Below are 144,179 nucleotides of genomic sequence, written 5' to 3' on the forward strand. Positions count from 1 at the left end.
GGTATTATTGTGTGTTATTTTGTTGGATTGATTAAATAACAATAAATAAAATACTGGAAAATAAAAGAGTCACTCAGTATTACAAAACAGCAAGTGTATGCATCCTTTTATTGTAGGCTATTTGGAGACCCTACATACAGAGTTGAATATATATAAAATCATGCATTCAGTGTAGAATGAGCCATCATTTCACCTTGTGATTTGTTTTATCGTTTAAAGACGAAGCCCCAAGAACGGCAACATTTGAAATACATTACTTCATTAATTCTGTATATTTGCACAAAGTGTCTGTATTGGATTGGTATCGCCGATACCAGCCTGAATTTTACTTGTATTAGATCGGAAAGAATATCAGTGGTATCGCACATCAATACTGATCATGATAACAAATTAAAGCCAAAATCACAAAATCAATGATATTGAAAAACAGTGTGGACATTTGCTTTGTTTGGTATCCAATCTAGGGTTGTACGGTATACCGGTATTAGTATAGTACCGCAATACTAATGAATCATATTCGGTACTATACCGCCTCTAAAAAGTACTGGTCTACCACCCCCAGTCGCCTCTGTCGTGGTCGTGTCATTGCTGGTTTACGAGCAGACGAGCATGTTCGGCAGCACACAATCACGGAGTACTTACAAGCAGACACAGTGTGTAGACAGAAAAGAGAGAACCGACGCATTTTCGCTTAAAAACTAAAGCTAAAGGTGAAGTTATAACACTGAAACGCCTTCAGGAAGAGGTGCTTTAAGACATGGCTAAAGTCCGCTGTCTGCAGTGTTTTAGCTACTCCTAAATCACAAATCCAAATGGAGTAAGTTTCTTACAAGTATCATCCCTGCAGGACAAAGAATAGCTAAACATGCTTCACTACACACCGTAGCTCACCGGCGTCAAAATGTAAACAAACGCCATTGTTAACATCCACTGTACTGATACCAAATACAGGAGCGTATCTAGTCGATACTACTATGATTACATCGATATTTTTTGGCATCACAGCATGATCTTTCTTTTTTTTTAATTTATACTATGTTTATAAACTCAGGAAATATGTCCCTGGACACATGAGGACTTTGAACATGACCAGTGTATGATCCTGTAACGACTTGGTATCGGATTGATACCCAATTTTGTGGTATCATCTAAAACTAATGTAAAGCATCCAAACAACAGAAGAATACATGATTATTACATTTTAACAGAAGTGTAGATAGAACATGTTAAAAGAGAAAGTAAGCAGATATTAACAGTAAATGAACAACTAGATTAATAATATATTTTCTACCACTTGTCCTTAATAATTTTGACAAAATAATATAATGGAAAATTACACAATATGTTACTGCATATGTCAGCAGACTAAATTATGAGCCTTTGTTTGCTTACTTACTACTAAAAGACAAGTTGTCTTGTATTGTTCACTATTTTATTTAAGGACAAACTTGCAATAATAAACATATGTTTAATGTACCCTAAGATTTTTTGTTAAAATTAAGCCAATAATGCAATTTTTTGTGGTCCGCTTTATTTAGAAAAGTATCAAAAAGTACCGAAAAGTAGGGATGTCCGATAATGGCTTTTTGCTGATATTGTCCAACTCTTAAATTACTGATACCGATATCAACCAATACTGATATCAACCGATATATGCAGTCGTGGAATTAACACATTATTATGCCTAATTTGGACAACCAGGTATGGTGAAGATAAGGTACTTTTTTTTTTAATTAATAAAAATAAGATAAATAAATTAAAAACATTTTCTTGAATAAAAAAGAAAGTAAAACAATATAAAAACAGTTACATAGAAACTAGTAATTAATGAAAATGAGTAAAATTAACTGTTAAAGGTTAGTACTATTAGTGGACCAGCAGCACGCACAATCATGTGTGCTTACGGACTGTATCCCTTGCAGATTGTATTGATATATATTGATATATAATGTAGGAACCAGAATATTAATAACAGAAAGAAACAACCCTTTTGTGTGAATGAGTGTGAATGGGGGAGGGAGGTTTTTTGGGTTGGTGCACTATTTGTAAGTGTATCTTGTGTTTTTTATGTTGATTTAATAAAAAAAAAAAAAAAAAACCATACCGACAATAAAAAAACGATACCGATAATTTCTGATATTACATTTTAAAGCATTTATCGGTTGATAATATCGGCAGGCCGATATTATCGGACATCCCTACCGAAAAGTATTGAAAAATAAATGGGTTATACTTGTATAGCGCTTTTATACCTTCAAGGTACTCAAAGCGCTTTGACACTATTTCCACATTCACCCATTCACACACACATTCACACACTGATGGCGGGAGCTGCCATGCAAGGCGCTAACCACAACCCATCAGGAGCAAGGGTGAAGTGTCTTGCTCAAGGACACACCGGACTTGACGAGGTTGGTAGAAGGTGGGGATTGAACCAGGAACCCTCAGGTTGCTGGCACTGCCACTCTCCCAACCGCACCACATCGTCCCCATTTTGGTACCGTTACCAAAATACTGGTATCGGGACAACACTAATCCATGTATCGCCCACTCTACCATGACTACTGGGGAAGTCACACTGGGATAGATGACTCACTGTAGATGATAGATGTGACAACCACTCGTTTCACTTAAAAACTTAATGAGTTCAAGACAAGTCAAGCACCACACGGTATAGAAAACAGTTGACTACTTTTAAAATGTTAGACTGACTTCCGATATGCTAGCTTCTGCCGTTCCGTGTCCCAAAACTGAGTGCTTAATTATGTTTAATCATCCTTATTTCATTAAAACGAGGTATAGCACACCAACAGAGTGAAGAAGAACATGTGTTATGTGTGTTTAAGATAAGACGGCGGCCGAGAGTCAATCCAAGCCTCGTCACCAAATTGTGGAGATAAGAGAGAGTCTCACTGGAAACGCCGACAGATAACAGAAGGAAAGCACATTAGCGGGGGAAATACAGTTTGAAACTTGCAATGCGTCTGCTTTGTCAAATTGGAGAGTGTCAAAAAACGTGCAAGTACATTATTCACTCAGAAGAGCTCCTGTGCACTCAGGTTGGTCTTCATTTGTTTTGTAGAGATCGACTAGCAGCAAACAAGAGAAACAACTGAAAAAGCAAAGGATTATTTTTGTTAACATTTTATAAACAGGCTAAAATCTTTAATATGTTGTAGATTTGATGATTCTAATGCAAGAATTATGATAACCCTCAGTAGTTTACCAGTGTTTTTTTATCATGTACTAGGAATGCGAAAACTTCATTCTCTAAAACAGGGTCCCCAACATCCAAAATCCGGCCCACAGGAAGTCCCAAGTTAAAAATACATTTTTTTATTATTATTATTTTTTTTTAATCTTGTCTTTCTAATCCATTTTCTACCGCTTGTTACTCTTGGTGTCTCCACACCGCTCAGGCAAATCATATTGTCTAAAAATGAATTTTCCCATCAATAACGTCCATCCATCCATTTTCTACCGCTTAATCCCTTCGGGGTGGCGGAGGGCGCTGGAGCCTATCTCAGCTACAATCGGGCGGAAGGCGGGGTACACCCTGGACAAGTCGCCACCTCATCACAGCCATCGATAACGTGACAATGTTAAATGTTGATGAACATCAATGTTAATTGATGTTAAATGACAAAACGGATTATAATGACAATGTATATTTGTGTATACATATATATATATATATATATATATATATATATATACAGACTGGCCCCTGGCCACATTTTTTTAACCCAATGCGGCCCCCGAGTCAAAAAGTTTGGGGACCCCTGCTCTAAAAACATACATTTTTCAAGGACTTGGTGAAATTTCCACTGTGGTGGACAACATGCAGTCAACTGATAAAATGCATTTTTAAGACCAAAATTGACTAAAGCTAGATTTTGTGAACACAATAAAATATAATTTAATGATCTTTTACAGTGTGCTCATTTGAAGATATTCCAATATTGTTAAATGGATCGCCAAAACATTGATTCTCCTGACCTGACCTTACCACAAATGGAATAAAAACTTAATCTACATTTTTGATTTAATGACAAAACTATGCTTTCCTTTTTGGGTAGCTATTCCTTTAAAAAGAAAAAAAATTTTTTATATTTGTTAACTATTACATTTATTTGCAGGTCAAATATAATATAACCAAAACACTAACACATTATCAGAGCTGTGTCAATACAGCTAGTGAGTGTGCCATACACTCACTGAGGCGTCATTTAGCCATCACTGGAGTCATTAGTGTTGGTGTAAATATTTACATAGTAAATGACTGTTTGTGTTTTTATTTAAAAAGTCTGGATGCTTGTTAGCCACTCCTTCCGTAAATTGAGTATTTTTTGAAAATGTCTCATACCCCCATCCATTTTGAAGCAAACATTTTTTTGGCACAAGTACAGACAACATTGGAAAATAAGTTTAGACACATTTTGCTTTAATAAACAGATGATGCATACATATACATACATGTTTTACCCTGTCACGTCACGTCGCTTGTCTGTCAGACAAGAACACATTAAGTTCATAACAAAAAAAATAAAAAAAAATCCTTCACAAAATGCAGCCAAAAAATATTATAGATTTTCATAAAAACGTTATGTACAGAACCCTCCTCAGTGTTCTTCCAGCATCGGAATGAGGAATTACGATGTTGCTGGTCTGTTGCGATCAGCTTTATGGCTACTCTTGAAACGGTTCACTCATCAGGAACCAACGAGCGCTTGCCAGTTCCTAGAGGTATTTTTCTCCTCTGCTGATCAAGCATTACCCTTGAATAAAATAAATAGTTTTTTTTACAATACTGTTAGAGTTTTGGAAATGTCTCGTTTCTGCACAGCACAGAATATCATAGAAGAATATAAAGCGTCAGAAGCAGGGTCATGTTCAGAAAACAGCTGGTCTGAAGCGTCCTGGCGGTGGAGGAACGATACCAGTGCACGTCCTCCGAGTCATCTGCAAATCACAGAAGTAAGGTATTCAGACTTCATATTTTAACCTTACAGTATTTAAGTTGCTGTGCTAACTGCTAAGCTACGATTGGATATACATATGTACAGTATATACCAGGGGTGTCAAACTCATTTTAGCTCAGGGGCCCCATGGAGGAAAATCTGTGCACACCCGGGCCGGACTTTTAAAATCATGGCATTAAAACTTAAAAATAAAGACAACTTCAGATTGTTTTTTTGTCTTACTTTGGCCAAAAATAGAACAAAATTAGTCTGGTGTTTATGCTTGTTACTCACCGCTGGCAGCGTGTGCACACACACAAATGCAGCCCAAGAGAAGCAACTAACAATTTGCACTCATGTTGTTGTTATAATATGTTGTTATGATAGAATATACTGTCCCCAAACTACGGGCCGCGGGCCGAATGCGGCCCGCCAGCATCCAAATTGCGGCCCGCGGAAAATCTCAAGTTTTTTTTTGTCTGACCGCTTCCATGTTAGTTACCTCTCTTTGTTTATAATGTCTGTATGTATGTATGTGTATATACACACACACACATACATACATATGTATATATATATATATATATATACCGTATGTATATGTATGTATGTATATATATATATATATACACACACACACACACACACACACACACACACACATATACATATATATATATATATATATATATATATATATATATATATATACACACACACACACACATATATATACATACATATATATATACACACACACACAGCCCGGATCCCGGCCAAAATATTTTAACCCAATGCGGCCCCCGAGTCAAAAAGTTTGGGGACCCCTGTACTGTACATTCAGTGCTAATGTGAGTGGCTCACCTTTGCTTGATCGCTATCAGTAGCTGACAACAAAGAAAGCCAATGTGTGTGTGTTACATGGGGAGAAGTTTTCGTGTTCAAAGCCTGAAAATATAATAATGCTTACAACACTTTGGAATGTTGGTGCCCTTTGGTAGCCGCATAAAGGTTACAAACTGCCCTTTTAGTTGATACATGTCAAAAACAAGCAAGGCCAGCCCATGTCAGGAGTAATCTTCATGACAATAATATTCATTTAGCCCTTTCAACAGTTCTTACTCTTGTCCAGTGTACATATACAGTACAGGCCAAAGGTTTGGACACACCTTCTCATTTCAATGAGTTTTCTTTATTTTCATGACTATTTACTTTGTAGATTGTCACTGAAGGCACCACAACTATGACACCGGTGAAGTGAAAACCATTTCAGGTGACTACATCTTGACACCTGTGAAGTGAAAACCATTTCAGGTGACTACCTCTTGAAGCACATCGAGAGAATGCCAAGAGTGTGCAAAACAGTAATCAGGCCAAAGGGTGGCTATTTTGAAGAAACTAGAATATAAAACATGTTTTCAGTTATTTCATCTTTTTTTGTTATGTACATAACTCCACGTGTTCATTCATAGTTGTGATGCCTTCAGTGACAATATATAACGTAAATATTCATGAAAAAAAAAAAAAAAACATTGAATGAGAAGGTGTGTCCAAACGTTTGGCCTGTACTGTACCTTTTCACATTTACAGTAACCATCAAAGTCCTTACTTTCAAATCAGAGGGTGTCCCAACACAACATTTTTACTTCCGATATGATACCGATATTTGAGCTTTGGGTACTGATATTGATCCGATACAATATCAGCAGGAATCATACATATTTTTAAGTATTTTGTAGAGTGGAATGTCAGAAAAGGTTTGCTCAAGTAAAATTAGTCAAACAGAGACAATGGCAGGTACGTATGAAAAACACTAACCTATTTATTGTCAACCATTTGAAATGGACTGATATCTTTAATTGACTTTAAGGGGAGTAGGAATTGTTTTTGTTGCCAACTAGTGGCCACAATAATTCAATAAGTCGTGCCACAGCAAGTTGAATGAGATGAGTTTGTCACTGGATACTATTTTAATATGCTTCTTCCATGGAAACTTTCATTTCTGAAAGTAATATGTAACTTTGATCATTTGATACTTGTGTTTTAAACTGCAATATTGTTCAATTAAGGACACTTATAGCATATGTCTAGCTTGTACATTGTTCAGTATGTACGTTGTCCTCGCCCTGAAGAAAGTAATGCATATAGCAGTACAGGTGGTACTGCACCGGTACGTGCTCCCTACTGGAATTGATACATCCCCATCATCTGCCCATGAATCCAAGGAATGCAGACATGTAATTGCACATTGAAGGAACCTTTCACGGGAGTACAATCGTTACACTAAATAACACTGTGTTTTTGTATTTTGTCATTTAATATACAATACAGGCCAAAAGTTTGGACACGCCTTATTCAATGCGTTTTCTTTATTTTCACGACTATGAAAAAAAAGATGAAATAACTAAAAACATGTTTCATATTCTAGTTTCCTCAAAAAAGCCACTCTTTGCTCTGATTACTGCTTTGCACACTCTTGGCACTCCCTTAATGAGCTTCAAGAGGTAGTCACCTGAAAGGGTTTTCACTTCACAGGTGTGCTTGAAGCTCAACGAGAGAATGCCAAGAGTGGGCAAAGCAGTAATCAGAGCAAAGGGTGGCTATTTTGAAGAAACTAGAATATAAAACATGTTTTCATTTTTTTCACCTTTTTTTGCTAAGTACATAACTCCACATGTGTTCATTCATAGTTTTGATGCCTTCAGTGACAATCTACAGGGGTCGGGAACCTTTTTGGCTGAGAGAGCCATGAAAGCCAAATATTTTAATATGTATTTCCGTAAGAGCCGTATAAAAAATGTTAACACTGAATACAACTAAATACATGCATTTTTTAATTAGACCAACATTTTTAGAGTATAATACGTTTCTTATTCTTTTTAATAAAGGTCTTATTGTGAAGCTAACCAATAATAAATAAAATACTTCTTACCATTAATGTGACTTCTGGTGCTGCATGGTTTTGCTGATGGCTTTGTAGTCTGGTTTATAAGTGGTTATTTTTAACACTGTAATTACTAGCGGAATTATTCATTACTTATCGTGTTAAGCAATGTCAGCTACGATTTATCTGAGAGCCAGATGCAGTCATCAAAAGAGCCACATATGGCTCTAGAGCCATAGGTTCCCTACCCCTGATCTACAATGTACCGTATTTTCCGCACTATAAGGCGCACCTAAAAACCACAATTTTTCTCAAAAGCTGACAGTGCGCCTAATAACCCGGTGCGCTTTATTACGATTCATTTTCATAAAGTTTCGGTCTCGCAACTTCGGTAAACAGCCGCCATCTTTTTTCCCGGTAGAACAGGAAGCGCTTCTTCTTCTACGCAAGCAACCGCCAAGGAAAGCACCCGCCCCCATAGAACAGGAAGCGCTTCACCCGCCCCCGGAAGAAGAAGAAAAAACGCGCGGATATCACCGTACGTTTCATTTCCTGTTTACATCTGTAAAGACCACAAAATGGCTCCTACTACGCGACAAGGATCCGGATCATAAAAAGACGCAATCTCTCCATCCGCACACGGATTACTACCGTATTTCACAGCAACTGATATTCCTGTGAACTGCACTGTGGAACGGGAGCACGTACGGTGAATATTCGCACCACAGGGAATGAGGAGTCATCCTTCACTGTGGTTCTAGCTTGCCATGCTAACTTCCACCCATCCAAAAGAGACCTTTCCAGCCGGCGTCATCATAAAAGCTAACTCGAAGGGATGGATGGATGAAGAAAAGATGAGCGAGTGGTTAAGGGAAGTTTACGCGAAGAGGCCGGGTGGCTTTTTTCACACAGCTCCGAAGGCGAACACACCTTCACTAAGACGGGCAGATAGCGCCGGACGACATACGCCAACATCTGCCAGTGGATCGTAAATGCCTGGGCAGATAGTTTCGGTCACAACTGTGGTCCGAGCTTTCCGGAAGGCAGGATTCACAGAACTGCTGCACAACAACAGCGACACTGACTCCCGATGACTTCTACGAGACGGAACCGGCCATTTTTGGATCCCACGCTTGCGCAACTTTTCAATTCGGACACCGAAGACGAAGAATTCGAAGGATTTACGAATGAAGAATAACTTCAGAAGGTGAGCGCTATGTTTATTTTGTGTGTTGTGACATTAACGTTCGAGCAACATTATGTTGCTATTTATTGCTCTACACCATTTTGAATTTTACTATGTTTGTGATTGCACATTTGCGTACATTTTGGGACAGAGTTGTTAGAACGCTGGTTTTCAATATATTATTAAAGTTTGACTGAACTATCTGACTGTTTTTTTGACATTCACTTTAGCGCAGCGTTTTTTTGACATTCACTTTAGCGCAGCGTAGGCGCGGCTTTTAGTCCGGGGCGGCTTATTGGTGGACAAAATTATGAAATATGTAATTCATAGAAGGTGCGGCTAATAATCCGGTGCGCCTTATAGTGCGGAAAATACGGTAAATAGTCGTGAAAATAAAGGAAACGCATTGAATGAGGAGAAGGTGTGTTCAAACTTTTGGCCTGTACTGTACATATTTCAGTCTACAAACTATTAAGACTTCAAAGATTATTAATTCGTTAAACGATCAAATGTATGATTTTATATATATATATATATATATATGCATATACATATATGTATGTATATACTGTATATATATATATATATATATATATATACATATATATACACACATATATATATATATATATACACATATATATATACACATATATATATATATATATATATATATATACACACATATATATATATATACCGGTATATACATATATACACATATATATATATACATATATATATATATACACATACATATATATATATATATATATATATATATATATATATATATATATACACACATACATACATATATATATATATATATATATATATATATATATATATATATATATATATATATATATATATATATATATAAATATGATTATATGATATGTATGATTTTTTTTAAGTTATATTTTTTGTGTTGGAAAACAAAAAGTGCCCCCAGCATGCCCTAGGCCACTTGATTTTTGACATCCATACATCCATTTCCTACCGCATGTCCCTATCGGGGTCACGGTGGGGGGCTGGAGCCTATCCCAGCTGCTAAATCATAAATGTTATTGTTTAATAAGAGGGTCCCTAGCCTTTTTCTTCTTAGATCTACAGTACTTTTACAATATGAAAAATGGCCGACAGCTATTTATTTTTGTAATGTTTATTTTCATAACTATTTCAACCCAAACAAGGGGAGTCCGCTTGTTCTGCCAGAACATTAACAAAATGTTAGTATTTAAAAATGATATGTTGTACTAAAAATGTTTGTCTGCTTTTTATATTTTAGTATGCATTTATTTCCAGTGCAGGTTTTTAATCTTTATTTGAGCTACTGGTACTTTGACAAAGGGTTTTGTGTTTTATGATAATAAAAATAATAATCACAATGTTAATACATTTAATATTAAAGCGCTTTTCTAAAAACTCAGACACATACAATATCAGTCATTAACCTTAAAACAGAAAACAAAGAAACAGAAAAAAACAGACAAAATCATTCCTGTTTAAAAATGTGGGTTTCAAAATTAATAAAGTTAGTATTGTATATAGTATTACATGACTGGCAACATTTGAATTGCGCTGTTTTTACAAAGCAGATCTTTACACAGTGTGGTTATTGCCTTTATGCTATTTAGTGGTAATTTCATGTTTGAATTGAATAGTTATACAAATACTGAGTTTAAGCAAATTTTCTTTCACACTTTGGTGAGCTTCTCAAAATCAGGTAACTCACAAACTACTGGGTGGAGACCCCGGTTTAATAGTTTGTAGTGTTAAACATCTATACTCAGTGACAAAATACAAAATATAATGTTACTTAGGGTAATCATTGTACATTCCTGGGATTAAAATTTATGTTCCGGGGTGTATACATTCCAAAAGGGAGCACGTCTTGCCAGAACACCGACCCTACCAACTTCTTAAATGTATTTTATTGATGACACCAAAGCTATTGTTAAAGTACCAGTAGAGTGGAAAACAAGTTGACTTTATATGCTTATTTGTGTTTCATTGTAATCATTAAACCAAATCCAATTGTATTTACAATTCGCAAAGTGTGTGAAAATACTGTCTACACATCACAAAATGCCACAAATTCAGTCAGCCATTTTTAATGTTCCTCTCCGAACGTCTTCAGTAATTTCCGTAGAGTGACATCACTGGAGTATCAGTTCAGTCATACTGGAAATATGCACAAATTAGACAGATAGGCGCTGTCTATCATTCACAATCCTTATGTCAGACATGAACACATATGTTTTTCTTTTTTAATGCATTCTAAGTTGTAAATAAATAAATACATTATTATTCCGCCCACAAAACCCTCTAAATAACGATCCAAAACATGCCATCAATACTCTCCATACATATCATGACCTGACTATTAACCAAATATTACCGATGTTATTATAAGCGCTAACGCAGACAAACTATTTTTAGCAGCACTTTACTGTGAGTGGGCAGCAATGTCCTGCCGCCCCCGCATCACCACGTCTCGGCTCGTCAAAGCTATTCTAGAATATAAATAATGCCATTCATCTAAATATTAGGAGGTTTTAGCCTTGAATCTAGAGGTTGTTCATCTGTGACATTCAATTCATACTCGGAGATGGAGACAAACATACAGTGATTGCAGGGAGACTTTCCCTTGTTAAACCTTTATGGGCATCATGATTAATTCTTCATATAAACGGGAAGATATGGACATCCAAACAGTCATCATCGATGTGAGAGCATTTTTATCACGTTTGTAGTTTGTATTTCTTGTTTAGCACTCAGCAATACTGTGACATGATGTTTAGTGTTTCACTAAAGCTGGATCTGTGTAGCAGTGCTTCTAAAACTTGTAGCTCATCACTTTGTATTTAGGATCAAAAATATACGTTTCTGGATCATAATTGTTCCTAAAGTAATCGCTATTGGCTCTCAAAGTCTGCATGATTTGCATTGTTGATGGTAGGGAAGGGATCTGTGGTTCCTACCTCTACGTCATGCAACCAAGAGACTGGCTAGCTCATTATCTCTCAAAATGGCTCGGGAATGTTCGTGAGATTGATACTATTTTGATCATATCTATTTACTCGCTAACTTTGTAAGTCTTTCAGTGTTATACATCAGATAAATGTGATAATAGCTTCAATATAGAGGCAACTTGCTTTTTCATTCTCCTGGTACTTTAAACTACCGTAACTCTTCAACAATAACGCCAACCATTTGTGAAAAAAGAGTATTTGCCGCTTGCAGGGATATACATTTCTTTATGGTAATCCAACTGTGTCAAGAAGACAAGACTTTGATGCAAAGCAGAGTAAGGGTTTGTTTACCAAGGAGTGTCAGCCTGTCAGACGGAGAAGGAGATTGGGCGTTTCCTGTTTTTTGTGTTTCGCTGCCCATCATGGTATAGAATGACATGGTGTAGTTATGTAAATTTACCTGTACTGCGGGAGTTTCCGAGAATGATACGAGTCTTCTTTTTCTGCCGTAGTGGAATATTTTAGGGCAGGATCTTTGAGTCTTGAAATGCAAATGAGCGAGCCTTTCATACGGCCTTTATGCTCAACGAGGCTTAACTGAGAACACTTTGATGGGCCTCTTTGCACATGCACCGCTCTCCCCTCAGCCACACCGAAACGCGTTTCAATAAACATGAAAAACACTTGAGTGTGGAGATACCCTCACAAGATGCTGGTACGACGACAATGTGTAACTATGCGGACTTTCAGACATACATACCGCAGTCGTTATGAAAGACGTGGGGGAAGCAGTGCAAGAAACCATAACCACAGCGGCAGTAGGAACAGCCCTTACGGACCCATTCACCATGCGGAATCAAACCACAGCGCCTACACAGACAGAGAAAGGACAATGTATGTGTTGTGGCACATAAAATCAGGCAGTCGTGTTCCTGTAATATATGCAACAAATATAACATGTATTTTGTTTCAAATTGGCATGACACATAATAATAAGTACATTTGATAGGTAAGAGGTGTCGTGTTGTCACTATTGCATGACGACGAATGATGCATATGTTGTTATTCTGCACCGACATGTATCTACAGTGGTAACTCAGGTTTCGTTAGTAATCTGTTGAATAACACGAAACCGCACAAAAACCGAAGCAAATTTTTTTCCTTACGGAAAATACAATACACATTTTTAGAAAGAATTGTTATAGTTTTACATGCAGAAAACAATGTGAAATTCAAAAAAGTATAAATTTACCTTAAACACAACTATTATCTTTATTGACGACTAGAGATGTCCGATAATATCGGCCTGCCGACATTATCGGCCGATAAATGCGTTAAAATGTAATATCGGAAATTATTGGTATCGTTTTTTTATTGTCGGTATCGTTTTTAGTTTTTTTTGTTTTTTATTAAATCAACATAAAAAAACACAAGATACACTTACAATTAATGCACCAACCCAAAAAACCTTCCTCCCTCATTTACACTCATTCACACAAAAGGGTTGTTTCTTTCTGTTATTAATATTCTGGTTCCTACATTATATATCAATATATATCAATACAGTCTGCAAGGGATACAGTCCGTAAGCACACATTATTGTGCGTGCTGCTGGTCCACTAATATTACTAACCTTTAACAGTTAATTTTACTCATTTTCATTAATTACTAGTTTCAATGTAACTGTTTTTATATTGTTTTACTTTCTTTTTTATTCAAGAAAATGTTTTTAATTTATTTATCTTATTTTTTTTTTTTTATGTACCTTATCTTCACCATACCTGGTTGTCCAAATTAGGCATAATAATGTGTTAATTCCACGACTGTATATATCGGTTGATATCGGTAGATTTCGGTATCGGTAATTAAAGAGTTGGACAATATCGGAATATCGGATATCGGCAAAAAGCCATTATCGGACATCCCTATTGACGACTTATTGACAAAGAGGGCAATCCTTGTTTTTTTGCGATTCTGAACCAATATAAAATTTTCAAGAATGTATTTTTAAAAATGTTTTTTAAGCAATATCTGTGCTTACCTAAGAGGAGCTTTTGTAATCTATTGTGAAAAATGTTTAATTGTCATTTACATACCAAAATAATATATTGTGAGAATTGGTCAAAAATCATCACCCCAAGAATCGGAATCGATGAATTGTGAGTTGCTGTAAGATTCACATCATTACCTTTAACTTTTCTCAACTGATTCAAAATCCTTCCAACCAAAACTCATTCAAAACATTCAGGCAATGTTTTTCCACTTTTAAATGACTACATTTCAAACATTCACACACAATCTTTACAATTGCCTCGTCCAGTTAAGAAGAAAAATCACATGTCTTATCTGCAAACACGCGTTTCGGCTACAAGATCATTGAAGGCTGTCAGGCGTCTCCAAATGTGAAGGTAAACGCGGTGTAATGGGGCGCTGTGTTGTTTTTGTGTTACCTGATGCGCTGGTTGTACTCACAGCTCCTGCCGGTAAAGAAGGGAGGACAAGCACAGAAGCTGCCCAGAATACAAGTCCCTCCATTCTTACAACAGCTTCGGCTCTGCTCAGCACCTAGGAGGTGAAGGAAAAGAACATAAATATTTAATAAACAGTTTTTCCACTGAGGGGCATATACATTTTATAGATAAAACAGTCAACGCAGGCTTTCGAAGGTTTTTGGGGATTGGCCAAAAATGTCTGAATTTGTGGCAGCTTTTTCAGAAAGTAGCGACAAAAGTTGCAATGTTTTGGGGCTTTTTTTTTCAACAACATTGAATCCATTTGTGAATTTGTTGTCGATGTTTTCAGCTTTTCTTGTAACCTTAACCTAAAAAAAGCATATGATTTCAACAAGAATTGGAAAACAGTTACTGTATTGATGTTTTACTAATTTTATACCAGACAGACTTAAAAGTAGACATTAGATGGCATATATTTAGTGTAAAATTACTGTACTTTTTTAATTAAATATCACTAATAATAGTAATAATTTGAGAAGTCCGATAATATCGGCCGATAAATGCGTTAAAATGTAATATCGGAAATGATCGGTATCGGGGTTTTTTATCGGCATCGTTTTTTTTTTTGAATTTTTTTAATTAAATCAACATAAAAAACACAAGATACACTTACAATTAGTGCACCAACCCAAAACACCTCCCTCCCCCATTCACACTCATTCACACAAAAGGGTTGTTTCTTTCTGTTATTAATATTCTGGTTCCTACATTATATATCAATATATATCAATACAGTCTGCAAGGGATACAGTCCGTAAGCACACATGATTGTGCGTGCTGCTGGTCCACTAATAGTACTAACCTTTAACAGTTAATTTTACTCATTTTCATTAATTACTTGTTTCAATGTAATTGTTTTTATATTGTTTTACTTTCTTTTTTACTCAAGAAAATGTTTTTAATCTATTTATCTTATTTTATTTTATTAATTTTTTTTAAAAGTACCTTATCTTCACCATACCTGGTTGTCCAAATTAGGCATAATAATGTGTTAATTCCCCGACTGTATATATCGGTTGATATCGGTATCGGTAATTAAAGAGTTGGACAATATCGGAATATCGGATATTGGCAAAAAGCCATTATAGGACATCCCTAATTATAATTACAGAAAGAAACACCATCAAATCCTTCCCTATTGTCTACTTGAAAACGTTTTGTCCATATTAAACATTCATTTATATTCCAACACATTTATTCCTGCACATTAAGAACATTTGTAAACTGTTAAACACAATACATAGTGGTATTTGTTTGCTGGTAAAAAAGAGACAATGAGAAATAATAATCACACTTTAAAATGTTGGTCATGTTAACGCTGCATCTTTGTTAGGTCAACATGGCAAATGAAAATATGTTCTTAACTGTCTTACTCTAGACACATAAATGTTGAACACACTAACTCTATGAATAAATTCTCAGGGCATTCAGTCGATCGAAACTGGACTGTTTGGTTGGTCTTAGAAGACGTTTCTCCTCAGTTCATGCTCATAGACTTAGATAGGTCAGATCTAGTCTACAAGCTGGTGCCAAAACCCAAATACTTATAGACCAAAACCAGGAGAGTGTGCCTGGGCAAGGATGGTTCAACTTCTAAGACAAACCAAACAGTCCAGTTGCCACCGATTGAATGCCCTTAGAACACAATGACCAGGATGAATGAGAACATCCATGGACATGTATGAATACATACAAACTGGGCAGTGAAGACTTAGGTATGTCGCTTAATGTTTATATATTAAATTACCCAGAAGGTTAGGCGCCATAGACAGGAACTGGAAGTAGGTCTAAAGCTACGCGGGAGAACAATTGTGCCATTCGAGCAATAAAGTTGCCGTTACTGCTTTGTCTACCCAAGAAACAAACATAACTTTTGATTAGACAGGTAATGTTTGTGTTTGAGTGCTGCTCAGAGACAAATTATTTTGGCAAAATTGACACTGATTGGTCAAAATGTGCAAGGAAGTTGTCGGAATTGGACAAAGTTGCGAGGCCACGCATTATTTTGCGGGGATTGGTTGAATTGGCGCAATTGCAAAACCATGAACTCCTAGAGGGACTGATAAAAGATGTTTAAAGCAATCCAATATCGGTCAATATAAGCTAAACTATCAGAACAAAATATATTCACTTTGGTATTGCTGACGAGGCAAATTATCTAAATAATGCTGAGTTAATTAGATATTTACAATAAAAAAAACAGGCTGAGGGTCAAAAATGGCCTCCATGCTGCATTTTGAACACCCTGCTCTATCTGCTTTCTGTTACAGCTCCTAAATGCATGTAGATTTACACTAAAGATCACAACAGGATCAAGACACTGTTAAAAGTTTAGATTTATTTAGGGTCCCAGTCTGTGTGGTGGCAGCACATCTGTAATCTGTGACGAAAAGCATTCAACCATTCGACGGCACATTCCTGCTGCGCCTCTGCTTTGCATCAGCAGACAAACGCAAATGGTCTGAACAAACGTCTGAAAGTAACAGAAATGCACTAAAACTAACACAGAACCGCACTTAAACCTTTTTTTTTTCTACCCTGAGTTTTTGTGCCAAAAACTTACAGGATTTCCATACAATGAAATACTTACAAGGTCTGTTTAACTTCATTTACCCTTTCTTAGAACTTTTAACAAACATGAAGAAAAGAAGCATACTATTACTTACTGTTGGTGAGGCCGACGAAGGGCATGACGGCACTGGCATCACGGTGTTTACGGTCTGCGTTATTTGGCGAGTTCACCTGGGTAAACTGATCTAACAAGTCCTGAGAGGGCTGCTGTGAGTTTCCCTCGGAGGAGGACAACAAAGGGAATGCAGGAGTCTGGCCTTTGCTGCACCCGTCTGCCTCGCACCCTGAAAAGAAAATCACATTCAGATTTCATCCATCCATCCATTTTCTACTGTTTGTCCCTTTCAGGGTAGCGGGGAATGCTGGCATGTTAAGCAAAATTGTATGAAACCATGACGTTTTGAATGGGAAATGTACTGCAGGGGTGCAAAAAAGTTGGAAAAATGTTGAGTCTAATAAAGCAAAACTGACATGATGCATTTGGTCAGTGATAAGCCTTTTTTCAAATGCAAAACACTTCACAGAAATAACAATTGCTCTGCTGCTTAGAGGACATTGTGGGCTTTCCAGAAAGGCTGCCATACTGACGAGCAGGTTTTTATATTTACCGATACAGTTACTGTGTTTTCAAAAAGGAAGAAAATGAATGTGTAACCAATAGTGGGTTTTGGTAGTCACTTTGAAGATACAGTAACCAACACATTTATACAATGTCCTCTACAGTGGATTTGAGGATGTACAACTACTTTTTCATTAAAATGCAACAAAATGCAAAAATACTGTATATTGATGTGTACTCAAGAAGAAAAACCGCTTCTTGTGGTATATATTCACAACATGACTGACACACCCAACTTAATATAGTATATCTAATTAAAGTATTTAAAGAGTATACCATTGTCCACTGCAGAGGACATTGCATAGAAAACAAAATACATGTTTCCTGAAAGTTTATTTTTCCTGGTCTGAGGAGGTTAAATGTAAATGTGCATCTCAATTATTAGAATATTGTAAACAGTTTATTTTTAGGAGTTCAATTCACATTAAGAAATGCACAAACCATTTTTTTAAATACTTAAAAAAATATAATATTCTGTTTTATTTTTGTATTATTTTTAAGCCGTAATCATCAACATTATTAAGAAATTACCGAAATACATGCAATAGTTCACTATGTGTGTGTAGTCAATCTGCAATGTAGTAGTTTTACTTCTTGAATCTGACTGCTGGAGTAAATTCATTGTTCACAGATATTTTTTATTTTTGAAATGCACCTTTTTTTGCTGAAAAATATCAACTGGAAGATAAATGATATTAATGATTAGTTCTACTATCGTGCATTTGCAATAGTTTTAAAACGGTGTTATTTAACTAAAACAGGCACAATGCATGCAGAAAATGTAAATGGTCCTGACCTGAAGTGGGGATGGCATCAGATTCATGCAGACACATCAAAGCCAGAAACACGATCTTTAAAACCCTACAAACGGGCAAAAAGGTAATTAAAAAAGTAACTATTTTGTTACAATCATTTAAGTCTCTACTCACCTGTGCATGAGCATCGTTGTAGTTTAAAAAAAAAAAAAAGAAAAAAAAAAAAAAGAAGGAAAATCCACTAAACGGCGGTTGCAACTCCAAAAAAATGGAAACGGCAAAGCGAAAAAAGTTCCATGTAAAAGAGAGGAATAATTTATCTTATGTTGTCCTGAAAAGTGTTTTCTGTTCCGTGGTCTTGTCTGTTGTGTTGTTAGATCATCCAGGTGCCTCTCCTGCAGGTGGGCTGGCCCCGGAAGTCCCGCCCACTGAGTCTCCCGCTGTCTGTCATGGCGCAATCAACAAATAACGCCAGTAATTCATGTATATAGTGCTAATAATGAAACAATATAAAACGGGTTGAAATGTATCCTATGTGTAGTCGACCATGTTTTTTAAGTGTTTCTTTTTTAAATAGATTGTCATAGAGATATGTAGGTTACTATATGACATCCGTTTTGGAATACTATAGAATGAGGGCGTTGTCAGACACTGCCATCTACTGGCGTGTTTTTGTCAGTGTAAATTGACTTTGTGGAGACGGTATATTGAAAAACATGTATTAAACTATTTAATTCACACATTAGTAGTGCTTTGCTTGCAGTATAAGGAGCGATTTAATTTATAATGGTGGAATTTGACCAGGTTAACCCATAAGAAGGCTTCATGTGTGTTAAAGTGTGTCCTCCATAGCTAAATCCTAGAGTGCCTCAGGCTACTGTGCTGTAAACTAGCTCATTTTCAAAAGTGTGTTTTTGTCATTAATCTCATAATAACTGCAATTATAAGATAGGGTGTCAAGTATTACAATTCATCCATCCATCCATCCATTTTCTACCGCTTATTCCCTTTGGGGTCGCGGGGGGCGCGGGAGCCTATCTCAGCTACAATCGGGCAGAAGGCAGGGTAATACAATTCAATTCTTCTTAATGTATTTATTTGAAGGCCTACTGAAACCCACTACTACCGACCACGCAGTCTGATAGTTTATATATCAATGATGAAATCTTAACATTGCAACACATGCCAATACGGCCGGGTTAGCTTACTAAAGTGCAATTTTAAATTTTGCGCGAAATATCCTGCTGAAAACGTCTCGGTATGATGACGTCTGCGCGTGACGTCACAAATTGTAGGGGACATTTTGGGACAGCATGGTGGCCAGCTATTGAGTCGTCTGTTTTCATCGCAAAATTCCACAGTATTCTGGACATCTGTGTTGGTGAATCTTTTGCAATTTGTTCAATGAACAATGGAGACAGCAAAGAAGGTGGGAAGCGGTGTATTGCGGGCGGCTGCAGCAACACAAACACAGCCGGTGTTTCATTGTTTACATTCCCGAAAGATGACAGTCAAGCTTTACCATTGCCCTGTGGAGAACTGGGACAACAGAGACTCTTACCAGGAGGACTTTGAGTTGGATACGCAGACACGGTACCGTGAGTACGCATGCAGCTGCGGCTTCCAAACATTTGATCGCTTGCCCGTACGTGCGTGCCGCTATGTGCATGTCATGTACATAACTTTGGGGACTTTGGGGAAATATATGGGCTGTATGAACTTTGGGGAGGTGAACGGTACTTTGGGCTGTGGGATTGAGTGTGTTGTGCAGGTGTTTGAGTTGTATTGGCGGGTTATATGGATGGGAGGGGGGAGGTGTTTGTTATGCGGGATTAATTTGTGGCATATTAAATATAAGCCTGGTTGTGTTGTGGCTAATAGAGTATATATATGTCTTGTGTTTATTTACTGTTTTAGTCATTCCCAGCTGAATATCAGGTCCCACCCGCCTCTCACAGCATCTTCCCTATCTGAATCGCTCCCACTGCCCTCTAGTCCTTCACTCTCACTTTCCTCATCCACAAATCTTTCATCCTCCCTCAAATTAATGGGGAAATCGTCGCTTTCTCGGTCCGAATCGCTCTTGCTGCTGGTGGCCATGATTGTAAACAATGTGCGGATGTGAGGAGCTCCACAACCTGTGACGTCAGGCACATATCGTCTGCTACTTCCGGTACAGGCAAGGCTTTTTTATCAGCGACCAAAAGTTGCGAACGTTATCGTCAATGTTCTCTACTAAATCCTTTCAGCAAAAATATGGCAAAATCGCGAAATTATCAAGTATGACACATAGAATGGACCTGCTATCCCCGTTTAAATAAGAAAATCGCATTTCAGTAGGCCTTTAATGAATTCACAGAAAACAAGCTAGGAAAATATCCCTACCAGGCGTTTAGCATACTGAATTTGTCTTAAAATGGCAAAAATGCTAATAAGACACTCAATAAATGTCACTGTTTCAATCATTTTACATGAATATATTTAATTTGCTTTATTTATTAAGTAAGTGTGTCAAGTTGAATTAATTTTAGATCAGGAATACATTCAGCATGAACAATGTATTTCACCTCAATTAAAAATAAAAACATCAAATACGTTCTATGAAAGGTCGCCTCTGGCTAAATCGGGTCCCCTGGTTTTTCTACTATTTGGCACAAGCTTGAATTTAATTGATGCATGTTTTGGACTACGACAATTTTATGGGAAAGAAAGAGTTTTGTGTTTAAAATAATAACATTTAACAAAACTAAAATGCATTTGTACCACAGGATTCAAACCCAGTACATCATAGAAGACAGGTGAATGTACACGATACCCCATGGGGGATGGTGACACTTGAAAGAGAAATTTACTTGTCTATTTGTATCAGTGAAGGAGCAGAAAGGGGCTAGCAATACGATTTCATTATGTTATTCATTAATGAACATTTTACATGCAAAATGGGGCCCCACACAGATCGCGGGACCCTACGCATAGTGCGTGATTTGCGTAAGGAGTGGCGGCCTCGCTTCCCCGTGTTATTTGCTAGTTAGCTTTACTTTAAATTACCCCGGAGACTATTTCTACTGCAATGTTTAACTTTTGTGATGAACACGTGAATAGTTTTATTCACACAAGCAGCTTACCCCGTCTCAACCCCCGACCCACCATTTCCCCCTGAGCAGAGGGCCACAGTTAGGGGGAAATGGGTATTTCACAATCTGTGCAGCATCACAATGCAGTCTGATCTCATGCTAATACACAGCGGGAGCGCCAACAGCAGGAAGGTGAAAAGCCAACAACTGCACATCTGCATGTGAAAGCCCTCAGCCATGGGAGGACAGCAAAGAAAGAAATTGAAATGCATGATGAGCTGCAACTGAAAGTGAAAGTCAGTGTGAGTAGTGTGTGTACACACATTTCAAACTTGTACACTATTCTACAATGGCACATAACAAGTTAAATGATGGTGGCTATACCTCCACAGACCAAGTGGAACACACCAATGAAATACCACTAATTCATGTCAAACATGTGTGAACTATTCATTATGTGAAAATACCTCATTTTGACACTTTTAGTGTAACACAAATGCACTTTGAATTGAACAAAAAACATTTATTTAATTCCATTGAAAAAGTGCCATTTAAGTGTTTGTCTTGCTAGCAGTTTTACTACGATTTTCTGTTGATTTCCCTTTTCCAGTTCCCTCCTATTCCTTGTACTCCTCTCCCCGTTTTACAATTGACCATTTTCAAAGCTTTTGCATATGTAATTTTCTGCTGTACTCTATCTAAACCAGTGATTTTCAACCTTTTTTGAGCCATGGCACATTTTTTGTGTTGACAAAATCCAGAGGCATACCACCAGCAGAAATCATTAAACCACGAAACTCAGTTGACAGAAAAAAGTCGTTGTCGCAATTGTTGGATATGAATTTAAAGTATAACCAAGCATGCATCAATATAGCTCTTGTCTCAAAGTAAGTGTACGGTCACCACCTGTCACATCACGCCGTGACTTATTTGGATTTTTTTTGCTGTTTTCCTGTGTGTAGTGTTTTACTTCTTGTCTTGCTCTCCAATTTCGGTGGCTTTTTCTCTTTTTTTGGTATTTTCCTGTAGCAGTTTCATGTCTTCCTTTGAGCGATATTTCCCGCATCTACTTTGTTTTTATCCTTCTTCGTGGGGACATTGTCGATTGTCATGTCATGTTCGGATGTACATTGTGGACGCCATCTTGGCTCCACAGTAAGTCTTTGCTGTCGTCCAGCATTCTGTTTTTGTTTACTTTGTAGCCAGTTCAGTTTTAGTTTCGTTCTGCATAGCCTTCCCTAAGCTTCAATGCCTTTTCTTAGGGGCACTCACCTTTTGTTTATTTTTGGTTTAAGCATTGGACACCCTTTTACCTGCACACTGCCTCCCGCTGTTTCCGACATCTACAAAGCAATTAACTACCTGCTGCCACCTACTGATATGGAAGAGTATTACTAAGAGTATTATTAAACTGCTGTCCTTCATTTTGCTTTTTCATCACCTCACACCCACTGTAAGCCACACCAATATCCTCACCATGATTGCAGCATCTGAGTTGTACCACAGTACACTTTGTGTATTCATGATCCTCACCACTTGAGCTTTTCTTTGCATATTTGGCCAAACCTCTGACAGTTGTATAGCATCTCATGGGCCTCGGGAAATATTCTCAAACATTGTAGCTCATGGGTGTCAAACGTACGGCCCGCAAACAGGCTTTATCCGGCCCGCAGGATGAGTCTACTAAGCATAAAAATGAGCAGAAATGTTTTAATGAAAGAAACTGCTGTTCTAAATGTGTTCACTAGATCAGTGGTTCTCAACCTTTTTTCAGTGACTTAGACTTAGACTTAGACAAACTTTAATGATCCACAAGGGAAATTGTTCAACACAGTAGCTCAGTTACAATGATGGAAAGTGTAAGGATGGAAAGGACAATGCAGGTATAAATAGACTAATATAGCGATAAAAAAATCTAACATATATACGAATATATACATAATATGTGTACAGAATAATATATATACAGATATATTATATTATGTCTATAACATATATACAATATACAATATATACAACACATGTACAATATTACAGTATATACAGTATATGTGACAGCAGCAGCATAAAATAGAGACAGTGATGTACCCCCTGTGAATTTTTTTTTAATTCAAGTACCCCCTAATCACAGCAAAGCATTTTTGGTTGAAAAAAAGAGATAAATAAGTAAAATACAGCACTATGTCATCAGTTTCTGATTTATTAAATTGTATAACAGTGCAAAATATTGCTCATTTGAAGTGGTCTTTCTTGAACTATTTGGAAAAAAAGATAGGTTTTTATTTATTTATTTATTTTATTTACTTATAAAGGGTTTTTGAATTGTTGCTATTTTTAGAATATTTTAAAAAAATCTCACGTACCCCTTGGCATACCTTCAAGTACCCCCAGGGGTACGCATACCCCCATTTGAGAACCACTGCACTAGATGTTGCAATAGCAATTCTTTGTATCGTTGTAGATGATGCTACATATGTAAAAAAAACAACAACAAAAAAACACATGATGTTAGTGCACCAGTCAAGGAAAATGAGCAAACTACATAAATAACATCCTGTAATTTGAGTTTTTGATCTTGATAGATTGAAAATAATCACCAATGAGTTGACTGATAAATATTATCACATAATTTATTCAGAAAGTATAAATAAGGACAAATAAAGATACAATACTATTAACCACAACATGTACAGGACTGTCTCAGAAAATTAGAATATTGTGATAAAGTCCTTTATTTTCTGTAATGCAACTAAAAACATGGAAATGTCATACATTCTGGATTCATTACACATCAACTGAAATATTGCAAGCCTTTTATTATTTTAATATTGCTGATTATGGCATACAGCTTAATAAAACTCAAAAATCCCATCTCAAAAAATTAAAATATTTCCTCAGACCAAGTAAAAAATAAAGATTTATAACAACAAAACAAAATCAAACATTTGAAAATGTCAATTAATGCACTCAGTACTTGGTTGGGAATCCTTTTGCACGAATTACTGCACCAATGTGGCGTGGCATGGAGGCAATCAGCCTGTGGCATTGCTGAGGTGTTATGGATGCCCAGGATGCTTCAATAGCGGCCTTTAGCTCATTTGCATTATTGGGTCTGGTGTCTTTCAGCTTCTTCTTCACAATACCCCACAAATTCTCTATGGGGTTCAGGTCAGGGGAGTTGGCAGGCCAATCGAGGACAGTAATGCCATGGTCAGTACACCAGTTACTGGTGGTTTTGGCACTGCTGGATCATGCTGGAAAATGAAATCATCATCTCCATAGATCTTTTCAACAGATGGAAGCATGTAGTCCTGTAAGTGTGGAAAAAAAAAACAACAACATTATGATTTGTACATTTTCAGAATGTGCTTGTTCTATTTTTAAACAAAGAAAACCATCTGAAGTTGTCTTTATGTTATTTTATTTTTTACTTTGGAATAGATTTTTCTCCATGTGGCCCCCGATTTAAAATGAGTTTGACACCCCTGTTGTAGCTCAAGAAATCAACAGAAACCTTTTTTGACACCATTTCCCCCTCGATCTCCAACAGTACACTAACTATCTTTTGTGATTTATCACCTTGCTCCTTTCAGTTGACATCCTTTTAGATATGCCTCAAGCTCCATCATTGTCCCATTCATGGGTACACTACAAATAACTCCTTTGATCTACTTGTTACTCTGCCCTACATAACTAGCGCTCACTATCTTGCACTACTCTATTGCTTTAAGTCTCACTCCCACTGCTCGTTGCTTTTGTAAACTACGAACAAGTTTCCATCTCTCAACACTTTTGCCATTAAAATATCTCATAACATGATTTTTAGCCCCTTTAATAGCCTAACTGTATTTAGCGATGAGACACCTCGCTGATCTTTGAATCTTAATACGACTTTAAGGCCCCTTCTACACTAAGCAGGCTGAGGTTATCCAGGGTAAATCCCACCTAACCTTAACCTTGTCCACACACACACAGTGGTCGTTTAAGACCCCCGATCCCTCTATCCGCCGGCACAATGCAACCTAGTACGCATGCGCGAAAAATGCGCTCGTCATAGTCACCTCCAGTGTTGCTTTGTGTGCAAGTTCTTAAATTTAACTTATCTGAACAATATCCAGTGTTGTGGTATTTCAATTAACTGGAATCCAGTGTGCTGTGGGGCCCTATTGTAGTGAATCAATGGACACATGAAAGTAAACAATGTGACAAAGAACATTTACATCAATCAATCTAGGGATCTAGATATCTGGTCAAGACACTCCTCACTCTTTTGTCTTCACCTTCATTGTTCTTTTGTTTTTGGTGACTCTATATACTCTGGCCCTAGACGATGAGTCCGCGACATACATGGCGGACAATAACTGATACAGTCTGATTTGCCAGTCCAAAAGCATTCGCCGTTTTACGTAGTCTTCCCTCGACGGCCAGGGAATACAAAGCACACGCTACCTTTTTTTTAATCACATCCACGGGAGCCCGCATTCTCATTGTCTCTCCTTCGACAAATGGACAAAGTTTTTCACTAAGTAGAACCACAGCTGACCTGGACATTCGCAAGTTCTCTTGCCGTCTGAGAAGTGTTGTATCCGAAAAAGCTGCAATCGTTTTCTCTTAAGGTATTCATGTGTGATTTCCACAAGCGTCTGTAGAGACGGAAGGAGAAACCCCGGCATATCTGGATGACTCCTCTCCATGTTTCCAGAGGTTAGCTCCGAGTTACGAAACCGCTTTATTATGAAGCTGGCTGTGGCGCGTTCTTTCCGACATCACTTCCTGTGTGGGGCTCTCTTTCTGGCGTCACTTCCGGTACAAACTCAGTTTGTAAACGATCAATGAGTCCATACAAAGCTATGAGCCGGAGATTCAAGAAATAGACGTCCCACTTACCCGTGTAAAAAATTATCCAAGGAGGTGAACCTTAAACGATGATTTAGTGTGGCCGAAACGGGTCTTAGACTAAGTAATTATTTGTTTAATGAGTTATCCGGCTTAATGTAGACAGGCCCTAAACTCTAATAACTAATTTTAGTTATTAGAGAGTTCCGGTCGAACGGTTTTTCACGGGACACATTTCTGGCGTTGTTGCACGAGTGAGCCACTGGTGAGGAGATGCTGCTCCGTTATTGATTTAAGTAAAGTCTGAATGACATTAAAACAGTTAGCTCCATCTTTTGACACTTCTTCAACTCCCGTCCTTGCTTACTACACCAAAGATGACGGGGAGAAGATGCTGTCGAAGGTGAGCCACGTAAATAAGACCACCCACAAAACGGCGCATCCTGAAGCGACTGTCAGAAAGCGACTTGAAGATGATTTGTAAAACATAATCTATGCAACATTTTGACCAAGGAACCACCAGAGGTATCGGTCTGTGACGCATTAGCTACTGGGCCGCAGAGAAACATTAAATAATCTATGAACGACTGCATTTTCTCCGACTTAACTTTCGTCTGTCCCACTAAACACAGCAATAAGCTTGTTTATAGATGTACAATAAAACTCCTCATAAGAAGTTGCTATTTGTTATATTTGTTATAACTTTTGTGACATGATACATTGCACAATAATGAACATAAATAAAATATAAATGTGACAGATTGTAGCCAAAGGCTGATTTTCACCTGCAGTGCCCAGCAGGTTGATGATAACCTGCAGGGGATCTCATTGCAAAGAAACAGACCCAGAGCTCCCACTAATTCAGCGTTATCATGAGTTGTATTTTTCATGCACTTATTTTTGCTGTATTTAGCTGGCACAAGTGGAAAGCCGGTCCCTGGAAATAATGCCTACATTAAACCAGTCTGTGGTGCAAAAAAGGTTGGGGATCACTGATCTAGACCACAAGGAAACATTTTCAATTTAAAACAAAATCATAATATGACCCCTTTAAAGGCCTACTGAAACCCACTACTACCGACCACTTAGTCTGATAGTTTATACATCAATGATGAAATCTTAACATTGCAACACATGCCAATACGGCCGGGTTAGTTTACTAAAGTGCAATTTTAAATTTCGAGCAACATATCCTGCTGAAAACGTCTCGGTATGATGACGTCACTCGTGACGTCGCGGATTGTAGAGGACATTTTGGGACAGCATGGTGGCCAGCTATTAAGTTGTCTGTTTTAATCGCAAAATTCCACAGTATTCTGGACATCTGTGTTGGTGAATGTTTTGCAATTTGTTCAATGAACAATGGAGACAGCAAAGAAGAAAGCTGTAGGAGGGAATCTGTGTATTGCGGCCGACTTCAGCAACACAAACACGGCCGGTGTTTCATTGTTTACATTCCCAAAAGATGACAGTCAATCTTTACCATTGGCCTGTGGAGAACTGGGACAACAGAGACTCTTACCAGGAGGACTTTGAGTCGGATACGCAGACACGGTACCGTGAGTACGCTTCCAAACATTTGATTGCTTGCCCGTACGTGCGTGCCGCTCTGTGCGTGTCACGTATGTAAATTTGGGGACATTGGGGAAATATATGTGCTGTATGAACTTTGGGAAGGTGAACGGTACTTTGGGCTGTGGGATTGAGTGTGTTGTGCAGGTGTTTGAGTTGTATTGGCGGGTTATATGGACGGGAGGTGGGAGGTGTTTGTTATGCGGTATTATTTTGTGGCATATTAAATATAAGCCTGGTTGTGTTGTGGCTAGTAGAGTATGTATATGTCTTGTGTTTATTTACTGTTTTAGTCATTCCCAGCTGAATATCAGGTCCCACCCGCCTCTCACAGCATCTTCCCTATCTGAATCGCTCCCACTGCCCTCTAGTCCTTCACTCTCACTTTCCTCATCCACAAATCTTTCATCCTCGCTCAAATTAATAGGGAAATCGTCGCTTTCTCGGTCCGAATCGCTCTCGCTGCTGGTGGCCATGATTGTAAACAATGTGCAGATGTGAGGAGCTCCACAACCTGTGACGTCACGCTACTCGTCTGCTACTTCCGGTACAGGCAAGGCTTTTTTATCAGCGACCAAAAGTTGCGAACTTTATCGTCGATGTTCTCTACTAAATCCTTTCAGCAAAAATATGGCAATATCGCAAAATGATGTATGACACATAGAATGGACCTCCTATCACCGTTTACATAAGAAAATTGCATTTCAGTAGGCCTTTAAGGCGCCTTATAATTCTGGTGCGCCTTTTGTATTAAAAAAGACCTAAATAAACCCGCTCATCGGCAGTGCGCATTTTAATCCGGTGCGCCCTACGGTCCAGAAAATACGGTAACTAATTTGTCAAAGAGGGAAACAAATGCAAAGAATCTCCGTTTATGGGTCAAGGCAGATTCAATGATTAAGCAGGAAAACGCCCTCATTGGTGAGAGTTTTATTTAGTTTTGCCCATCTCCAATTATACGGCCAAGTTTCGGTTCTTGCCTTGTACCAGCAGCCTTTTCTTGCTTAGCTGTTAATTTTTGTTCCTCGTTTAGCAGTTGACCTTTTGATGACCCCCACACCAGGTTTCTCACAAAACAAAAATCTAGATGTTTTCACTACATTAAAGATCTCCATAGATATTCTATTTTTTTTTTCATTGTGTCAGGCCATCTTCATATCACCTCCCTCCAGTAGGTGGCACAGTCGAGCAAGGCTGAGCTTGGTTCAGCCAGGTAATTTTCACTAAACTGTGGGGCCTGGCAGCAACTCATGAGGTGCTTCATTGTTTGGAGCTCTCTGCACATGAGTCTGATGTTGTCAGCTTCCACCGCTTAATGGACACCTTGCACCTCCCCTCTCCGACTCAAAGGCTGTGCAGGGTTCTCCAGACGGCCCAAATTTGATCATGGCTGGTAGCGAGGCATTCATCAGGGGTGATGCCTCTCTCCCTCCTTTGAGTCAACCGGCTGCTAAGGCTGCTTCATCGCTTCTGACATTCTTAAATTCTGGCAGCAGTTGGGGTGGTTCCCAGGGCCTTGGTGTTGTCAAGGAAGCTCGTCCTGGAAAAGAAGCGTTTTTGGGTGACAGAGTGCTCATAAAGTAGGTAGCGGTTGTCTTCAGCCTGCTTTTTTTGTGCCCGGCTTGTGTAGTGACTGCTCTGTAGACGTCAGAGGTGGCGATGCCGAGAGGGCTTGGACACACTAACAGTGGTTGTCTTGATGCACCCGGTCACTATCCTGTGTGGCATGACCTGTTCCAGGGTATGTGTATTCTGCAGCAGAAAAGCACAAAACCAATGCAGATGTGTCCTGCTTCAAGCTCCTCAATCGTGAAAGCCTTGGTTAGGATGGACATGTTCTGTTGATTGCCCGGGATGGTTGTGGCATGATGTTCTCCTTTGGCTCCTGCGCCTCTCTACTTGTCTTCCACTGGTTACCAGCATGCTCCCAAACAGTTTCTGTGTTATGTCAGATGAATTAGGTGGGGTGTTCTTGTCACCACTTAGCTTACGGATGGTAGATCAAGCTTTCTTGCTGGTCTCGGACATGTTGATGCTTTCTATCAGATCTTGCCAGGCTTTCTGTCTCTCGCTCCCCAGGCATTCCATGAGGGTTCTCCATGGCTGGCGGTGTCCAAAAATGGGTCGAATCTGAATTCCGCTTTGTTGCACTCCAGAAGCTGTCATTTTTCCTCTGTGAGGCCAGCGATGTACTCCTTCCGACATCCACGAATGATGCAGGCGCGAGCGGCCTTCTTAACTGCCTGTATGAACACGGTGTAGTTATCAGAAGTGGGTTCTATGTCCAGGAGTGCTCTGTTGTGCTCAGGTGGTCAACTTGGGCTGGTTTTAGTTTGAAGAGGCGTGGAAAATCAACTTCCGACTTGGTTATGGCAGGCTTGATTGTGACAGAGATTGGCCAGTGTTGTGATCTAGGAAGTGGGTTCAGCACCAGCTTTCTCACTTAGTTGTGCCAGTCTTTGGCTGACGAAGCCTTGTAACCTTTTCTCCAGTGGCCGCAGTTAAAGGAGTTGGTGGGGTTAAGCGTTGTTGATCAACTCCAGCTTCAACCAAGTGTTTTCCGTCCAGCTTTTGATTAGTTCTCTGTTACTGTTGGTTATTTTGTAGTCCCACATTGTGTGAAGGGAGTTTAAGTCACCAATCACAACAGCATTCAGACAATGTCACTTCTGCTGCAGTTGCTTGTTAGCCCATCGACTTTGGTTTCAGTGTAACCGTTCACTTTGATTAATGTTACCACCATCGACATTGAAGCTCGCTTGCGTGCAGAATTGGCTACTTCAGTCAGTCACTGTGGTACAGTTTCTGTCATCAGCATGTGGAGGCTTCTGCTTGTGTTCGTAATGTACTGATGAATGTGACATTGTACGTACAGTATGTTTGTTGATACTAACAGGCCCGGCCCTAACCAATCTGGCGCCCTAGGCAAGATTTTAGGTGGCGCCCCCCCACATTGGCAGTGAAGTGTATATACTCACAAGAAACCGAATAGCTTTGTCTTTGACCTTTTTTTTTTTACTTACAACTATACCTAATATATAAAGGGGTGGAAAAGTGACTATTACCTGCAGGGCAAACATAGCTAACCAGAAGGCAATAATAATGTAAACAAAAAACAGCTGCTTAAAAGATCTAATACAAATGTCCCTGAAAAATGTAAGGTGGGAGTACTGTAATTACCTAACGTTACATTATTATTTTCCATAACAATTTAGCCCCCTCCACAATATTAACCCGACGTTAAAACAGAACTAGCTATTTATTGATTAGCAATTGCCGAATCATGTGACATTAGCTTAATGCTAAAAAGCCGGGTACTATCACATTCTGTAACAGACAAATAATTTCATGTTCGGCTCACCTACCTGCTACCTTTGTCTTTTCTCGTTTCTCCTCCTCTTCTTTTCTCTTTTTTCTTCCCTGGGCACCTGACAGTTTTGGCCGTTTTGACATCTTGTGTTGATTTTTTGATGTGGTGACGTCCAAAAAGAGTCATGATACGGGAAGGGAGGGGGCGCACCGTGCGGGGGGAGAGGGGGGGGGAGGGGGCGTAATGTTGTAACAAATAATATTTCTATTAAATAGGCTTTACTTTGCATTTTAATTAGCGTGGGATTATTTTTTGTATTTAGAAATAATAGTACCAACTTTTTCTTTTTTCTTTTTTTTTCTCCAACATTTGTGGCACTGGCGTGGCGCCCCCTGATGGACGGCGCCCTTAGCATTTGCCTACACGGCCTATGCCACGGGCCGGCCCTGGATACTAATAATTGGATTTCATTTTTGCCTAATAAAAGATATGTGAATCTAGACTTTAAATCCCCTTTACAAACATGCTGTGGAGGACAAAAAGTGTGTTTGTCGGACGTGCTCGAAACACCTCCCTAGGGAGGCGCTCGGATGGCATCCTGACCAGATGCCCGAACCACCTCATCTGGCTCCTCTCAATGTGGAGGAGCAGCGGCTTTACTTTGAGCTCCCCCCGGATGACAGAGATTCTCACCCTATCTCTAAGGGAGAGCCCCGACACCCGGCGGAGGAAACTCATTTAATTTCGGCCGCTTGTACCCATGATTTTGTCCTTTCGGTCATGACCCAAAGCTCATGACCATAGGTGAGGATGGGAACGCAGATCGACCGGGAAATCGAGAGCTTTGCCTTCCGGCTCAGCTCCTTCTTCACCACAACGGATCGATACAGCGTCCGAATTACTGAAGACGCCGCACCGATCCGCCTGTCGATCTCATGATCCACTCTTCCCTCACTCGTGAACAAGACTCCGAGGTACTTGAACTCCTCCACTTGGGGTAAGATCTCCTCCCCAACCCGGAGATGGCACTCCACCCTTTTCCGGGAGAGAACCATGGACTCGGACTTGGAGGTGCTGATTCCCATCCCAGTCGCTTCACACTCGGCTGCGAACCGATCTAGTGAGAGCTGAAGATCTTGGCCAGATGAAGCCATCAGGACCGCATCATCTGCAATTAGCAGAGACCTAATCCTGCAGCCACCAAACCAGATACCCTCAACGCCCTGACTGTGCCCAGAAATTCTGTCCATAAAGGTTATGAACAGAATCGGTGACAAAGGGCAGCCTTGGCGGAGTCCAATCCTCACTGGAAACGGGTCCGACTTACTGCCGGCAATGCGGACCAAGCTCTGACACTGATTATACAGGGAGCGAACCGCCACAATAAGACAGTCCGTTACCCCATACTCTCTGAGCACTCCCCACAGGACATCCCGGGGTACACGGTCGAATGCCTTCTCCAAGTCCACAAAGCACATGTAGACTGGTTGGGCAAACTCTCATGCACCCTCAAGGACCCCGCCGAGAGTATAGAGCTGGTCCACAGTTCCACGACCAGGACAAAAACCACACTGTTCCTCCTGAATCCGATGTTCGACTATCCGGCGTAACCTCCTCTCCAGTACACCTGAATAGACCTTACCGGGAAGGCTGAGGAGTGTGATCCCACGATAGTTGGAACACACCCTCCGGTTCCCCTTCTTAAAGAGAGGAACCACCACCCCGGTCTGCCAATCCAGAGGTACCGCCCCCGATGTCCACGCAATGTTGCAGAGTCTTGTCAACCAAGACAGCCCCACAACATCCAGAGCCTTAAGGAACTCCGGGCGGGTCTCATCCACCCCCGGGGCCTTGGCACCAAGGAGCTTTTTAACTACCTCGGCAACCTCAGCCCCAGAAATAGGAGAGCCCACCACAGATTCCCCAGGCCCTGCTTCCTCATATGGAGACGTGCTGGTAGGATTGAGGAGGTCTTCGAAGTATTCCCTCCATCGATCCACAAGATCCGCAGTCGAGGTCAGCAGAACACCATCCCCACCATACACGGTGTTGACATTGCACTGCTTCCCCTTCCTGAGGCGGCTGATGGTGGTCCAGAATCGCTTCAAAGCCGTCTGGAAGTCGTTTTCCATGGCTTCCCCGAACTCCTCCCATGTCCAAGTTTTTGCCTCCGCGACCGCTGAAGCCGCACACCGCTTGGCCTGTCTGTACCTGTCTGCTGCCTCCGGAGTCCTATGAGCCAAAAGAGCCCGATAGGACTCTTTCTTCAGCTTGACGGCATCCCTCACCGCTGGTGTCCACCAGCGGGTTCTAGGATTACCGCCACGACAGGCACCAACCACCTTGCGGCCACAGCTCCAATCAGCCGCCTCGACAATAGAGGTACGGAACATCGTCCACTCGGACTCAATGTCCAGCGCCTCCCTCGTGACATGTTCAAAGTACTTCCGGAGGTGGGAATTGAAGGCATTCGACCGTGTCCCTCGGGAAGTCCTGTGGGGAGTGCTTGGAGAGTATGGGGTAACGGACTGTCACTGTGTGATTGTGGCGATCCGCTCCCTGTACGATCAGTGTCAGAGCTTAGTCCGCATTGCCGGCAGTAAGTCGGATACGTTTCCTGTGAGGGTTGGACTCTGCCAGGGCTGCCCTGTGTCACCGATTCTGTTCAAAACTTTTATGGACAGAATTTCTAGGCGAGGTCAGGGCGTTGAGGGGATCCGGTTTGGTGGCTGCAGGATTAGGTCTCTGCTTTTTGCAGATGATGTGGTCCTGATGGCTTCATCTGGCCAGGATCTTCAGCTCTCACTGGATTGGTTTGCAGCCGAGTGTGAAGCGACTGGGATGAGAATCAGCACCTCCAAGTCCGAGTCCATGGTTCTCGCACGGAAAAGGGTGGAGTGCCATCTCCGGGTTGGGGAGGAGACCCTGCCCTAAGTGGAGGAGTTCAAGTACTTCGGAGTCTTGTTCACGAGTGAGGGAAGAGTGGATCGTGAGATCGACAGGCGGATCGGTGCGGCGTCTTCAATAATGTGGACGCTGCATCGATCCGTTGTGGTGAAGAAGGAGCTGAGCCGGAAGGCAAAGCTCTCGATTTACCGGTCGATCTGCGTTCCCATCCTCACCTATGGTCATGAGCTTTGGGTCATGATCGAAAGGACAAAATCATGGGTACAAGCGGCCGAAATAAAATGAGTTTTCTCCGCCGGGTGGCGGGGCTCTCCCTTAGAGATAGGGTGAGAAGCTCTGTCCTCTGGAGGGAGCTCAAAGTAAAGCCGCTGCTCCTCCACATTGAGAGGAGCCAGATGAGGTGGTTCGGGCATCTGGTCAGGATGCCACCCGAGCGCCACCCTAAGGAGGTGTTTCGGGCACGTCCGACCGGTAGGAGGCCACGGGGAAGACCCAGGACACGTTGGGAAGACTATCTCTCCTGGGTGGCCTGGGAGCGCCTCGGGATCCCTCGGGAATAGCTGGACGAAGTGGCTGGGGAGAGTGAAGTCTGGGCTTCCCTGCTTAGGCTGCTGCCCCGGCGACCTGACCTCGGATAAGCGGAAGAAGATGGATGGATGGATGGATTTGCATTTAAGAATTGGAAATAGAACGAACGGAAGGTACACAGATGGACTTGCATGTTATATTTTGTGAAGGTCTACATTGGGTTCGACACAAAACACGCAACATACTAGGGGTGCTCTAAAAAAGTAAATTCACATCGAAATTGTGATTCTTATTAATTCAAAATCAATTTGTAATTTTTTTCTTTAAAAATACATTTTAAAAAATACTTCATCTCCATGCTTACGCTGAGTGAATCATGAGGTCCCTAAATAGTCCGACCTTTATAAATATGGTTGATTTAAAAGTAACAATTTAATGTACATGTCACAGTCTGGTGTTTGTCAGGAGCCCAGAATGCAGAGAGTAAGTATGAGACTGTTTTATTAGGGACAAAGCAGGAAGAACAAAACTAAAGATGTGTAGCATGGATGTGCATCAAGGAAAAATGGAAAAGGAAAGCCGAGCAAATCAAAACTAATGATCCAAGAAGCATCCGAATTGGCAAACAGGCACAGGTGAGGCAGCCTGCATTTAGACCAGAGGAGTGGTGGTAAATAGAGACAAACAGGGAGTGCAACAAAAAAAAGATCATCAGACAGTACAAAATACAGTAACAACTGTCATGTACGATCATGACAGGCAAGGACCAAAGTAATGGCCACCAGTCCAGGATCCTCATTTACAAACCCTGTTTCCATATGAGTTGGGAAATTGTGCTAGATGTAAATATAAACGGAATACAATGATTTGCAAGTCATTTTCAACCCATATTCAGTTGAATATGCTACAAAGACAACATATTTGGTGTTCAAACTGATAAACTTTTTTTTTTGTTGCAAATAATCATTAACTTTAGAATTTGATACCAGCAACACGTGACAAAGAAGTTGGGAAAGGTGGCAATAAATACTGATAAAGTTGAGGAATGCTCATCAAACACTTATTTGGAACATCCCACAGGTGAACAAGCAAATTGGGAACAGGTGGGTGCCATGATTGGGTATAAAAATAGATTCCATGAAATGCTCAGTCATTCACAAACAAGGATGGGGCGAGGGTCACCACTTTGTCAACAAATGCATGAGCAAATTGTTGAACAGTTTAAGAAAAACCTTTCTCAACCAGCTATTGCAAGGAATTTAGGGATGTCACCATCTACGGTCCGTAATATCATCAAAGGGTTCAGAGTATCTGGAGAAATCACTGCACGTAAGCAGCTAAGCCTGTGACCTTCGATCCCTCAGGCTGTACTGCATCAACAAGCTACATCAGTGTGTAAAGGATATCACCACATGGGCTCAGGAACACTTCAGAAACCCACTGTCAGTAACTAAAGTTGGTCGCTACATCTGCAAGTGCAAGTTAAAACTCTCTTATGCAAGGCGAAAAGCGTTTGTCAACAACACCCAGAAACGCCGTCGTTTTCGCTGGGCCTGAGCTCATCTAAGATGGACTGATACAAAGAGGAAAAGTGTTCTGTGGTCTGACGAGTCCACATTTCAAATTATTTTTGGAAACTGTGGACGTCGTGTCCTCCGGACCAAAGAGGAAAGAACCATCCGGATTGTTATAGGCGCAAAGTTGAAAAGCCAGCATCTGTGATGGTATGGGGGTGTGGAAGTAGTGTCAAAGCGCTTTGAGTACCTTGAAGGTAGAAAAGCGCTATACAAATACAAATACAACCCATATTAGTGCCCAAGACATGGGTAACTTACACATCTGTGAAGGCGCCATTAATGCTGAAAGGTACATACAGGTTTTGGAGCAACATATGTTGCCATCCAAGCAATGTTACCATGGACGCCCCTGCTTATTTCAGCAAGACAATGCCAAGCCACGTGTTATATCAACGTGGCTTCTTGGTAAAAGAGTGCGGGTACTAGACTGGCCTGCCTGTAGTCCAGACCTGTCTCCCATTGAAAATGTGTGGCGCATTATGAAGCCTAAAATACCACAACAGAGACCCCCGGACTGTTGAACAACTTAAGCTGTACATCAAGCAATAATGGGAAATAATTCCACCTGAGAAGCTTAAAAAATGTGTCTCCTCAGTTCCCAAACGTTTACTGAGTGTTGTTAAAAGGAAAGGCCATGTAACACAGTGGTGAACATGCCCTTTCCCAACTACTTTGGCACGTGTTGCAGCCATGAAATTCTAAGTTAATTATTATTTGCAAAAAAATAAATAAAGTTTATGAGTTTGAACATCAAATATCTTGTCTTTGTAGTGCATTAAATTGACTATGGGTTGAAAATGATTTGCAAATCATTGTATTTATATTTTATATTTACATCTAACACAATTTCCCAACTCATAAGGTAACAGGGTTTGTATAAATGTCACTGGACTCAAAAAAAAAAGGTGTCAACAAGGGTTAAATGTAGGTACTTAACTTTCAAACCTTTACGACAGGTGTTGTGAGAGTAGCGTGTGTGTGTGTGTGTGTGCTCCTTTAAGAATGGCAGTATGTGAGGTGAGTGGTGAGTGAGTAAGTGGGCGAGTGAGGTGAGGGAGCGGTAGCAGTTAGTGTGCAGGAGCGCTAGTAGCTTGGTGGATAGCTTTGTGGAAAACCATAAAGTGACAGAGTTGCAACGAATCAACGTCCTTGTCATTCCGACCCAAGAGCGGAACTGTAGGGACCCACTGCCAGGTAAAGTGGAGGGTAGGTCGGGAAGTCATGATTTCAAACCCTGGCCGAGTCATACCAAAGACTATAAAAATGGGATCCATTACCTCCCAGCTTGGCACTCAGCATCAAAGGTTGGAATTGGGGGTTAAATCACCAAAATGATTCCCGAGCGCAGCCACCACTGCTGCTCACTGCTCCCCTCACCTCCCAGACGGTGAACATGGGGATGGGTCAAATGCAGAGGGAAATTTCACCACACCTAGTGTGTGTGTGACTATCAGTGGTACTTGAACTTTTAACTTTAACATCCGCCCTGGAGGGAACGTATCCCCTGCGCTCCTCGACCACGGTCTGGGAGCAGACAACCAGGAAAGGTGTACCACCAGGGAGGAACTCTTCTGCACACAATTCACTGCAGGTGTGATTTATAATAAAGGGCATGTACAAGTGTGCCCAGCATTTATGAATGTGAATTTTTTGTGCCTACATACATTCTGAGGTTTGTGCTTGCATAATGTTGTATGCTGAAATCCATGGACAGTTAAATGATGCCCCAAGTCAGGTGCCAGCTACAACTGGCAAGGGGGATGCGGACGAGTGACAAGTTGTGGTAAATGGAGGCGAACAGAAAGTGGAATGAAATAAAAAAAAGCGCGCCAGACAGGAAATAATACAAAATACAGATAGTAATAACAACTGTCATGTGAGATCATGGCAGTAACATTTTAAGGAACATTTTCCCCATGGAATAGAGTTTGAAAGTGCTGTGAGTTGTCTGTAAACTGGAAACGTGCTATTCAGTGTATTAACTATTCGCTAAATGAACATGCAGCAACTATTCGGTTGAAGCAGACCTTGGTAACAAAATATAGGTAAAGACACAAGGCAAAAGACTCTCCGAAGCATCTTCTGGATGTACAGTATTTCGCTGAGGGTGGTACCCATTGGACCTCGTCACTAAAGAGTGTGTCTCCTGAGAGCCAGGTCCAAAGATGGGCTGCTGGACCCCATTGTTCAGCATCAGGTTGTATGAAGAGTTGAGATATGTCGTTCTCGCAAGAGATGATGATGCTGATGGTGGTGTCTCACAGGTCATGGCTGTGCTGGGGATGCTAAGTGCTTCTACTCTATTTGTAGTTCCAACATGTCCTTGGTCCACACAATCAGTCTCTGCAGACACCTCAGATTTGCAGTGTAACTTTGGAATCGTCATCAGTTCGATCTCGTGGTGACTCATCTCCATAAAAACAGGATGACAACTTTTCTGGAAAACAGAGCAAAATTTGAATTCATGTGTGGACAAAAATGTTTTTAAATACAACTTTTGTATGAAAATACTGGGAGACGCTCCTGTCCTCTTGAAATACTTCCTACACAGGAAAAATATTTGTGAGATCACTGAGGTTAGATGAAAAGGTATGGCTCATCATCTCAAAGTTCAGTAGTTGGGTTTTTCCAAGGGTGGGCAATTTTTTTGGCATAGGGGCTGCACATGGGTCCTAAAGTTTTGCCCGGGATCCCTAGCCAGAAGCTGAAAAATTTAGTGTTTTTATGAAGTAAAATCTTAATTATTTACTGGGATTCAAAGGATTTCTTTTTTGCTTGTAGTTAGCTGTGTATCAACATTCTGACGTGTTCACAACCAAGCAAATACATGCTGCAAAAAATCAAGATGAATGTCCAGTAAAACAACTTTATCACATAAAGCTTGCTTCCTCGTCTCTCTTCGTCACAAAGGTTCCCACTTCTTTGTCCACAAGCCCCCCCCCCGTTTTATATGAAAGCCTCGTCTTCTTAGAGCCTCCTATTTTGATTGTACGAATGGTTCTTTTTATGCAGTCTAAGTCTTTAAAAAACACTAGCAAGAGGTGACTAACAATGGGGGTTGGATTTATTCCGCATAAAAAGCCCTCGAAAAACATCCTAAAATCTCCAACAACACTGCCTGAACTTTTGGGCGCCGCATTGACTTCACAGAGTGCATTGCAACGTTCGCTATTTCCTGTGACGACTGTGTATACTGGAACCCAAGATGCAAGGCGGGAAGCAGGTGGAACAAAAATGCCCTTTAATCAAAACAGGTCCTAAGCCAGGGCTTGTAATAATAACATAAAGCAATGGGACACAGAAAAGTGTCCCATGGAAAATAAAGAAACAAAGAAACAAACAGGCGGCCAGGCTAGGAGGCAGGGCTCTGGTCTGACGCTGAGAGATGCCAGGCTGAGACGATTTAGCAAAAGGATGATGGTAAGAGGACAGCACAAAAAGGTCTTGCTAGCAAGTTTAGCAGAGCAGTCCAAGATAGTCTCGTGCGGGAACAGCCTTTAGGAAAGAACTGCCATCTCAGCAATACACCTGCAGCTTATAAAGGGTGACAAGCAGTCAGCCTCAGGTGCGTCCATTAGCTCCGCCTCCAGTCCAAGCAATGACTACCGAGGAGAGAAAAAAGACAAATGATAACACAGTGAGAGCATAAAGCAGTGAGGCAAGAACAAAGATTGTAACAGTACCCCTCCCTCTAACGGACGCCACCCGGTGGCTAACTCGGCTTTTCAGGAAAGCGATAGTAAAAATCAGACAAGAAGGTGGGGTCAAAGATTAGGGAACGGAAACCCAAGAGCGATCCTCTGGAGCATATCCCTCCCAGTCTACCAGATACTGTAGACCGCTACCCCTCCTTCTCACGTCTAAAATGGCCTTGACTGTGAATGTGGGATGGACGTCGACTAGCCTGGGAGGAGGAGGAGCGCTGGAGGCCACAGGCTTGAGATGAGAAACTTGAAAAACAGGGTGTATCTTAAGCGACTCAGGCAGCTGAAGCAGAACAGCACTGGAGTTGAGGATTTGTTTCACAGTGTAAGGATCAATAAATCTGGGTTGCAGTTTTTTGGAGGCTGTGTGCAGAGGTAAGTCGCGTGATGACAGCCAAACCTTCTGTCCTGGCTTGTAGTCCGGGGCTGCTGTGCGATGACGATTAGCCAGGCGCTGGTTGCGTTTAGAAGTATGTGACAGTGCAGCTCACGTGTTGGGCCAGGCGAGACGGGCAAGGCATAGGTGAGCAGTCACTGAGGGCACAGCAGATTCTGACTTTAACAAAGGAAAAGCTGAGGGTTGATATCCGAAAGCAGCCTGGAATGGTGACCCCTGTGGCAGAGCAGACAAGGGAGTTATTTGTATACTCAATCCAAGAGAGGTTAAAATACCAGGAAGCAGGTTGCTGATGGCAAACAGAGCGGATCGTGGCCTCCAAATCCTGGTTTGTCCGCTCCGCCTAGACGTTTGACTGTGGGTGTTACTTCTGCCTTGGCTCTTGGTGAGGGGGGCTGCATTTTTTTCTCCTCCCGTTTTCTCCCTGCTTGCTCTCTTTGTCTTGTCTTGTCTACACTTTTTTGAAGCCTCTTTCTCTGCGATGTCCTCCAAATCTAAACATCAGACATGGAATTGATTAGCTGGACTCTCGACTCAATTGACAAAATCTTTTCAACGAGGAAATGAGTTTCTGGGGAGCCTGGCTGCCCTGACGGAACCATTGGAGAGTCATGTGCCTCTCAGTCCTTCCGTCGAGGAAGTGCAAGACATCTACCTATTTGGAACAGTGATCGCGGGGCATGTGCTGATTGGGCTGGGCATTGCTCTGGTGTATAGTCAAATTCGGAAGATGATGGCAGCCACTCAAGGAGCCCAAAGGCTGTTCGTTGCAATGGAAGGCTTGGGTCGAGCTGTGGGATCACAGACTGTGGCGATTTCTGAACTGAATCGCAAGATGGATTACATCTAATTAAAATGCGAAAATTGGATATGAGAGCCAGCATGGACAAATAGAACAGACAAGCCATTGTAATGTCTGCTCGCTTGGAAAAACAACAATCCTAATCTACGGTTTGACTCCCTCAAATGGCCTTGACGCTGCTCAAAACAGAAGAAGGCTGTTCTGAAAACATCCCCCGAGGACACCTCAATGATGGACGCTTTGACCTCCCTCCCTCCTGGGAGTTGAACTTTGCTCGCACTGCATGCAGATCGGCTCCAGGCCTATAGACACAACATCACTACACCCTGGACACTGGCATATGCACACAACCCCCCATCCCCACCCCACGCCTTAACCACAGCTTGATTTCCCTTCGGAGTGATGGACGGCTGAGTAGCGCTTTTTAGCTGCAGCCGGCCTCCGTGGCTCCAACTCCCTCCCCTCTGTTGCAAGTTTTGTGATTATATGTAACATGTTTATGTGTGCTATGGCTACAAGTTTTTTTCCTCGGCCTCATTCTAGGCTCCCTTGCGGGAGTCCAGCCTTTGACTGAATATTTCTTTACTCTTCCCCCCTTCCCCAATATCACCTGTTTCCCACATTTTTTAAGGAGTGCCGTAAGTGGTGGTCGAGGAAATAGTCCCCACAAACACAGTACGTGTTTTTCCAAATCAGAAGCCCTGGGTTGATAGATCGGTCCGAGAGGCTTTGAAAGCGCGCACCCCAGCCTACAGCAGAGGGCGCGCGAACGGCGACATGCACGCGTACAAGGCAGCGTGCTATGACGTCAGGCGTGTAGTGAAGCAGGCAAAGGGAAGATACAGGGACAAAATGAAGTTTCAATTTCAGCAGGCTGACTCCAAAGCTGTATGGCAAGGACTCAGAACCATGACAGACTACAAAGGCAGCCCCCCCATGGTGAATGCTGATGTCTCCCTGGCAAATGAGCTAAATACCTTTTATGCACGGTTTGAGGCTGTCATGTCTGTGTAGTCATGTTTTGTTTTGTTTAGTTATTGGACTCTTTAGTTTCTGGCTTTTCACTCCCTTGTCTCGTTTCCATGGTTACCCATTAGTTTCACCTGTTCCACGTTTGGACTCATTGTGCACTCTTGTTTGTCACCATAGCAACCCATTAGTTTTCACCTGCCTTCACGACTCATGCACCTGTCTTTAATCATGTCACTATGATTTAAGCTTCCAGTTGCCAGGCTGTCTGTCTGGCGACTTCATACCCCTGTCACACTCTGTTTACCTCTGCGCACTTCATGCCATGTCCAAGTAAGTTTTTTCTATTCATGCCACAGTTAGCGACTTTTGTTCATGTCCTTAGTTTTTTGCCCACGTGCAAGTATTTGTTTCATTAGTCAAGTTTGTACTTCCGCCTTGTGCGCGCCTTTAGTTTGTTCTTTTTTGATAATATTTAATAAATCATGTACTTACATTCCCGTCTCGCCCGAGCCAACTTTCCGTTGCCTTCCGGAAAAACAAAACCCAAGGACCAAGTCATGACAGAGGCTGCAAATTCAAACAGCAGCCTTCATGGCGCCGCAAAAGAGGGTATGGCCACTGGCAATGGAGACACAGCATTCAGAATAACAGAACATGACGTGAGGAGAACCTTTAAGAGGGTGAATACCAGGAAAGCCACAGGGCCAGACGGCATCCCCGGTTGCGTCCTAAAAGTCTGTGCTGACCAACTGGCACCGGTATTCACAGACATATTCAATATGTCCCTTGAACAGTCCGTCATCCCCACCTGTCTGAAAAAATCCACCATCGTCCCTGTTCCAAAGAAATTTGCCCCTGCCTGCCTCAACGACTACCGCCTCGTAGCCTTCACCCCCATAGCCATAAAGTGCTTTGAGAAGCTAATGAAAGACCACATATGCTCCACACCTGAACAAAAGGCAGGGGAACCATGTGAGAATGCTGTTCATAGACTACAGTTCAGCATTCAACACCATAGTCCCATCCAAACTCGTCATCAAGCTCAAGGACCTGGGCTTGAACGCAACCCTCTGTCAGTGGGTCCTGGATTTCCTGACAGGCAGACCACAAGTGGTGAGAGCAGGGAACTGCACCTCATCACCCATCATTCTCAACACCAGTGCCCCCCAGGGCTGTGTTCTGAGCTCCCTCCTCTATTCACTCTACACACATGACTGTGTGGCTAAAAACACCACCAACTCCATTGTGAAATTTGCTGACGACACAGCTGTGGTGGGCCTGATCTCCGGAAACGATGAGACGGCCTACCTGAGTGAAGTGAAGAACCTGGCACTGTGGTTTCAAGAGAACCACCTCGCCCTGAATGTCAGCAAGACCAAGGAGATCATAGTGGATTTTAAGAGACGGGGGGAAAGGAACTACAGTCCACTCAGCATAGACGGGACGCCGGTCGAGAGAGTGACCAACTTCAGATACCTCGGAGTGACAATATCAGAAGACCTGTCCTGGACCACACACATAGACAACGTGGTGAAAAAGGCACGACAGCGTCTCTACTTCTTCAGGAGACTCAGGAAGTTCAAGCTAAACCACAAGAGCCTCAGAAACTTCTACTCATGCACAACAGAGAGTGTCATGGCTGGAAACATCACCTCTTGGTTGGGAATAGCACGGCACACGACCGCAACAGACTGCAGAGAGTGGCCAGATCAGCCGAGCGCACCATCGGAGGTGTGCTCCCAACCATCTGTAACATCTACACCAGGCGGTGTAGATCCAAGGCCAAGAGGATAGTGAGGGACTCTAGCCACCCAAGCAACTGCCTCTTCTCACTGCTGCAGTCAGGAAAGCACTACCAGAGTCTCATGGCCAACACGGAGAGACTCAGGAGGAGCTTCTATTCCCAAGCCATCACACTGCTCAACTGCACCGCTGATTAACACTTATCACAATTGCACAAAACCGCACGCACAAGAATCACTTTACTTACCACTGTAATTACCGGACTACAATACTCTTCATTCAATGACTGTAAATAATGTAAAAACAAGAGTATAAAGAAGTCATACTGTTCCATTACCTTTGTTCATACTACTGTCACTACTCAACTGCCAAAGAACTGTAGACACCTTAATATGTATTACTTCCTATACTGTATATACTGTGTATACTGCATATACTGTTATACTATTTGACATTGCAAACTGTATGTGACTACTGTAGTTTACTTGTACTGATACGTATACTATAACTACTGGGACTTATTGTGCAACTTATTGTCTTGTAATTCATGTAAATCAGAGCTATTCAAATGTTTGTATTTTTTGTATTTAGTGTATTAGATTCAGCAACTAGTGTTTGGATCCCACTGTACGCAATATCTGAAGAGCATGGAAAAAAGCATTTCACTGTGGTGTACTCTGCATGTGACGAATAAAACCTTGAACCTTGAAGTGGCTGACTCGTTGACGGTCCTGTTCTTGTCTCCCTGTAATGTATGTCTGCTCTTAGTGGGACTGTGCCGAAAACGTAATTTCAGTTCTTATATGTCTTGAACATGTTAAAGAATGGACAATAATAAAAAGCACCTTGAACCTTGAAGACAGGATGGGCGACACCCCCAGGGACTTGCAGAAAGCCTTCCAAACTGCCGACGTAAATTATGGTCTTCTATCTGAGACCACATCCATGTGAATGCCATGCAGTCGAAATACATGAAGTACCAGAAGATCAGCAGTCACTAAGGCAGAAGGTAATTTAGGCAGTGCAACAAAATAAACTATCTTTGAGAATCTGTCTACCAGAGTGAGTATGACTGTGTTGCCATTAGAGGGCAGCTGTCCCGTAACAAAGTCCAAAGCCACATGTGACCAGGGGCGGGTGGGAATGGGCAGTGGCCACAGGAGTCCTGCCGATACCTGGTGGGAGGACTTGTTTTGTGCACAGACTGAGCAAGCGGACACAAACCCCCTCATATCCGGTCTGAATGAAGGCCACCAGAATTGTTGTGAAAGAAGGAAGATGGTGTGGCTGACTTCGGGGTGGCAGGCAATCTTTGAACTGTGCGCCCAGCGCAGGACGTCAGGACGGAGCTTAGGGACCAGAAACAAGGGATCCTTTAAACAGCCTACTCAGCCTTGAGAGAGAATCCGGCTTGCTGTTCAAGGAGCCCGGGCAGAAAGTAAGGATGAAATTAAATCGGGTGAGAATCACAGCCCATCGTGTCTGTTGAGGACTGAGTCTTTTGGCAGCGCGCATGTATGATCGATTCTTGTGATTTGTGGGCACGACTGCCATCAATTCCCTTTTGCCAATGTTATAATTGCGCTCTGCCAGGGTCAGGCGACATGAATGAATTGATTAACGTGGACCCCAACTTAAACAAGTTGAAAAACTTATTCGGGTGTTACCATTTAGTGGTCAATTGTACGGAATATGTACTGTACTGTGCAATCTACTGATAAAAGTTTCAATCAATCAATCAGAGAAAAAGGCACAGGCGTGCAACCTCTGGTGGGACAAGGAGCGCTGAGAGAGGACAGCCCCAACTCCCGTATCAGATGCATCAACCTCGACAACAAATTGAGAAGAGTAAATGAGAACAGCAGCATGTGTAAACAAAGACTTCAGTTTTTCAAAGGCAGCGTTAGCATCAGGGTACCACATAAATGTAACCTTACAGGAATTGAGCCTTGTTAAGGGTTCGGCCACCCAACTAAAGTTTCGAATAAAGCGAAGAAAAATTTACAAAGCCTAAAAACCTTTGAAGCTGCCTCCTGGTGGTAGGAGCGGGCCACTTGACCACAGCCTGAATCTTGGTTGGATCCGCTCTCAGTTGTCCATTCTCCACAATGAACCCCAAAAAAGCCACCGATGCCGTGTGAAAATAACACTTCTTGGCCTTAACAAAAAGCCTTATCTCTAGGAGCCTCTGAAGAACGAACCGGACCTGCTGTATATGGTCTTCCAGTGTGAAAGAAAAAATCAATATGTCGTCTAAATAGACAAACACAAATTGTTCAAGCATGTCATGGAGCACGTCATTTATAAGTCCTTGAAAAACTGTAGGAGCATTTATGAGACCAAAAGGCATAACAAAGTACTCAAAGTGTTTTAGAGGGGTGTTGAATGCTGTTTACCACTCATCTCCCTTTCTAATCCGAATAAGGTGCTAAGCACTGCGCAGGTCCAGTTTAGTAAATAATTTAGCTGAATAGAGCAAATTAAATGTAAAATCTAATAAAGGTAGAGGATATTTATTCTTGATGGTGATGTTGTTAAGCGCACGATAATCGATACATGGGCGGAGGGATTTGTCGCTCTTTTCAACAAAAAAAATTCTGCATCAACCGGCGAGGGGGAGGGACGAATTATGCCTGATGCAAGCGAAGACGAAATATACTCCTCCAGAGACTCAATCTCGAGTTTGGACAACTTTTGGAGCTCTATTCTTGCTAAAAACCTCTCGGAGGTCATGATACAAGGGAGGAACTAGCAACATATCAATCTCTTCCGGTGTGTCTGTGTGAGAAGAAATGGGTGGACATGCCGATTTAGGACAGTGTGAGTGGCAAAACACACTCCAATTTATGATTGAGGCTCTTGACCAATTGACAAGGGGATTATGTTTCCGCAGCCAGGTGAGCCCAAGCACTACGGGTGCAGAGCGAGATGGAATTACAAAAAAACGTATCATCTCATGATGATTTCCTGACAAGCGGAAGAAAACATTCTTAGTTTGTAATTCAAAGCTAGCCAAATGATGGCCGTCAAGTGAGCAAACAACTTTAGGAGATGGTAACTTAGCAACAGGAATGGCAAGACGTTTAGCATAAGCAGGATCAATAAAACAGTCGTCAGATCAAAAGTCTATTAAAGCAGTGATATCGGTATCTCTAGACAGCATACCTGGCACCTGTAAACGGCTCGTCTGTCCGTATGGCACTGTGGCTGGGTTGAAGCATCCATCGGCGAACTCGGACGAGAGGGTGAAACGGCCTCTCGGCTTAAGTGAGTCGATTACTACCCAGCTGCATGGGTTCATCCACCCCTTGTGTCGACAGATACTCCAAGGGTCGAGGCCTGGACTGAAGAGGCTGGTTCACCGGAAAGCTCCGGTTGCTTGACATAGTGCCCCCAGGCTGCTGTATACTGTCGTCTTGGTTTTTGAGAAGCTTGTCGATAAGTACCACTATGGCAATCAGGTCGTCGAGGTTGTCAGGAACGGCCACAGAAATCGTCTTGTCCTTGATAGGGTTGGCGAGACCCGCAAAGAAAGCGTCCAGCAGTGCTGAGTTGTTCCAGTCGCTATCGGCCACAAGAGTGCAGAACTCAATAGCGTAATCAGACACGCTGCGCCGCCCCATGTCTTAGCTTGAGCAGGGTATAAGATGCTTCACGTCCAGGAGAATTGCGCTGAAACACTTGCTCCATGGATCTTAAAAACGCCTTCTAGGAAGAGCAGATGGCCGACCGTGGATTCCACTTGGCCGTGGCCCATGCTGCGGCTCTGCCAGACAGGTAAGAGATGAAGAAGGCAACGCGGGAGCACTCCGTGCAAAAAGCAGCTGCTTGTAGCTTAAAATGCAGCTAGCACTGAGTCAAGAAGGGGCGCACATCCCCGGAGTCTGCAGAGAATCTTTCTGGTCTGGAGATGAGAGGATTGGGGTTCAAGGAGACGTCCTCCGGCAATGCCTGGCTGGCTGGATCCACAAGTGGAGTAGCGCTGGAGACAGCAGAGACAGTGGGGGAGGAGCCGCTATGCCAGGCTGACAGGAGATTATTAAATTGGGTCTCAAGTCCCCCCATGTGGGCATCTTGACGATCTGCCATGTCTTTTACATTCTCTCCAAGTACGGCAAACTGGTCCTCTTGTCGACCCAGGTGCTAGGCCTGAGCACAGAGGCCCTTTTTAAAGGAATCTACCTCTGCGAGGTCCATTCTTTGAGGCCAGTTCTTTCTGTGACGGCTTTGTATTCTGGACCCCAAGATGCTTCAAAGGTGGGAAGCAGGTGTAACAAAAATGTCCTTTAATCAAAACAGGTATTAAGCCAGGGCTTGTAAGAATAACAAAAAATGATGGGACACGGAAAAGTGCCCCCTGGAAAAATAAAGAACCAAGGCATGTGGCCAAGCTAGGAGGCAGGGCTAAACTAACGCTGAGAGACGCCAGGCTGTGACAATTTACCAAAAGGATGATGGTAAGAGGATGGCACAAAAAGGTTTTGCTAGCAGGTTTAGCAGAGCAGTTCAAGATAGTCTCGTGCGGGAACAGTCTGGAGGAAAGAACTGGCGTCTCTCAGCAGTACACCTGCAGCTGATAAAGGGTGGCAAGCATTCAGCCTCAGGTGAGTCCATTAACTCTGCCTCCAGTCTAAGCGATGGCTACCGAGGAGAGAAAAAAGACAAATGAGAACACAGGCGCAGGAAGACAAAAAAGCAGTGAGGCAAGAACAAAGAATGTAACATTTCCTTCGACAACAACAACAACAACTACTAATCGTGGCAGATTTCATGAGAGCCAACGTCGACTACTTTGGGACAAATTATAATCCAGAACCTTATCTTTTTGGGCGTGGATACACGGAAGATGAGCTGCAAGTTTTAAAAGCTGTGTGCTAAACAGATCTAGCTACAGTCGTGGTCAAAAGATTACATACACATGTAAAGAACATAATGTCATGGCTGTCTTGAGTTGCCAATCATTTCTACAACTCTTATTTTTTTGTGATAGAGTGATTGGAGCACATACTTGTTGGTCACAAAAAACATTCATGAAGTTTGGTTCTTTTATGAATTTATTATGGGTCTACAGAAAATGTGACCAAATCTGCTGGGTCAAAAGTATACATACAGCAATGTTAATATTTGGTTACATGTCCCTTGGCAAGTTTCACTGCAATAAGGCTCTTTTGGTAGCCACCCACAAGCTTCTGGTTGAATTTTTGACCACTGCTCTTGACAAAATTGGTGCAGTTCAGCTAAATTTGTTACTTTTCTGACATGGACTTGTTTCTTCAGCATTATCTACACGTTTAAGTCAGGACTTTGGGAAGGCCATCCTAAGACCTTAATTCTAGCCTGATTTAGCCATTCCTTTACCACTTTTGACGTGTGTTTGGAGTCCTGTTAGAACACCCAACTGCGCCCAAGACCCAATCTCCGGCTGATGATTTTAGGTTGTCCTGAAGAATTTGGAGGTAATTCTCCTTTTTCATTGTCCCATTTACTCTCTGTAAAGCACCAGTTCTATTGGCAGCAAAACAGACCCAGAGCATATTACTACCACCATCCTGGGATTAACGGCCTCACCTTTTCTCCTCCAAACATATTGCTGGGTATTGTGGCCAAACAGCTCAATTTTTGTTTCATCTGACCACATAACGTATCTTATCTTATCTTTGTCCATGTGATTTCAGATGAAACAAAAATTGAGCTGTTTGGCCAAAATACCCAGCAATATGTTTGGAGGAGAAAAGGTGAGGCCTAAGGAGAGTAAATGGGACAATGAAGAAGGAGGATTACCTCCAAATTCTTCAGGACAACCTAAAATCACCAGCCCGGCTACATATTGTGTAGTGTTAATTTAAATGTTTTATGTGTTTCCTTTTCATTCACTGTATTTGTAGGTTGCAGAAGGAGTACATATTATTCCATGAGTTGTTTTTATTCAGATAAGTCAGGCGCAAGAATAGCTTTCGTAGATGTTATTAGAGGCGGTGCAGCAGCAGTTGCTCAATATCTGCAGTGCCTAGTCCGTGATCAAGAAGCCTTGTTGCTATAAATAGTTCCTCTACGTTAGCTCCTATAATAACAACGTCGCTAATACTTGGCAATATTAAAGTTAAAGTTAAAGTACCAATGATAGTCACACACACACAAGGTGTGGCGAAATTATTCTCTGCATTTGACCCATCACCCTTGATCACCCCCTGGGAGGTGAGGGGAGCAGCGAGCAGCAGCAGTGGCCGCGCCCGGGAATCATTTTTGGTGATATGCAGATATGCAGTGTTGGTGTTAGGAATTTTCAAAATGGGGCCCCAGGAACCCCATCAAGTCATAAAAATGGGGATGTGTAGTTCAACCAAAAAATTGTTAAATGTCTATAATTATTACTGTTACTCATTTATGTTGGATACATTTTGCTTGTCGGTCAGAGGAATTTGTGTAGCTTTATCTCTTGTCCACGCCTACACAAAGGGAGCGCGTGCACATACACAAAAGCAGCAATAATAGCCAATGTTAGCTCGCCAAATAGCTATCATTAGCAAACAACACAAAGCTCATGCGCAAGTGCATGTTACGCCCGGGTGTAATTACATTATTAAGTGATGAAAGCCGTAAGAGGGGGGATATAATGCCTAAAACACATTGTAAAGTTAGCGCCCCCTAGGCATCCGCATAAAGGTTGCAAACAGCCCCTTTTAGTTAACCATAACATCGTGATTACCACACTTTGATACATTTACGACAAGGTGATACTGCTCATTTACTGCAGCTAGCGCGCAGCTACTGCAGCTGATCACTAGCTAGCAGCTAGCGCCGCTAATTGATAGCTGCCAAGGAAAGTTTATTTTGTTTCGGTTGTTTATGTATTCTTAAAATAAAGCTTGGTTAAAAGATTTACCGTATTTTTCGGAGTATAAGTCCCTCCTGAGTATAAGTCCGGCCAAACTATGAAAAAAACTGCGACTTATAGTCCGAAAAATACGTTAAGTATTATTTATGTTTACACTCTGGTATTCATCTTAGAACAATACACAAGCCTGCAGCTAGTGGGCAGCAGCAGTGCAATACCAGGGGGCCACGTGTGACCCCAGGGAACATGCTTTATCAGTATCATGTGTGCACTGCAAAACATACTCAAGTGTAGCCATTAATCTTGACTCCCACATTTTGATTTCTATTACAGAAAAAGCAGCATGAATTGTTCTACTTATTTTTGTTTTGTAGGGGTTTTATATATTGTGCTCCTGAGGTAATGTTGCTGATCAATTTGACTTCAATATTATTTATTAGGTTTATTTATTTATTTATTTTCAATATTAAGTGGCTTAAGTCGGTCAAAAATCGTTTATAGTTTAAATGAGGATTTTTTGGGGGGTTTTTCAGGCAAACTGATACACTTGAAATTAGGGATGTCCGATAATGGCTTTTTGACGATATCCGATATTCCGATATTGTCCAACTCTTTAATTACCGATACCTATATCAACCGTTACCGATATCAACCGATATATACAGTTGTGGAATTAACACATTATGCCTAATTTGGACAACCAGGTATGGTGAAGATAAGGTACTTTTTTAAAATAATAATAAAATAAAATAAGATAAATAAATTAAAAACATTTTCTTGAATAAAAAAGAAAGTAAAACAATATAAAAACAGTTACATAGAAACTAGTAATTAATGAAAATTAGTCAAATTAACTGTTAAAGGGTTAGTACTATTAGTGGACCAGCAGCACGCACAATCATGTGTGCTTACGGACTGTATCCCTTGCAGACTGTATTGTTATATATTGATATATAATGTAGGAACCAGAATATTAATATAACAGAATGAAACAACCCTTTTGTGTGAATGAGTTTAAATGGGGGAGGGAGGTTTTTTGGGTTGGTGCACTAATTGTAAGTGTATCTTGTGTTTTTTATGTTGATTTAATAAAAAAAAACAATAAATAAAAAAAAAAAAAAAAAAACGATACCGATAATAAAAAAAAAACGATACCGATAATTTCCAATATTACATTTTAACGTATTTATCGGACGATAATATCGGTCAGACATCTCTACTTGAAATCTTTTTTGTTACAGACTAAAAAAACAATTGCAATAAAGGGGGGGCATAACAGGAAATAATTAGGAAGCAATGAATTAATTCAGCTGGACAAAACACAAGCCTTCGAAGGACATGCAAAGGTACACAGAGAGTGCGATCTGAGATTGAAACCCACAACCTTCTGGCTGTGAAGCTGACATGCACATTTGTTCCATACATCTTTTGTTGTAGAAATTATTCATGAAATTCTGGACTGTTTACAGTATTTCAACATTTGTCTATTTCATTGCTTGATGAGCTTTTAGCTGACGTCCTTCCTGTTGCACGGTTTAGTATACGTTTACCGATACACACTTTGTGTAGCAGTTACCATAGTGTGATGAGACACAAGTAGGTGATTTTATTTTTTTGTTTCATTGCCATGCATGTCTTATAGTGTTTTATTGCAGTGGATTTTAATTGCATGTTTTTACATTTTAGAATTTGATTGTATTTTTAATTGCATGTTTTTACATTTTAGAATTTGATTGTATTTTTAATTGCATGTTTTTACATTTTAGAATTTGATTGTATTTTTAATTGCATGCTTTTACATTTTAGAATTTGATTGTTTTTTTAATTGCAGTTTTTACTCCTTGTGGACTTTGCTGGTATTTTAAGACGTTGCCCCTTTTTAGCTTGTTGCCCCTAACAACCGAAGTGCCCAATCAAACGACACCTGAAGTTAGACGCACCTGTGGAGCATTAGGACTGCACCCATTTAAAAGAGAACAGGCAGGATCGACGAGGAGGGAAGCGACAGCAGAGCGATTGGGGAAGAATCGACAGGCTTTGCCAAGAGCGACCGGGGGGACGCACGCACGCAGGCTGGTAAGGAACCCCCGGACTACACAGCAGACCCCGCAGGCTACCGGAGCGAACCCTAAGAAGCCCACAACATGCAGGGGCAGAGGAAACTCTGCCTCCGAAGTAAGTGACGTGTGTTGTGGATCTGTGGGGGCAACCAACTGCCTTGGGCTGTTGGCTTGCGGGCTCGTGCATTGTACGCTGGTTGTGTGGTTCTGTGGACAGGGGGCGATTGGGACCAAGAGACCTGCGGCGACCCCCGGGAGCGACCAAGAGGCGGAGCGAGACGGGACGTGTACGGCCACGTAGGTCCCCGCGAGTGACCGGCGACTGGCAAGGAGAGTGGGCGTACCCAATACTTTGACGCGGAACTACAGCAGGGGCAGGGGAAACCCTGCCTTGCGTGTAAGTGTGGCGTCAGCCCGGAGAGCGTCTCCGTAGTTTTAGAAGATTTTATCCCCGTGGCCTGCCTCCGTTTTAATTCTGTGTGCAGGAGGACGCCGTGGAAGTGGGTGGAGCCAGGACGCTGACCCACTACGCCTGTCGCGGCTGTACCCTCACCATAATATTGGTTACCAATTGGTATTTTTAGTATTGACAACTGGACGGTTTAATGTGTATTGTAATAAAGTGTGAACAAGCATAATCATCTTCCCTTATTATGAACAGCTGCTCTCACTACATTGGGTTCTTAATATTTATATTTGTTTTAAGCAACATTTTTATTAGATTTTAATATTCCACCACTCGGGTCCATTACAATAGCAACACATATGCAACCTCACTGCCCCCAGTACACGGGTGTGGAGGGTTTATTTTGACCTAATGTCTCTCTTTTCTAATTGCTCTTTCAAGTTATACTGCTATTCATGAGTGTAATGGAGTAATGAAAACAATGCTTACCAGTGATGCTATCCACTTTTCCTTAAACACTGGCTTCGGGATTGGCGGGTAGAGCTCCAGTTTGATACTACAAAGTGTGACATTGCACAGAACAGTTAGAAGGGGCACATCAAAATGTGAACGATGCATGTGTTGTGTTGCTCACCATTCCCAGTGTCTGCAGCAAAAGACCACAAAGAGAAGTAAGAAAACCAAAAGAGTAACAAGGGTGATACAGATTGCGCTGATCAGGTTATCAGCTGGTGGAAGACAAAGAGTGTGTGATTTGCTTTTAGATCAAGTTACATTCAATGAAATTACATGAAGCTACATTTCTACCCCAAGCAACTTACTCGGTGAATTCAAGATGGCGGTGACATGTGTCGCCCCGCATTCTCCCACAGCTGTTCTTGCCTTCAGCGTGAATGAGTACGAACTTATTTGAAGGTTTCTTGCCGTCAGGCTGGTGGCCTGAGGATTGTCTGAAACAAAGAGACAGTTTGATGTGAAAAAACAGTGCTTCTTAAACTTGTTTTCACCAAGTACCACCAAAATTACCAACATTAAAAAGCAGTAGCAAAGTAGGCCTAAGTGTTCATTAAAAACAAGGCATAGGTTTTATTGAACAAGTATATTTATGGCCGCTGTAACATATGCACTCAGTTTGAACAGTAACACTGTGTTTGAATATACAAAAGTAAAACACTGTTCTTTCATCAAGTGATTATTTAGCGTACCACGAGATGGAGCCCTACGACCACAGTTGCGAAAAAACATACTGTACACTACACATTATTATTAAAAAATAGTAAGTATATGTGCCAATTGCATCCTTAGGAAATAAAATCCATCCATCTATTTTCTAACGCTTGTCCCTTTCGGGGTCGCGGGGGTTGCTGGAGCCTATCTCAGCTGCATTCGGACAGAAGGCGGGGTACACCCTGGACAAATCGCCACCTCATCACAGGGCCAACACAGATAGACAGACAACATTCACACTCACATTCACACACTAGGGCCAATTTAGTGTTGCCAATCAACCTATCCCCAGGTGCATGTTTTTTTTGGTGGTGGGAGGAAGCCGGAGTACCCGGAGGGAACCCACGCAGTCACAGGGAGAACATGTAAACTCCACACAGAAAGATCCCGAGCCCGGGATTGAACTCAGGACTACTCAGGACCTTCGTATTGTGAGGCACATGCACTAACCCCTGTGCCACCGTGGAAATAAAATGCATACAGTAAATACAGGATACAAAAGAACTGTAGATTTTTTTATAACGAGAAATTGTACTGCACATTGATCTGATTGTAGGAATACACGATAATTATCAGCCCGATAAAAGGAATTATGACGTCACGCAGATAAATCTGATAACATGAAAATTGTTCTGATAACCCATATTAAAAAAACGCTCCACTAAAAGTTGCGGCAAAAGAGATATATATATATATATATATATATATATATATATATATATATATATATATATATATATATATAAACTGTGAGTTTAGGAATTTCTGATCAACGTTTTAAGTTTTCCCTGTCTTAAAGAAAAGCAGAGGATTTAAATTCGACAACAAAAACTGTGTTTATGTTTTACTCATTTTATACTGCACAGTTATTGTACTGTTTTAATTCCTTATAACCAATAATAATAATAGTTCACTATAATTACAGAATCATTATTTTTTTTAATTACAAATTACAAAAAAAATATATTATATAAAAAATATATTATATATATACCGGTAATATATCAGTATATATATTACATACTGTATATATAATATTGAAATATTACATATGTTATATTTTATATTGATACTATGGTACATTTATAGTCTACTTTATACCTTTTGTTTTGGCCCCCTTTTTGTGCCCTTGTGTGCATTATCCTTTCCAACCTTATCCTTTCCATCCTTTGTAACTGAGCTACTGTGTGGAACAATTTCCCTTGTGTAAATTAAAGTAAAGTAAAGTTTGTCTAAGATAGAAATAACATCAAAGTCTTCTTTATTTGCTCTGTCGTCTACAAGTTGCTGACATTCTCTCAGTATGTTTTACACTTGAAAAGTGTTTGTCTGTCCTAAACATTATTTTATGTCCCTAAACATTTAACCCCAAGTTAAGAGCATTTGTGAACTGTTGAGCGCGAGCCATAGCGGTGATTTTTGCCAGTAAATGATAGACGATGAGAGATTATCATCACACTTTAACATCTCGGTTATGTAAATGCTGCATCTTTACTGGCTCAATATTGATAATGAGAAGATGATCTTCATTGCCCTACCCTTTTTATATAAAGTTAAAATAGACACATGTAAACTAGTAAGTGAGGATACGTGTGTGTTGCTAATTGTTTTTATCCTGCTGGCGTCCACATATGTGGACATCACATTTTTGGTTGTGTTGACCACAATACAACATTTTTTTCAACAAGACCCTCATTTCCACTTACGAAAACATTACACTGCCAAGAGAGGCAGAAGAAGAATAAAGTTAATAAGTTAGATTTTAAGATGGCTAAAAACACATCCAACAGTTCAGATAGCAAGTTTAAACTTTTTTTGTTTTTTATACTCATTGGATTCCAAAGAGCCCAAATAGCCAAGATAAATTAAAAAAATGCATGTTCATACAAGAGTTTGGGTCTTTGAAAGCTACACTACATTACCCAAAATACTTTAGACAGGAATGGAAAGTAAATGACAATTGCAATAAAGAATTGTTGTATTAGTGTTGTCCCAATACCAATATTTTGGTACCGGTACCTGTACCAAAATGTATTTTGATACTTTTCGGTACTTTTCGATACTTTTTTAAATAAAGAAACCACAAAAAATAGCAATCTTGGCTTTATTTTAACAAAAAATCTTACGGTACATTAAACATATGATTCTTATTGCAAGTTTGTCCTTAAATAAAATAGTGAACATAAAAGACAATTTGTCTTTTAGTAGTAAGTAAGCAAATACATTTTCCTAATTTAGCTGCTGACATTTGCAGTAACATATTGTGTCATTTTCCATTCTATTATTTTGTCAAAATTATTAAGGCCAAGTGGTAGAAAATGAATGATTCATCTACTTGTTCATTTACTGTTAATATCTGCTTACTTTCTCTTTTAACATGTTCTATCTACACTTCTGTTAAAATGTTATAATCACTTATTCTTCTGTTGTTTGGATGCTTTACATTAGTTTTGGATGACACCACAAATTTGGGTATCAATCTGATACCAAGTCATTACAGAATCATACATCGGCCATATACAAAGTCCTCATGTGTCAAGGGACGTATTTCCTGAGTTTATAAACATAATACATAACTTGCTATTATTACAGTGGATGTTAGGTGTAGATCCACCAATGGCGTTTGCTTACATTGTGACTCCGGTGAGCTACGGTGAGTTGTGAAGCATGAATAGCTATTCCTCGTCCTGCAGGGATGATACTTGTAAGAAACTTACTTTATTTGTCGTCATGGAGGCGAAGATTACTGATTTAGAAGTAGCTACAACACTGCAGACTGCGGATGGACTTAGCTAGCTATGTCTTAAAGCACCTCTTCATGAGGGCGTTGCAGTGTTATAGCTTCACCTTTATCGCTAGTTTTTAAGCCAAAATGCGTCCGTTCACCCAGGGCCGGGGGGTGGGGGACCAGCATTTTTTAGAGGCGGTATCGTACCGAATATGATCCATTAGTATTATACTATATACTATAAATATACTATATATACTATATGTCACGTGGGGGTCGCATATTTATGCGGGATCGTTCTTCCGATGCAACACGGACACTCCGGACGGAAGCGTGCAGGTAGGATTTGGTTTATTTAACTTAAATAGTAAATGGATACAAACAGACAAAAACAAAACAAAAGGAAAGCGTGCCGTTCGCACGAGAAGCTAAAACAAAAACTTACTTAGCACCGGAATCAGGAATCAAGACCAGGAATAAACAAACGTGACTGTTGCATACAGCAAACATGGAAGCCAGGACGAGTGAACAGAAAAGCAGGCTTAAATAGTGTCTCTTGATTAGGCACAGGTGTGCTTCCCGAATAACAGAGGCAGGTGAAAATAATACGTAACCATGGTAACAAACTCAAACAAGGAAGTGCACAACCAGGAACTGAGGGAGTCCAAAACTAACAACATAACTAAACTAAACATGATCCGGACCACGGATCATGACACTATATACTATACTAATACCGATATACCGTACAACCCTATGTTATATATTGTTATACATTGCTGTTCATGCTTCGTCTACACGTAATATAAATATAGGTTTTCATTGGACAGTTTAGTTGTGTTTACGTGCTGCTCAGAGACAAATTTGATTGGCCAAAATGAAGCTGATTGACACTAGTGTGCGGAGAAGTAGTGGGCATTGAACAAAGTTGTGACGCTACACCTTTGGCCCCCTAGCTTTTGTGGCTCTTTGTCTTGGCTTGGTGCATGTTGCATCAGCTCTGTGAGCAACCAAAACTCTATATGACTTGTTGGTGCCCTGTTGCGGGCGAGCGATGGCGATTGAGGGGAGGGTGAGAGTGTCGTGCGCCTGGAGCTGGTTGATCCGTTAAAACAGTCAGCCTGACCAATCCACATTTCCATAGCACAAAACTTAGTTGCTAGGCGCTTGTCAAACGGGAATTAAATAAATGGTAAATGCGTTATAATTGTATAGCGCTCATCTACCTTCAAGGTACTCAAAGCACTTTGACACTATTTCCACATTCACCCATTCACACACACATTCACACACTGATGGCGTGAGCTGCCATGCAAGGCCCTAACTACGACCCATCAGGAGAAAGGGTGAAGTGTCTTGCTCAAGGACACAACGGACGTGACTAGGTTGGTAGAAGCTGGGGATCGAAGCAGGAATGGCCACTCTCCCAACTGCGCCGCACTGTCCGAATTAAAAATAAATACAATATCAACACCGAGGATCGGTGTTTGTGATCGACAGTAAAAGGAATTAATCGGCATTGGCGATCAAAAACTTTTTCACAAAAATACTGATGTCACGGCCCGGGCACATGCCAATGCGCATTCCTCAATGAGCGCAGCAGAGCGCACTTCGGGACACGCTCACGGCCGCTCAACTCCTGCACGCGTCACTCCACCGGCTGCAATCAATCTGAAATCAGCGCACCTGTCGGTGATGATCTTCCTGGTCTTCTTAAGCCTGCACAACCTGCAATCCCGGGCGGGAATATAGTCTTCTTTACCGTAAGCCGATACCCAGCTTAATGCTCTATCTCTCTCTACGTTTCCCCCTCCGTGTTTCATTGTTCTTCCTTGTCGTCCTCAGCAATCTGCCTTCGTCCCCGCGTGATCCTCCGTCGCCTTGAAAGTGAGCTGTGCGTCTCACTTTTCCCTGGATCTCCCTCTGGACTGACTGCCTCCCTCGATCCTTGACTTACCCCGCTTTGGACTTGGACCTGTAGACTTCTCTCTCCCCTGGACTTCCTCGTCTCTCGTTCAACATTTACGGTAACACTCAACAGCTAATCTACACACATAGTCTTACACTATACACACTCAATGGATTTTGTCACACTCCATTTCCTTAGTTAGTATATTTAGTATTGTTTGATTATTATATATATATATATATATATATATATATATATATATATATACATATATATATATATATATATATATATATATATATATATATATATATATGATCTATATATATAATAAATGTTAGAGCTACATCGCCCCCTGGTGTCTGTGTTGTCATCTCCCTTAGTCAACCACAACAACTGAACAGCAGATCCCTAGTAATATCATTAAAATGCGTCCATCACAAAAAACAAATGAGTTTCACGTTACCTGTACTGATATTCATGACAATGTTGTTGTTGTCCACCCAATATAGAACATAGCCTTGTATGAAAGCAGGCTGCTCTTGTAGAGATACACGGTTCCAGGTTACCTCCACATCCATATTCCTTTGTGTCCATGTAAACGGCTTGAAAAGACCATCTGGTATGACTTGAAAACATAACGCAGGGAAGCGTCAATCAGTATTTTACCACACATGCACCGACAACAAATGTACCGGTAGCCTACTTTTCTCTTTGATGTATCCTTCTCTTCTCTCCAGAAGCACTGGAGCTCCTTGTGTGCAGGCATGTACTGACAGCAAGTATCTCACGCCTTCGCCCAAGCTTTCTGGAGAAGACGAGGCAAAGACAAGGGGTGTCATCAATGTCGTGTTGAATTCACGCTCCAGGTTTAAAATGGCGTAGCATAAAGTCACATCACGTAGACAACCTTTCAACTCTCATTCAAAGTGCAGACCTCCACTGCATAGAGCAGTGTTTTTCTACCACTGTGCCGCGAGATACAGTCTGGTGTGCTGTGGGAGATTATGTAGTTTCACCTATTTGGGTTAAAAATATTTTTTGCAAACCAGTAATTATAATCCGTAAATAATGTGCCGTTGTTGAGTGTCTGTGCTGTCTAGAAATTGGCAGAGTAACAATGTAATACTCTTCTATATCAGCTAATTGCTTTGTGGATATCGGGAACATGGTTTGTTGTGATCACAATATGCAGACGACAGCGGGAAGCAGTGTGCAGGTAAAAAGGTATCGAATGCTTAAACCAAAAATAAACAAAAGGCAAGTGCTGCTAAGAAAAGGCATTGAAGCTTAGGGATGGCTACGCAAAACGAAGCTAAAACTGAACTGTCGGCAAAGTAAACAAAAACAGATTGCTGGACGACAGCAAAGACTTGCAGCGTGTGGAGCAGCAGATGGCATCCACTAAATACATCCGTACATGACATGACAATCAACAACAAAATGGGAGCGCAAGGCAAGAACTAAAACACTACACACAAGGAAACACTAAAAAACTTCAAATAAGTCACGGCGTGATGTGACAGGTTGTGACAGTACACCTACTTTGAGACAAGAGCTATAGTGATGCATGGTTGGTTATGGTTTGAATTCATATCCAACAATTGCGTAAACAACTTTTTACTGTCAATATCGGCTGCTAAGTTTAATTTTTTAATGTTTTCTGCTGGTGATGTGCCTCGAGATTTTTTCAATGAAAAAATTGTGCCTTTGCTCAGAAAAGGTTGAAAAACAGTGGCATAAAGGTCTTTAAACAAAGGTGTGCCGTCAGGGCCAGCAAGACATAACATACTCAGACATTATGATCATAATTAAAGATAAAATACATTTTTTATGTGCTTTCCCTAAATATCTAAAAGTATTCAAATTCTCTTCATGTCATATTATGCTCCTTCCAGTGCTGTTGTTTTTAGGTTAGAGTTTGTATCCACACAGAATTCAGCTAGCTTGTGTTGCTGTGCTGTACGAAATCTCCCAGGGGCCTTCAGAATCAACAATGCAGGTGTCCGTCCACTGTAAGTGAACGGGTACATACAGTTGATAGATAATTGCGATAGCCAAACAGATCATGAATTGTTGTCAGTAAGGCCTTCTAGCTGGCCTCACGTTGAACGTGACATTTACCGTACACATCCTGTGATTGGATACTCACCGGGAGCAGTTAGCGGCTGAATGTGAGAACACATACAGTTGATAGACAGTTGCGATAGCCAATCAGATCACAAGTTGTTGACAGTAAGCTATCTAGGTAGTCTGATGTTAACGAGGCTGTGATTGGATACTCACTTGGGAGTCCCAAGTATCCAATCACAAGTTGGGAAAACAGGATGTGGCACCGGAGCCATACGAGCCATAGAAAGCCACAGAAAACTCACAGGTACAATAACCACAAAGATAAAGTGTTTGTCTTACACGTAATAATCTGCTGTGGACTGACGAAGCCAAGCAATGCAGGTTTAGCGAGCGGTGCGTGCTCCCGCGAAGGAAATCAATTTTTGGCCGGCAATCACATTTTGGCACAACGTCGGCGGTGAAATGGTTTGCCCGCCACTTTCACATGAATCAAACGACTACGAGGGGTACCACTGGCTTATACGGCGTCAGATGGGTGCTACAAATTGTGAGTGGAAGTGAAGTGAAGTGAATTATATTTATATAGCGCTTTTCTGTAGTGACTCAAAGCGCTTTACATAGTGAAACCCAATATCTAAGTTACATTTAAACCAGTGTGGGTGGCACTGGGAGAAGGTGGGTAAACGTCTTGCCCAAGGACACAACGGCAGTGACTAGGATGGCGGAAGCGGGGATCAAACCTGGAACCCTCAAGTTGCTGGCACGGCCGCTCTACCAACCGAGCTATACCGTCCTAAATATTTTATTTCTTAATTTTTTCATGTTTAATTTGTTTTATACAATTATTTTAATTTTGACAGTACCACGTAAGATATGTTTTAATTGCTGAAGCGGGTTTATTGAATGCTAAGTGCGCCGAAAAATAGACAGTTGTCGACACTGTTGAGGGGATTCAATGCGCAGTAGTGTGCAAGTGGGTTTCTGTATAGTATCTCCAGCCATGTCCATGTGGTGACATAAATCACGGTATTTTGAGAGGTGAAGTCGGACTAAGTAGGACATAGGTGAGAAACGCCACAGCCCGCCACTGTCTTTAAATGATGTGACAGCCCTATAGACTGCAAGTTAAAAGTCTGCGGTCAACTCTATTTCCAGCGCAAACTCTTAAAGTGCCCATCTAATGCTGACATCATTGGCACTTTTTCATAGTTCTGGACCTAAAAAAGATGGGCGGGCCTGCATCAACCTACTGACATCAATTACAGAAGACTGGAGGCAATTTCATATTGCGTAATATCTGTTTTGGTAGCATCTTCATCCCGAATCACAATATGTTCACACAGCATTTAAAGAAATGATCAAATATGTCTGCCAGATGCATTGTTACGGGTGGTAGGAATACAACTAAAGAAGGTGTCAGCCTGCATAAATTTCCAATTGATCAGAATATAAGGAAAGTATGGACCTTTCCAGTAAAATTGACTCACACAAAATACAGACCAAGCAAGAGTGTAACTTGCAGCGATCATTTTAATCTGTCTGACTTCAAAGACGAAGGATTTTGTTCGGATTTTGGATGGAAACAATTTTAAAGACTCCAGCCAAATGTGATCCCGAAAATCAGGACCACTTTTGAGGAAATAAAGACCTGCAAAACCTGCAGGAAAATCGGAGAGAGAGGTGCAGACCCAGCGCTCAAAAATGAGAGAAAAATAAAGTATTGCATCCTTTTCTACTGATGTTTTCCTCAAGATTCTGAAAGAGCTTGAGCAAACACAGGTAATGGTGTCTAAGGAAGTGGAGAAGGAAGATTAGGAAAGTCTGAAAATGGCGATCTTTTTACGTTTGTATATTTATTTTTTGCTTATAATGTTAACCATATCAGTTATTAAGTAGTCATGAAAGAAGAGGACAAAAACATAGAATTAAGCAATCAAAATAGTAATTTTACATGCCTTTTTCCACACTGTTCATAAAGGGGTTGGGGGCATATAGAGTCTGGCGATGGAAAGCGGACAATCCAAGTATGGTTAGTTACGATTTTTCAAAAACTAATTGATATTATGGGAATTTATTGCCACATTCATTTTCAGGACCAACAAATACAACAGGAGAACTTGTTAGTAAAATGTATTACATCTGGACAAAAAGGGTAATTTGAGGCATTAGGGAGTGAGGTTTATAAACAAGATGACCTCTGTTACACTGGCATACGGACTAGTTTGTTACGCGCAATGTTTGGCCATACGAGAAGTTAAATGAAAACCAGGGCAATATTTAGGCGCATTTTTTGTCAAAACACGAACCATACATAAACAAGGTAACACTGCATATGTTTAACATTGTTTTTGTAAGTTGAAAGAAGAGTTCAATACATGCTGTAGATTATACAGTCAAAGATAACACAGTTTTTAGTTTTAGGCCCAATGTGCAAATTCACTATGTCAAAATTAAAAGATAACTCTTCAGTCACATATGTCAAGTTGTATTGAATAAAAAAGAAACGTAAGATGAACAGTTTTAAGGTAAATTATGAATATAAACTCACTTGAATGTATATTGACATTAGTTTCAGTGGGAGGGACTCTGAGCCAGTCCACCCCAGATGTCCCTACAAACGGACGCCAGTCAACGATAAAACCGCAGCTGGCTGAGGGACTGGGAGACCAGGATAGGTTGAACCCGCCATTACTGCCGAGTATCCTGGAAGATTTAATTACACCGCCGCCTGGAAGGGAAGATTTAACGTTACAAGGTGACAGCAACATTATGGCCACTTTCCCAACCTAACTACTTGCAGTACAAGAGTATCGACAATTGATAACCATAGCGTTATAAATAAAGACACCTGCAGAAGGTCAGTTGTGAGGAAAATGTGTGTGAATGCTGAAGAGTTGAAAATGAACTGAAATGTTGAACATCACTGATGTGTTCATGTTAAATAAACAAGATAATAACAATGTTTACTTTAGATTGATACTTTCGAATAGGTTTAAATTCAGTTAAATGTGAATAAATATTCTTTCTTGACATCTTGAAGCAAGTATTTACTCTTGATAGATAGCTTATTGGTTTGATTGATTGATTGATTGATTTATGTTGTGTCTACGGGGGCGTGGTTGGGGGCGTGGTTAAGAGGGGAGGAGTATATTTACAGCTAGAATTCACCAAGTCAAGTATTTCATATATATTTATATATATATATATATGTCTTAATAAGGTTATCCAAAAAATAGTGCTCGATACCGTAGTAGAGCGCAATATATGTATGTGTGGGAAAAAAAATCACAAGACTATTTCATCTCTACAGGCCTGTTTCATGAGGGGGGGTACCCTCAATCATCAGGAGATTTTAATGGGAGCATTCACATACCATGGTTTATATAGGGCACAGAGTGGGTGGGTACAGGCTGGCCTAGGGGCGTGGTGATTGGCTCATGTGTTACCTAGGAGGTGTTTCCGTCTATGGCGGCATGCTGTGACAATTTCGCTGCGCTTGTTGAGGGATGACAGGTCTGGACGGTAAATAATAAACAGTTTCTCTTTCAAGCATAGGTTGCATTTTTTATTACCACTATTGTAAGGTGTGCTGGATGCAAGAATTTGCCATGTTATTGAATATTCAACATTATTGTCTTTGAGGTCCCAAATGTGTTTGCTGAGTTCTGTGGTATTTCGCAAGTTTTTGTTCCTGAAAGAAGCCTTGTGATTGTTCCATCTGGTTTTGAATTCTCCCTCGGTTAATCCTACATATGTGTCGGATGTGTTAATGTCCTTGCGTATTACCTTAGATTGGTAGACAACTGATGTTTGTAAGCACCCCCCGTTGAGGGGGCAATCAGGTTTCTTTCGACAGTTACAGTCTTTGTTGGTTTTGGAGTCGCTCTGTCTGGGGGCCGACGGCTCATTTGCAATTGTTTTGTTGTGGTTTGAGATGATTTGTCGTATATTGTTCATGCAGCTGTAGCTCAATTTAATGTTGTTCTTGTTGAATACTTTTCTTAGGGTGTTGTCTTTGGGAAAGTGTTTGTCAATCAGATTGAGGAATTTGTGTCCAATGTTAGTTGAGACGTTTTTGCTGTATGGGGGGTTGTACCAGATGATGACGTTTCGTTTTCTGTTCTTTTTTGGCTGGTTTTCTGGCGTGGGTTCATAGGTGAGGGTGAAATTGTATCCGCTTTCATCAAGGGCTTTTTGGTACGGGGGGGTTGCTTGGTCAAATTCAGCTTTGCTAGATGACAGCATCGATAGCCTTTTATTGATTCCGGTAGGTATTCTTTTCGTGGTGGTGGGTGGGTGGTTGCTGTCATGGTGCACGTATTGGAGTGTTGTGTTGGGTTTCGTGAATGGTTGGTAGCTGTTATTTCTCAGGTTGAAAGTGACATCAAGGAAGTTGACGGTTTGCTTGTTGGCTTCAATCGTGATCCGTAGGCCGTTCTCTTTGAAAATTTGGCATATGCGCTTCTTGGTATTCTCGCTGCTCCTTGGCGAGGCGCGACACACTGCCAGTCCGTCATCACGGTAAATATCGAGGTTCAGATTGAGGCTAGCGAGCTGGGAGAGGAGGAAACTCCCAACGAGTTCACACTTTTCTGCTCCGTCAAAACTTCCCATAGTGACGTCAAATGTTGCATTGTTCTTTTTTTGCCATGGTGTACTGTTGTGGATGAGAATGGAGTTTTTTGCGTGGATGATGATGTTTCTTTCGTTGCCTGTGATTGAGTCGTAGTCTGAGGCGAAGTCTAGTGCTTGAGTCAGTAGGTCTTGCGTGATGGAAGGGTAAAATTCCTCGATATCAAAGGAGATAAAGTTGTGCTGTTGTTTGTCTTGGATGTTGTTGAACCATTTGATTACTGCTGCTGTATTTCTCCATTGGTTGAGTGGTGTTTTGTCCTTGATTTTTGTGTTGACTCTGTCCAGGATTATTTTGCTGATTTTTCCTATTTCAGATTTAGTTGGGTTTATTAGTTGGCATGTTGGGTTATTTGCGAAGTTGGGTTTGTGGTCCTTCAATGTGATGAAGGCTTCCTTGTTGGCTGTGGCGTCCACCCTGTCCTCAATGTCCAGTTCAGCCGCGATCCTTTTATTTTCCAGGTGGATGTTCTGTAAGGTGTTGGGTTGCGCTTTTTTGTATGATTTGGTGATGCTTCTGTCCAGTAAGGTGTGGTGTTCTGGTATGTCCATTCTGTAGAAGTTTGTGGTTTTATCGGCAGCTATGATGAGGTTGTTTACTTTCTTGATGCGCTCCTTGTCATTTTTCAGCTTGGTGAGGAGTGGGTTGCGGATTGGCTTGAATTTGACTGATTGTATCATTTTGAGCATGTCGTTCTCAAAATCCTTTAGTTCCTCAACTGTGGGTGGGTTCTTGGTAGATTTGAATCCGTAAGTTTTCTTTTGCGTTCCTTTTGTTTCAGGGTGGAGGAAAAAATGTGCTTTCCACCGCATCCTTCTTAGGAAGTGTTCCGTCTTTTCTATGAGCCTTAGCTTGTAGTCATTCTGCACGGGTATGGGAATGTTCTTCGTGGAGTTGTCGATGTTGAATTTTTCCATTTCTGATCGTCGTACAGTGCTCAACAAATGTCAATTTGGAGCGGAGTATATGTCTTAATAAGGTTATCCAAAAAATAGTGCTCGATACTGGAGTAGAGCGCAATATATGTATGTGTGGGAAAAAAAATCACAAGACTATTTCATCTCTACAGGCCTGTTTCATGAGGGGGGGTACCCTCAATCATCAGGAGATTTTAATGGGAGCATTCACATACCATGGTTTATATAGGGCACAGAGTGGGTGGGTACAGGCTGGCCTAGGGGCGTGGTGATTGGCTCATGTGTTACCTAGGAGGTGTTTCCGTCTATGGCGGCATGCTGCGACAATAAGCCAACAAGCAAACCGTCAACTTCCTTGATGTCACTTTCAACCTGAGAAATAACAGCTACCAACCATTCACGAAACCCAACACAACACTCCAATACGTGCACCATGACAGCAACCACCCACCCACCACCACGAAAAGAATACCTATCGGAATCAATAAAAGGCTATCGATGCTGTCATCTAGCAAAGCTGAATTTGACCAAGCAACCCCCCCATACCAAAAAGCCCTTGATGAAAGCGGATACAATTTCACCCTCACCTATGAACCCACGCCAGAAAACCAGCCAAAAAAGAACAGAAAACGAAACGACATCATCTGGTACAACCCCCCATACAGCAAAAACGTCTCAACTAACATTGGACACAAATTCCTCAATCTGATTGACAAACACTTTCCCAAAGACAACACCCTAAGAAAAGTATTCAACAAGAACAACATTAAATTGAGCTACAGCTGCATGAACAATATACGACAAATCATCTCAAACCACAACAAAACAATTGCAAATGAGCCGTCGGCCCCCAGACAGAGCGACTCCAAAACCAACAAAGACTGTAACTGTCGAAAGAAACCTGATTGCCCCCTCAACGGGGGGTGCTTACAAACATCAGTTGTCTACCAATCTAAGGTAATACGCAAGGACATTAACACATCCGACACATATGTAGGATTAACCGAGGGAGAATTCAAAACCAGATGGAACAATCACAAGGCTTCTTTCAGGAACAAAAACTTGCGAAATACCACAGAACTCAGCAAACACATTTGGGACCTCAAAGACAATAATGTTGAATATTCAATAACATGGCAAATTCTTGCATCCAGCACACCTTACAATAGTGGTAATAAAAGATGCAACCTATGCTTGAAAGAGAAACTGTTTATTATTTACCGTCCAGACCTGTCATCCCTCAACAAGCGCAGCGAAATTGTCACAGCATGCTGCCATAGATGGAAACACCTCCTAGGTAACATATGAGCCAATCACCACGCCCCTAGGCCAGCCTGTACCCACCCACTCTGTGCCCTATATAAACCATGGTATGTGAATGCTCCCATTAAAATCTCCTGATGATTGAGGGTACCCCCCCTCATGAAACAGGCCTGTAGAGATGAAATAGTCTTGTGATTTTTTTCCCCACACATACATATATATATATATATATATATATATATATATATATATATATATATATATATATATACTCAAGTATTTCATATATATATATATATATATATATATATATATATATATATATATATATATATATATAAAATACTTGACTTTCAGTGAATTCTAGCTATATATATATATATATTTATTTTATTTTATATATATATATATATATATATATATATATATATATATATATATATATTTAGTATAGCAGTTGTGCACTGCACTCTCTAAAAGCCCTAGATGTTATTGTCACATATGCATGTACAGTAGATGGCAGTATTGTCCTGTTTAAGAGTGTCACAACATTGCTGTTTACGGCAGACGAACTGCTTTACTGTAGACAAAAACGTGACTGCTGTTGTTGTGTGTTGTTACCGCGCTGGGAGGACGTTAATGAAACTGCCTAACAATAAACCCACATAAGAAACCAAGAACTCGCCCTCGATCATTCTACAGTTATAACGTGATTGGGCAGGCACGCTGTTTATATTGTGGGAAAGCGGACGTGAGAACAGGCTGGCCGCTGTCGACACGTCACTCAGGTCCGCATGGAGCTGGAGGAGGCGTGGCCTCCAGCTCCGCCTGAATTTCGGGAGATTTTCGGGAGAAAATTTGTCTGGGGAGGTTTTCGGGAGAGGCGCTGAATTTCGGGAGTCTCCCAGAAAATCCGGGAGGGTTGGCAAGTATGAGGGAAATTAGGAAACAGCAGACCACTCGATGATGTAAACATAGGGATAAACGGAAGTGATTAAGTCACTGCTATAAATACTTTGTATGTGTTAGCACTTAAAATAACAACATCACTAATATTTGGTTAATAGTCACGAAATGTAAAGTGAGTATTTTTGGCGCTTTTTGAATGGTTATCGATTGGATTTTGTGGGCGGAATAGTGGGGCTCCCATTAGCTCTGCTGTAAGTGGAATTTTATTTACGTTTATTTTAAATAGTCAATATTTGTGACTGACCAGATAATATATTTGACTTTCCAGCTGCTCATCATACCTGGATTGAGGATGGGGATTGTTACGGATGAAGGAGAAGAGCTTCCATTGGAATTCCTGGCTGTGACACTGACTGCATACTCGTCTGTGGAGTTCAGACGGAGAGCAAAACTGTTCTTCGGGTGCGTCACACTGGATTTCTCTCGTCTGTCAGGGGTCTTGGTGGGCGCCCATGTTATTGCATAATCTATTATGTCTCCGTGGCTTTGGTGCGCCAGTGGTACCTGCAAAGAGTAAATATTGGTATATGCTGCAAAATTATAGAACATTAGTAACATGTCATTCCAAATTGGTTGTAAAGGAAAACTGTATTTTCTTGTAATGATAATAATAAGAAAGACAGTGAATAAAGGATTACGTACATTTGTGCATGTCAATGCTGAAGAGCTGAAGTTGAACTTAAATGCTATATGGAAAATGTGGAATTAATGCCTTTTAATGCCAATCACAAACGTCGATTCCCACTGGCTGACACTGTATTTATTTTTAGTCCCTTGTTGACAAGCGACTAGCAGTGTCTTCATACATAGTATTGAGCCCCTCCCGTAAGTGAATCATATTCACCAAATGACAAATACACTGCATTTAATAGTATCTTAAATAACATCACCACTGGAGGATGAGGCTAAACATTACACACACAGAGAGCTGAGAGCTAAACTAACCGCTAAGATATCTTAAAACACCAGGGAATAAGTGCTTAATAAAGTTTAGGAAGTGTAAATGTAACCACGTTACAGTTGAAGGTAAGCCGTTATTAACAGGAAATTAACAAGTGCATTAATATGTTATGAGAGAGGATAATACAACTGTTGGTGTGTCAACATTGTCACAGTCTGTACGTAACACATATGAGGGCAGATTGACGCATAAATTGGTGGTGTTAATACAAAAGGTAATATGTCGATTTTTTTTTTTTTTTTACGATTTCTTTTGTTGTTTTTGTTAATGTTTTCAAACTGGAAATAATTTCCTGGACACATGATCACATGGAAGGAAACAATCTAAAGATTAAAATGAGTAGTTATTAGGGATGTCCGATAATGGCTTTTTGCCGATATCCGATATTCCGATATTGTCCAACTCTTTAATTACCGATACCGATATCAACCGATATATGCAGTCGGGGAATTAACACATTATTATACCTAATTTGGACAACCAGGTATGGTGAAGATAAGGTACTTTTAAAAACAATTAATAAAATAAAATACGATAAATAAATTAAAAACATTTTCTTGAATAAAAAAGAAATTAAAACAATATAAAAACAGTTACATTGAAACTAGTAATTAATGAAAATGAGTCAAATTAACTGTTAAAGGTTAGTACTATTAGTGGACCAGCAGCACGCACAATCTAGCGTGCTTACGGACTGTATCCCTTGCAGACTGTATTGATATATATTGATATATAATGTAGGAACCAGAATATTAATAACAGAAAGAAACAACCCTTTTGTGTGAATGAGTGTAATTCACCATTAATTAGTTGCTTATTAACATGCAAATTAGTAACATATTGGCGCTTAACTAGTCAATATTAAGTACTTATTAATGCCTTATTCGGCATGGCCTTATTATAACCCGAACCCTCTAACCCTGGCCCTAACCCTCAAACCCTAACCCTAACCCTCACCAAATAACTCTAAATTAAGTATTTGTTACTTAGAATATGTTCCCCATACTAAAGTGTTATCAAAAACATATAACTTTGTCATGAATTTGAAAAAAAAAAAAACATTTTGTTTTTCACTAAAGAAGGGTTCGGTGAATGGGCATAGGAAATTGGTGTGGTTCGGTACCTTCAACAAGGTTAAGAACCACTGTACTAGGGCCAATTTAGTGTTGCCAATCAACCTATCCCAAAGGTGCATGTTTTTGGAGGTGGGAGGAAGCCGGAGTACCCGGAGGGAACCCACGCAGTCACGGGGAGAACATGCAAACTCCACACAGAAAGATCCCAATCCTGGGATTGAACTCAGGACTACTCAGGACCTTCGTATTGTGAGGCACATGCACTAACCCTTGTTCCACCGTGCTGCCCTCAATCAATCAATCAAATGTTATTTATATAGCCCTAAATCACGAGTGTCTCAAAGGGCTGCACAAGCCACAACGACTTCCTCGGCTCAGATCCCACATCAGGGCAAGAAAAAACTCAAAGTCAATGGGATACAATGAGAAACCTTGGAGGGGACCGCAGATGTGGGGACCCCCAGCCCCTGGGCGACCGGTGCAATGGACGTCGAGTGGATCTAGTATGATTTCAACTTCATTAATTTCGTAATTGTTTTAGTCCAGCGGTGTCAAACTCATTTTAGCTCAGGGGTAACATAGAGGAAAATCTACTCCCAAGTGGGCCGGACTGGTGAAATCATGTCATGACAACTTAAAAATAAAGGCAACTTCAGATTGTTTTCTTTGTTTAAAAATAGAACAAGCACAATCTGAAAACAAACATAATGTTGTTGTTTTTTTACACTTACATGTTGCTGTTCAAAGTAGTCTATCGTCATTTGTCGTGATTTATAATTTCTGAATAAATGATGTGATAATGTTCATCAGTCAAATAGGTGTGAGTCTGGCAGAGTTTTAAAATGCTCTCTCTCATTGGTGTAAAATGTTATTCTATCAGAAGATGTAATAAATAGTAATATCAAAATCAAATTACAGCATTTTATTATTGTAATTTACTATTTTTTTCCTCAACTAATGTACTAACATCATGTGGTTTATTCTGTACATATGTAGCATAATCTACAACAAAACCTGTGAATTTGGACTCATTTCATAAATCACACATGAAGTTAGAAGGGGATACATGTTATTTCAGCATATGTATGTGCGCCCAGATAATGTGTCCCCAGTCCTCTATCTTAACAGGGCAACATAGCTCCGCCCCCTCTGAAGTCATGTGGCAGGGGATACAAAGAATTGCTATTGTGACATCCAGTGGACACATTTAGAAGAGCAATTTCTTTCATTCAAAAATGTCAGCTAATTTTTATACTTACGTACGTTTGACACCCCTGTTTTAGTCAATGTGCATTTGTTTTGATTAGGTATCATCCTAATTTAGTATGGGGAAAAATAGGTTATTGCTGAGACACAACTTTTTAGTCAACAAAATGGACACTGGTTTGTGTGGATCTCCCTTCCTCCCTTTCAACTCATCGCTGTCTTTGCCAACAAGTCGTTAATAAAGATGAACGTTATGTTAAATGCAGGGATGTCCAATAATGGCTTTTTGCCAATATCCGATATTCCGATATTGTCCAACTCTTTAATTACCGATACCGATATATACAGTTGGGGAATTAACACATTATTATGCCTAATTTGGACAACCAGGTATGGTGAAGATAAGGTACTTTAAAAAAAAATTAATAAAATAAAATAAGATAAATAAATTAAAAACATTTTCTTGAATAAAAAAGAAAGTAAAACAATATAAAACAGTTACATTGAAACTAGTAATTAATGAAAATTATTAAAATTAACTGTTAAAGGTTAGTAGTATTAGTGGACCAGCAGCACGCACAATCATGTGTGCTTACGGACTGTATCCCTTGCAGACTGTATTGTTATATATTGATATACAATGTAGGAACCAGAATATTAATAACAGAAAGAAACAACCCTTTTGGGTGAATGAGTGTGAATGAGTGTAAATGGGGGAGGAAGGTTTTTTGGGTTGGTGCACTAATTGTAAGTGTATCTTGTGTTTTTTATGTTGATTTAATTAAAAAAAAAATAATAATTAAAAAAAAAAAACGATACCGATAATAAAAAAAACGATACCGATTATTTCCGGTATTACATTTTAATGCGGCCCTGCGATGAGGTGGCGACTTGTCCAGGGCGTACCCCACCTTCCGCCCGATTGTAGCTGAGATAGGTTCCAGCGCCCCCCACGACCCCAAAGGGAATAAGCGGTAGAAAATGGATGGATGGATGGACATTTTAACGCATTTATCGGCCGATAATATCGGCCGATAATATCGGCCTGCCGATATTATCGGACGATATTATCGGCCGATAAATAAATCTCTAGTTAAATCTTTATTGACACATTTCATTCGTCTTTTACATGTATTTCATTTCGTTTTTATTTATGTAAAACTAATTATTCTCTATAAAATGTGTTTTATGCTCAAATTTTTGGGTGTCTCGCACAGTTTAATCAGTTTCGAAATATTTATTCTGGCAAAAATTGCTTCAGCTTTTGTACTTTTGTACCATTCCAAAAGGTTCAGACCTTTTGGAATGGATTGCTGACAAAAACAGAGGTACTACTGTAGTAGACAATGACTCTTACTTTCCAAGTAATTACAGACTTGTCCTTTACTTGCGTCCACACATCAAGAGCATCTGGAACTGGGGGATGATGTATGAGGACATGACATTTTAGAAGTGTACAGTTATGATTCTTCAATCGACGACTAATTTACAATACCGACCATCGCCCAGCGTTTGAAACGTGAGTTCGAGGCTCCACTTGCTCCACTTCCAGAAATGTTGAGTAGTACTGCATCGTATCATCAATGTGTATGTCCAATTGGGAATCAAGTCCTTCAAGATTGCAGAAGTAAGGCCGACCCCAACGCTTTCACTCTGGAAAAACATGACGTATGACTTTGATACACATCTTAAATGCTGGCTTTGCTAGAAAAAGACATGCAAAATAAAAATTAGAGATGCGTTAAAATGTAATATCGGAAATTATCGGTATCGTTTTTTTTTTTATTATCGGTATCGTTTTTTTGTTTTTTTTTGTTTATTTTTTATTTTTTATTAAATCAACATAAAAAACACAAGATACACTTACAATTAGTGCACCAACCCAAAAAAACTCCCTCCCCCATTCACACTCATTCACACTCATTCACACAAAATGGTTGTTTCTTTCTGTTATTAATATTCTGGTTCCTACATTATATATCAATATATATCAATACAGTCTGCAAGGGATACAGTCCGTAAGCACACATGATTGTGCGTGCTGCTGGTCCACTAATAGTACTAACCTTTAACAGTTAATTTGACTAATTTTCATTAATTACTAGTTTCTATGTAACTGTTTTTATATTGTTTTACTTTCTTTTTTATTCAAGAAAATGTTTTTAATTTATTTTTCTTATTTTAGTATTTTAAAAAAAAGTATCTTATCTTCACCATACCTGGTTGTCCAAATTAGGCATAATAATGTGTTAATTCCACGACTGTATATATCGGTTTATATCGGTATCGGTTTATATCGGTACCGGTAATTAAAGAGTTGGACAATATCGGAATATTGGATATCGGCAAAAAGCCATTATCGGACATCCCTAATAAAAATAATTTGAGTGTGCATGGATAATGTTTGTACGAATGCAAAGACTTTGATAGGTTTGTGTAGATGTTTTGTAGATATTTGCTCAGTAAGTCTAAGGGGTAGAGGAATGATGGAAGGGCTAAGTGCTAGCTTCTGAACACTTTGTTACATTCTATCAGCAAAGCATTAAAAAAACCATTCTTGCATGAATTTTTGCTGACGAGCTGACACATTACTGCAAGTCCTGTGTATTGCAATAAAGTAAAAAGAAACTGTTTCGGGGTTTTTTTTCGGAATAGAGACGGTAGCAACAAGCACCGGCTACGTAGCTCACAAACGCTCCCCTACTCATGGTGACTCAGAGTACTACGACATAGTCCGATTTGCAAGAATAATGATGTCACACTTACATAAAATACACAAAACACAGTCATTATTGCAGGTGGGTTTCTAAAGAGTAGAGGCATGCGTTTAAAGCAGGGGTGTCAAACGTGCGGGCCGGTTCAGGCCCGCTAACAGGTTTTTTCCGGCCCGCGGGATGAGTTTGCTAAGTATAAATATGAGCAGAAAATTTTTGTATGAAACTGCTGTTCTAAATGTGTCCAGTAGATGTCGCAATAGCAATTATTTGTATCTTTGTAAATTATGCCTTATATTAGGGGTGTGGGAAAAAATCGATTCAAATTCAAATCGCCATTCTCACGTTGTACGATTCAGTATCGATTGTCTTTTTTTTTTTTTTAGTAATCAATCCAACAAAACAATACACAGCAATACCATAACAATGCAATCCAATTCCAAAACCAAACCCGACCCAGCAACACTCAGAACTGCAATAAACAGAGCAATTGAGAGGAGACACAAACACGACACAAAACAATCCAAAAGTAGTGAAACAAAACTTAATATTATCAACAACAATTTCAACATAGCAGTGATTAAAAATCCCTCATTGACATTATCATTAGACATTTATAAAAAAATAAAAATAAAATAAAAGAATAGCTCATAAGCTTGACAACACACTGTGTCCAATATTTTCACAACGATAAAATAAGTCATATTTTTGGTTCATTTAATAGTTAAAACAAATGTACATTATTGAAATCAGTTGATAAAACATTGCAGTTTACAATTATAAAAGCTTTTTATAAAAATCTACTTCTCTGCTTGCATGTCAGCAGACTGGGGTAGATCCTGCTGAAATCCTATGTATTGAATGAATAGAGAATTGTTTTGAACCGGAAAAAATATTGTTTTTGAATCGAGAATTGCGTTGAATCGAAAAAATCGATTTATAATCGAATCGTGACCCCAAGAATCGATATTCAATCGAATCGTGGGACACCCAAAGATTCGCAGCCCTACCACGTATGTAAAAAAATATATATAAACCACATGATGTTAGTGCACCAGTCGAGGCAAATGAGCAAACTACTTAAATAACATCCTGTAGTTTGATTTTGATATTTTTTTTAATCTTGATAGATTGAAAATGAACACCAATGAGTTGACTGATGAACATCATCATATAATGTATTCAGAAAGTATAAATAACGACAAATACAGGTAGAATACAATTAGCTGGACGGGCAGGTGATGATTAGAATCAGTAACTGAGGTTTTTGAAAATGTTCTTTCATAGAGTTGCTGTTGCCTAAGTCTGCACATGTAGCCTATACTCTATGCCATGGGTGTCAAACTCTGGCCCGCGGGCCAAATTTGGCCCGCCGTGTAATTTAATTTGGCCCTTGAGGCAATATCAAATTAACATTAGAGCTGGCCCGCCAGTATTATACAGCGGCGGTGCCGCTGTAACACCGCATTCACCGCTAATACTCATACTTGCCAACCCTCCCGAGAGACTCTCGAATTTCAGTGCCCCTTCCGAAAAATCTCCCGGGGCAACCATTCTCCCAAATTGATCCCGATTTCCATCCGGACAACATGATGGGGGCGTGCCTTAAAGGCACTGCCTTCAACGTCCTCTACAACCTCTATAAACAGCGTGCCGGCCCAGTCACATAATATATGCGGCTTTTACACAAACATAAGTGAATGCAAGTCATACAACAGCCATTCAGGTCACACTGAGGGTGGCTGTATAAACAAGTTTAACACTGTTACAAATATGCGCCACACTGTGAACCCACACCAAACAAGAATGACAAACACATTTCGGGAGAACATCCGCACCATAACACAACATAAACACAACAGAACAAATACCCAGAACCCCTTGCAGCACTAACTCTTCCGGGACGATACAATATACCCCCCGCGCTACCACCAAACCCCACCCCCCCAACCCCGCCCCCACCCACCAAGTTAATTTTTTGATATTTACCTCAGAAGGCTGCAAACAGAAAAGAGGAATTACATTTTTTATTTACATTTTATTGAATATACCATTGATGTTTTTTCGTTTGTTTTTTGAAAGTTGATTTGCATTATTAAGTTATATAAGCGTTGCTTGTTCCATATTCAGTGTTAAAGCAAATCAGGGTAGCAAACTGAGCAATAACTAACATTTTATTCATGCACTTTCTCTTGCTACATCAAGACTTTAATGTTTGATTCATTCATTATTGTTATTTTATTTACAAATTTATTATTAGCCTGTGGAAAAAGTTTATTTTGATATTTACCTCAAAAGGCTGCCAATAGAAAAGAGGCATTCAATTTTTATTTAAATTTTATTTGATATGCCATTGATATTTTTTAATTATTATTATTATTATTATTATTTGAAACTCGATTTTGCATGTCACTATAAAGTTATATAAGCCTTGCTTGTTCAAAATTCAATGCAAAACTTGTTTGGGTCTATTTATTTTTACAAATGTGTTTTGTATTTATCACTGTTCTGGGTAACTCACTCCAATGGTGTCTTATCATTTGAAGTCTGTGTGAGTGAGATGACAATAACACTGCATTTTTACAAATGTTTGCTTTATTTTGATGAATGGGCATATGTTTTGACCGAAGTGTGTCATTTTGCAAATAATCTAGGAATTAAGAACATTGACTGTTGTGTTTGGGAAAAGAGTGTAAATCCTTTTGAAAAAAGACACAGTTAGTAAAATAGTGTGTAAGCAAATGGAAAAAACTGTAAAGAAAAAACAAACTGAAGTTGTTTTTATTTTTAAGTTATCTAGCCATGATTTTACCAGCCTGGCCGACTTGGGAGTAGATTTTTCTCCATGTGGCCCCCGATCTAAAATGAGTTTGACACCCCTGGTTTAAAGTCTTTATAAGCCTTCCACACAGCTTTCACGCACACTTATGAAAATGAAAAATGCTCCTTAAACATTGAATACACTCTAAAACTAATGTACTCTAACATGACATTTAAATAAGTACTTAAGTCTAATGTACTCAATGGTGCTTTAAAATCCGCAATGCACTGAGACCGTACTAAGTGAACCGAGAAGTGGCGAGGGACAGCTGTGCTCATACTTAATTTTCATAGTTTAGTGAACTTACCGTGCTATTTTGTGCGTATCCATGGCTGATGTGTAGTTGGCACGTTAGATTGAGATGGTTGTATGTTTGTACTGACCACTCCCACTTTAGACTGACATTTCTGGCACCAACCTCTGAGACTTTGACTCCTTCTGGGGCAAACATGTGGACTGGAATAAAACAAAAACAATATTTTTTGCAGTTCAAAACATTCTTAACTACTCAGGGTGTAACAATATGCCATGACCAGAGTTAGGTACGAATTTCGGTTTTAAGGTCAAGTTTGGATTTATTTATTGTACAGTAATATGGAGGCTCAAATGGGACACCATTTAATAATTAAATATTTAAGTAATTACTTAAATGTGTCATTAATTGCTTTTAATCTATTTTATACCTGCATTGTCCTTTACATATTTTGTAACTGAGCTACTGTGTGGAACAATTTTCCTTGTGGATCATTAAAGTTTGTCTAAGTCTAAGTCTATTAATTAATCATAATTTAAATTAAGTAAATACATGTATTATCAGTGTCTTTAATGTGTTTAATGTAAATGTTATCATTTAATAATTTAATAATTTATTTCTATATTCAATGAATTATTTAATAATGTAATTGATGATTTCATATTTTTTTTATGTTTGACATCATTATTTAAAAATGTAATTATTTCACAATTTAATTTATTATTTCATGATTTAATGATTTATTAAATTATTTGACGTGTGGCAGCACTTCATGAATGTATTTTATCCGCCAAACTCATCCACCAAAGTCAGTGGGCATGCCCTAGCACTTGATAGGTTACCCTGCACTGCCACTTGTCTATGGAATTTCGCCCGAAGAGGAATACCTTGGTCTGAAAGTGCAAAAATAACTCATACAACTCAAACACATTTATTTAATTTGCATTGTATCAGTCTTTCTCTACTTTAACTGCTAGGATATACTTTTTTATTTATCTCTTTTTACATTGTTGCAGTGCAGGTTTTTACATACAGGAGCAGAAGTAAAATGTAAGGAAAAACAAACAAATAGTTCTAAGTACTACATATTGCCCACTGATATGTATGAATTAAAATATCAAATAAAACAAAAAACACTAACATCTGTATTGCACACCAAGAAAAAAAGATCACAGTAATCACATAAGTGCATTGTAAAAATCTATGTGGCTGTGGGTTGAAAGGACCTACGGTAGCTCTCCTTCTTGCACTGTGGATGTAACAGTCTAATCCTGAAGGAGCTACTCGGGGCCTCCACAGTGCCGTGCATGGGGTGAAAGGGATTGGACACTATGGATTACTGTCAGCTACCTACTCAATGCTGTCTAGTGGGCAGCCTAGTACTGAGTCAGCTGTCTTAATCAGTTTATTGAGTATGTTCCTGTCTCTAAAAGTGTTGCCCCCACCTTAGCAAACGACAGTATAGAACACCACAGAAGTGCGGCAACAGTGACCCGCACACCCAGAAGGATCCTTCTTGTACACAGCATTTAAATTGTGAGTTCAATCTAGTTTATTGTTGAGGTGAACACACAGGTATTTAAACAGGTCCACTATATCTATGTCTGATCCCTGGATCTCAACCGGTGTCAGTGGTGGAGTAGACTGCCGGAAGTCACTGCTTTGCTGGTGTTCTACAAAGCCTGAGATGACTTCACGGTATTCCTGCACTCTCCCCTCAGACACACATTCCATCACCATGGATTTGTCCGAGAACTTCTGCAAATGGCAGCGGCTAGATCGTGCCTGAAGTCTTAGGTATAGAGCGTGAACATGTAAGGTGAGAGCACCATCCTTTGGGGAGCCCCTGTGCTGCAAACTACCACATCGGAAGAACAGTCAAGCCCCAAAAAGTACGAGTATACCCTCCTTAGCCGCCATGTTTTGAAAGACTTAAAGTTCAAGGCTTCAGATCAAAGCAATCATTGGACTAGATTTGTATTAGCTCCATCCCCTGACTTTGATGGGGGAGTTTGACGGATGAAATACATTCATGAAGTGCTGACACACAGGTTCATGAAATACTGAAATAAACCATGAAATAATTTGAGTTGAGTAGAGAGTTATATTTTAACGTCTCATTAAGGAGCTCAGAAGCTTTTAGTATAACAGAAACACACCATGAGATCTAATTATGTACATTCCAGTTATTATTATTTACACAGCAAATAACAGATTATTAAAATAATTAAATAGACATGGATGATGACAGTAACACTTGAGTATATTACCCACATGAGTAAAAGTTACTGTATTTCCCGGGCTATAAGTCGCACCTACCAAATCTGAGAAGAAAAAATATATTTTCATACATTAGCCGCACCGCACCATATACCGTTACGTTGTGAAATTAGATATTTACACAGATAGATTTTGTAGATGTTTATTTACGTACCTTAATTGTTTCCAAACGATGTCAGTAACATGGCAGTAAAACAGCTGATCAAACAAAACAGAAAAGTAATTGATTCTTCTTTCATACAATCATCTTCCTTGTACTTTGTAAACATTTTTAGTTTGAACAGTTTCTTAAAGTTGATAATTTTAGTACATTGTTTGATTTCTTTGCCTAATCAATTCCATAATTTAGCGGGGGGGAAAATGTACATATTAGCTACAATTTAGTGTAAACCGCAGGGTTCAAAGCTTGGGAAAAAAGTAGACTCATAGTCCGGAGAATACAGTAATCTTGTATTAAAAATACATTTAATTATTCATAAATAATTCAATTAAAACATTATTTTCTACTGTTATTATAATCTTATTATTTAACTACTGGTATATCCATAATATTAACATCAAAATCTCAAAGGGAATGTTTTTCTTTATAAAGTTGTTTGTTGTGAAATGAATCTATGCATAATAATCATGATATTGTTACTCAGACCATAATCGTGCACTCAAAATCTACGAGTATAATCTCTGCATCCCTAATCAAACCGGTGTTGAGGATGATGGTGAAGGAGGTGCGTTCAGGCTGGGAGACAACACCTCCTCCACTATCATCCTCAACACCGGTGTACCACAGGGCTGCGTTCTCAGCCCAGCCCTCTACTCCCTGTATATCCATGACTGCACACCCACCCACAGCTCCAACCCCTTCCTCAAATTTGGAGACGACACCACCATTGTAGGACTGATCTCCGACAACAATGAGGCGGCTTACAGAGAAGAAGTCCAAACATTCTCTGAATGGTGTAACAACAACCTGCATCTGAACACTAAGAAAACCAAGAAAATATAATAGACTAGACAGTCATAGGCGCCGATCTACATTTCTGCCAGTGGGTGCTTGGACGGGCGGTAAATCTGACACTACTTTTCTGAGGCTATGTCTACACTAACTCCTTAAACGAATACTTATTTAGCCTAAGCCCCGTTTCAGCAACACTAAACTATCGTTTAAGGTCCCCCTCGTCGGACAATTTCTTACACGGGTAAGTGGGCCGTCTATTTCTTGAAACTCCGGCTCTTAGCTTTGTATGGACTCATTGATCGTTTACAAACTGAGTTCAGAGAGGAAGTGATCCAGAAAGACTGCGCCCCACACAGGAAGTGACGTCAGAAAGAATGCGCTACAGCCAGCTTCATAATAAAACGGTTTCGTGACTCGGAGGTAACCACTGGAAATATGAAGGCGAGTCATCGAGACATGCCCGTGTTTTTCCTTCCGTCTGTACAGACGCTTGTGGAAATCACACATGAATACCTTAAGAGAAAGCGATTGCAGCTATTTCGGATACAACAGTTCTCAGACGGCAAGAGAACTTTCGAATGTCGAGGTCCGCTGTGATTCTACTTACCAAAAAACTTTCTCCATTTGTCGAAGGAGAGTCAACGAGAATGCAGGCTCCCCTGGATGTGATAAAAAAGGTAGCGTGTGCTTTGTATTACCTGGCCGTCGAGGGAAGACTATGGAAAATGGCGAATAGTTTTGGACTGGCAAAGCAGACTGTATCAGTTATTGTCCGCCATGTATGTCGCAGACGCAACGTCTAGGTCCAGAGTATATAAAGTCACCAAAAACAAATGGACAATGAAGGTGAAGGCAAAATAGTGAGGAGTGTCCTGACGAGATATCTAGATCCCGAGATTGATTGATGTAAAATGTTCTTTGTCACATTGTGTACTTTCACGTGTCCAATAAAGATTTGATTAATTTATGATGGCTCAGGTGTGATTCACTACAATAGGGCCCCACAGCACACTGGATTACAGTTAATAGAAATTCCAGGACACTGGATATTGTTCAGATAAGTTACATTTAAGAACTTGCACACAAAGCAACACTGGAGGTGACTATGACGTGCACATTTCCCCGCATGCATATTATGTCACGTTGCACCGGCTGACGGAGAGGGGGGGGAGGGGGTCTTAAACAACCATTGTGTGTGGACAAGGATAAGGCTAGGTGGGATTTGTCCTGGATAACCTTAGTGTAGAAGGGGCCTGAGCATGCGCGGTTTTTGCTCGGTGGTGAGAAAGAATTTGTCATCAATCCCACTTAGGTGCTCGGCATTGTCCGTGGGTGCTCGGGCCCCGAAGCACCCACGGGATCGGTGCCTAAGACTACAGTAAAAAACTAAAATCACCCCAAGACAGTCTGCACATAAAGAAAGAGGTGCAGCGCGTCTCCAGATTTAAGTTCCTGGGAATGCACATTTCAGAGGACCTGAGTTGGATTCTGAACACCTCACACATAATCAGGAAAGCACAGCAACACATCTTTTTCCTGAGGACCTTGAGATGCAACAAACTTCCTCAAACTTTCACTGCTGCACAATTGAGAACATCCTGACGTACAACTGTACGGTCTGGTACGCCAACTGCACCACAGCAGAAAAGAAGGACCTTCAGCGGATCATGATAACGGCTCAGTAGGGATGATGTTCGTTAATTATCGAGTTCGAGCCCAGTATCGAATCCTCTTATCGAACCGATTCCTTATCGAATCTCTTATCGAATCCAGATAGGTTGTTTTGTGTGCACTGAGTTCCAAAAGCCATAGATGTTATATGACTGGGCCAGTACGCTGTTTATATGGAGGAAAAGAGGATGTGACTGAGGACAGCATGCGGCCATTATAGGGTGAAGGTTTCAGGTGAGAGAGGACGCTAAAGGCACGCCCCCAGTGAGCATATAGTGCTTTTTTTCACCATGCTTTCTGTAACCAACCAAACTCACACGCATTACAAACATAGCAGCTAAAATCATCGGCCGACCCACACCCAACATTTCAGTCTTAAACCACAGGTCCATCACTCGACTGGCAAAAACAATAGTCCAGGATATCACTCACCCACTACACCAATACATCAACCCACTACCATCAGGGCGCAGGTACAGAACCATCAAATTTCAGGGGGCCCGCCTCAGGAAAAGCCTTATCCCTGCAGCTATAGCTGCCCTTAACAGCAGGCCCGGCCAACCTCTCTGACAAGCCTGTAAATGTGTGTTGGTCATGTAGGATGTCTTTTTGTTATTTTTATTTTTTGTTTTTGTGATGTGTAATGTCTATTGTTCAAATATACGGCAGTGAAAATGAATTTCCCCAAGGGGACCAATAAATCTAAATCTAAATCTAAAAAAAAAAAATCTATGTGCGTTTTAAATAAAAAAATTGCCGACAAACACGTCACCAACATGGACGAGGTGCCGCTCACTTTCGACATCCCGGTGAAGCACACTGGAGAAGAGGGAACCAGCACGGTAGCTTTCTATGCTAATGGGCAACGAGACTGACTTTGAAAATGAGGAGAGGGAATCTGGTGTGTTTGATGGAGAACTTGCCCAGCTGTTCATTTCGAACAAAGAAGATGAGGACTTTGATGGATTTGTGGATGAGGATTGATAAAAAATAATGTGAGTACATTGATAAATACTTCAATAAAGTACAACCGAACTCAGCTTTGCTCCTGCTGCCTTTTTAAAAGAGCGTCCATGCATGCTGGCGTATGTTTTAAGCTAGCGTATGTTTTAAGCTGGCGTATGTTTTAAACTAGCGTATGTTTAACCATGCCTTTGCCCAAAAATACGCTGCGCCTTATTTATGCGTTAAATACAGAAATAGCACCCGTAACTGACACGGCGCCTTTTAATACGGTGCCCCCTATGGTCGCAAAAATACGGTATAGTGGCTTCGATAACGGGAACCGGTTCTCAAAAAGGGATTTGAATCCATGGAATCGGTTCTTTTCTTATCGAACAATCGGGAGAACCGGTTTCGAACATCATCCCTAAGGCTCAGTAGATCGTTGGCTCCCCCCTACCATCCCTCAGAGACACACACTCGCCTTAAACAGTAAAAGGGACACCTCTCACCCAGGACACTCCATCTTCACCACCCTCCCCTCAGCCCATACTTGCCAACCCTCCCGGATTTTCCGGGAGATTCCCGAAATTCAGCGCCTCTCCCGAAAACCTCCCGGGACAAATTTTCTCCCGAGACAAATTTTCTCCCGAAAATCTCCCGAAATTCAGGCGGACCTGAGTGACATGTCAACAGCCTGTTTTCACGTCCGCTTTCCCACAATATAAACAGCGTGCCTGCCCAATCACGTTATAACTGTAGAATGATCGAGGGCGAGTTCTTGGTTTCTTATGTGGGTTTATCGTTAGGCAGTTTCATTAACGTCCTCCCAGCGCGGCAACAACACACAACAACAGCAGTCACGTTTTCGTCTACCGTAAAGCAGTTCGTCTGCTGTAAACAGCAATGTTGTGACACTCTTAAACAGGACAATACTGCCATCTACTGTACATGCATATGTGACAATAACATCTACAGCTTTTAGAGAGTGCAGTGCACAACTGCGCACACAACAAGGAGACGAAGCAGAATGCATCATCAGAGAGGGTGTTCAGCATGGTTAGAAAAATAGTGACAGAGAATAGAACAAAGATGGACAATTCAACCCTTAACTCAACAATAAGTAGATGAGTGTTATGTGTGTGTATATGTGTAAACAAATGAACACTGAAATTCAAGTATTTCTCTTATTTAAATATATATATATATATATATATATATATATACATATATATATATATATATATAGCTAGAATTCACTGAAAGTCAAGTATTTCTTATATATATATATATATACACATATATATATATCTACACACATATATATATATATATATATATATATATATATACATATATACACATATATATATACATATATACATATATATATATACATACATATATACATATATATATACATATATATATATATATATATACATATATACATATATATATATATATATATATATATATACATATATATATATATATATATATATATATATATATATATATATATAAAATACTTGACTTGGTGAATTCTAGCTGTAAATATACATCTCCCCTTAACCACGCCCCCAACCACGCCCCCACCCCCCACACCTCCCGAAATTGGAGGTCTCAAGGTTGGCAAGTATGCCTCAGGCAGACTCAGAACCATCTGCACACAGACAAATGGACTTGTGAAAAAAGCACATGTGCAATAATGACCCACTGCTGTCCGGTACTATGTGCAAAAACAAATTAATTCACCGCTCTGTTAACTTACTCAATCCACCTTTATTTATCAACTGCCTTTTACCTGTTAACTTATTCAGTCTTAACTCATTCACTGCAATTTAACTATCTACATGTCTACTGCAATTCAATTGCTTATTTATCCACTGTTATTTAACTGTTTATTCATTCACTGCAACCTAACTGTTTATGTATTCCCTGCCACTTAAAGGGGAACTGCACTTTTTTTAGCACTTTGCCTATCGTTCACAATCATTAAGACAGACATGACAACAGATGGATTTTTTTTTAAAGCATTCTAAATATTACATTTGATCAAAAGTCTGCTTACAATGGAGCCTATGGGAGCCGTTCAATTCTGCCTATAGAGCCCCTAAAAAACATCTAAACACCTCCATTAGGGTTTTATATACCGTATTTTCCGCACTATAAGGCGCACCTAAAAACCACAATTTTTCTCAAAAGATGACAGTGCGCCTTATAACCCGGTGCGCTTTATTACGATTAATTTTCATAAAGTTTCGATCTCGCAACTTCGGTAAACAGCCGCCATCTTTTTTCCCGGTAGAACAGGAAGTGCTTCTTCTTCTACGCAAGCAACCGCCAAGGTAAGCACCCGCCCCCATAGAACAGGAAGCGCTACCTACCGCCCGCCCCCGGAAGAAAAAGAAGCGCGCGGATATTTCGTTTCATTTCCTTTGTTTGTCTACATCTGTAAAGACCAGACTACAAAATGGCTCCTACTAAACGACACGCTTATAACGCAGAATTTAAACTTAAGGCAATAAGTCATGCCGAAGAACACGGAAATAGAGCAGCAGCAAGAGAATATAACATAAATGAATCAATGGTGCGTAGGTGGAGGAAGCAAGAAGATGACCTGCGCCAGGTAAAGAAGACAAAACAGAGCTTCCGAGGGAACAAAGCACGATGGCAACAGTTGGAGGACGAACTCGAACAGTGGGTTGTTGAGCAGAGAGCAGCAAGCAGAAGTGTCAGCACCATCACTATTCGAATGAAGGCAACAACGCTAGCAAGCGAACTTCACCTGGATGATTTTAAAGGTGGTGCTTCTTGGTGTTTTCGGTTTATGAAAAGACGCAATCTCTCCATCCGCACACGGACCACTGTTTCACAGCAACTGCCTAACGACTTTAAAGAAAAGCTGGCTACTTTCCGTGCATATTGTAAAAAGAAGATAGCGGAAAAAAAGATCCGGCCAGAGAACATTATCAACATGGACGAGGTTCCACTGACTTTTGATATTCCTGTGAACCGCACTGTTGATACAACGGGAGCACGTACGGTGAATATTCGCACCACTGGGAATGAAAAGTCGTCCTTCACTGTGGTTCTAGCTTGCCATGCTAATGGCCAGAAACTTCCTCCCATGGTCATATTCAAAAGGAAGACCTTGCCAAAAGAGACCTTTCCAGCCGGCGTCATCATAAAAGCTAACTCGAAGGGATGGATGGATGAAGAAAAGATGAGCGAGTGGTTAAGGGAAGTTTACGCGAAGCGGCCGGGTGGCTTTTTTCACGCTGCTCCGTCCATGTTGATATATGACTCTATGCGCGCCCACATCACAGATGGTGTCAAAAAACAAGTGAAGCACACAAATACAACACTCGCCGTCATTCCGGGTGGATTAACCAAAGAACTCCAACCGCTGGATATTGGTGTCAACAGGGCATTCAAATCACGACTGCGAACTGCGTGGGAAAAATGGATGACCGAAGGCGAACACACCTTCACTAAGACGGGCAGACAACGCCGGACAACATACGCCAACATCTGCCAGTGGATTGTAAATGCCTGGGCAGATATTTCTGTCACAACTGTGGTCCGAGCTTTCCGGAAGGCAGGATTCACAGAACTGCTGCACAACAACAGCGACACTGAATCCGATGATTTCGAAGAGACGGAGCCCGCCATTTTGGAAGCCACGCTAGCGCAACTTTTCAATTCGGACACCGAAGACGAAGAATTCGAAGGATTTACCGGTACGAATGAAGAATAACTTCAGAAAGTGAGCGCTATGTTTATTTTGTGTGTTGTGTGTTGTGACATTAACGTTCGAGCAACATTACCGGTATGTTGCTATTGCTCTACACCATTTTGAATTTTACTATGTTTGTGATTGCACATTTGTACATTTTGGGACAGAGTTGTTAGAACGCTGGTTTTCAATATATTATTAAAGTTTGACTGAACTATCTGACTGTTTTTTTGACATTCACTTTAGCGCAGCGTTTTTTTGACATTCACTTTAGCGCAGCGTAGGCGCGGCTTATAGTCCGGGGCGGCTTATTGGTGGACAAAATTATGAAATATGTAATTCATAGAAGGTGCGGCTAATAATCCGGTGCGCCTTATAGTGCGGAAAATACGGTACATGATGTAAGTATACAGTATATATAATGTAGTAACGGGCACATTTATAATAACATTTAATATTTACATATTTTGATAATTTGAAGCATACGTGGCACATTAATTAAAAAAACGCATCACAATGTTTGCTTCACTGATTTCTGCTCACTGCAGACTTTATGAGAGCCAACAAACATAATAAACATCACTTACTGTGCAAGATCTGCTGTCATTAGGATGCCAACTGCTAAGATGTTTATGTATTCCCATTTATATTAAAAAATTACTCAGTTTGTCTAAGTCTAAGTCTAAGTCTAATAATCCTCGTGAAGAAACGGGGTGGGGGGTGGGCGGAACACACGTTTTCTCGCCAGTTGCAGGTCCAAAACGGCTGTCAAAGTGTCCCTACTTGTCGGATTATATTCTCAGCAAACTATTTTTCAGGTAAGTGGCATGATTTCAATAAATTACAGGGAGCAGGGTATTGAGGGAGCAGCAGACCACTCCATGATGTAAACATTGGCAGACCCAGTGATCTAAATAGTTTGTCTGTGTTAGCGTTTATAAAAATAATATAACTAATACTTGGTTAATATTCAAGTCACGAAATGTAAATGGATTATTGTTGGTGCTTTTTGAATGGTTATCTATCACATTTAATGGGCGGAAAAGTGGTGCTTCCATTGCAAGCAGACTTTTATTTACGTTTATTTAAGAGTTAGGATGCATTAAAAAAAAATCAGTCCGTCGTCATGTCTTTCATAATGATTGTGAACGATAGGCAAAATTCCAAAAAAAGTGCGGTTCCCCCTTAACCGTTTATTTATGCATAGTTATTTAACTGTAAATTAATCCTTTAGTGCCATATTACTGTCATCTATTCATTGTCATGTAACTATTATAATTGCTAACTTGCCTAAACCAAGATGCTGCTGTGTAGGAGGATTGCTCAGCAAAGTTGTGTTGTGTTACAAGTACAAACCCCGTTTTCATATGAGTTGGAAAGTGTAAAAGCCAGCATCTGTGGTGGTATGGGGGTGTATTAGTGCCCAAGACATAGGTAACTTACACATCTGTGAAGGTGCCATTAATGCTGAAAGGTACATACAGGTTTTGGAGCAACATATGTTGCCATCCAAGCAACGTTACCATGGACGCCCCTGCTTATTTCAGCAAGACAATGCCAAGCCACGTGTTACATCAACGTGGCTTCAGAGTAAAAAAGTGCGGGTACTAGACTGGTCTGCCTGTAGTCCAGACCTGTCTTCCATTGAAAATGTGTGGTGCATTATGAAGCCTAAAATACCACAACGGAGACCCCTGGACTGTTGAACAACTTAAGCTGTACATCAAGCAAGAATGGGAAATAATTCCACCTGAGAAGCTTAAAAAATGTGTCTCCTCAGTTCCCAAACGTTTACTGAGCGTTGTTAAAAGGAAAGGCCATGTAACACAGTGGTGAACATGCCCTTTCCCAACTACTTTGGCACGTGTTGCAGCCATGAAATTCTAAGTTAATTATTATTTGCAAAAAAACTTAAGTTTATGAGTTTGAACATCAAATATATTGTCTTTGTAGTGCATTCAATTGAGTATGGGTTGAAAAGGATTTGCAAATCATTGTATTCCGTTTATATTTACATCTAACACAATTCCCCAACTCATATGGAAATGGGGTTTGTACAATGACAATAAATCACCTATTCTATCCTATACTATCCTAATCACATGCCAGGAATTACTGGTACAGTGCACTATTAAAAAAAAACAGGCTTTTAAGGATCCAAATAAATAAACAAATAATTAATTCAATATTGAAATAATCAAATGATTAAATCATTTAAAAAATGTTCTTTTATTAAACAAACTAAATATTCAGATATTTTTACAGCATGTCATTCTTGTAACTACACGCTCATGAGCTAATGCAACAACATTTCGTTCTGATCTGTACTGTAAAGTTCAAATTTGAATGACATTAAAAAGGAAGTCTAAGTCATGTTTACAATTCGTCATCTGTTATCTGTATTACGAAAGTTTGTGAAATGCAACTGTGGCGAAGCAATCGCAATATAGTTATGAGTGTGAGTGTGTGTGCGTCGCCGTACAATTCTGATTTATTTTTTTACTCAGAATCCTTGTTACCACAGTTATTTAAAGTAAATATATTATTTTCACATGATAATTTTTAAATGAATGAATACCTCTTTTCGTCAGGTCAGCTTCGTGTGTGAGTGTGATTGTGCCAAGCTGATTTTGTGCTGTCACAGTCCAAAGACGCTCTCCAGCCTCCACTTGCATTTTGTGAGAGCATCTCCCCTTGAAGCCCTCTGCACACACACTGGAAGACAAGCAGCAGGACAATCCACCTTTTAGTCTGACATATGCACTATTCACAAAAAACATCACGAGTCGTTTGGAATTTGCCTAATTTGTGAAAATTTTCCCTGTAGTGACATCAGCGGATATCTCTATATATGGTAAATTTACCCAAAGAGCTTTGCGCTAGTCCACCACTGTGGCTATAGTCACTAAGCTCCTTGTTTTTCTCTATCTTCTTGTTGTGCTTTGTGATTCACTGGAGCTGGATCTGCTTACCACCCAGCTTCTAAAATGTGTACCCTGTTGTTCATCCTCCATATATTTGGGCTCAAAAAGATAAGGTTCTGGATCATTAATTGTGCCAAAGTAGTCACCATTGTCTCTCACGAAGTCTTCCATGAATAGTGATGGTCTTTTTTCTTAAAGGAAGTAGCCAATGTCGTGATGCGCTGTGTGAAATCAATGCATCCTTGTCTCACATAAAGTCTGTGAATGATACACAAAAATTCCCCAAAAAAGTGCAGTTCCCCATTAAGTTAACGTACCGCTGTACATAAAATACAGCCACGGAGCATTTATGCTAATAGCATGTTGACACTAAGCACATTACAGTGATTCAACGACAAATACCGTATTTTCCGGACTACAAGGTGCACTTAAAATCCTTTTTTCCCCCCTCAAAACTCAACAGTGCGCCTTATAACCCTAATGTACGGAATAATTCTGCTTTTGCTTACCCACCTCGAAGCAATTTTATTTGGTACATGGTGTAATGATAAGTTTGACCAGTACATGGCAGTCAAACATAAGAGATACGTGTAGACCGCAGTATGATGGCAAAATGACTCAAGTAAAAAAACACCAACATTTTATATGTTCCATTGAAAATATAGAACATTAAACACCGGGCTCAAAAATATATCAAAATGTGTTAGTACGACTTTGGTAAGCTATGAAGCCGCATCAATTGATGGATTGTCGGCGCATTAAACATACAAGTATTATTATGGTGTATGTATAAGGTAAGACATATTATCTGGTGTTTTGTTTCGCAAAATTGTGCAAAAGCTACTTTTCTTACCATCTGGTACCTGCTGATCTGTATTTGGGATCTGCATAAATCCTGAAATATTGCGCGCCTCCACCTTTGTAATCCGTGACGACACCGTTGTCGATAAGCTTCTTCTTTTTCTCTATCTTCTTGTTATGGGACATTCATCCCCCGCTGTTGCCATTTCTAATATAAAGTAGTGTAAAGTTCTAACTTATATCTGTCAGTAAACTTGCCATGAAAGCGCTAAAACATACCGGTGTAGTGAGTTTACATAATTCACCCAAGGAACTTTAGTTATTAGAGAGTTCCGGTCGGACGTTTTTTCACGGGACACATTTCCGGCAATGTTGTTGTTTCCGGATGAGGAGATGCTGCTCAGTTATTGATTTAAGTAAAGTCTGAATGTCATTAGTTAGTTCCATCTTTTGACACTTCTTCCACTCCCGTCCTTGCACGCTACCCTGGTAGACGCTGCCGAAGGTGAGCCACGTAAATAAGACCGCTCACAAAACGGCGCATTCGGAAGCGACTGTCAGAAAGCGGCTTGAAGATGATCTGTAAAACATAATCTATGCAACATTTTGACCAAAGAATCACAAAAATCCAAGATGGCGGCGCGCACAGACGCAGCGGCTTACGGCTCTCCATTTCAGTGCTCTTTCTTCCTTCTTTTCTTCATGTTTTTTTTCCTTTTGTGCACCACCTGTACTGCAAACACCCGGTACACCCGCCAGTCACTCTTGGATATCGGTAACTCGCACCAGATATCTGTTTCGAGCGACTTTCACCACGAGCACAACATCCCAGATGACATAGCGAGAGCACAGGGCTCTCCGTGGTTTGTTGTCGGGTCTGGGAGACGGCGCAGACGGAGGAGGGAGAGGAAGCAGAAGCGTGGCCGCAGGTCCAGCGTCTTGCTCAGGCTTAGGAAACAACCCCACAAGCCACCTCTACAGAGCCTGTTCCTCTCTAATGCCAGATCCCTTGTACAGAAGATGGACGACCTAGAGTTACAACTTGCTGGAAACCGCTATGTTCGGGACTGTTGTGCTATGATTATCACCGAAACCTGGCTTCACCCGGAAATACCCGATGCTAGCATGCAGCTAGCCGGACGCACTCTGCTCCGCCGAGACAGAACTAAGGACTCCGGTAAGAGCAGAGGAGGGGGGCTCTGTATCTACGTGCATGAGAACTGGTGCAACAACGGGACAATCACTAAACAGCACTGTTGCCCGGACGTGGAGTACATGTCTGTTAGATGTCGGCCTTTTTTTCTCCCGAGAGAGCTGTCTGTTGTTATCATCACGGCTGTGTATATTCCACAGGACGCCAAAGTAAACACAGCGCTCTCTCTTCTGCTGAACACCGTCAACGAACAGCAGCGGGCCCACCCCGACGGTGTTCATATCATAGCAGGGGATTTTAATAAGGCCAATCTGAAGACTGTACTCCCTAAGTTCTACCAGCACGTGAAGTGTTCTACAAGGGGCAAGAACACCCTGGACCACGTGTATACCAACATAAAGCACGCGTACAGAGCTACACCCCTCCCCCAGCTTGGACAGTCAGACCATCTTTCCCTCCTGCTCTCTCCTACCTACACCCCCATCAGACGCCAGGCCAGGCCTATCACAAAGACTGTTATGACCTGGCCTGACGATGCACTCCCCAAACTTCAGGACTGCTTCCAACACACAGACTGGGACCTCTTCCAACAACAGGAGCTGGAGACAGCCACAGGAACGGTGCTGGACTACATAAAGTTCTGCATCGGGAATGTGACTGTGGAAAAAACCATCCGGGTTTACCCCAACAAGAAACCCTGGATGACCAGCCAGGTCCGCACACTCCTCAGGGCCCGCGACGCAGCCTTCAGGTCAGGGGACAGGGCACTGTACAGTGTTGCTAGAGCCGACCTGAAGAGAGGGATTAAAAAAGCAAAGGCGGACCACAGGAGGTGCATAGAGTCCCATCTGTCCAGCAAAAACTCACGGGAGGTGTGGCGGGGCATTCATGACATCACGAACTTCAGAGGCTGCAATATGACAACTGCGGATCAGAGTGCGACACTGGCAGAGGAGCTTAACTGTTTCTTTGCCCGTTTCGAAACCCCCCAGCGACACTCATCTGCTCCAGCCCTGCCCCCGCCCCCACCGGGCTCCGGCGCCACTCCACTCACTGTACAGGAGCACAGTGTCAGACGAGTGCTCCTGGCTGTGAACCCCAGGAAGGCTACCGGACCAGACGGAGTACCTGGAAAGGTGCTCAGGACGTGCGCCCACCAGCTCGCTCCCCTACTCACCAGGATCTTCAACCTCTCCCTGGCTCAGGCAGTCATCCCATCCTGCCTGAAGTCATCTACAATAATCCCGGTGCCGAAGAAGTCTCCCATCACCAGCCTGAATGATTACCGACCAGTGGCCCTCACTCCGGTAATCATGAAGTGCTTCGAGCGACTTGTTCTCCAGCACATCAAGGACCATATCCCTCCAGACTTCGACCCCCACCAGTTCGCATACCGGGCGAACAGGTCCACAGAGGACGCCATCGCTGTTGCTCTCCACTCTGCTCTGAACCACCTGGAGCAGCAGCAGAGCTACGTCCGGATGCTCTCTGTGGACTATAGCTCTGCCTTCAATACAATAATCCCGGACAGACTCTGCAATAAACTGGACACTCTTGGCCTCCCCCCTCTCACAAACGCCTGGATAAGGGACTTCCTAACGGACCGACCCCAGAATGTGAGACTTGGCCCGCACCTCTCATCCTCCCGCACGCTGAGCATCGGCTCCCCACAGGGCTGTGTGCTGAGCCCCCTCCTCTACTGCCTTTACACCCATGACTGCAGTCCGGCCCACAGTGACAACCTTACCGTCAAGTTCGCCGACGATACCACAGTGGTCGGGCTCATCTCCAGGGGTGACGAGGCTGCCTACAGAGAGGAGGTCCTGAAGCTGACGGCCTGGTCTTCGGAGAACAACCTCGCTCTCAACACCAGCAAGACCAGAGAGATCATCGTCGACTTCAGGAGGAGCAGCACCGACCCTGCCCCCCTCTACATCAACGGCGAGCGTGTAGAGAGGGTCCACACCTTCAGGTACCTTGGAGTCCACATCTCTAATGACTTCTCCTGGACAGTCAACACCACATCAATCATCAAGAAGGCTCAGCAGCGGCTACACTTCCTTAGAGTCCTCGGGAAGTACAACCTGAAGCCTGACCTGCTGCTGACCTTCTACCGCTCGTCCATCGAGAGCCTGCTGACCTACTGTATTACGGTATGGTACGGCAGCTGCACTGCAGCAGACAGGGAGAGGCTGCAAAGAGTGGTCAAGACGGCTCAGAAGATCATCGGCCGCCCTCTCCCCTCTCTGACGGACATCTACACCTCCCGCTGCCTCAACAGAGCCAGTGCCATCATCAAGGACAGCACCCACCCTGGCTCTGACCTGTTCCACCTGCTGCCCTCTGGGAAGCGCTACAGGTGCATTAAAACCAAAACAAACAGGCTAAAGAACAGCTTCTTCCCCAGGGCCATAACCATCCTGAACGGACTGCCCCATTGTCCCTCATAACTGCCTTCTCTTCGGTGCAATAACCCATTCCACCAACCACCCTGTTTTTGTTTTTGTTTTTTTCATGTATATATTCATTTCACACCATATTCATTGCACTTCTACATTTTTTATATTTTTATATATTTGCACATTGTTTTTCTAGCATGCACACATCGCACTGTATGGAATGGCCTCAATCTCGTTACCTTGCGTAATGACAATAAAGCTGATTCTGATTCTCTGATTCATTACATGTTATGTAGACCACAAGTGCTTTCAATTTAGAAAAAAATAATAATAATATGACTCCTTTAATGCGCCCTATAATCCGGTGCGCCTTATATATGAAAAAGATCAAAAATAGGCCATTTATCGGCAGTGCGCCTTATAATTCGGTGTGCCCTATGGTCCGGAAAATACGGTACATTAAAAAAAAAAAAAAAACTACCAAGTACAGTAAAGGGAGTAAGGGAGAGTGGCCGTGTCAGCAACCTGAGGGTTACTGGTTCGATCCCCAGCTTCTACCAACCAAGTCACATCCGTTGTGTCCTTGAGCAAGACACTTCACCCTTACAGTGTGTGAATGTGTGTGCAAATAGTGGTGAAATAGTGTCAAAGTTACCAAATAATATAGGTAACATGACTATGGTGAGATTTTAACATTCGAGATACGATTTTTAAATTGTATTTCCTCAAGAGGATGCATTGGAATGGCCCATAAAAAATATAAAGTCCTTCAGCAGCTCCAGCTTAAAAGTGAATGATGCAAAAAAAAAAAAAAAAAAAAAAAAATGTTTGTTCTATTACTGTAAATTGTATATGTTGAAAAAAGTCAATAAACAATGTTATAAAAACTAACTAATGACACCTTGAGTTTCACGATACCTTCCAAGCAGTTGATAGGTCGTCGGACTTGCAATAGCCAGGTGTGTATTCCGTCCTACCGTCCACTGACATTCAACCGTTTGGAAGTCCTGAGTTTCGCAGGAAAGATCCCGGTCAGCAGGAGGGTCTGGTCACACATTGAAAGATTAGAAAAAAAAACAACAGTATTTTGTTATAGAACAGCACACAACAATCGCCATCTTGACAAATAAGACAAATAAGTTGTACTCACATCCAATGTAAGCACACGCTCCATTATCAGACGTCTTTGTTTCACATTTTACATCGGTGCAACTGGTCGATGATGCTCTGTTCAGGTCGACGGTCAGGGCGTATGCGTGGCTGCCGATCTGGCTAATATTCTGATTAGCGCTGCTGTTTCCACTTAGATAAAGTTTCTCCAGAGATTCACCCGTTGGAAGAACACAACAAAAAGTAGCTCGACTGCCAAGTTGAAACACTTTGTCTCGTGGAAACACCTCTGGCCAATCCAAGGCCTTATGTCCTGCAGGAGTGTAAAAGACAGATAGCATACACTGTACACATGACGACAGACACATTTATCTAAATGTGAATAATCTATTTACCTGTACATTCACTCATGATTTCCCAGAGCCTCAACATCAAAAGTGAAGGACAGGAAATGTGCCTCACGACATGAGTCTACTACAAATACAGTGAAGCTTTTGGCTAGCACGGGGGTCGGCAACGCGCTTTCGAGCCACATGTGGCTCTTTAGCGCCGCCCTAGTGGCTCCCTGGAGCATTTTCAAAAATGTATGAAAATGGAAAAAGATGAGGAAAAATATATATGTTTTGTTTTAACTAGGGATGTCCGATAATATTGGCCTGCCGATATTATCGGCCGCTAAATGCATTAAAATGTAATATCGGAAATGATCGGTATCGTTTTTTTTATCATCGGTATCGTTTTTTTTTAAATGTATTTATTTATTTTAATTTAATTTTTTATTAAATCAACATAAAAACACAATATAAACTTACAATTAGTGCACCAACCCAAACCCTTGGACAATATCGGAATATCGGATATCGGCAAAAAGCCATTATCGGACATCCCTAGTTTTAACCCTTGTGTGGTGTTCAGGTCTGTGGGACCCGTTTTCATTTTTTATTAAAAGAAAAATGATACAATTAATTAATTTTCAAACTGAGACTCCTGACTTTGGCTCATTTTCTGTGAAGAACATATATCAGAATACATATTTAATGACCACACACCATACACCCCCCTACACATTTCTATTACATATAAGATGTCTGGGTCCAGTGGACCTGGGGCTAATAGAAGTGTGGAAATTGATGTTCTGTGTACCACACACACACACACACACACACACACACGTACACATACACATACACATACACATACACATACACATACACATACACATACACCTACACCTACACACACACACACACACACACACACACACACACACACACACACACACACACACACACACACACACACACATACACACACACACACAGCAGGCCTAGACAGGAGGAGGACAGAGTGTATGTACACAGAACATCAGAGGGTCAAATGTGCGAGAAAATGAGAGCAGACAGTGTTGACAAACAATATTGCAACCTTGTGTGGGAACCGCAGGTGCAGAAACACAAAAGAAGAATCCCTGTGTGATGCAGAAACTAGCAGAGAAATTTTCCATGCAACGTTCATATTGTTGTTACTCAGCCAGCGCTTGTGGGTCTGACGGACCCGTTGCATTTTGTGGCTTTTAATGCCTCACAATCAAATACTTTTATGTTAAAATACTGAACAGATGTTTATTGGGATAAGGTTAACATCGTTTCAGTATTTTAACAAAGAAGTGTTTGATTATGAGGCATTAAAAGCCACAAAATGCAACGGGTCCATCAGACCCACAACGCTGGCTGAGTAACAACAATATGAACATTACACAAGGGTTAATATGGTTTTCTGTAGGAGGACGAACATGACACAAACCTTCCTAATTATTAGAAATCCCACTGTTTACATTAAACATGCTTCACTGATGAGAGTATTTGGCGCGCGCCATTTTGTCCTAATTTCGGAAGTCCTTTAAACGCACCGTAGTTTGTTTGCATGTAAAACTTTCCTTGACGCTGCCACAGAAAGATGTGCTCTATGCCACTCCTTCTTTGTCACTATTTGTCCATCCAACGTCTTATGCTGCGTGGGAATCCACAAAGGTAAGCTTTGTTGATGTTATTGACTTGTGTGGAGTGCTAATTAGACATATGTGGTCACTGCATGACTGCAAGCTAATCGATGCTAACATGCTATTTATGCTAGCTACATGTACGTTTGTACATAATGCATCATTATGCCTCGTCTTTTAGGTATATTTGAGGTCATTTTATTTGTAGTTTCCGTTTCCTTTAACTTGGACACACACATCTATACATTTGGCCATTCTAGTCATTTCCAGGAGTTATCACACCCTCTGAAAAGCCTCAGTTTTAGTAATGGTTTCCAATGTTGTAAAAATGTGTAGTATAAATACTACATTTCAACAATTCTGTCAACGAAGATTTGCGTCAGCCTGCAACACATAGTCATTCTGATAGTAGGCTATTATAGCTAATAGAGACACTTACATCATGTGTTGCCTTCATTTTACACTTACAGTATATAAAGCTCTACATTTTTTGCGTCTCCAGACAGACTTTTAAAAAAAATATTTTTGGTCCAATATGGCTCTTTCAACATTTTGGGTTGCCGACCACTGGGCTAGCAGGAGTCATGTCTAGCAATAGTGTCAAGGAAAAGTAAACAGACAAAGACAAGTTGATAAGATAAAAGCATTGTGGTGCCATTGTTGAGTTAGGTGTGTCCAGATACAACTTTTTTACATCCTTTACAGGGAACTCCCTTTTTGGAATTTTGCCTATAATTCCCAATGCCTCTGAGAGAAAAGAACACATTTTTTTTGTTTTATAAGTCAATCTTATAATGGATTTAATGGAAGCTATGGCGTCAGTGTGTCTATTGAGTCTATTCCGCCCTTATAAACCACTAAAAACATATACAAATGGCCAACAATACACGATTCACATTTTGTGACCTGAATACAAACCAAGTATTGGCAATATTGTTATTATAGGCGCTAACATTAAGGACCAAGATTTAGCTAACATTGTGTGCTTATTGGAGGACATTTAGATGTTAATAGGCTTTCGTTTCAGGACTGCTTGTATCGGAGATTTTAGCTGCACACCATTGTCATTTAATACTTTTTTTTGGCTGAAATCCAATATCAGCATCGGATCGAGACACTCCTAGCTGGAACTATTAATACTGCATAAAATACAGTGGTACCTTGGGATACGAGTGCCCCAGCTTATAAGGTTTTTTTGGAATATGAACGGTCTCTCGGCTAATTGTTATGCTTTAAGTTGCAAGCAAAAAATTTGGTTACGAGCCTCCCCACTGCTAAACAGTAAACCTAGTAGGATCCAACCAAAACAACCGGTCTGTCACGGCGCGATCTCGAACCCGCAATTCTCCCACAGCAAGTTCCTCCAGCACTCAGGCTGGCAGTATGCCAGGACACGCCCCTGCACGCGTGGGGCGCTTCACACCCACGCAGCAACAAAGCTGCAGACTATCAGCAATCTGCGCACCTGGAAGTAATCAAGACTGCAGCATAAAGACCAGTGGACCCTTGGAGCCTACGCCGGAACGTCGTTAACTCCTTGCAGTAAGCATTACGTCTCTGGCTTCCCTCCTGTGTACTCGCTCTCTTCTCGTCCTCCTTGTTCCCTCGTCTCATGTCCCTTGTTCTTCCCGCAGTATCAACCCTGTTCGCCCCCTCTTTGCCTCGCCTTTCTGGACTACTGAAAGATTCATCCAACACACACTTACAACATCTCTTGGTAATATTCACATGGTTAATCTTACACATAGTCCTGAACCAAACACTTAGTGTAGCATACACCTCCCACACATTCACCAAAGGTTACAATAAAACTGGTAACCTGATCTTCCTCCTGGTGTCGTCTCCTTCCACCCGTCCTACGTAACAGGGTCTTACTCGCTAGCAACATCTAATAGCTCACATTAGCTTATAGCCAGCAATAGCTTATAACTAGCATTAGCTTATAGCTAAAGATGGCCATAACTAGGTATTTTCCAAGCATGGTGAGGAAAAAAGTGAGTGTGAAGCACAGTGCTGAGAAGAAGTGAATGATATTCATTGAATTTAAGAACGAAATCATTAAAAACATAACCTAGTATGTAGCCAACTTGGCGAATCAGTTCGAGCGTAGCACTGCTAGTCTGTACCATACTGAAGCAGGATGAATCGATAACGCCAGCCAAGAATGTTAAAAGAATATTTAAACGGCAGACATTTATCCATGAAAATATGGAGAAGCTGCTGATGGTATGTTTGATGGAGAAACAGCTGGGAAAAGCTACTGTAGAAGTCCACTCTCTAAGGTAAATTCTGTAAATTAATACATTATTTTTTTTTTTTTAAACTACTGTAGTTGTTTGTACTACAATGTATTGTGTTTTTTCATCCAATGTTTTTATCTAAAAAAATGTTTTGTTTTTTTAATTGTGCTGTTTTGGACCAAGCATGGATTTAACTGATTTCAGTTGATTTCAATGAGCGATGCTGTTTCGCAATACAAGTAATTCCAACTACGAGCTGCATCACAGAACCAACGAAACTCACATCTCGAGATACCACTCTACTCTGCTAGCAGTTTTCAGTTTCTTTAATTCTAAATTTGATCAAAGCTAAAACCAAGCAGTTTTTTGTTTTACATTTTTTTAGTGCGAAAACCAATGTGCTTACTTTGCAGTTAAGTAAACGCAGTCTCAGGATCATTGGCACACTCAGACTCCTCTACCACGATAAGGTGGCAGTTCAGGAGAGGAGTAACAAGGTGGAACGAACCATTTTGCATTTTTGATATGGGATGTAGGTAGTCTTAAACATTCTTAAATTGATACAACCAACTTTATTATTGAACTTCCACGGCTATATCAATTTTATATACATTTTTTATTACCTTTTTTTGATTGTTTTATTTATTTTTATTTAAATGGAAGAAAAAAATCTACAAACATTACAAAAGCCCCCTTCATACCATTACACCGCTCATGAAGATAATACAGTGAATGTGTTTATCGAAGTAATACCAACCAGGAATAGTGCGCTCCTGTTTCCATTGGCTGCTCTGGTTTTTATATCGAGAACTGAGCCGTAGTGTGTGTGTGGCACATTCCAATGCAAAATGGGATGTCCAGTTCCAGTAATGAGTAGATCCAATCTGATCTGGTGAAACGGCCACCTTTTCCTAAACAATTAAGACAAAGAATTTAGTCAACAAATAAATTGCAGGGTGTTTAACAATGTCAACATTTCAAACTTACACGATGTATCTGCTTGTCTGCAATGAACACCTCCAGATCATACGTCAGCTCATCATTTAGTGGCTTGCAAGATGGTTTGTCTTCCCATGTTAGCAGGATGTTCTGGTTTAAAGTTCTAACTGTCATGCTGTCAGGTCCACAGGGAAAAGCACCTGAGGAAAAATGACCAGATGGTATGGAAAGAAAACATCACTCAAAGGGGCTTTTTTGGCGCTGACTTTCCAATGTATTTTAAGCGTTATATCCCGCCCTCTTAAGGCTTCTAGAACGTAAGGACGTAAGTAGGTACGTACGTAACACGTGCACGCGCATTAACATTGGGTGTTATTAGCTAATGATAGCGATTTGGATAGCTAGTCTTAGCTATCATTGAATATATAATCTATCATAACAACAACATAACTGCAAATTGGTAGTTGCTTAGCTTGGACTGTTTTTGTATGTGTGCATGCGGCCCCTGCGCATACGTGTGGACGAGACAGGGTAAGTCAGGGGTCCCCAAACAGTTTGACTCGGTGGCCTCATTGGGTTAAAACAATTTGGCCGGGGTCGAGCTGTATATATTTATATATATATATACATATATATATATATATATACATATATATATACATATATATATATATATACATATATATATATATATATATATACATATATACATATATATATATATATATATATATATATACATACATATATATATATATACATATATATATATATATATACATATATACATATATATATACACATATATATATATATATATATATATATATATATATATATATATATATATATATTAGAGATGCGCGGTTTGCGGGCACAACCGCGGAGTCCGCGGATTATCCGCGAATCGGGCGGATGAAATTTTAAAAAATTAGATTTTATCAGCGGGTCGGGTCGGGTCGGGTCGGGCGATTGAAATTTAAAAAAATTAGATTTTAAATAGATTCAGGCGGGTGGCAGTTAAACCAATTCGGAAATATATATACATAGTTAAATGTTGTTACCCACATACGAAAAACGAGCAGGCACCTGCTGCATATGCCACAACAGAAGAAAAAAAAAAAGAGATGGACACTTTTACGGAGCGGAGAAGGCCCCCGACGGGCCCTTCCCCCGAGAGGGCCCCACCGGGAGCCGTAGCTGAGGCGATCCGCGAGAAGGGCCCGACGCACGTCCAGGGTCACCACCGCACCGACACCCCGCCTCGTCCGCCTTCGCTGCGGCCGGCGTCACGCGCAGCAGGTAAGCAGCTTACCTGCCCGCCACCCCCGTGGCCGGGGGCTCGTAACAGGGGTCACTTCGCGCGCTCCGCCCGCGCAGCTTACCTGCCCGCCACCCCTGTTGCCGGGGGCGCGTAACAGGGGTCACTCCGCGCGCAGTGCGCTCACGAAAGGGGTGGGGCTCACCCTGGTTGATATAGACAGCAGCTAGGACGGTGGCCATGGAAGTTGGAACCCGCTAAGGAGTGTGTAACAACCCACCTGCCGAATCAACTAGCCCTGAAAATGGATGGCGCTGGAGCGTCGGGCCCATATACCCGGCCGTCGCCGGCAGCGAGACGCGCTTGGAGGTGCGCTCAGCGCGGCTCCCATATGATTGCGCACTGGTGTGCGTCTGGGTCGTGACAGCGTGGCACGCGAATGCTGCATTGGATCAGTCTCTTTTCTTTAACAGGCAAAAGCTTTATAACCTCACTAATGCCTTGCATCGTCTATATTAGATATATAACAACGGGCGGGTGCGGGCGGATGCGGTTCTGATCAAATGTTAGATCGGATGGATTGCGGATGGTTGACGACTTTCTGATGCGGTTGCGGATGAAATAATTGCCTATCCGCGCATCTCTAATATATATATATATATATATATATATATATATATATATATATATATATATATATATATATTAGGGCTGCAAATCTTTGGGTGTCCCACGATTCGATTCAATATCGATTCTTGGGGTCACGGTTCGATTATAAATCGATTTTTCGATTCAAGGCGATTCTCGATTCAAAAACGATATTTTTCCGATTCAAAACAATTCTCTATTCATTCAATACATAGGATTCCAGCAGGATCCACCCCAGTCTGCTGACATACAAGAAGAGTAGTAGATTTTTGTAAAACGCTTTTATAATTGCAAAGGACAATGTTTTATCAACTGATTGCAATAATGTAAATTTTTTTTAACTATTAAATGAACCAAAAATATGACTTATTTTATCATTGTGAAAATATTGGACACAGTGTGTTGTCAAGCTTATGAGATGTGATGCAAGTGTAAGCCACTGTGACACTATTGTTCTTTTTTTTTCTCTCTTTTTTTTTTTATAAATGTCTAATGATAATGTCAATGAGGGATTTTTAATCACTGCTATGTTGAAATTGTTACTAATATTGATACTGTTGTTGATAATATTAATTCTTGTTTCACTACTTTTGGATTGTTCTGTGTCGTGTTTGTGTCTCCTCTCAATTGCTCTGTTTATTGCAGTTCTGAGTGTTGCTGGGTCGGGTTTGGTTTTGGAATTGGATTGCATTGTTATGGTATTGCTGTGTATTATTTCTCTCCCACGGCGTGGCGCAGTGGGAGAGTGGCCGTGCGCAACCCAAGGGTCCCTGGTTCAATCCCCACCTAGTACCAACCTCGTCATGTCCGTTGTGTCCTGAGCAAGACACTTCACCCTTGCTCCTGATGGGTGCTGGTTAGCGCCTTGCATGGCAGCTCCCTCCATCAGTGTGTGAATGTGTGTGTGAATGGGTAAATGTGGAAGTAGTGTCAAAGCGCTTTGAGTACCTTGAAGGTAGAAAAGCGCTATACAAGTACAACCCATTTATTTATTTATTATTTTGTTGGATTGATTAATAAAAATAAAATAAAATAATTAAAAAAATATTGATTTTTGAAAAATGAGAATTGATACTGAATCGTACAACGTGAGAATCGCGATTTGAATTATAATAAATTTTTTCCCACACCCCTATTATATATATTCCTTGCGCACTAATTGACTGAAAGAGCACGCACTTTTCCGATGATGTCACGTTATCGATGGGAAAATGCATTTTTAGACGATATGATTTGCCTGAGCGGCTCGGAGACACCGAGAGTAACAAGCAGTAAAAAAATGGATTAGAAAGTTGTTGTTTTTTTAAACTTGGGACTTCCCGCGGGACGGATTTTAGACGCTGGCGGGCCATGATGTGCCACATGCTATGTCTCTAAATCTATTGCCAAACATAGCTCCAACACTAAGGGGCGATTTTTATTAATTGCAGCTTGTTTATTAGCAATATGAGGAAGAGAATGGAACATGTTAATAGCTAGTGTTGTCCCGATACCAATATTTTGGTACTGAACTCTTTGATGATATTACGGACCGTAGATGGTGAAATCCCTAAATTCCTTGCAATAGCTGGTTGAGAAAGGTTTTTCTTAAACTGTTCAACAATTTGCTCACGCATTTGTTGACAAAGTGGTGACCCTCGCCCCATCTTTGTTTGTGAATGACTGAGCATTTCATGGAATCTACTTTTATACCCAATCATGGCACCCACCTGTTCCCAATTTGCCTGTTCACCTGTGGGATGTTCCAAATAAGTGTTTGATGAGCATTCCTCAACTTTATCAGTATTCATTGCCACCTTTCCCAACTTCTTTGTCACGTGTTGCTGGCATCAAATTCTAAAGTTAATGATTGCTTTCCAAAAAAAATGTTTATCAGTTTGAACATCAAATATGTTGTCTTTGTAGCATATTCAACTTAATATGGGTTGAAAATTATTTGTAAATCATTGTATTCCATTTATATTTACATCTAACACAATTTCCTAACTCATATGGAAACGGGGTTTGTAATTTAGTCTGCTGACAAATATGCAGTAACATATTGTGTCATTTTTCCATTCTATTATTTTGTCAAAATTATTAAGGGTAGAAAATGTGGTAGAAAATGTATTATTAATCTACTTGTTCATTTACTGTTAATATCTGCTTACATGTTCTATCTACACTTCTGTTCAAATGTAATAATCATTTATTCTTCTGTTGTTTGGATGCTTTACATTAGTTTTAGATGATACCACACATTTGGGTATCGATCCGATACCAAGTCGGACGGGTAAGTTTCAGAGGCGGTATAGTACCAAATATGATTCATTAGTATCGCGGTAGTATACTAATACCGGTATACCATGTATTTACACTTCGGGATAATCGAAAAGTAATGTAACCAAATATGTTGTGTTTCTCTAATTTTGAGTTTGAGGAGCTCAAAGTAAAGCCTTTGCTCCTCCACATCGAGAGGAGCCAGATGAGGTGGTTCGGGCATCTGGTCAGGATGCCACCCGAATGCCTCCCTAGGGAGGTGTTTCGGGCATGTCCGACGGGTAGGAGGCCACAGGGAAGACCCAGGACAAGTTGGGAAGACTTTGTCTCCCGGCTGGCATGGGAACGCCTCGGGATCCCCCGGGAGGAGCTGGACGAAGTGGCTGTGGTGAGGGAAGTTTGGGCTTCACTGCTTAGGCTGCTGCCCCCGCGACCCGACCTCGGATAAGCGGAAGAAGATGGATGGATGGATGTATAGAAGATGATAATTACACGGGAGCTGTATAGTTAATTTGTGAAAAAGGGTTAGTTGTAAATAAGAGTCACTTTTCCCCACTCCTTTTTGGATATGAAAACCTATAATCTGACTGTATATAGTTATCATTCTTTAGGTGTTTTCATTATGAAGTATTTGTTTCCTTTTTCTTTACATTAATTTACATGTCCAAAAGTTAAAGTTAAAGTTTAAGTACCAATGATTGTCACACATACACTAGGTGTGGTGAAATTTGTCCTCTGCATTTGACCCATCCCCTTGTTCAGCCCTTGGGAGGTGAGGGGAGCAGTCTGGGAATCATTTTTGGTGATTTAACCCCCAATTCCAACCCTTGATGCTGAGTGCCAAGCAGGGAGGTAATGGGTCCCATTTTTTTATAGACTTTGGTATGACTCGGCCGGGGTTTGAACTCACAACCTACCGATCTCAGGGCGGACACTAACCACAAGGCCACTGAGTAGGTTAATAAACTACTACTACTACTACTACTACTATCGATGTAATTTATTCATTTTAGTGTATGATTTTATTTTTATTTTTTCCAATTTAAGCAATTTACTATATTTTTTCTTTTGTTTTATTAATTATTTACTCAATTTAAATGTGTATATTATGCAGGGACCACCATGTTGAAGCAAAGTGAATCACAAACTAGCAAAGTGTGAATACAATGTCGTCTTTACACACAATTGTGAGTCGAAAGGTCGTACTACAGACATTGAGGAGTTCTGCGAGGGAAAACCTCAGTGGGAAAAACACTTCCTCCATGATGAAGGGTATTTCCGAGAAGGAGCATTTGCAACCACAGCTGTATACCACTTTTAATTTACAGAGTGGGATTGCAAAGTGTTAATGCTTTCATTTTCTTTGGCTGAAGATTTCTGGCTCCTTAACTAATGCGTTGTAAAGAAGAAGGGAAGCGTAATGACTAATGTCAGGAAATGGTCAAAAAGCCACAGTGGAGTGCTATGAAGATGTGAACGAGGGTGTGGATGCTTGAATCATGTTCTCTGTCCAAGTTTGTCTACTTTCATGTTATAATGCCTGAATTAGCAGGTGGTACAAAAGTGCTGTGGCGTGGATGACTGTGAGATTCAGAGATTCAAATTGCAACATAGGTCAGCCATTGTGTCTGTGCTAGTGTATACTATTCTGTTCGCGAATCTGCTGGGTATATCAATTATTAATTATCAATTAACCTACTCAGTGGCCTAGTGGTTAGAGTGTTCGCCCTGAGATCGGTAGGTTGTGAGTTCAAATCCCGGCCGAGTCATACCAAAGACTATAAAAATGGGACCCGTTAGCTCCCTGCTTGACACTCAGCATCAAGGGTCGGAATTGGGGGTTAAATCACCAAAAATGATTCCCGGGCGCGGCACCACTGCAGCCCACTGCTCCCCTCACCTCCCAGGGGGTGAACAAGGGGATGGGTTAAATGCAGAGGACACATTTCACCACACCTAGTGTGTGTGTGACAATCATTGGTACTTTAACTAACTTATGACAAAATGCAACTGGTAAATGTTGGAGTTTGCTGCAGCGTATTGGCTAACCCTTCTGACGGTATATTGATCCTCCTTTAATTATTTGACGAGGGCTGAGCGACTTGCAATTCCCTGCCAAAAAGCTTGGGGCCAGAGTTTGACTGTGGTTGACGAGCTTCTTAGCTTTGGCTATTTAACTTCTTAACAGTCATTCTTTTCTTCTTAGCTTTTGTTATTTAGCATCTTATCTTTGACTATTTAGCTTCTAAGCGTATGCTCTTTAGTTTCTTAGCTTTCGCTATTCAAGATGCGTTCATTTAACTGGAAAGTTGGATGTCGGAACTGGGAATGACGTCACATCCGAGCTATGAGCGTTCCAGTTACAAAGTCAAAAATCAAGATGGCCCCATCAACGAAAGCTATTCTTGGTCCAAAAATACATCCTATACGGCTGAAAGTTCGACAAAATCTAGTCAGAAATGCTAACAATGGCTATTACAGGAGACTTCACTTTTGTTTATACTGTAATATTGTACATGTTAATTGGGATTTGTTATATATTGTATATATTATATAAAAATATAATACAATATTATATAATAATATATCAATATATATTATATACTGTATATATATGTAAATATTACCGGTACATATATGTTATATTTTATATTGCTACTATGGTACATTTTTAGTCTATATCTGCATTATCCTTTCTATCCTTACCCTTTGCATTCTTTGAAACTGAGCTACTGTGTGGAACAATTTCCCTTGTGGATCAATAAAGATTGTCTAAGTTGGGGGTCAGCAACCCACGACTCTTGAGCCGCATGCGGCTCTTTAGTGCCGCTCTAGTGGCTCCCTGAAGCATTTTTAAAAAGTGATTGGAAATGGAAAAAGATGCGGGGAAATTAATTGTTTTGTTTTAGTATGTTTTTTGTTTGAGGACAAACATGACACCAACCTTCCCAATTGTTAGAAAGCCCACTGTTTAATATGTTTGTGTGTATGCTTCACTGATGAGAGTATTTGGTGAAAATCGCTTTGTCCTATTAATTTCGGCGGTTCTTGGACAACATAGTGTGGACTGTGACGCAACAGTTTGTTTACATGTAAAATCTTCCACTCCTTCTTTGTCTCATTTTGTCCACCAATCTTTTTATGCTCTGTGCTTTGTTAATGTTATTGACTTGTTGGAGTGCTAATCAGGCATATTTGGTCAGTGCATGACTGCAAGCTAATCAATGCTAACATGCTATTTAGGCTGGCTGTTTGTACATATTGCATCATTATGCCTCACTTGTAGGTAGATTTGAGCTCATTTAATATCCTTTACTTTTATGCTCTTTGTATTTGGTTTAGTTTTGCATGTCTCATGACACATTATCTGTATGTAATATTGGCTGCATTTCAGATTGTTTGTGTTCCATGTTGTTCCAGACCACAGCAAATATTACCTAGCTTGCCAAAGATTGTAATACATCTATTAAAAGAAGACAGCCTGCCGTTTCCTTCAACTTGGACACAAACATCTATACCTTTGGCCATTAAAAGCCAATCATTTCCAGGAATTGTCTCACCTTCTGAGTAGCCTCTGATTTACTAATGGTTTCTAATGTTGTAAAAATGTGTAGAATAAATATTACATTTCAAAATTTCTGTCAACGAAGATTTGCTTCAGCCTGCGACACCTAGTCATTTTGATAGTAGGCTATTATAGATAATATAGACACTTACGTCATGTGTTGCCTACATTGTAAGACTTATATACGGATTTAAATTCTTTTGCGGCTCCAGACAGATTTGTTTTTGGTCTAATATGGCTCTTTCAACGTTTTGGGTTGCCGATTCCAGGTCTAAGTCTAAATTTACACTCAGAGTAGTCATCTTTGAAAGCCAACTTGGGGATGATGAGGACTCTCAGCTATTTTTAAAACACGAGTACAGTTTCCAACAACAGATACAATATAAAACGATGCTAGATTTTACAAAGAAAATGTCACTTAAAAGATTGTACAATTCTCCATATCAACTCGGAACAACAGAATAAACTTAAACAAAAAATACTGGCAGTGGTTTCAATTTCCAGATTGCTGATTTGCTCATTTTGCTGTCAATCAAAAGGGGATTCAGCCAGGCCAGCTGAGGCCAAGCCCACTTTCCGTATACTTCCAGAGACGCTCAGCATCCGATGAGCACCAAGCATTTATCCAAGGACTGTCTAGTTTGGCTGTAGTGGAACAACCCACTCTATGCTCCCCAACAGACGTTGATGGATGCTCTGTTACGATTGCGTGGCATTGTGATGCCGGAGGTCGTCTTTTCAAGATGCAGAGGGATGTCAGGAAGCGGCTTGCAGGTGAGAATAAATGATTTATTCTGATTGCAGAACAAAATGCTGCGCGGTGCACCACGGCACGGAAAACAAGAGGGTAGCAAAGATGCTAATATCAAAAAATTTAAACTATGAGAGAAACCAAGAGCGTAACTTGTTGCGTAGGAGCAAACAAGACCAACAGACCGAGTGAGGCCAGCGCGTAAACTAAATAGCCCTCTGATTAGTGCCCGGGCAACAGGTGCGCGTCCGGAACACTAACCAGAGGCAGGTGACTATAATCTGCCGTCATGGCAACAGAAACAAACTCAAGAGGTGCTGAAAACACAAGTGACTTGAAAACAAAAACAAAAATATGATCCGGGCAGCGGATCATAACAGTACCCCCCCCTTAAGGGACAGATTCCAGATGTCCCCTGGCAAAACTAAATCCCCCCCCGACTATAACAAAGTTCAAGAGTCAAGGGAGGGTGGAGGGAGGATTTGGCGGAGGGTCGCCAGGCCACGTGTCCCCGAATCCACCGGGGACGAGTCAGGTGGCGGCGGCGAATGGAACGCCGCTGCCGGAGGCGAGGCGGGCGACCACGGAAAGGCCACATTCGTGGCTGCTGAGAAGGTGGGCGTGAGTGGCGCCAGAAGTTCAGCAGCCGGAGAGTTCTGCGACTACGTCTCGGGTGTCGCTGCTGTTTGCGCCACTGGCGTCCATACACAAACCTCCGAGAGCGCTGCTTGCGCAGCCAGACCACTCGAGGTCGCTGAGACGACGATGAGGGCGAGAGAGCAGACGTCGCCGAGGAAGCAGGAGGAATCGTCGTCGCCGTGGAAGCAGGAGGAGTCGTCGTCGTCGCCGTGGAAGCAGGAGGAGTAGTCGTCGCCGTGGAAACAGGAAGCGTCGTCGCCGTGGAAACAGGAAGCGTCGTCGCCGTGGAAACAGGAAGCGTCGTCGCCGTGGAAACAGGAAGCGACGTCGCCGTGGAAACAGGAAGCGACGTCGCCGTGAAAACAGGAAGCGACGTCGCCGTGAAAACAGGAAGCGATGTCTCTGTCGGCGTGGGCGGAGCCAGAGGCGGAGCAGGCGGCTCGTCAGTCGGCGTGGGCGGAGCCAGAGGCGGAGCAGGCGGCTCGTCTGCCGGCGTGGGCGGAGCCAGAGGCGGAGCAGGCGGCTCGTCTGCCGGCGTGGGCGGAGCCAGAGGCGGAGCAGGCGGCTCGTCTGCCGGCGTGGGCGGAGCAGGCGGAGCAGGCGGCTCGTCTGCCGGCGTGGGCGGAGCAGGCGGCTCGTCTGCCGGCGTGGGCGGAGCAGGCGGCTTGTCTGCCGGCGTGGGCGGAGCAGGCGTCCGGGCTGTCGTTGCCGTGGGAGCAGGTGCTGGTGTGGGAACCAGACTTGGAGCAGGTGCTGGTGTGGGAACCAGATTTGGAGCAGGTGCTGGTGTGGGAACCAGACTTGGAGCAGGTGCTGGTGTGGGAACAAGACTTGGAGCAGGTGCTGGTGTGGGAACCAGACTTGGAGCAGGTGCTGGGCGTGACTTTGGCGGAGGTGGCCTGGCCGGGGGTTGCGGCTTAGCACGCCGAAGGACTGGTGGTGGCAGCCGGGCAGGAGGTTGCGGCTTAGCATGCCGAAAAACCGGTGGTGGCGGCCGGGCAGGGGGTTGCGGCTTAGCATGCCGGAGGACTGGTGGCGGAGGCCGGCATGGAGGTTTGGGCTTGGCTGGGCGCAGCTGTGCCCGCCCACTAGCAAAGCACCCAGTACTAGCCCCCCCCTCAAGAAGTGGATCCCAGACGCGTCTTGTGCAGTCTGGAACAGTCTTTAGGGGTGGGAGGGAGGAGGTGAGGAGGGGGGTAGGCTCCTCCCCTTTTGATTGTCCAAATTCTCTATTCTGCTCTTCAATAGCATGCGGAGTGTCCTTTGCCGCTTGGGATTGTTCCTCAAGTCTTAGTTCGATCAGTACCTTCCGGTACCACTCATCCACCCAAGCAGGACTGTACTTCTCGTGGGGTGTCTCGGAAGATGACTGGGCTGGAACAGGAAGTGGAGAAGGCAGAGCAGCACGTGGCACAGCAGACAGAGGAGTGGGTGGAGCTTGAGCCTTAGGGGGTGGGGCCAAAGTAATTGGGGGCTGAGCTTGAAAGTCAGAAGGTGAGTGGGACTGACTAGACCTAGAATTAAAAAAAATGTCCTGATAATGCTTAATTTTAGAATTAAAGTCATTTGTAAATGGCTGACAGAAAGAATTAACAGAATGCAAAAAAATGTCTTTTTCTATGACGTCATCAAAAGTGGACGGGGGCATGTCCTCAGGGGGCGACAACGGAATGACGTCATAGCTGCAACCCCAGTGATTGACAGGCCAGTCGGAGGAATCTTTGAAAATATGGTCATTATAATTACCAACTATTTGAGGAGAATTCTGGGCTGCTTGTAGTTGGCTGTGCTCCGGAGGGAAAAGTTGTGGGATAGGTGCGTCTTTGCCGCGAGCCGAAGTCTTCTTGGCTGACTCCCGCTTTCGCTGACGCGTTCGGGCTGGCTGTGAGCGGACATCCCCGGGCCAGATGGAGTCGATTTGGGCCAACGAACCGTCAGGCCCCCACAAAAGGTCTTCGCGCTCCAAAGGGGAATACTGGAGAGTCTCTTTCTCCATCGCCTTTAAGACCAGCCACGTCCCGTAGCCGGAATCCTCCACGCCCTCTTCGAAAAGACTGTTTGCTGTTGGTCTTCTGTTACGATTGCGTGGCATTGTGATGCCGGAGGTCGTCTTTTCAAGATGCAGAGGGATGTCAGGAAGCGGCTTGCAGGTGAGAATAAATGATTTATTCTGATTGCAGAACAAAATGCTGCGCGGTGCACCATGGCACGGAAAACAAGAGGGTAGCAAAGATGCTAATATCAAAAAATTTAAACTATGAGAGAAACCAAGAGCGTAACTTGTTGCGTAGGAGCAAACAAAACCAACAGACCGAGTGAGGCCAGCGCGTAAACTAAATAGCCCTCTGATTAGTGCCCGGGCAACAGGTGCGCGTCCGGAACACTAACCAGAGGCAGGTGACTATAATCTGCCGTCATGGCAACAGAAACAAACTCAAGAGGTGCTGAAAACACAAGTGACTTGAAAACAAAAACAAAAATATGATCCGGGCAGCGGATCATAACATGCTCAACTTTAACACTGTTTAATGCACTGTGACGCTACCACAATGAATGAGAAGAAATTTCGTCAGCTGTCGCGAAACAAAAGTTCAACGTATTCGAGCAGATACACTATATATTTTTGGTATTTGGCCACCCATCCAAATGATCAGAATCAGGTGTCCTAATCACTTGGCCCGGCCACAGGTGTCTACAAACATTTGTGAAAGAATGGGCCGCTCTCAGGAGCTCAGTGATTTCCAGCGTGGAACTGTCATGGGATGCCACCTGTGCAAAAAAAAACAGTCGTGAAATTTCCTCGCTCCTAAATATTCCAAAGTCAACTGTCGACTTTATTATAAGAAAATGGAAGAGTTTGGGAACAACAGCAAATCAGCCACGAAGTGTTAGGTCACGTAAACTGACAGACAGGGGTCAGCGGACGCTGAAGTGCATAGTGCCAAGAGGTCGCAGACTTTCTGCACAGTCAGTTGCTACAGAGCTCCAAACTTCATGTGACCTTCCAATTAGCCCATGTACAGTACGCAGAGAGCTTAATGGAATGGGTTTTCATGGCCGACAGCTGCATCTAAGCCATACATCACCAAGTCCAATGCGAAGCGTCGGGCGCAGTGGTGTAAAGCACGTCGCCACAGGACTCTAGAGCAGTGGAGATGCATTGTCTGGAGTGATGAATCAGGCTTTTCCATCTGGCAATCTGATGGACAAGTCTGGGTTTGGAGGTTGCCAGGAGAACGGTACATTTCTGACTGTATTGTGCCGAGTGTGAAATTTGGTGGAGGAGGAATTATGGTGTGGGGCTGTTTTTTAGGAGTTGGGCTTCGCCCCTCAGTTCCAGTAAAAGGAACTTTGAATGCTCCAGGATACCAAAACATTTTGGACAATTCCATGCTCCCAACCTTGTGGGAAGAGTTTGGAGCGGGCCCCTTCCGCTTCCAACATGACTGCACCAGTGCACAAAGCAAGGACCATAAAGACATGGATGACAGAGTCCGGTGTGGATGAACTTTACTGGCCTACACAGAGCCCTGACCTGAACCCGATAGAACACCTTTGGGATGAATTAGAACGGAGACTGAGAGCTAGGCCTTCTCGACCAACATCAGTGTGTGGCCTCACCAATGTGCTTTTGGAAGAATGGTCGAACATTCCTATAAAAAAAACTCCGCAACCTTGTGGACAGCCTTCTCTGAAGAGTTGAAGCTGTAATAGGTGCAAAAGGTGGACCGACATCCTATTGAACCCAACGGGTTAGGAATGGGATGGCACTTCAAGTTCATATGTGAGTCAAGGCAGGTGGCCAAATACTTTTGGCTATATAGTGTATTTAGTCAATGAAATGTAAACACACAAGTACACATTTGACAATATTTTTTGACATTTAGGTGGGATCTGAGCTTTCCTTGCAGTCTTAGAGCAATAACCACTGATATAAACAAATGTAATTACGTATGTCTAATCTGTGCCTGCACTGACTACGACAGTGTTTTTCAACCTTTTTTGAGACAAGGTACATTTTTTGCGTTGAAAAAATCCGGAGGCACACCACCAGCAGAAATTATTAAAAAACTAAACTCAATTCACAGTAAAAAGTCGCTGTCGCAATTGTTGGATATGACTTTAAACCATAACCAACCTCGCATCACTATAGGTCTTGTCTCAAAGTAGGTGTACTGTCACCACCTGTCACATCACGACGTGACTTATTTTGAGTTTTTTGCTATTTTCCTGTGTATAGTGCTTTAGTTCTTGTCTTGCGCTCCTATTTTGGTGTCTTTTTCTCTTTTTTTTGGTATTTTCCTGTAGCAGTTTCATGTCTTCCTTTGAGCGATATTTCCCACATCTACTTTGTTAGGGCTTCACGGTGGCAGAGGGGTTAGTGCATCTGCCTCACAATACGAAGGTCCTGAGTAGTCTTGGGTTCAATCCCGGGCTCGGGATCTTTCTGTGTGGAGTTTGCATGTTCTCCCCGTGACTGCGTGGGTTCCCTCCGGGTACTCCGGCTTCCTCCCACTTCCAAAGACATGCACCTGGGGATAAGTTGATTGGCAACACTAAAATTGGCCCTAGTGTGTGAATGTGAGTGTGAATGTTGTCTGTATATCTGTGTTGGCCCTGCGATGAGGTGGCGACTTGTCCAGGGTGTACCCCGCCTTCCGCCCGATTGTAGCTGAGATAGGCTCCAGCACCCCCCGCGACCCCAAAGGGAATAAGCGGTAGAAAATGGATGGATGGATGGATACTTTGTTTTAGCAATCAAGAATATTTCCGTTGTTTTTATCCTTCTTTGCGGAGACATTGTTGATTGTCATGTAATGTGCGGGTGTACATTGTGGACGCCGTCTTTGCTCCACAGTAAGTCTTTGCTGTCGTCCAGCATTCTGTTTATGTTTATTTTGTAGCCAGTTCAGTTTTAGTTTCGTTCTGCATAGCCTTCCTTAAGCTTTGATGCTTTTTTTTAGGAGCACTCACCTTTTGTTTATTTGTGGTTTAAGCATTAGATACCTTTTTACCTGCACACTGCCTTCCGCTGTTTCCGACATCTACAAAGCAATTAGCTACCTGCTGCCACCTACTGATATGGAAGAGTATTACACGGTTACACTGCCGAGCTCTAGACAGCACCGACACTCAACAACAACACATAATTTGCAGACTAAAATTACTGGTTTGCAAAAAACATTTTTAATCCAAATAGGGGATATTTGCTCATCTCCTACGGCACACCAGACTGTATCTCACAGTACACTAGTGTGCCGCGGCACAGTGGTTGAAAAAAACTGGACTACTGTATCATTTATAATGCACTTGGATACATTCCCACTGTGCAGTTATTCACTAGGACATGATAAAGAATATAGTCATCTCTAAACTCTTTGTTATATTATGTTGACTTCTTAATTTAACAAAAAGTCTTTTATAATTATTTGGTGAGCATTGAGCTCGTTTTACTCACCGTCTTCTTTTGAATTTCCATCTTGTGCGCTGTTGCAGAAGAGTGAGGCAAGTATCATCCATGCGATCATCATAATCCTCCACAAACCAAGAGTGCCTGACCAAAATTTTGGGAGAACAACGTCTAGTCACGTGTTCAGTGTGTTGATCAGTCCATGTCTTAAGCACCTGCCTTTAAAAATAAGTTTGGACATCATTTACAAGACAACATTGTTCAGAAGACACTAGAAGTCAATACAAAAGTGAATATTAAGGACAGGAAAGAAAAGCCCTGTAAGGTAGAATGTCCACTTGGTCAAGCAGAGAATCATGCACACAAGTTTGCTCGCTGACTGACCTCCTAATGATTGTGAAATCCTCAGAGACTGGAATGCAGGAAATGTGGAAAGTACTTTCTGGTAAGTGTGTGAGTCATTCTGACTGAATACCATCTACTTTAATGCTTGGAAATGATTCTCTGTCAACTGGACAACATGCTGCTAAGAAACATATACCAAAAAATTGTTTTTTTACTTCTAGACTTCAATTGCAAGTGTTTTAGAAGTGTTAAATGTGACTTTTCAGATTGAAAAAATGCAATAAAAATAAAAAGGACATGTAAAAAACTAACTTTAAATAAAGTTTATACATGAATTTGCATTGAATTAAGGAAAATAGTATTTGATGACAACAACACACGTGATTTAGTACTTGGTGTACTGTGGAAAATAATCTTGGCAAACACAGACATCACATCTTGGTGATGTACTTGTAGTTGTAATAGTGTATCTGTAGTTGTAATACTTACTATAGTGTACTTGTAGTACTCATAATATTGTACTTGTAGTTTCTTGCAGTGGTACTTAAGAGTTTTGATACTTGTAATAGGTATATTTGTAGTTTCCTGTAAATGTAATACTTATAGTGTACTTGAAGTTTTTTGTAGTAGTGTATTTGTAGTTTCTTGCAGTTATAGTTAGGGATGTCCGATAATGGCTTTTTGCCGATATCCGATATTCCGATATTGTCCAACTCTTTAATTACCGATACCGATATCAACCGATACCGATATCAACAGATATATGCAGTCGTGGAATTAACACATTATTATGCCTAATTTGGACAACCAGGTATGGTGAAGATAAGGTACTTTTTAAAAAAATTAATAAAATAAGAAATAAATTAAAAACATTTTCTTGAATAAAAAAGAAAGTAAAACAATATAAAAACAGTTACATAGAAACTAGTAATTAATGAAAATTAGTAAAATTAACTGTTAAAGGTTAGTACTATTAGTGGACTAGCAGCACGCACAATCATGTGTGCTTACGGACTGTATCCCTTGCAGACTGTATTGATATATATTGATATATAATGTAGGAACCAATAACAGAAAGAAACAACCCTTTTGTGTGAATGAGTGTGAATGAGTGTAAATGGGGGAGGGAGGTTTTTTGGGTTGGTGCACTAATTGTGAGTGTATCTTGTGTTTTTTATGTTGATTTAATAAAAAAAAATAAAAAAACGATATCGATAATAAAAAAAACGATACCGATAATTTCCGATATTACATTTTAACACATTTATCGACATCTCTATCTTACATTCTTTTTTTATTCCTAAATTGTACAAATTGACACATGATGTGAACCTAGCAACATCACTGCAAATGAGTCATCTCCGGCTTAGGAACCTTGGAAAAAAAAATGAAAGGTTCTCGATAAAATATGGATGGATATTTACCTTCCACTATGTGATAGTTAAAGCTTGAATTGAATTGCATCATCATTTGAAGTTACTAATGATAATTATCAACATACTAACTACTTGATTTCACATGCGAGCGATAGGAAACAATGACCCAATAGTGGGATCTACCAAGAGTCTTTTGCAAGCGTCACAGTTTGGCTCTTGGAGTTTGTTCCAGAAGTGTCCTGATGTCCAGAAGTTTTTATGTTGATTTAATTAAAAAAAACAAAAAACAAAAAAACCCGATACCGGTAATTAAAAAAAACGATACCGATAATTTCCGATATTACATTTTAACACATTTATCGGACATCCCTAGTTATAGTACTTGTAGTAGTGTTCTTGTAGTTTCTTGTAGTAGAATAACTCCTAGTTGTAGAACTAATAGTCATTTACTTGAAATACTTGTAGTATACAGTGTTTCCCACACATTCATTTATTTGTGGCGGCCCGCCACGAAAGAATTATGTCCGCCACAAATGGATTTTTCGGCTTTTGACTCGCTCGACCGCTCATAAAAGCAATGGGACTGTCTGTGAATGTTGCTTGTAGTTACACCTCCGGTGCAGTAGGTGGCGGTAGCCTACTATGCATTGTAACTCCGCCAATAGCACTTAATTCACCTGGTGGGCCAGAAGAAGAAGAAGAAGAAGAAGAAGAAGAAGAAAAAGAAGAAGAGGGACGGACGGACGGGATCAAAATACTCGCCGGCTACTTTTCATAATGATGGCGCTTCCTACGTTTCTACCTCAAACATCCAAAAGCTGCTGAAAGCCTTGATCCAGGATGCCATGGGGAAAAAAACTTAAATGGTGCCTTTTGGCGATAGTTAGCAGCTTGGTGGCTCATAGCCGGCTAGCTAACGCTTGCTAGCGTGGTAGCATTGCTTCATTTTTACAGGTGTTATAGGTAGATAGGTTATAGCTGCATCGCTCGCGGCTCGTCATATATTTAACGTTAATCCGCGATTTCACCGAGCGTTTCACTGACGGTGCTTCATTAACACCGCTGCTGTTTGACTCGGTCACCTGTTTTCATACCGACGAGCTAACATGTCCAGGTTATAACCCTGTTGTCAATAAACACACGTGGACTGAAGCTAAATTGTCCACTGTCCACTGCAGCATGTGAATGCAATGAAAATAATAAAATCTGAGCCAACCAGCTGTTAAAATGTTGTCCAGGTTAATGTTTTGGCCATTTAAGGCCGTTCATTTCAAGATTTCAACTGTGATCGGGCTTTAAACAGGTGGCTGACCTGTTCAGATGAGTGTAACTGCTACTGGTCAAATAATGTGAAATAGCATTTAATTTTACATGTATGCAATGCCATTTAAATGTAATTATAGATAATAATAATAATAATAATAATAAATACTGTGTAGTGTTGTAAATAGTCAACGGGAAGGATTCCAGTAAGATATATGCCATGAGCACTACACAGCCAGAAAAAAACCTAGGCAGGACAAGTAAAAATATTGGGGCAAGTAGATTTGAGAAGTCAGGCAAGTAGAAAAAAAACGTAACGTTGAACCCTGCATGTGCTGAGCTGCTGCCGCTTAAGGTTAGACGGCACTGTACATAGAGCGGTTCTGCTCGTTAGTAATCAATTCTAATGTTGGATGTTCACTCCTTCACACAGATGAGTATAGAAAAATATTTTCAACGGCCGAAAAGGGCTCGACTTGGAGAGGAGGTAGGCCTACAGTTCGGACCACAGGTGCGACCTGTTCAGCAGCAGGAGGAGGAGGAGGAGGTTGACTGACTGTGGCAGGACACCTCTGCCTCTGTTTCACTTCATGTTGCTGGTAAATAATATGGTTGTAGTAGTAGGCTAAAGTTAAATTATTTAGTATTCACTAATTAAAGGGGCAGAGCTTTAAGAGACATTTTAGCTTTTATATTTTATAAGATATATTTTTTGTAAGAACCACAATTAATAAATATATTTCAGTGAATCACTAATTGTTCAAATCTGTATATAAATATGTACATAAAATGTTGTAATTATATTCCAACTCCGCGTTCTTCTTGGTCATCGCCGCTACCCCCCCCCCCCGGAACGTAGTTCACTCTTCGTAGTAAGCATCCCATCTCGAGCTTCCCTCTGCGTACTTGCTCTCTCTGTGCCTTCCCTGTGCTCGTGTCTTATGTCATCTGCGTTCCCCGCAGTGTTCCCTCTGTTTCCTGTGATCGAGTTGTGTGCCCCGACTTCCCACTGGACTCTGGACTGCCTCCCTCAATCCTCGACCCCTGCTTGGACACAGACCTCATTGCCTCTCTCCAGCCCCTGACCTCTTGCTTGCTCACGGACTGCCTTCTCGCTTTGCCCCTTTGGTCTGACGAATGATTCATCCAACACGCACCTACAACAAACTCTGGTAATTCTACACGTCGTCTTGCACCATTCACGTTTAGTAGCATTACACCCCAACACATCATCAGCATCAAATTCAATAAACCTATTGAACTGATCTCTGCCATTGTGTCATCTTCTTCCCCGGTCGTACGTAACAGTACGTTCCGGCCAAATATGTCGGAACCAGGCGACACCGGCAGACCCCAGTCTGCACCCCTGTCCCGATCCCCCAGGACACCTGATCTCGCGGCCATGCAAGCGGTCCTGCACGAACACCAGGCTCGTTTTTCTCACCGAGAGAACAGGCTGGAGGGCGCCTTCGTCAACTTAATTGCAAGGCTTGACAACCTTAGCCCGAGTCAGGCTTCATAACCCGTGGCTAGCCCTAGTGCCACACCAGCGACTAAACCTGGGAACACCACTCAGGTCCGCGAACCCAAGATTGCTAGCCCAAGGCCCTTCGAGGGTAACTTTGAACTGTGTAGAGGGTTTTTGGTCCAGTGCGACCTAATATTCAAGCATCAACCCTCACGCTATTCTTCCGATGGGGCGAAAAATTTGCCTTAATTTTTTCGCTACTGACGGGGCAGGCACTCAAGTGGGCCACAGCGGCCCCACGGCCCCACGGCCCCACGGTCTTGTCCACACAAGACCGTGGGCCTGGGCACCGACTATGCTGCCTTTCGGGTCGAGTTCCGGGCGGTGTTCGACCACCACATGGATGGGGGGACTCGGCAGGTCGTTTGCAGGGCTCCCGTTCAGTTGCAGCCTACACTCTCGAGTTCCGCAGCCTTGCAGCAGACAGTGGATGGGACGACAGAGCTCTCTAGAGCACGTTCCTACGAGGACTAACGGAGCAGATAAAGGATGGCCTGCTGAGGGACAGACCCACCTCCTGCAGAGTCCTCATCGATCTCGCGCTCCTGTATAATCATAGACTTGCGGAACGAGCAGCTGAGGGAGCGCATGGGGCAGCTAGGTTCACCCCCGAGATCCAGCTCCGACCTGCCTACCAGACCTCAGTCGTCCAACCTATTCCTCCACCTGCACCTATGACGACCCCTGAGCCCATGCAGCTGGGAAGAACGCGCTTGGCGACCGAGAAAAGAGAGAGGAGGTATAGGCAGCGTCTCTGCCTCTACTGTGGCCTGGCAGGGCACATCATCCGCAACTGACCGTCGAGGCCAAAAGACCAGGCTCACCAGCTAAGGGGATCCTGGTGAGCCACATGTCTTTTTCCCCAGGAGAGGAGGAATCCAGGTATCCTGTTTCCTGCTACTCTGGCATGGAACACCAGAACTGTGCGAGTGGGTGCCCATTTGGACTCCAGAGCAGACGAGAGTCTCCTCGACTACGAGTTCGCCCAGCAAGCTGGAATTCCTCTGGTTCCCTTGGACACTGTCATTTCTGCTCAAGCCCTGGATAGTCGCCCTTTGGGGCCCATAAAACACCGCACGGAGCCCCTATCCCCTCTCAGGGAACCATGTTGAAACCATCAGTTTCTGGGTGCTGGAAGCTCCCGTCGCACCTCTAGTCCTCGGGAGATCATGTCTGTGGCAGCACGACCCACACATCTCCTGGACCACTGGCAAGATCATGGCCTGGAGCACCCCTTGCCACGCGAACTGTCTCAGATCTGCTTCTCCTCCGATCACCAAGCCCAGACCCAGTATTCAGCACGTTGATCTAGGCCAGATACCTGCCATCTACCACGATCTTGCCGCTGTTTTCAGCATGGAACGTGCACTATCCCTTCCCCCTCACAGGCCCTATGACTGTGCCATCGAACTGCTCCCCAACGCTACCCTGCCGACCAGCCGCTTGTACAACCTGTCACTCCCTGAAAAAGAAGCCATTAAAGACTACATTACAGTTTCCCTAACTTCGGGGATAATCACACCTACCAAGTCTCCGTTGGCGGCTGGATTCAATTTCGTGAGCAAGAAGGACGGATCAGTAAGACCGTGTATTGACTACCGGCATTTGAATAATATAACTGTAAAAACAAGTACCCTCTACCCCTGCTAAATTCGTCCTTCGAGCCTCTTGCACCCACCACTATTTTCACCAAACTGGACTTGCGAAACGTCATTCACCTGGTGTGGATCAAGGAGAGCGATGAGTGGAAGACGGTTTTCAGAACCCACCTTGGGCATTTTGAATACAAGGTAATGCCCTTCGGACTCACCAACGCCACAGCGGTCTTCCAGACTCTTGTAAATGACATTCTCCGGGACATGCTTGATCAGTTTGTTGTTGTATATCTGGATGATATTTTGATCTCCTCACCTAACCTGCAGGAGCACCAACAGCACATATGTCTCGTCCTGCAGTGCCTGCTGGAGAATCGGTTATTCGTCAAGGTTGAAAAGTATGAATTCCACGCACCTTCGGTAGGATATTTGGGATTTGTGGTCGAGGGAGGCCATATCAGGGCTGACCCCAAGAAGATCGAGTCAGTATTGGCTTGGCCACAGCCCTCCACCAGGACGGAACTAAGGAGGTTCTTAGGATTCGCTGGCTTCTACTGCCGTTTTATCCGTGACTTCAGCAAGGTAGCCGCAGCATTAAATTCCCTCACATCTACCAATACTCCCTTTCTGGACTCAAGAGATCAGTAAAGCCTTCGAGGGACTTAAGGAGAGCTTCATCTCCGCTCCTGCCTCATCCACCTGGACTTGGACTGTGCCTTTTTGGTGGAGGTGGATGCGTCAGACTCGGTGATCAGGGCGGTGCTCTCTCAATGCTCCAGGGTTGACAATTTGGTTCACCCATGTGCCTTCTTTTCTAGGCAACTCTCCCCGGCTGAGCGGAACTACGATGCTGGAAATAAGGAGCTACTGGCAGTCCACGTTTAGTAACATACACACCCCAACACATCATCAGCATCAAGTTCAATAAACCTATTGAACTGATCTCTGCCGTTGTGTCGTCTCCTTCCCCCGCCGTACGTAACACATAATATTGTACTTGCAGTTTCTTGCAGTGGAAGTACTTAGAGTTTGATACTTACTTGATAATAGTTCAGGTCTACTTGTAGTTTCCTGTAGATGTAATACCGGTACTTATCGTGTACTTTAAGTTTTTCGTAGTGGCGAATTTGTAGTTTCTTGTAGTTATAGTACTTGTAGTATTGTTCTTCTAGTTTCTTGTAGTAGAATAACTCCTAGTTGTAGAACTTAGTCCTTTACTTGTAGTTGAAATAATTGTAGTATATGTCGTTGTAGTATTTGTGATAGTGTATTTGCAGTTTCTTGTAGTTGTAATACTTTTAGAAGTATTGCTTGTAGCTTACTTTAGTTGTATTAATTGTAGTACTTGTAGTAAATGTAGAAGTGTACAAGTAATTTATTGTAGTTGTAGTACTTGTAGTGTACTTGTAGTTGTGTGAATGCTCCAAAGCATATTATTATTCTTCGGCAGATTTTGGCGCGCTCTACCTTCCACATTTTTCATCCGATTCAAACCGTTCCAACTTCAAACTGTTCAGCTTACTCGGGAATCACGGGCTTTCTCTTGACAAATTCCAAAAATTCCCAGATTTCCCAGAATTCCATTTTTCCCATTCAAAATTTACTGGCTCTTTTTCAAACTTCCACCATTTCAACATTTTTTAACCGATTCAAACCATTCCACCTTCAACATATTCCACACATCCTGGACATTCAAACTATCATTTGCAACTTAAAGTAAAAAGTTTTTCCAGGAACTCCCGGAATTCCCGTTTTTTTAAACCCAATTTCCACCTTTTTTGCTGTTGACTACTCCTCCCACATTTTTCAACCCACTTCAACCATTCCACCATCAAAACATTCCTCTTAATCAGGAAAAAAAACTAAGTTGTTTTTTGAATTGGAAAAATTTCTCGGTTTTCCCGAAATTCCAGGAATTCCGTAATACCATTCCTCAATTAAAAATGTTACTAATTCAACATTTCTCCACCGATTTGAAAAATCCCAACACCGACCATTCAGAACATTCAAATGTTTGAGCATTTTCAAAAAATTCCTGCTTTTCCCAAAATTCCCAAATTTCCATGAAATTCCCATTGAAATGAATGGGATATTTTTCAAAGTTCCACAACCCTCAAATGTTTTATCCGATTCAAACCATTCCATCTTCAAAATATTCCGCCTGTTCCAGAATTGTGTGCTCTTTTTCAACAATTATATAAAAAAAATAGTCCCAGATTTCCCAGAATTCAGTTTTTTGGGACATTTTTCCCATTCAAAATGATAATCTTACTCTTGATTTTAATGGTATTCAATATTTATACCTAACCTGCTTAAAGAAGAACTGCACTTTTTTTTAAATGTAGGCTATCGCTCACAATTATTATGAAAGACATGACGGATGGATTTTTTTTAATGCATTTTTTTAGGGAGTTAACAGTCAATATATATATATATTTTTTTTTTTCTTATAAAATAAGTGAGCTTTTATTAAACCAAATATTGTGGTTTTTTTCCATATATAACAACCAATCTGGAATCGATAAGGAATCGGTTCGATAAGAGGATTGATAATGGGCTCAAACTCGATAATTTCTTATCAAACATCATCCCTAGTTGCTATGACTTATCTACCAAATCAAGGGTGTCAATAACTTATTTCAAGTATTTCACTCTGCAACAATTTCTGGGAAAATACTGCATATTTAGTTTTTCCCATAGTAAACATTGTTTTTTTTGTTTGGATTTTACAAAAGAGTATGAATCATTATAATTACAAAATAATAAAACATGTGGAAAAGTGTATAACAACAGAGTACCCCTGCAGCCCATACGAACCACAGCTAAAAAAAATTTCAGCCTTCCAGGGGGCGCTCGCAGACTAATGATGCCCTACGATTAAGAAACACTGCAGTGCAATAGTTGCAAATGACACACACTTGTTTAAGAAAACAATGTAACAAATAAACAGCACTGCTCAGTTTTAAGTAAAAAAATAAATCAGATTTTTTTTTTTTAAATAACATTTATTAACACATTTGAACACACACACAAGTACCCAAATATACGAGTATCGATTCCCAGGTACAGGAAATTGGTATCAATTTGTATTACTCTCGAGCCAAGTTTAATAGAAAGATGGGGTACTTATGCTTAGTGTTCATTATAAAAACCTAAGAAAATATATCTTAATTAAAAAGGACTTTTTTGATCAAATAAAGGCAATCATAACTGTAGATTACAATTTTTTTGTTTTTTTTAAGCTATTTAATTTGCTTTTAAAAAAAATATTCCTGAATATTTGTATGAAGACCTTTGTTTAAAAAATGTTCGGGCTGTCAAAGTTAACGCATGCGATTAATCACAAAAAATAATCACTTTATCATGTACAAACACAGATTAATCACACTATTTATTTTGAGCGCACATGCTCCTTAACCATGGATGATTACCCGAAAGGCGGAGCCAGTTGTTATGCGGTCAGTGCAAAAAATGAGTGAGGAGACTCCGATTGGTGTGCTTGCGGGCAAATTTCACTTCATCGGTGCTTCAGATAAAACTGTTGGCAAGTTTTGAACAAATAAATGTTGTGCATTCAAGGTAAATAAAATAAAAATAATAATAATTTCACGTTCTGACAATAATATTGCATTTGTGTCATGTTTTTTTTTTATTTAAAGATCATTTAAATTATGCAAGCAAATTTACTGTGATAAACTCGATCAATGATTAATCTGGAAAAAAAAAGTTGTTGTACAAACTGTTTTCAATGTGGCTCTAAATGAAATGTGATTTTTAGGAAGTACAATATGGGGCAATAAAAAAATGTCCGCGAAAGGGCGGACTTCAGGCATGCTTGCTTTAAGGCACATTTGCTTTGTTAGGGGTTTTGGTAGCGTTGAATCAGTGGTCAAACGTAAATGAAGAACGTCTTCATTCTCTGATATCAAACAAGGAAATGAGAGTCCAACATGGAGGTAGACTTGAGCCCACTGCAAATATCTAGATATAATTTTAATGACACAATTTGATTAAAACCACTTTCGATCTCCAGGCCTGCTCACAAAATGGGAAGTGACTATTAACGATAAAAATCCATGCTCCATGGGCCCAAGTGATGCACGAGAAGGCACAGTCTTAATCAGTCTTTTTATGCTGTGACAAAGAACGGAATAATACGTGACATTCCAAAGTTTATTCTACACAATGACACAGCAAATGTTGCATTTTCAGGCATTTCAAATGTGACACTACATTAGTTATATACTGTGTTACTGGCGAGTTTCACAAAACATAATCTTACTCACACACACTAATATAGGAATACAAATATCATTGGGAGTAACGGTACATAGACTCCTGATTGGATTTTTACATATGTAACATTCGGTTTGGTACAGAGACAACACCATTTTTTCAAACGGTACACGTTAAAAGGGGTCAGTCATAATATGATTTTTTTTTTACATTTACAAATACTTCCTTGTGGTCTACATAACATGTAATGGTAATTCTTTGGTCCAAATTTTGCATAGATCAGGGGTGCACACAAACCAACTTTTCTTACCTATTGGTACCTGTTTGTTTGTGTATTTGGGATCTGCATAAGTCTTGAAAATTTGAAATCAAACCATCAAGGCATGGCAAAGATATTTATAAAACAATCTTGCCTTCTTCCAATCGAGCCATTTAGAATTGGAAACGATTGTGATGTATTTTGTTTGCCTTAGTTATGTCAGCAGATATTGCCATACATGGCAGAGAATAACTCCAAGTTCAAATTTATAAATAAAGTTGATTTGATTGATTTGAAGAGCGTTGCGCGAATTCATCATTTTTATCCAGTTGCAGTCCCGCGTTGTAGTCAGTAAGTTTCTTCTTTTTCTCCATTCTCCTATCGTGGGGCAGAGTGGTTCCGACATGCACATTCCATGCTAAAATCCTCCGCTGCAGCGTATAGTTCTAACTCACAGTGTATCTGTCAGTAGATTGGATATGACAGCGGTACAAACTACAACATGGTTGACGGGGAGGATGTGCGGTCAAAGAGCTTGGCGTGGAGGAGGGCTTCGGCACGTATTTTAAGACAGCCCACAAAACAGCGCATTCCGAGGAGACAGTCAAATAGCGTCTTCAAGATGGTCTGTAAAACTAAATCTATGCCAATTTCTGACCAAAGCACTACAAAAAAATATTACTATAACCCCTGTAAAAGTTCCAGCACTTCATGTGTAATTGTATTAGTTAGACTCATTAAACAATGAATCAAAGCAACTGAAAATAAATCAAAGCTTTTTCCTAATTGATTTAATCCATTGAATTTACTTGATTAATCTCTGCAGCCCAACCGAGGTACATAGCAAAACACAATGAGACTAAATTGTTACACCACTACTGGCCGGGGAACTAAACCCGCATCATCTGCATGAAAGACAGAAGCGTGAACTGCTACACCACGAAGACTTTCTGCTTAGCATATACTCTATACAGGTAAAAAACAAACATGCAAGGCACAAGGGAAAACAGTGACTCAAAAGCTAAAGCTAGAACACTAAACCATAAAAAAGTTATATTACATTATTATTAGAACGGGAATAATGTGCTTTTATAACTATAGCAGCCAAGCATGGTTCATTTTTGAAAATGAAATAATAAGTCAGTGCGAGCCGTGTAGGCCAGTGTTTTTCAACCACTGTGCCGCGGCACACTAGTGTGCCGTGACATATTGTCTGGTGTGCCGTGGGAAATTATGAAACTTCACCTAATTGGTCCAAAAAATATTTTTTGCAAATCAATAATTATAATAATGTGCTGTGTGTCTAGTGCAGTGTTTTTCAACCTTTTTTGGTATTTAAAGGTATGTAACGCTTAAACAAAAAATTAACAAAAGGCAAGTCCCGCTAGGAAAAGGCACTGAAGCATAGGGATGGCTAGGCAAAACAAAAGTAAAACTGAACTGGCTACAAAGTAAACAAAAACAGAATGCTGGACGACAGCAAAAACGTACAGCGTGTGGAGCGGAGACGGCGTCCACAAAGTACATCCGTACATGAAATGACAATCAGTGTCCCCACAAAGAAGGATAGCGTACGCACAACTTAAATAGTCTTGATTGCGAAAACAAAGCAGGTGCGGGCAATAGAACTCAAAGGAAGGCGTGACGCTGCTACAGGAGAACACCAACAAAACAGGAAGGGTCACCAAATTAACAGCGCAAGACAGAAACTAAAGCACTACACACAGGAAACAACAACAAACTCAAAATAAGGCACGACAACCTGGTGGAGTTTCATTTTTTAACCTTTTCTGCTGGTGGTGTGCCTCCGTATTTTTTTTTTATGAAACAAATGTGCCGCGGCTCAAAAAAGGTTGAAAAACACTGGTGTAGGCATTCTTTCATTTTGGTTGAGGACATTGCTTTTCTTTTAAAGGGGAACTGAATCTTTTTTAATTTAAACTATCATTCACAAACCCTATGTGAGAGAATACCATACGTCTTTGCATTCTAAATCGTAAAACTACTAGTACGAGGTGGCTAACAATGCAGGTAATGGGGATACGATCTATTGGGCCTATGAAGCCCTCTAAAAAAATCTTCAAAAACGTTTTATATACATGCTGTTGAAGTATACAGCATATGCAATATAGTAACAGGCACATTCATAATAACGTGATATTTACCGCATTTTAGTCCCGGAGCTTTTGTGTTGGGCGTATTGCAACTACCACTAATAATGGCAGACTTTCTAAGAGCCAATGACTAATACTTTGGAACAATTAATGATCCAGAATAGAGATGTCCGATAATGGCTTTTTTGCCGATATCCGATATTCCGATATTGTCCAACTCTTAATTACCGATTCCAATATCAACTGATACCGATATATACAGTCGTGGAATTAACACATTATTATGCCTAATTTTGTTGTGATGCCCCGCTGGATGCATTAAACAATGTAACAAGGTTTTCCAAAATAAATCAACTCAAGTTATGGAAAAAAATGCCAACATGGCACTGCTATATTTATTATTGAAGTCACAAAGTGCATTATTTTTCTTAACATGCCTCAAAACAGCAGCTTGGAATTTGGGACATGCTCTCCCTGAGAGAGCATGAGGAGGTTGAGGTGGATGGGGTTGGGGGGGGGGTTGAGGTGTGGGTAGGGGGTTGCTGGGGGTGTATATTGTAGCATCCCGGAAGAGTTAGTGCTGCAAGGGGTTCTGGGTATTTGTTCTGTTGTGTTAATGTTGTGTTACGGTGCGGATGTTCTCCCGAAATGTGTTTGTCATTCTTGTTTGGTGTGGGTTCACAGTGTGGCGCATATTTGTAACACTGTTAAAGTTGTTTATACAGCCACCCTCAGTGTGCCCTTATGGCTGTTGACCAAGTATGCTTTGCATTCCCTTGTGAGTGTGAAAAGCCTTAGATATTATGTGATTGGGCCGGCACGCAAAGGCAGTGCCTTTAAGGTTTACTGGCGCTCTGTACTTCTCCCTACGTCCGTGTACCACTCCGTACAGCGGCGTTTTAAAAAGTCATAAATTTTACTTTTTGAAACCGATACCGATAATTTTTTGATATTACATTTTAAAGCATTTATCGGCCGATAATATCGGCAGCCCAATATTATCGGACATCTCTAATCCAAACCTTAATTTTTTGAGCCTGAATATACGGAGGATGTCTACAAGTTTGAAAAGCTGGGTGCCCAGCAGATGCATCTATAGTAAAACACTAACATCATGAAGCTCTCGTGCTAAGTGCTGAACAAGAAATACAAAACACGAACATAATAAAACAGTCGCTTGTAATGTCTGCTTTTACTGGGATGCTGACTAATGGGGTGGCTGTACCTTTGAGCACAAGGCTAGTGCTCCGGGTTCAGATGATTAATTCAGTATAATCTTCACTCTTTAGGTAAAACAACACTGGGAGGAAACAAGCATCTCATCGCGTCTCCGTAACGGTGACTACGTCTCTTGACGTTTAATTTTAAAGTAAACCAACTTCTCGGCTAATGACCACAACTCTCTATCGTACAAGTACGAAGCATGATTAATCAAGCATCAACGTTTCCATACTGAGAGGAGATTAGCCGCAACAGCAACTCAGTAGCTAGTTTAGTGAGCAAGGCACTGCGTTACAAAAAATAGTTCTGTGGCGTTAGCTCTTGCAGAAACAATGTTGTTATAGCTTGTCTAATATACAGGTCATCACATGTAAATGGGGGAATATTGGTGGTTTTTGGATGTTTTTTTCAATGGCTTTATAGGCAGAATAGATTAATCCCATTATATGCATTGTTAGCCGCCTCTTACTAGCAATTTTTATGTACAATTTATACTGCATAAAAAAAGGGAAAGATATGCATGTTCTTGCATAAAATGGATTGTTAATGATAGGCAAAATTCCCCCCAAAATTGCAGTTCCCTTTTAAGGATTTGGGGATGTTGAAACTTAATGAAAAGGCACTCGGCCGTTTGTCGATGTGTTGTTGTTCATTGTGCAGTACGAGTCAGAAAACAGCACACTGAAAACGGTCCACTGATAATGTACTTCTAAAAAGGCTTTTCCCTCATTCCCTCGGCATTTAGTTTTCCTTCAATAAAGCATTTTGTAAAGTTTCATGTTTTGACTTTTAGGTCTGTCAGTGGATCACTTTGGTACTTTTAACATGACCTTTGCAGCAGGTTCACTTGGTTATTTACAAGGGCTATTCAACTTAATCTGTGCCATTTGCGCCCTCAGGAAATTAAATGTATAAACAATACAACGCACTGTAAAATATGTTTTTATGAATCAAAGTGTCCTTTAAGGCTTTTTGTTTATTTTCAAAATACAATATTTAATTGAAACAATATAATGTGCTTAGTGTCAAAATGCTATTAGCATAAATGCCATGTGGCTATATTTTATATTCGGTATTTGCTAATTCCATGCTGATAAGTCACTCCTATTACTTTCCGTCCGGTTACCCAAATACAGTGATGTTGGTAGATTTCAATGTAGTGAGTCCCCGGAGCCCACAAGTAGCGATTTGAGTGGGTCACAAAGAATTTAAATTGGTCCCCAATACATTTTTTTTAAATTTATTTGCATTTCTTAGATTCTTTTTTTATTCCTAAATTGTACAAATTGACACATGATGTGAACCTAGCAACATCACTGCAAATGAGTCATCTCCGGCTTAGGAACCTTGGGAAAAAAATTTAAAGGTTCTCGATAAAATATGGATGGATATATACCTTCCACTATGTGATAGTTAAATCTTGAATGGAATTGCATCATCATTTGAAGATACTAATGCTAATTATCAACATACTAACTACTTGTTTTCACATGCGAGCGATAAGAAACAATGACTCACTAGTGGGATCTACCAAGAGTCTTTTGCAAGCGTCACAGTTTGGCTCTTGGAGTTTGTTCCAGAAGTGTCCTGATGTCCAGAAGTGCGTTCTCCACAGCGCGAGCCAGATCAGCGGTGTTTGTTTCTTTACACGTATTGAACGAAGATACTGCAAAGTTTATGTGGTCGTTCATTGGATTATAACACACGCCGTATCCATCGGGTACAACTGGGCCGAAACACATGACGCAGTCAGTCTTGGACGGTACCTGGTGGGGGAAAGAATAAATCAAATGCCTGAAATTAATATGCATCTTTTCTTACTAAATGTATTAATTCTTTCAATCGTTACATTAAAAAAGTACATGTACTGCATGCAATGTCATATCTTTTCAACTTTATCTAATATTGCAACAAATATTATATCATCACCCATTCCAAACCATTTTGTTGTTGAAATCAAAATAAGTACTTAAATATCTGCTTGACTAATGAATTTAAAGCAAGTTAACCATCAAATTGTACAATGCAAAAATAATTTATTACGGTAAAAAAAAAAGGTAGCTCAGTCGCCACAATTTTACCCTAAGAAAGAAACAAAAAAACTGTGGTATCGTTTTTGCATTTGCAGTAATACACAATATAAACAAAAAACTGATTTTACAGTAAAAACAGTGGTACTGTTTTTCTATTTCCATTTCCATTTCAAGTACAGATTATTAAAAAAATTAAAAATGTATGGTAAAATTTTGGCAGATGAGCAGCTGGGCCCCATAATCACGCAGATCTTCAACTCCTCACTGGAGCTGTGCGAAGTGCCCTCTTACTTCAAAGGCTCAAAAATAATTTCAGTCCCAAAGAAACCTGCCATGATAGGAGTCAAAGACTATAGACCCGTATCCCTGACATCTGTGGTGATGTAAGTCCTTTGAGAGACCGGTGCTGAGCCACCTGAAGATGATCACAGGCTCCCTGCTGTGAACCCTTCAGTTAGCCTAACAGACAACCAGGTCGGTGGAGGATGCAGTCAAGATGGGACTTAACCACATTCTGCATCACTGTGACTCCACAGGGACCTACAATAGGATTCTGTTCATGGAATTCAGCTCTGCATTTAACACTATCCTGCACCACAAACTCACTCAGCTCACAGTACTGATCTCCACCTGTCAGTGGATCACCAACTTCCTAACTGACCGGAGACAGGAGAGGTAAGGCTGGGGAGCATCACATCCAGTACCCGGACAAATAGTACTGGAGCCCCTAAGGGGTGTGTTCTCTCTCCACCGCTTTTATACAGAGTCTACACCAATGACTGCACCTCAGAGGATCCGTCTGTAAAACTCTTGAGGTTTGCAAACCACACCACCGTCATTGTTCTCATACAGGATGGCGACGAGTCTGCCTACAGACGGGAGGTGGAACAGCTGGCTCTCTGGTTCAGTAAGAACCATCTACAGCTGAACCCTCTCAAGACTGTGGAGAGGACAGTGGACCTCTGATTATTCTACACAACCATCATTCAGCCTGTCCTGTGTACTTCCATCACTGTTTGGTTTGGATTTGCAACCAAGCTGGATAGACACATACTGCAACAGACAATTAGGACTGTAGAAACGATCATGGGTGTCGACCTTCCCCCCCATCCAGGACTTACACCTGTCCAGGGTCAGGAAACGGGCAGGTACAATCACTGCAGACCCCTCACACCCTGGTCAAACTGTTTAAACTCCTTCGGCAGGTATTAGAAAATCACAGTACGGCAAAACAACCCGTCAGAAGAACAAGTTCTTCCCTCAGGCTATCAATCTGATGAACGCTGTGAAATATCTAATTTGTCACTGTGAATGTACTAACTCATGTTCATGTCATCTTTTTTATTTCCTATATTTAACAATGCACTTTTATTTATTAGCCTTGCACATTATTGAAATACTTGTTTATATTTTTAGTTCATCATTAATGTTTGTTTTACATTGAACAAGAACAGCCTACCAAGCCAAATTCCTTGTGCGTTAAACATACTAGGCCAATAAAGCTGATTCTGGTTTTGATGTTCTTCCAGTTATGTGAATGTACAGTCTTCCCTCGATTATGGCGGGACATATGATACAGATCTCCCCGTGGGAGGTACATTTATGTGAAGTAGGGACATAGTTATATTTATTTATATTATTATTTGTTTTATGATTTATGGTAATATAAATATTGTAAAAGTACATTTAATTATATAATCACTTATTTATTTCACAAATTAGTTATTTATTCATCCATCCATTGTCTACCGCTTGTCCCTTTTTGGGGTTGCGGGGAGGGCTGCAGCCTATTTATTTAATTATTAATTTCATTATTTCATGATTTAATTAATTGTTTCACGGCTGAATTATTTTATGATTTAATGATGTATTTCATTATTCCAGTGACCTGTGTGGTATAAATGTATTTCATAAGTCAGCCGTCAAAGTCAGTGGGCAGTTCCCTACACCTGATTGGTTACCCTGCACTTCCACTTGTCTGTGGATCCCTTGTACAAGAAAAGCGCAGGAGTACTGTTTGATAGTAAACACCTTGGTCTAAAAGTGCGAAAATATCCCCAAAAACTGGAATACATTTCTCTACTTTAACTACTACATACATGCTCTGTGTCAGCAGGTATTGCTTTCACATACTCTCCAATGTCTAAATGATCTACCACCAACTCCTGAAAAAATACAAGTTAAACCTCCTTAGCTGCCATGTTTTAAAAGACTTCCAAAGTTCCAGGCTTCAGACCATAGCAATCATTGGACTAGACTTGTGTTTGCCCACTGACTCTGATGGATGAGTTTGACAGATAACAATTCATGAAGTCCTGACACTCTTGTTGTAACTCTTGTTAATAAAATAATTAAATAATTAATGAAATAAGTATTTAAATGATTAACTAAATAATGAAAAATAATTGAATATACGTTCCCTTTATATAGTTAAATTATAATCTTACAATTACATTACATTAATTAATGACACTTTTAATAACACATTTATGGATTGAATTATAATTATTAAAAAATAAAAAAAATTAAGTAATTATTTTAATATTTATTTATGTATTTAATATTTAACATGACGATTGAACCAATAAACACATGCTATACATGCACGTAACCAGAAGAACATTAGCTAATAGCTCAACAAAACTAATTTTAGGAAAACAGAAGACAATTCAAACAACAAACACTTAAATAGGCACATGTTAAAACAAGCAAGCATTTTGAGAACAGATTATGTAATTAATAATTTCATAAAACAAAAACACTTACAGTATGTAAAAAACTTGAAAGCATTGAAGTGAAGTGAATTATATTTATATAGCGCTTTCCTTTAGTGACTCAAAGTGCTCTACATAGTGAAACCCAATATTTAAGTTACATTTAAACCAGTGTGGGTGGCACACAATGGCAGTGACTAGGATGGCGGAAGCAGGGATCGAATCTGGAACCTTCAAGTTGCTGGCACAGCCGGTCTACCAACTCAGCCACACTGCCCAGCAAAAACTCAGAACTATTTAAAGTTAAAGTTAAAGTACGGTACCAATGATTGTCACACACACACTAGGTGTGGCGAAATTATTCTCTGCATTTGACCCATCACCCTTGTTCACCCCCTGGGAGGTGAGGGGAGCAGAAGGCAGCAGCTGGCCGCGCCCGGGAATCATTTTTGGTGATGTAACCCCCAATTCCAACCCTTGATGCTGAGTGCCAAGCAGGGAAGTAATGGGTACCATTTTTATAGTCTTTGGTATTTAGTTTGATACAAACTTTATCCATATGTATGGAGGTAAATGTGTGTCTTTATTACAAAAACTTTTTTTAACACTGAATTTTTTGCGTTGTAATTGTGTGAACTTGTTTTGGGTTTTTTTACATCTAAATATGCTGACAATTTTCATTAAAAAACTGTGTAAAAAATTATATGTAAAACAATTCAGTGTAAAAACATTAAGTGTATAAAAATTCTGAGCAAAAAAAATAAGTGCAGAAAAATTCAGTGTTGACAAATTTGCTGCTTCAGAAAGCAAGACACACTTCCGGTAAAATAAGCCCAAAGATCCTGTCTCAGAACCAGCCAATGAGGTGTCAAGTTTGAAGTCCTGTGGCACAGATATTGCAAAATCGCATAAAAAAGCAGTTAACTGGGCTACCTGAGCATAATAAACGCTTCAATTCGGCTTGCTGGATATTTTCAAACTATAGAAATGATTCCATTGCTTAAAATCTGCACTTTTTTTGGTGGTATGTGTCATGATAGGCAGTTAAACTGACTGTGACACACAATATGACCAGCAGATGGTGCTGGATAAGGATGCTCGATGTAATATCACTGTTCTGCATAACTTTGTTGTTAAAAGGTCTGCAGAACAGTGATATTACATCAAAAAGGTGGATTTAAAAAAATAATAATTTGCCTTCATTTTTCGCCGTGTTTGTTGCATCTTTGTTGGTCTTGCTTAATTGTAATAGATGTCGATCAAGGTGGTCTGGGAAGTAGAGGAGCAACGTTCATATATTCTCAATATTCAGTGTTTCTATTGTTCATAGTTAATATTGTAAATCCGACATTCTATATGTGATTGTACATTCTCACTGTCATATTCAGTAAAAATAAACTAAAGTTCATTCCGTTTTTGAGATGGTCTTTAGTTTTTTTACTGAAAAGACACAGAATGTACATGAAAATACATAGTGGGATTTACAATACTAGCTATGAAAAATAAAACATTGAATACATGAACGTTGCTCCCAAGGGCGCCGAAAAGGGGGGGGGGGGGTAAAGGAGACAGATTCTAGGGGCCCATGATGGAGGGGGGCCCAGAGAGGCCCCTAATGATGATGAAATTATAATACAGAAAATTAATGATACTGTGTTGGGGGCCCTGTAAAGATTATTTTCATGGGGACCAAAATCCCTAGCGGCGCCCCTGGTTGCTCCTCTACTGCAGACCACCTACTTGATCGACATCTTTTGTAATCCAGCAAGAGCAACAAAGATGCAACAAACACTATGAAACAAACACAAAAGGTAAAAAAACATCCACATATTCCATATATCACTGTTCTGCAGAACTTTGTTGTATAACTCTGCCTCCGTCTGACACTCGCCGCTTCGTAAACAAGCTCCGCCTACTCTGCCCCACTCTGTTCGTGCCTCGCCTGCATGAAGCAGAGTTTTGTATTTTTATAGTTTGAAAATATCCAGCGGGCCGCGTTGAAATGTTAATTATGTTGTATTATGCCAAGGTAGCCCAGTTAACTGTTTATTTTTGCTGTTTTGCAAGACCTGTGTCACGTGACTTCAAACATGAGACTTCATTGGCTGGTTCTGAGACAGCATCGATTGCTTCAGTCTTAAATTTACCAGAAGTGAGTCTTGCATTTTAAAGCAGCAAATTTTTCAACAATGTATTTTTTACACTGATTATTTTAACACTGACTTTTATTTTATTTTATTTTTTTTACTGATTTTTTATAGACTGAAATTTAAAACAATGATTTTTTTCAATGAAATTGTCAGCATAATTTGAAGTAAAAAACTCAGTTCACAAAATTCAAATGCAAAAAATTCAGTTACATAAATTTAGTGTCAAAAAAAGCCTCCATAATATACACTTTGTAGAAGTTATTTTTATGTCATTTTCAAGCAAAATTGTCCTTTTGTGCCCAGGGTTTAAAAAAATAAAATATAGGCCTCAATGCAACAGTCAGAAAGTGTTATCCATACCTGACTTGTAGATAAGCGGTAGTGTAAGGCTTTGGCGTAAGATGTGTCTTTAAAGATTTTAGGAACAGAGAGGTTTTCCTCAGCAGCCTGCATCTTCAGACCCAGTAGATGTCGGTCAATGGCCTGACCACTGATTGCCTGAAAAGACAAGTTGAGCTTTAAATGTTATCAAGCATCAAATGTAGACCATGCAAAAAGAGCCATAGTAATTTTCTCAAAAATCATGTGAAAGCTGACTAATGCGAGAGTTGTTAATGCTGCACTTCAGTTATTAAGGAACTTTATTACAAATTAAAACAATCATTCACACTATTCAAACTCTCACTGTTAAGTTTTCGTCATCCTTGCTAAAAATAAACTTTGTAAAATATTATACTATACTTGAGCAGTTTTTTTCATTTTAAAACCAGTAAAAGCCAGTAACGCTGTTTACACAAAAGCTACAGTTTCATGTTTTACATTTTGTTTTCTTAATGTACACAAAATGAGCAATCCTTTCCACAGAGGAATGCTGTAGCTCTGAAAGAGTGACCATCGGGTTCTTGGTCACCTCCCCGACTAGGGCCCTTCTCCCCCGATCGCTCAGTTGAGACAGCCGGTCAGCTCTAAGACAAGTCCTGGAGGTTGCAAGCTTCTTCCATTGGAAGCCAATGTGCTCATTGAGACCTTCAAGGCAGCAGATTTGTGCCTTGAGACAATCCTGTCTTGAGACAATCCTACAGACAATTCCTTCGACTTCATTCTTGATTTGTGATCAACCATGCACTGTCAAGTGTGGACCTTATATATAGACAGCTGTGTGCCTTTCCAAATCATTTCCAACTATTTGAATTTACCACAGGGGGGCTTCAATTAAGCTGTACGAACATCTAAAGGATGATCAGTTGAAACAGGATGCACCTGAGCTCACTTTTGAGTTTCATGGCAAAGGCAGTGAATACTCATGTACATGCTATTTCTTCATTTTTTATTTTCAAACATTTTTTGTAAAAACAAATTTTCCACATTTTCATTATGGGCTATAGTGTGTAAAATTTTGAGGGCAAAAATGAAATTATTACATTTTGGAATAAGGCTGTAATATACAAACCCTGTTTCCATATGAGTTGGGAAATTGTGTTAGATGTAAATATAAACGGAACACAATGATTTCCAAATCCTTTTCAACCCATATTCAATTGAATGCACTACAAAGACAAGATATTTGATGTTCAAACTCATAAACTTTATTTTTTTTTTGCAAATAATAATTAACTTAGAATTTCATGGCTGCAACACGTGCCAAAGTAGTTGGGAAAGGGCATGTTCACCACTTGTTACATCACCTTTTCTTTTAACAACACTCAATAAACGATTAGGAACTGAGGAAACTAATTGTTGAAGCTTTGAAAGTGGAATTTTTTCCCATTCTTGTTTTATGTAGAGCTTCAGTCGTTCAACAGTCAGGGGTCTCCGCTGTCGTATTTTACGCTTTATAATTAATGCACCACACATTTTCGATGGGAGACAGGTCTGGACTGCAGGCGGGCCAGGAAAGTACCCACACTCTTTTTTTACGAAGCCACGCTGTTGTAACACGTGCTGAATGTGGCTTGACATTGTCTTGCTGAAATAAGCAGTGGCGTCCATGAAAAAGACGGCGCTTAGATGGCAGCATATGTTTTCCAAAACCTCTATGTACCTTTCAGCATTAATGGTGCCTTCACAGATGTGTAAGTTACCCTTGCCTTGGGCACTAATGCACCCCCATACCATTACAGATGCTGGCTTTTGAACTTTGCGTCGATAACAGTCTGGATGGTTCGCTTCCCCTTTGGTCCGGATGACACGATGTCGAATATTTCTAAAAATAATTTGAAATGTGGACTCGTCAGACCACAGAACACTTTTCCACTTTGCATCAGTCCATCTTAGAGGATCTTGGGTCCAGAGAAGCCGGCGGCGTTTCTGGATGTTGTTGATAGATGGCTTTCGCTTTGCATAGTAGAGCTTTAACTTGCACTTACAGATGTAGCGACCAACTGTATTTAGTGACAGTGGTGTTCTGAAGTGTTCCTGAGCCCATGTGGTGATATCCTTTAGAGATTGATGTCGGTTTTTGATACAGTGCCGTCTGAGGGATCGAAGGTCACGGTCATTCAATTTTGGCTTCCGGCCATGCCGCTTACGTGGAGTGATTTCTCCAGATTCTCTGAACCTTTTGATGATATTATGGACCGTAGATGTTGAAATCCCTAAATTTCTTGCAATTGCACTTTGAGAAACGTTGTTCTTAAACTGTTTGACTATTTGCTCACGCAGTTGTGGACAAAGGGGTGTACCTCGTCCCACCCTTTCTTATGAAAGACTGAGCATTTTTTAGGAAGCTGTTTTTATACCCAATCATGGCACCCACCTGTTCCCAATTAGCCTGCACACCTGTGGGATGTTCCAAATAAGTGTTTGATGAGCATTCCTCAACTTTATCAGTATTTATTGCCACCTTTCCCAACTTTTTTGTCACGTGTTGCTGGCATCAAATTCTAAAGTTAATGATTATTAGCAAAAAAAAAAAAGTTTATCAGTTTAAACATCAAATATGTTGTCTTTGTAGCATATTCAACTGAATATGGGTTGAAAATGATTTGCAAATCATTGTATTGCGTTTATATTTACATCTAACACAATTTCCCAACTCATATGGAAACGGGGTTTGTACAAAATGTAGTAAAAGTGAAGCGCTGTGAATACCTTACGGGTGGACTGTAAAGACAAAAAAATCAGTTATTGAGCAGGTTGATCTTTATGTGTCTGGTGAGCTACGATAATATCAACACAGTACAGCACACACAAAAGGATTCCGCCCCACCACAAACCTAGACCCTAGTTTGTCAAACCCGGAAATGCGTAAACAAACCTGATCTTAAGGGATGGGCATATCGATCTAAAGATAGATAGTATCAATACCAAGGTGGGTATTGGTATCAGATTGATACTAGCGTGGTGGGATTCAAACTTTTGTTGTAGTTTCTCTTTCATAGGTTCACTATTTGTAGAACATATTTTCTAGACGTAAATTCATAAAAGTATTAAATTATCTTGACGTTTTAAGTCAAAAAGTGTCAATATCGGTATCAGTTTTGGCAATACTAGCCCAGTATTTACAGTACTTGGTATCTGATCAATACCAAAATTCACAGTATCACCCACCGCAGGTGAGCTAACAAAATCGAATAAGAGGAAGCTTCATAATAACCAACCACCGTAGCGACAAGCGGAACAACAGGCAATATAGAAGAGAAGAAGACATATGAGAGGAGGGAATGGTGGCGCTCTTGGGACTATTTTTAAAAGAAAAAACCCAAACTAAAAAAAAGCCTTGAAAAAGTGATGGAGACAGCATGAACGCAGACTTTATCATTTCGGGAGCAAGCGAGACGTGAGGGAGTAGGTTTTCCATCAAGTAACTGTAATGCTTTGTTGAGCTTCCATATTGGTTACTTTCGCAATTCACAGAACGATGACTGATGGGTGTCAGCATTCCCGACAGACATGAAGAGTTTTGATCGTAAATAAACATTGAACACGTTTAATATTCGACCTGTTTTGGAGCCGATTATCGGGACCAATTCACTCTTGACACACCTCAGACCACAAGACGATCTTATCAAACAATCTCATGAGCATAAAATAATCGGGCCTTTACGGTTTTTGGTTTAAAAAAGGGCAAAGTCGGGACAAAAACGGCCCGATTGTCTTAATGTGTGTTCCACACTTAACATAATGAGTAATCGTGATTTCCATCCATCCATTTTCTACCACTTGTCCCTTTTGGGGTGGCGGGGGGTGCTGGAGCCTTCGGGCGGAGGGCGGGGTACACCTTGGACAAGTCGCTACCTCGTGATTTCCATATTGATAAAAAATAATAATTATTATTTTGTCCATAATCATGCAGTCCTCGTAATTACTGAACTGTGAAATAAATCTGTATCATGTTCCTCTGACTTAATGACACCTGGCCTGTTTAAAGATGTCTGCAATGTCATTGGCTCCCATGTCCATGAAATCATTAACAGAAGATTTGCTTTAGGAATTGTTCCAAATTACATAAAGCAGACTGTTGAGGAACCGCTGATAAAAAAAACCAGATTTAGATGCCTTTATTCTACCACATTTTAACCCATTTCAAAGATTCCTTATATTTTAATAACATTGTAGGGAAAGCTTTGTTGGCACAGTTAAAGTCTTAACTTGATTTGCTTGGTATTCTTGATGTTTTTTCAGTCTGGTTTTAAAACCTTCTATTAAAATGTAATCCGCTCTGTTAAAGGAGAACTGCACTTTTTTTTTTAAATTGCATATCATTCACAATCATGAAAACCATGACGACGGACGGATTTTCTTTTTCTTTTAATACATTCTAACTTGTAAATAAACGTCAATAAAAGTCAGCGGAGCCAACGGGAGGCCCTCTTTTCCTCCCATAAAATCCAATAAATAACCATTCCAAAAGTGCCAACAATACTCTATTTACATTTTGTCACTTGAACATTAACCAAGTATTAGTGATATTGTTAATATACGTGCTAACGCAGACGATCTATTTACAGTGGCGCCGTAAATACTACTGTGTGTGCCGATGTTTACATCATCGAGTGGTCAGCTGTTTCTTCGCTTCCTTGTAGATTATCGTAAGTCATGCCTGTCACCTGGATAGAAGAAGGCTGAGTACGTACTCCGACATGCTGGTACACTTTGACAGTCAAATTAGACACGAAAAGAGGCTTGGTCCTACCCCCAGTTTCTTCACGAGGATTATGAGTTATTCGTTGTCTAAATGGGAATTTATCAATATCCTAAATGTCGGCATCCTAATGACAGCAGACCTTGGCTCTCATGAAGTCTGCAGTAAGTAATAATCAGTGATGTTGAAGAAAAAAAAAAAGCGAACGTAATGCGTTTTTTAAATTAATGCTCTGCATATGCTTAAACTTATCAAAATACGTAACATGTAATGGTGGTTATTTGGTCAAAAATACTGTAGCTCGTATAGATTATGTTTAACAGCCCATTTTTAAACTGCTGTCTGACTGTCTCTTCAGGATGCGCCATTTTGTGGGCGATCTTATTTACGTGCCTCCATCTTCTCCCCACCAGCCATGTTGTAGATTTTAGCGCTTCCATATAGAGTCTACTAACACATAAGTTTACACTATACATTTAATAATACTTTGTATTAGAAATCGCAACAGCGGAGGATGCATGAGCCAGTCTGCCCCTCAACAAAAGGATAGAGAAAAAGAAGGAGCATTTTAACTACAGCGTCGGACTACAATGGCGAACTCGCGCAAAGCTCTTTGGGTAAAACTTGCCGAGTCATACCAAAGACTATAAAAATGGGACCTGTTACCTCCCTGCTTGGCACTCAGCATCAAGGGTTGGAATTGGGGGTTAAATCACCAAAATAATTCCCGAGCTCACTGCTCCCATTGCCTCCCAGGGGGTGGAACAAGGGGATGGGTCAAATGCAGACGGTAATTTCACCACACCTAGTGTGTGTGTGACTATCAGTGGTACTTCAACTTTTAACTTTACCATACATGGAGATATCCGCTGACGTCACCAATGGGAAAAAAGTCACAAACTGGGCATATTACAAAGAGCTTCTTTGGAGGAAGTATGAAGGAAGGCAATATTGTTTTAAAAATATCTCCGCCATGCTCCATGATTTGGTTTCAAATTTTCGGAACTTATGCAGATCCCAAATACACAAAAAAACAGTACCAATAAATAAAAAAAGTTGGTTTTGCATTGGTCCCCTTTAAAAAATATTTTACTCTTTGGCTTTTAAACTAGCATGAAAGATGTGAGACCTCTGCATATTTTCTTTTATGTGTTTATTAATTTAGACTGTCGAGTTTTACCGCCAGTGTGCAGCTGAGATAAGCTCCAGCACCCCCTGCGACCCCGTAAGGGCCAAGCAGTAAAAAATGGATGGATGGATGGAGTTTTATCTCGCTTATAATGTGTATTTTAACTACTGTGCAGCACTTTGTGAAATTTTGGCTTATTGTAAAATGTGTTACACAAATAAAGTGGATTGGACTCTATACCTCTACACTCCTTCTAGATACCATGCTAATAGACCGAATGTGATTTTGAGATGAATCCGCAAAGACAAAACCCACTACCGGCTATTCTAAACTAGGTGTATAAATGCACACCATCATTACAGTTTGGTACATTCCTCAGTTTTAAGGTCACAATTTGGTTAACTTTCGGTGCAGTGAAAGACTAAAAAGCAAAATATAAAAAATTGCTTAACTTTTGTGTGAACAGTTTTAATACTTTTTAGAATGGAACAAAAAATATAAACTGCTGGCAGAAAATGTTATAATAAATACAATACAATGTTAAGCTATCGGAACAAATGTCTTAGCGTTGTGTTATAAGTGACAAAGGAAAATAATGATATTTAACAAAATGATGCGGGACCTCTGAGGATTTTCCTCTTTTCTGACGTACAAATGTTGATACAATGTTGGATAATCAATTTCAACAATGTCAAAGTGTCAAATGAAAAGGGCGTGAGCTTTTACGCAGTTTTGGATGCCTCTGAACACTGTGTTTAGCAGTCTTTTTTGAACAGTGGGGAATTTGGACACAGATGGATGGCCATATTTATGTGGGCATCTTAGAAAATGCTGTCATTTGCAACCTAAAGGGAATGCCTCCACACACACGAAACACTTGCAGACAAGACTCAGAAAGTGGGTTATAAATTAGACAGAGGGGCAAAACTTCCGCAAAATTTTCCCTAACGGATATCAAAGACTTATGTTAAATGAAGACTTGAATTATCATAGGTCCCCTTAATAATGAATTAACTCTTCTTTTAGAATATGCCGAGGGCCAAATATGGCCACCAGACAACACTCACCATGTTTGTATACAACTTGTGTGCTTTCACAGCTTTCTCCATTAGATCCACTTTTTCTGTGTTCTGTGCGAGACAACAGTGACAAAAAAATCAGGGAAATGATTAGCAATAGCTGTACTACAAGTCTCTTTTAAAAAGAACATGCAACATCTCCATCGCAGTTAGTATTTCATTCGGTCATAATTCATGCACAACATTTGTGCAAAGTCATTGCTGAAAGTTTGCGGTTTCTAGTTTTGTGCCAGTGGAAGCAAATCACACCTGTTTGTTGGGGTCGTCAAAGGCTTTTACAAAGGCAGCAGATGCACTTGAGGCAGATCTGATAGTGTCTGTGCGACCCATCCTGAACATTCGCAAGGAGGCACTCTCGTATGTCGCACAACACTGCTGATACATCCTGCGGAGAATACAAAACATCAACGTACAGCGCTTATG

At 40.9% G+C, this 144,179-nt stretch overlaps 3 protein-coding genes across 11 annotated transcripts in view; all 3 read right to left on the reverse strand.

Moving 5' to 3' along the window:
• Window positions 1–4,817: 4,817 nt before the first annotated feature.
• tdgf1 (teratocarcinoma-derived growth factor 1) lies at window positions 4,818–18,926 on the reverse strand. The gene is made up of 6 exons (XM_061980608.2): window positions 18,645–18,926; window positions 18,512–18,576; window positions 17,192–17,380; window positions 14,463–14,577; window positions 12,773–12,882; window positions 4,818–4,962 (listed from the first exon to the last, which is right to left on the reverse strand). The coding sequence occupies exons 1-6, from the start codon at window positions 18,656–18,658 to the stop codon at window positions 4,856–4,858; spliced, it is 600 nt and encodes a 199-aa protein (XP_061836592.1). The 5' UTR covers window positions 18,659–18,926; the 3' UTR covers window positions 4,818–4,855.
• Window positions 18,927–24,442: 5,516 nt separating this feature from the next.
• LOC133619531 (leukemia inhibitory factor receptor-like) lies at window positions 24,443–115,992 on the reverse strand. 8 transcript variants are annotated; one of them, XR_009817432.1, is made up of 18 exons: window positions 115,680–115,992; window positions 101,147–101,298; window positions 100,917–101,070; window positions 95,961–96,233; window positions 95,729–95,855; window positions 90,112–90,248; window positions 77,998–78,146; window positions 73,655–73,808; window positions 73,513–73,571; window positions 69,194–69,416; window positions 63,679–63,858; window positions 59,764–59,865; window positions 59,524–59,685; window positions 54,015–54,143; window positions 53,828–53,921; window positions 53,683–53,749; window positions 40,379–40,591; window positions 38,570–38,711 (listed from the first exon to the last, which is right to left on the reverse strand). XR_009817432.1 is itself a non-coding variant. In XM_061980602.1 (18 exons), the coding sequence occupies exons 1-18, from the start codon at window positions 115,750–115,752 to the stop codon at window positions 40,510–40,512; spliced, it is 2,457 nt and encodes an 818-aa protein (XP_061836586.1). In that variant the 5' UTR covers window positions 115,753–115,992; the 3' UTR covers window positions 40,389–40,509. The 8 variants fall into 8 exon arrangements, 7 of the variants coding, with proteins under 7 accessions (XP_061836588.1, XP_061836584.1, XP_061836587.1 ...); XM_061980602.1 differs by lacking the exon at window positions 38,570–38,711 and adding an exon at window positions 40,651–40,869 and having other exon boundaries at window positions 40,389–40,512; XM_061980604.2 differs by lacking the exons at window positions 38,570–38,711; window positions 40,379–40,591 and adding an exon at window positions 24,443–24,855.
• A 9,905-nt stretch (window positions 115,993–125,897) lies between these two features.
• The window catches only part of crata (carnitine O-acetyltransferase a), a 40,017-nt gene continuing 21,735 nt past the window's right edge, over window positions 125,898–144,179 (reverse strand). For both annotated transcript variants that reach the window (XM_061980611.1, XM_061980610.1), the window contains exons 11-14: window positions 144,006–144,141; window positions 143,745–143,807; window positions 136,826–136,963; window positions 125,898–131,334 (exon numbers count right to left, since the gene is read on the reverse strand). In XM_061980611.1, coding sequence (XP_061836595.1) covers window positions 131,119–131,334; window positions 136,826–136,963; window positions 143,745–143,807; window positions 144,006–144,141 — 553 coding nt within the window. In that variant the 3' untranslated portion in view covers window positions 125,898–131,118. The remainder of the gene's footprint in view (window positions 131,335–136,825; window positions 136,964–143,744; window positions 143,808–144,005; window positions 144,142–144,179) is intronic.

The sequence above is a fragment of the Nerophis lumbriciformis genome, linkage group LG20, assembly GCF_033978685.3.
Source record: "Nerophis lumbriciformis linkage group LG20, RoL_Nlum_v2.1, whole genome shotgun sequence".
Lineage (NCBI taxonomy): Eukaryota > Metazoa > Chordata > Actinopteri > Syngnathiformes > Syngnathidae > Nerophis > Nerophis lumbriciformis.

Coding starts and splice junctions, on each gene's coding strand:
- tdgf1 (XM_061980608.2), bottom strand. Junction 17,381..18,511: donor TGATGCCATCCCCACTTCAG/GTCAGGACCATT, acceptor TTTTCTTTTCAG/GGTGCGAGGCAGACGGGTGC. Junction 4,963..12,772: donor CGTCTTTCATAACGACTGCG/GTATGTATGTCT, acceptor TGTGATTTGCAG/ATGACTCGGAGGACGTGCAC.
- LOC133619531 (XM_061980600.1), bottom strand. CDS start 115,752: ATGATGATCGCATGGATGATACTTGCCTCACTCTTCTGCAACAGCGCA. Junction 78,147..90,111: donor AGCTGACCTGACGAAAAGAG/GTATTCATTCAT, acceptor GTTTTATTCCAG/TCCACATGTTTGCCCCAGAA. Junction 73,809..77,997: donor GATACGCACAAAATAGCACG/GTAAGTTCACTA, acceptor ATGTTTTTCCAG/AGTGAAAGCGTTGGGGTCGG.